Source organism: Vigna umbellata, chromosome 5 (assembly GCF_029865625.1).
Source record: "Vigna umbellata cultivar VRB3 chromosome 5, Vumbellata_1.0, whole genome shotgun sequence".
NCBI lineage: Eukaryota > Viridiplantae > Streptophyta > Magnoliopsida > Fabales > Fabaceae > Vigna > Vigna umbellata.
In genome coordinates this window covers 30835001-30939466 of record NC_142169.1, presented here as the reverse complement: position 1 = coordinate 30939466, position 104466 = coordinate 30835001, and the positions used below count along the sequence as shown (strand labels likewise).

Genomic DNA, 104466 nt, shown 5'->3' with positions numbered 1-104466 from the left:
AGGCTATGGTTTTTTGTTTAAATGTTTTTTTAACACTACGTACACCACTTCATAACTCACATTTTTTTTGGAGTATTTTGATGGTAAAAAGAATCAACTTTTGTATTTGTAAAAAGAAAATACTTATGTTATTTTTAATTAAAGAATTAGTATGTATCATCGAGAATAAATATAAAAGTATATGAGTAATAATGTTTTTAATTATTTAGTGTTGAAAATTTTCAATATTGAAAGATATGTTAGTTTCATTTATGAATGTTATGATAATTTTCATAATGCTAATTAGTTAAAGAGAAATGTTGATACTACATAATATAATAGAGATTGTCTTGATTTTGACTTTTGATATTTTAGAAAAAGTTTAAATAAAATATGTAAGTAGTTTTTAAACTTTTTTAAGAATACGAACTTTTATTTATAATGAATTTATGTAGATTATTTATATTTTGAAACATGTTTGAAGAAAAATATTTTAAGAGTTTTAATTGGTAATTGATTCTTCTTTAGTTTATTATGATTTTTTTTATCAATGAATAATTACATATTAATACATTTTAATATTTTTTTAGGGGAGGACTTCTTGACCTTTTTACCGCTTGAAATTGATTGAAAACTACAAAATTAAAAGAGAATAATTAAAATAGAGGTGATTATTATTATTATCTCTTTATTCTCAAAATCCACCCACTAATAAAAAGACTGGCGTTAAAAAAAATACTTTCTTAAAATAGTTTGGATTGATTTAAGGGGTGTTGCTCCCTCCACCTCCACAGCCTTCTCCCTCCACCTCCCCAATTATCTTTAATTCCAATTATATCCTTAAAGTTAAAATTTTTTATTTTTATTATTTATTATTTTAATATGTTAATATTTAAATATAAACTAATATAAATATACATTATTAAAATACATTAAAAAGATATTCAAAAATAATAAATCAAAATATTAAAATATCTAATAAAATAATAACAGAAACATAAAATTAAAACAAAGCTTAAACGGATGACATCCTTCAACGGATGTCAACATCCGTTTAAGGCGAAACGGATGTCGACATCCGTTTAAGGCGAAACGGATGTCGACATCCGTTTTGCCTTAAACGGATGTTGACATCCGTTGAAGGATGTCATCCGTTTAGGCTTCGTTTTCATTTTACGTTTTAGGGTTAAAGGATTATTGGAAAGATTATTGGAAGGATTATTGGAAGGGTTTAGGGTTTAGGGTTTAAGATTATTGGAAGGATTATGACTACGTACCTGGAGAGGAACCACGACAAGCACATTACACCACAAACGCACTGCACCACGTACTGCACCGAAAGCAAGAGGAAGATTGCTTGATAATTCTTTTCACGATCACTGAGCTTTGCAGAAAAATATTTTACTCATACAAGGAACTACGTAGGTTATCAGTGAAATATGTTATAAATGAGTAAAATTAAAAAACAATAATTCTAAAAATAAAATTTTACTGAGGGACAAAATAGTAAAAGGGAGGTAGAGGGAGAAGGCTGTGGTGGTGGAGGGAGCAACACCCTGATTTAAGATCGTTATCATCTAGTGGGCCACACAAGACCATCAGTTGGACTGAATTGAACTAGAGGCCCATCTTTCATGACCTTCTAATTTAGCTGCAAGAGTAACTTGTTTAACGAAATCTATTTAACTCAACAAAATACGCATTTTAATAAAAATTATTCACAAAATTTAAGTGTAAATTCATCTAAATTTAAATAAATTTTTCTTACAAAATTCCAAATTTTACACGCAAAAATATTACTGCTTTTGCAATTTATTACAACAAACATAACTAACATTAACTTTTTTTTATGTATCTGATATTCATATTTAAGATTATACTCACAGGAAAATGTAAGAGCCTAAGGCTGTTGGATCCTGCAGCCAGGTCCAAAGGGGCAAAGGCACCTTGACTTAGAAGGGGTTCCTTTATTTTTCCAACTTTGAGCCATTTTTCAGTTCTTCTCTCTTTCTCTCTCTAAACTCATTTTTCCTCCTTCCTTCTCTGCCTTCTCTGTATCCTTACACTCATTTGAACCGTTAAAATTCCGATTAGGTGGTGTTCTTTCGCTCACGGAATTGAGGGCTTCCTATCCATCCGATTAGTTTTCGATTTGGACGGATAAGTCAATTTTTCCCCTTTTTTTGAACCTAGGGCATGCAACTTTACTGGTTGCATGCAGCTGGGTAGTATTTCCTTTCGATTTCCTGCATGTTCTAGCTCTAAGAGTTGTTTCCATCACCATTTAGGTGGTTGTAGGACACTGTTTGGGTTTTCTCTATGAAGGCACTGTTAGGGCACTCTAGTTGGCTATACTGCTCAACTCCAAGGTAAGGGGAGCTAATTATTTTTTTATGAATTTATTTTATAAAAATATATGCATATGAATGTTGAACTGGTGTGCTCTTGTGAAACTGTTTTATGATTTTATTGTATTGGGTGTTATAATTGAAACTGTGAAATTGTGCATGTTGTGATGTGATGAATTTAATTTGTTTTGAATGAGTTTGTTGGTTGAAATTGATCTTGTTGGAAGGTCGGGAGTAAGGGTTCTGTAATAGCATGTATATGGGTATTAAATATTAAAATTAGGCATTTTAGATTTAGAGCATAAGAGAACATGGTAGATAATTAAAAAAATTAATTGTTAATTATTAAGAGTCTTTCTTTGTTGGTAGGATAGAGGAACCTTAAAAACCTGAGTTGGCACATCCCTGATCATAGAGCAGCCCTGGCCTGGTCCAGTCAGTTGTGACTAGTCATATGTGCTGGCGTCGAAGGTGAGTTTGATGCGTTCAGACATCTGGGTCCTCTCCGGTGACCAATTTGGATAAAGAAAGATTTCTACTAGGATGAAAATAAAATAAAACAAGTTAATTGTAGATGCATAAAGTTATCATATCTTAATTTCTAGTCAATTATAATTTTAGAAAATCAGTCACTGTGTGTTTGGAATTCAAAGTAAGGATCTATATATAAATATATATATATATATATATATATATATATATATAGTAATATAATGTAAATATATATATTTATAAGATAATGTACGTATTATATATATATATAATAAAGTAAGGATAGTTGTTTATTATATTGAAACGTGAGTGTTAATCAATAATTATATTACTTGTAGGTATGTATAAATTGATGCATTTTATGAGTTGTGTTGGATTAGTTGGAGTTGTTTGATTCTTGATATTGATTAACTTAGGTTCAATTGTGGAGATGTTATTTTTATAATTTGTAAGTGGTGAGTGATGTATATTGTTGAGATTGTGTATATGTTGATTTTGGCAGAAAGTATATGATTACAAAGTGATGAAAGTATGATCCAAGTTGTAAATCAAGTTCCATCAGTTTTAGAATGAAAGTAGGAGCTCAGTCTTGGGGGTCATTTTGAAACTCCAATGGCTAATCATACTCAAGTAGAGGGATTAATCCATGTGGTGAGGAGTAGCAGGAGGTCTTAGTCTTGGGGGACTTCCAGTATGCCTCAAGGCCCGGAACAGACTAACCTCGTGAGTGTGGCAGGGTGGGGAACCCAAGTTTCATAAGTCACCACGAGTGCAGGACCCGCCATAGCTCGACTATCATTCTAAAGTCCGGACGAGTCAAGTCTAGAAGATAACAGTCTAGGATGTATGCCTTAAACTGCTTTGATTTAAGTTAACTCCTGTATGTTATGTGCTTGATGCATGCTTTTATATAATTAGCTTACCCTTGCTTGTTTGTGTGCTTGTTTTATGTGTTTTCTTTTGCAATGATCATCCACTTGGATGTGAGCAGAGGAAGATGAGGTATCTTTGGAGGCAACATTGGAGAGAAATGAAGATGATGCTGCAGCTTAGACTCACTAGGAATTCTTAGTTCTCTTATGTCCTTTTGAAGAACCTTGTTATGTTTTAAGTTTCAAATTCTGGGCATATTTTGGAATACTCTAGTGCTTGAAGTTTTAATTTCTTAGTAAATTCTGGAAAACTGTAATCCTATAATACTTTAAGTACATCTCTTAACTGCTTTCTAGTATTATAAATTGGTGATGTCTTTGCATATATATCTGCTATATATTTGGGATGTGACAGCAAAAATGTTATATTTTTTAAATTACATGTATTAGTCATGTATCGGTTACATGTACAAACTTAAAAAAAATAAAAATTATATATTACTAAAGTATATGGGTGAATTTTATAAAAATTATAATTTCACGTATAACTAAAAATGTACTTAATCCAGTAAATTGTCTCACATTAGAACCCAACTATTTTTCTATATAAATTATTGAAGCAGGCACAACCAAATGAGAGAGGCAATTAATTAATTTTAAGGACGGCTTTAACACACAATCTACCAAATCTATGGCTTCTGTTTGACTCAAAAAAAGATTGTCACTTTCCAAAAGTGGGTTGTTGCAGTTGGAATTACTGATAACAATGTCAAAGATACTTTATATAACCCAATCAAAAATAATTTATGTCCTCATTGAACTAAACTATATTATCTCTGTTGTTGAATTATTCCATGAATAACTGACAAATACAAGGTTTTTAATTCTTCATATAAATTCATGCAATATTTATTAATTCTTTATCTGTCAAAATTTTATCTAATTATTATAAAACTCAAAGTGTTTGTGTAAAGGAGAAAATGTTTGTATAATCGCCCAATAGCAAATCATATAACCGAAAATTTCAAGTTATAAAGGAGAAAAATTAATTTCGAAACTCAGATCCTAAATCTAAATCAGTGGTTATTCAAACATCAATCGAATTAAGTAATAATTTTATTTATGTGCTTAATCATCAATTACTATATCTTAGTGAATAATTATGTAGTTAATTAATTTTTACAAGGTTTTGAACGTTTTATTTTCTATGGGATAGTGGTGAACATTTATTAGTGATCTTCCACTTACTGTCCTCAAATCGTCAAAAGACAATGATTTATTGTCCATTTTGGCTTCAGAAAACCACAGCCATCCATTTAAAATAACATAAAAATATGCACACAAAAGATCATAATAAGAATGATTTGATACCTAGTATGATATCATCATCATAATCAATAGATTATAGAGATCTATGTGTTCAATCGAAAACCATTGTCCATTTTTTTTTCTGTGTGCTGTGCATGGAAAAACATAAGTGAATTTGTATGTATATAAATTTCAAATTGTCTATTTAAATTTGACTTCTATGTACACTCTGTATTTTCTTCTATATTTAAATTACTTTAGAAAAATTCTCTCTACTTTTTATTAGTATGTGTTTAGGAGTATCGTTTTCATTTTTGTTTTTTAAATTAGGTAAAATGAAAGATCCTTTTAATACCATAGACAAAATGTGGACTATATAGAAGTTATCGTAAATAGATGGAGGCAAATTTAGTTCAAGAAGAATGAATGGGAAAGTTCTTTCGTTAAATATACAAAATCAAATGCAGAAGACTTAGTTTTAATCTGTATTTTTCATTTTCATTTAAATAACTAACGAATAGCTGTTTTTAAAAATGAAAAATAGTTAGAAGATTGAAACTAACAATTTTAAATCCCCAAAATTTAATAAGATAACAAAATAAATTTCTCAACCTTAAGTAAAATATAAAAATTTGAAATTTGTACAGCAATAAAGATTTTTAAACTTTATTTATTTTAAAAAATAATATTAACAACTATATATACCTAGTCTTGTCAACAAAATAAATCTGAACAGGGTATGTATCATTTTAGAAAGAAAAAAAACCGTTTTAAATTTTACAATTATATATTACAGACTTTTTAAAATGAAAATATGTCAACCAATAATCTCCAGCACATAAGCAAAAATATATATAAACACCAAAACTGTGACTAAGATAAAAGGGGTCGAGTTGGTAATGGATTAGAAATTTTGTTTGAAAATTTTCTATTTACATAGAAACATAATTAATTTCATAAATAGTTTTTAAATATATTTAATTATAGAAATACTTTTTAATTTTTAATTAATTAATTATTCTAATTGAACAAATTATAACAATTACATTTAAATTTTAAATTATTCTATTATAATCAATAATTAAAATATAATTTATAAGTGTTAATAATTTTAATTATAATACTTTATCATTCTTAAAATAACATAACATAATAGTAAAGTTAATATTTTAAATCAGCAAGCAAGCCAACCTGCTCGGATCCATCTTTGGCAAACTAGTCAGATGGAATAAAGCGGACTAACATGTCAATCAAATTTTTATCATTGTCTAACATTAAATAATATTTTTGAAATTCATTTAAGAATTATTTCTTTAAAATAAAAATGTTTTAACTAATATATCTAGTCGTATAAGGATAGTCTCCAAGAGAAAAACTTTAATTTCAATTTTTATAATTAAGTAAAAAGATAAACAACATATTATTATTCCTTACAAAAAATAAACAAACTTTATGAGAAATAAATAATTACATTGACTACATTAATTAAAATTAAATCGAGACAACATTGATGTAGTTATGGGCAAATAATTGTTATAGATAATTGTTACAGATATATTTTTAATCAATTATTTTTAATGTTATTATGTTAATACATTATAAAAATTAAATAATTTTCTAAATGTATTTTAAAAATACAAATTGAAAATATATAATTGAAATATTAAGTGTGCATAAAATCTAGTATCCTACGTGTTAAAAGATACGAGGTCATACATCTTCTGTTGAAGGCAAAGTTGACAACTATTGCAGAAGAAGATCAGAAGGGTTTTGCCGGGGACCACATTGTGTCGTAGACGCAACGTAAACGGTGTTCGCTGTTACACACAAAAAGTGTAACGTAGGTCACCCTTTTTCCTTTTTCTTTTTCTGATCACGTAAAAGTGGTGTTGGAGAGTCTTTCAAACCCATACCACTGCGTTTGATTTTGTGGTGTGAAGGTGTATGTAGTCTTTGTTTGTAGAAAGATTACATTTTTGTAGCAAGATTTCTTATAAAGATTCGTATCGATCACTTCCTGTTCATGCGTTGTTTGAACATCGTCATTATCATGTTTTGACTTTCGCAGAATAACTAACTGCTTTAAAATATATTTATATTTTAGAGTCCTTAAATCTCTCGTTTAGGCTTGGTTTATGATAATTACGCATTAATGGGGAGAGCATAATCTGATATTTGACTTTTTCACCGGTGTGTTTTCTCAGATTAATTTTCACACGTCAAACTGCGAGAGGAAGTGTTCAGATATATATAGTGAGGAGAGAGATGCCGCAAACAAAAACCAAATTTCGATCATAACTCTTCCTAAACCTTAAACCTAGTCACATTCTTTCTCAAACCCCCTTCACTTTGTGTTGTCGTTTGTTCTTTACTGAAAAACATGAAGTTCTGCAAAAAATACCAGGAATACATGCAAGGCCAGGAGAAGAAGCTTCCAGGCGTAGGATTCAAGAAGCTCAAGAAAATCTTGAAGAGGTGCAGGAAAAACTCTCCATCTCAGAAACCCCTTAATGCACCCCTTGCCGCCAAAACCTGCCCTGACCAATGCCCAGGTTATCGATTTCTTTTTCCTATTTCCTTATGTTTCGAAGTTTCGATTTTTACCTCTTACAGAATGCAATCAACCGGATATAGAGGGGAATGATTGAGGGAGAACAAAAACGGCTCTTTTATCTGTTTTTCTACCCTATTAACCAATTTCCTTATATTTTAACTTTGATTGCATGATGTATTCATTTTCTTGTATCTGTCATGTGGCTAACTTGATATAAGTATTCAGTGTGCGATGGAACCTTCTTCCCTTCCCTTCTGAATGAAATGTCAGATGTAGTGGGGTGTTTTAATCAGCGTGCGCAGAAATTGTTGGAGCTGCATCTCGCTTCTGGCTTCAGAAAGTACTTTTTCTGGATCAAAGGCAGATTGCAAGGAAACCATACTGCTCTGGTTCAAGAAGGCAAAGATCTTGTCACTTATGCACTCATAAATGCCATTGCAATTAGAAAAATACTCAAGAAATATGATAAGGTATGCTTATATTTTCTGTTTCCCCCGAACAAGTAAGTTTTAACAAGGACCAAACGTAGATATGGTTTATTAGGTGCTTTTGGGGTTTTGGAGTTGGAGTAGTTCTGTTCCTATCAGAATTGGGGAGTTAGTAAATAAAGGGGTCTAAAGGTCTGATTATTATGGAAAAAAAATCTCTGATTCTGATTGAATAGAAATTTCAAAATTAAGTAATCTAATTTGAGTTTGTAAATATCCGTTTTGTATGGTAGATTGGTAAAGGTTAGTTTATGTCATCTTGGTGAAAATTTATGAGTGTTTGTTGTGTGTTATTTCTTCTACTACTGTCACTGCAGATTCATTATTCGAAGCAAGGGCAATTATTCAAGTCGCAGGTCCAGAGTATGCACAAGGAGATTCTTCAGAGTCCCTGGCTTTGTGAGCTTATGGCCTTCCACATCAATTTAAGGGAAACTAAGGTCAAGTCAAGGAAGGCACATGCTCTGTTCGATGGATGTTCTCTCACAATTAAGGATGGGAAGCCCTCCCTTACTTGTGAGCTCTTTGATTCTATCAAATTGGATGTTGACTTGACTTGTTCTATATGCTTGGTAAGTTTCTTATTATCAGTCATTGGATGAGTTTGCTTCAAATTTAATGTATCATTTGTTTTGTATTTGAATATTACTGTTGTACGCATGCAAGAAAGGTCTAGTAAAGTTAAATATCATAAATTGGAATTTTAAATTGTAGTCAAATTCTGTTGCTTCCAAAACACTGAATGCTTATCCTTCAACTATTTTATTTGTTTATGGTTTCATCTATCTCATAAATCAGTGATTTTCACTTTCCCTAATACAAAACGCAACATCAGAAAGACATGGAGTAAATTGACAATTCGGTTTAGATTCTCCAAGTGAAACATTATGTTTCCCATTGGATTTGGACAAGCATTTTCCTAGATTATTCTTCACTTATCCACTGACGATGTTCATCCTGGCTCTTGTTACAGGACACAGTGTTTGATCCAGTTTCTCTGACTTGTGGCCACATATTCTGCTATATCTGTGCTTGCTCGGCTGCATCAGTATCTATTGTTGACGGACTTAAGTCTGCAGATTCTAGAAAGAAATGTCCTCTATGCCGCGAGGTAAGCTCCTACAACTTCATTACTGTAACGGGAGTGTAAAACAAGGGAAATTTTTCATTTTAATTGATTCCATAACTTCACTAAAAAGATGTCTATAAATCATGTGAATAACTTACGATGAAATCAGGATCAAGCTCTAAAGCATTATTTGATGTTAACTTTGAACAGCATATTTTATGTGAAACTTGCTAGAGTTCAAGCACTAAAACCAGTTTTACAGTCTAATATTCAGATCTTCCAATAGGCTAAACTAAACTCAAGTTACCGTAGTTCTGAACAACTATATGGCTCTTAGGAATTGGCTACCTAAGTCATTTTATGTCTATTCTTGACTACTTACACTCAGTTCTACTATTGTTTATCGCAGGACTCTGTATATGAAGGTGCTGTTCACTTGGAAGAACTGAATATTCTGTTAGGCAGAAGGTAAATCCTACATATCCCATTATTTGGGGGCATAAAACCAGGGGAAGTAACTGGTAAAGAAAGATGGGTGTTATTAGAACATGTTTTTATATCATCTTGTTTCTGCTAAATCCTTAAACAAACATCACTGATTTGAATCCTTTTGCAGCTGTCAGGAATACTGGGAGCAGAGGCTTGAGACTGAGAGGGTGGAGAGGATTAAGCAAATAAAGGAACACTGGGATTCACAGTGTAGGGCATTCGTAGGTGTCTAAGTTGAACACAGAATTTTCATAACTTCTTTGTAGAGTATAAGGTTTGTTGTTTTAGTCTGAAATTAAAGTATGCATGTTTGATTGTTGTTATGCATGTAACATTGTGAATAAGGTGAAGCCGCCTTTAAACTGTGCATAAATTTGTTGGTGGTGGCAATGTTTTTACTTCTTGCCTGACGTATATATAGTGGTGTTCATTGTATGTATTTATCTGACTTTGAAAATGGATATAGAATATTTATATTTTTACCATGTTGCTCTTGATCGAAAAATATTGTGGATCTCCTTAAAGATATACACCTCTACATTGGAATTTCATCATCTTCTAGATATTAAGAATATTAAATTTTGAATTCATCTCATTAATTTTTTTTCTTTTATATATTTTGTTTCAACGAGACAAATCAAATCTATTGAATTTTACCTTTTTTATTAGGATAGAATATTTCAATTTTCACTAAAATATATTTAAATATAAAAAAATTGTTAATAATTTTTAAAATTCGTATTAATGAATTTTTTTAGTTAATTTTAGTGGAAGTTATGATTTGACTAACTATTTTGGCCGACATGGATTTTATTTGTTGACTATTATTTTTATTTTTTTTACTTTTTAATTGATGTTGGAAGACAACTTTTTCTAGTTGAGGTTGGCACAAAAACAATACTAGTTAATGTGGATTAAAAGTTTATACAATTAAAAAATAATCTTTTCGAGATTAATTGAGAAAATATTACTAATTTAGGGTAATAAAAAAATAATTATTTAAAAAACTCTTATAAATAACAATAAAAAAATCTCAATTGATATCAAATATAAATCAATCATTCTTATAATGTAAAATTAATGGCGTCTTAATCTAAATCTAAAAAATAATATATGTGAGTATATATATATATATATAAACCCATTTACTTTTTTATTTTTCAGTTAAGTTTTCATTAGCTTTCAATACACTATTGATCCAAACACTTTATCTTTGTTATCTTTTACTTTTTATTTTATTTTATTTTTCAGCATCTACTATGTTAGGAAAAAAATATTTATTGAGATATTAATTTCGTGCTTAATAATATTTGCTTCGACAAAAAAATTATAGTTCAATAACTATAATAGTTTTGTTAAGAGAATAAATCATTTTGTTATTAAAATATATTAATATCCAGTTTTGTATTAGTTTAAAGAAAACATAGTTTTACAACTAAAATAATTCATTAATTTTTTTTTAATAGAAAAATGATTAACCAAACTTAAAAACAGTTTAGCAATGACTGGTTTATTTCATCTGTCTTACGTTATATAGTTTGGATTAGTTCAGATTGATCTTTTCTTCTAACCTATAAACTATGAACAACCCTAATTATAGGTGATTTGATGAGATGAAACAAAAAAATGTCAGTAAGAAATGATAAGTGTTTTTGTGTGCTCAGAAGTAAAGGTGATTCATATATGCTTCATTAAAAATATATAACATTATTGGAATATTGAACCCACTCAACACATCAATTTTCTGACATTCATTGTTATGATCATTTCCTATGCATGGATAATCCTACATCGAACAAAATAAGAGGAAGACCATGTTTTATTTGTCACTGATATATGGCTGCTGGAGGCAGCCATGCAAAGGAGAAGCACCAGAGATTCTTAATTTCTTATAGTCCACTGGATCGGTTGGCATATTCTTGAACTAATGCCCCAAACAGAGATTCTCTCTGAAGCAAATTGGAGGGTTTATCAAATTCTTTCGCTCGCCCTAAACAAACACAACAACAACGACAAATTCAGGCTACTGTATGGAAAAGGCACAAGGATCATGCGGTGAGCAATCCAATGCAATGCAAACAGAGTAGTAGAATATATAGATATAGATATAGATATACCTGCGTCTACAACTAAAACTCTGTTACAGTCCATGACTGTGGGTATTCTGTGAGCAATGCTGATGATGGTGCATACTGCAAACTCCTCTCTTATGATCTTCTGAATAACACCATCAGTTTGAGAATCAACAGAAGCTGTTGCCTCATCCATAAACAAAAGTCGGCTTTTCTTAAGTATAACACGCCCTAGACAAAGCAACTGTCTTTGCCCCACACTCCAGTTCTCTCCGTTTTCCACCACTTCATTGTTCAAACACAACTTTCTCATTAGTACAAAAATTAAGAAAACTAAACAACCCAAATCAATCAGGAAAATCTCTCTCTACCTGAAGAGTCAAGTTTTTCCGGCTTAGCGGCAACAACATCTTTTAGCTGACAACGCTCCAAGCTCTACCACAACAGAGTTATTAGACTGATGGATTCAAAATCTTCAGCAGAAAAGTTGACAGATTTCAATCGGTTCGGTACTTACCTTCCATATTTCTTCATCTGTATGTTGTCCAATTGGATCAATGTTGCTTCTGACAGTTCCTTCAAAAAGCACAGGCTCCTGAGGAATGATGCCAAACCGTGATCTAAGATCGTGAAGTCCCAAGATGGATATGTCAATACCGTCAACCACTATTTTCCCTCCCGAAGGTTCCACCAGCCTAAATAATACTTGAATTAAAGTTGACTTTCCACTCCCAGTTCGACCCACAACACCAACTTTTTCACCTCCGGTAATGCTTAAAGTAATGCCTTTGAGCACCAGAGGAGTATTTGGACGATATCTGACCTGTTCACCAGAAGCTCGAGTCATCATGATAGTGTTGCACAATGCAAATTAGTAATGGAAAGCTCAAAATTAGAAACAATGCTCGGGTTAGTAGCTTAAAGCAATAAAAATCAATGAATTATTTTTCAAAAGATGTGCTTTCATATGTAAAACAATCAATTTCTTCATACTCAAGTTACCTGCAAGTCTCTGATATCTACATTGCCTTGACCGGGCCAATTTGAAGGAGGTAGGTGATCCTTGATATTCCATGCTGGTTCCGATGGAATATTTGTAAACTGCTTTATCCTCTCAACAGACACCATCTTGTTTTCGATGAAACAACTCATGTATACAGCCCAGAACAAGACAGTGTTTAAGGACAACCCATAAGAGAGAGATAAACCGACATTTTCTACATCAAGAAGAACAACCCAATCAGTTTATAATAAAATTTTGGTTGACATATATAGTATACGTGGCATGGGCGCAAGCAATGCAAGAGTACGAGGTACTATTATTTAAACTGATGTGTATGCAGAAAATAGACACAATCGTAAGAAGTACGCAATTTAAAGAAGTATCGTTGTGATCAGAGAGTGAAATTAACATAAATAGACAATAGTTTTAGAGTTTCTTTGGTGTCAATTTACCTGGCTTTATGATACTGCTGGGTAAGATGATCATGAACATGGCAGAAATGCAAAAGACAAAGCTTCCAATCAATTCTAAGCGAAATCCCAACCACTCATTACAACTATAGTTGTGGAAATCTATTCTCAAATTACCATTCACCCGTTTCAGATTTTCATCACAGAATATCTTTTGCTTTCTGAATGAACGGATTGTCATGACCCCTGCAATGCTTTCAGAGAAGTGATGAATAACTGGGGCTTTGGTGATTGAATCCATGCGAGTAAATTCCCGAGATGATGCAAGATAGTAACCCTGAAAACACATGAATCGTTTACATAAAGTACACAAGATGAATTCAATTGCAAACACAGGAATCGTTTATTGTCTGTACATTGAACCGAAAACTCTGTAAATAACTTTAAAACGGTGGAAGCTATAGTAAAAATCCACAAATTCATATTACAAGATGGAATGCATTTTCAGTTTTACACATTTGCAACCTAATAAAGGCAAAGCATTAGAGCATTAGGGTAATAAAAATCATACCCGGTACCACATATTTAACCAGACAAGAGGAATTATCAAAATCAGCGTTGGCCAAGAATTTTGACAGGTTATGATGAAGATGCCGAGCATCGATAAGTGCATGATTATAATAGCTCCCATATATAAGGGTAGAAGGACATCAAGATTGGCTTGATCAGTGGATGCCTGCAGAAGTTAAAAAAAGAAAAATAAGTCATCATAAGAGTGTGATTAACATATGAAATGTAAAAGTTTATATTGATGAAGATGTTCCTCACGGCATACTTGGCACTAAGTTCTTACCCTACTTAGAATTCTTCCAGATGGTGTGGTGTCAAAGAAAGACATGGGCGCATGCAAGATGCTATGAAGAATTTGTGTGAAGAATAATTGTGCTGTCCTTAGCCCCATGAGAGTAAAGAAGTAGGATCTTGCCACTAACAAAACACTGGAAACAACAGCAATAATTGCATAGACGTAGATGAACAGAGAAGGGTTAAACAATTTAGCACGTTCTTCTGAGGTTTCATATGCCAACCAATAATCACTTGCCATCAAAGACACTTGCCATAACAAAGACAGGACCAATACAATTGTAATGCCCCACCACCCAAACGCCTCAGTGCAATAGAGTTTATACATACGTAAGCTCACTTTTCCAGTTGCTCTCTCCTCTTCTTGGACGAGTTTAGAGCTTTTCTTGCCACACTTAGGCTTATCAATAGAATTGTTTTCACCATTGGTTCCCCTGTTAATTGAAGCTGTCTCTAGAGCCATCGTTGGTCTGTTCAGATTTTCACCTGGCATGACCATACTGTGCTCCACTAATTGCATGGAGCTCTCATGCGCAACGACGAGAGCTTTAAAATCCATTCCAGACTCTAATAGATCATCATATTTCCCTGATTCAACTATCTTACCGTCCCTCGTCACCTTTACCAAACAGATACAAAGGTATTTGAATTACTCCCCAAATCAATACGAAGAATAGAACAAATGAAGAAGCATAAACGCGTGAGGAAAAGAAACTTACTAATATACGATCCACATTACGTAAGAAATCTACTTGATGTGTTACAAGAATAGTGGTCTTGCCTCTTAGAGCTCCCCTCACGCATTCCTGTATTGAAGCCATTCCACAAACATTAAAAATCAGATTTTGCACCTAAACTAAGGAAGAACATTCAAGTAGAAATGAAAAGTTGTTTGATAAATCGTAGGATATCACCAAAAGCTTAGGGGTTAGAATCTAGACAAAGTTTTGAGTTTAACCCTCTCCAATGTTAGACCAATATCAAACTGGACTGCGTAGAATTTCTTAATGTAACAATTCATTGAATACTAGTTAAATTGTTTAAGCAACAAACTAGCACATGCTTGAGCCTGATACAATTTAGTTATGAGTAAATAAGTAAAATTACACTAAACGTAATCCAGAGTAGGACTCTAATGTTCGGAATAATCACCTTAAATATTTCAGAACCAGTATGAGCATCAACAGCACTGAAAACATCATCAAGAAGATATACATCATAGTCTTGATACACTGCCCTGGCAAGTTGTATACGCTGCTTCTGGCCTCCGCTTAGGTTGATACCACGTTCTCCAATTTCTGTCTGATCCCCATAATCCATCATTTCCAAATCTTTCTCCAAACAGCAAACCCTGATAACTTCAACATACCTCTCTCTGTCCATAGGTAAACCGAAGAGAATGTTTTCTTCAATGGTCCCATTTTGAATCCAACATGTCTGTGCAACATAAGCAACACTCCCAAAAACCCGAACCTTTGTGCAAAAATAAATTATTACATAGTCAGACTCAACTGTAAACATCCTTAAAAAAGTTCTAAATTTTGAACTAGAAATCATACCTTTCCAGAAATCTTGTGCATCTCTCCAAGAATTGATGCAAGAAGGGACGACTTTCCTGACCCTACGGTCCCAACAATTGCTGTAAGCTCACCCTTTTTAATTTTCAAATTGATATTTTTCAAGTCCTGCTGAGTATTATCATCATCCCAACTAAAATTTCCATGTATGATTTCCACGGCTGTCTGTCCACCACATCCGTCCTCTCTCTCAACTGAATCATTTGACAATTCTCCGCTCAACATGAACCTGTCTAACCTCTCCAGTGATATCCTTGCTTGTGAAAGAGATATCATAGACTGTGGGAATGTCCTAATAGGCTCCTGCAATAACCTGAACACAGCTGTTGTAGTGAACACTGTGCCTGCATCAAGTTGAACTCCCAACAAAATAGCCGTTCCAAATGTAAGAGTTGACGCCAAAAACGGTGTGCTCCACAACACAACAGTGGTGCCACAAATTGAGAACAGCAGCTTGGAGAGCCACCCATACTCCGTTTCACGGAAACCCAAAATTCTCTGATTGAAATGTTCCTCCCAGGCCTGATACTTGATCACACGCATGTAGCTAAGCATCTCATTCACAGCTTTCATTTTGGAGTCCCGGCTCACCATCAGATTTTGTTGGAACTTGTTGTTTCTTTGGTTGCCCATCACAGAATAGATAAAAACACAGAGCAGAGCAAGAAACGCGCCTATAACTGAGGCACCTAAACAATTGTAAAGCAGAACCAAGCCAATACCAATTTGGAGTGGCATCATCCACACAGCGTGTAACTGGAGCATCATGTCAGAGAGTTGCTGGGTATCCACAGCCATGTAATTCACAATTGTCCCAACTCCATGTTCCTTCCGAGAAGAGAATGATAGCTTTAACCCCTTTCTATACAAAGAGGAGATAAGAGTGGAGCGTATAAGCATCCCAAGCTTCTGAGCTTGGAAGTTGAAATGATGAGTAGCCATGACTTCAATGAACTTAGCAACGAAAAGAATCAACACGAGATAGTATCCTTCATATTCAGAGCTTCTCTTGCCTGATGTGAAATCCACAAAACTTTGTATCAGAATCGGCCCCACAAACATGACACAGAGCCTAATGATTGCAAGCACGGCATTGAGGGCTAACTCCTTCCAAAAGCACCGAAGCAAAGTCATTCTAACAGGATGCTTTGATGTCTCGTTTGAAATAGGCCATTTAGATTCAAAAATGGATGACATTCTCTCAGCTCTATGCTCCGGAGAAAGCGTTGGAATCTCATCAATCTTCAGCACGGACGTGTACCCTTTACTCAGTAAGGGGTTTATCCAAATCCAAAAAGCCTTGGATAATAGAGAAGCTGAAGCAAAACCAGTAACCTCGGATTTTCTCTCAGTACCATCATGCAACTTAGCTTTTCCATCCACAAGTGGTCGTGTTTCTTCTGTAGCCAAAACAATGCCGGTGGATCCTTTAACCGCCACAAAAAGAAGAAATAACGACAGCGGGAACGAAATGAAAGAGACCACCTCGTCCACCCCGAAGCCGAAGGCTTCATCCACGTCCCCCGAGACCAAACGTATAACCGCAGAAACAGTGAACAAAGAAATGACAAAGAAAGATACAATCCAATAAACTCGAACGGATAGAGGGTGTGCAACGACCTGAAACCTTTTCTCGTGGATGATGAAGAATGCAAGCACAGCATGTGTTATGGCTTGGACTAACCAAAACACCTCGTCAACCTGCTTCCACGGCGCCATGGCGGAACTGCTAAACGTAAGAACAGAAGCAACCGTGTAGAGTATAGTCAAAACAACCACTACAGTTATGGTTAACTTAAACCGCACAGTTATTGAGAAAACGGGTCTGTTCTTTCTGATGAATGGTCTGCTGAGGTCGGTATTGGAGCCACCATTGAAGGTGGACCTTTTCCAGAGCCTGGTGGCAGCAAACACGAAGAGAAACACGAGGAGCACGACATCAACGAAAGACAATATAGCTCTTTGAGTACAAGGTGTGAGGAAAATATATCTCAGCCATTGAAGCATAGTTGAGACAAACGTGTCCTCGGAGGTTTGTTTCACAGGGAATGCACAAAAGAGGGTTGAAGATGCAAGGGACATGCTTGTGTGTGTATACCTGGTGAAACTTCAACTTCAACTTTTCGCTCTCTGAGTCTCTCTGTTACTCCATGCACTTCTCAGAACCAGAGGTATCAATGAATTGTTATAGTAAGGTGTTGCAATGGCAAAACCATGCACACGAAATTGCACTATAAAATGATGGAGTTTTTCTTGGTAAAATAATAGCACATTAAATAACTTATATGGAAAATGAATCAGACCAAGTAATGTTTTCCATTTCTATTAGCATTTTGCATTATGAATTATTAATTGCTACTAACCATTGAGACTTATTACAGCTAAAAAATTAAAAGTATGTGAAATTTGCAGTATTTGTCTTGAAGATATAGAGCAGAACCTTACTTCCCTTCCCTTTTTGTGCATCACGCTTAGGCGAATATAGTAATCAATTAATTAATTCCTAGTTCCTGTACTTCTTCGTTGTGCTGGCTAAGGTAACAGATGCGGGGCTATCTTTTTGTCTTTCCTTTTTCAGTTATATATTTTCCAATTAGTAGTAGCTATGACAGATAAAGGTAACGTATAGTATAAATAAATAAAAACTAAAGTTTTTTAAAGTAACTTTGATTTAGAAAATGAGAAAAGAGATCAAAACTATACAATAAAATAAAAATAATATAATACATTTCAGTATATTTTAAATATTTTTATCTTGTTTAGCCACCAGACAACTTTTTAAAAAAAATTTTCTTAATCTTTTAATTTATCTTCGTGTTTGAATTCAAAGTGTTAAATTTGGTGACAGACTTTTTAATTTGGATTTAATAGAGTTGTGTATACTATGAGTAGAGTCACACAAGTTTAGTTTAGTTGAATCAATTTTAGATTGACTTGAGTCTATCCATCTTATTCTAAGTTTTGTTGAATCACCTCAAATTGAACGAGTCAAGTAAGAATGATAAGTGCGCATATGATTATTTAATTCAAGTAAAGATTTATCTCGTGTTCAACATTATGAAATTTTTATCTCACTTCAATTTGGAATGACTTATAATTAACAATTTTTTTATACAAAAAATAAATATCACAACCAAAAATATTAAAAGGATGCACATTTTTTTTTCAATGTTATAAAATAAGAAATTTTTTTATGATTGTATAAATATCAAATAAGAGTATCAAATAATAATAATTGGATAAAAGTCAAGTAATTTAGAAAAGAGAAAAAATGATCAAAAGTGTCATAAAAATTGATATTATAATTTTGTTTTAATTTATTTAAAATGGTTTATGATTTTGTTATTTATTTATTTTATTTATTTTTAAAAATATCATGATTAATTTCTATAAACGATTTTTTACTTCATATTTTGAACTCGGGAACACAATCTTCATTCTTAAGACAAACAAAGGCTCAAGTGAAGAGTAATGTATGATGTATAATACAATTTGGCAATAGTCCTAAAATTTATTTCACTTTTATTATTGTGTTTTCAACTAACAACGATGCTAGGCCAAAAAAACCAACACAAACGTAGAGGAGCATAAAGAAATTCTTAATTTCTTATAGTTCAGTGGATCGGTTGGCATATTCTTGAACTAATGCCCCAAACAGAGATTCTCTCTGAAGCAAATTGGAAGGCTTGTCATATTCTTTCGCTATCCCTGACACAGAAAAAACAACAAATTCAAGCTACTAGATGGAAAAAGCACAAGGATCATACAGTGAGCAATCCAATGCAATGCAAAGAGAGAATTAGATTATATAGATATAGATATAGGTATACCTGCGTCTACAACTAAAACTCTGTTACAGTCCATGACTGTGGGTATTCTGTGAGCAATGCTGATGATGGTGCATGCTGCAAACTCCTCTCTTATGATCTTCTGAATAACACCATCAGTTTGAGAATCAACAGAAGCTGTTGCCTCATCCATAAACAAAAGTCGGCTTTTCTTAAGTATAACACGCCCTAGACAAAGCAGCTGTCTTTGCCCCCACACTCCAGTTCTCTCCGTTTTCCACCACTTCATTGTTCAAACAGCACTTTCTCATTAGTACAAAGGTCAAGGAAACTAAGCAACCCAAATCAATCAGGAAAATGTCTCTCTACCTGAAGAGTCAAGTTTTTCAGGCTTAGCAGCAACAACATCCTTTAGCTGACAACGCTCCAAGCTCTACCACAACAGAGTTATTAGACTGATGGATTCAAAATCTTCAGCAGAAAAGTTGACAGATTTCAAATGGTTCGGTACTTACCTTCCATATTTCTTCATCTGTATGTTGTCCAATTGGATCGATGTTGCTTCTGACAGTTCCTTCAAAAAGCACAGGCTCCTGAGGAATGATGCCAAACCGTGATCTAAGATCGTGAAGTCCCAAGATGGATATGTCAATACCGTCAACCACTATTTTCCCTCCCGAAGGTTCCACCAGCCTAAATAATACTTGAATTAAAGTTGACTTTCCACTCCCAGTTCGACCCACAACACCAACTTTTTCACCTCCGGTAATGCTTAAAGTAATGCCTTTGAGCACCAGAGGAGTATTTGGACGATATCTGACCTGTTCACCAGAAGCTCAAGTCATAATGATAATGTTGCACAGTGCAAATTAGTAATGGAAAGCTCAAAATTAGAAACAATGCTCATGTTAGTAGCTTAAAGCAATAGAAATCAATGAATTATTTTTCAAAAGATGTGCTTTCGTACGTAAAACAATCAATTTCTTTATACTCAAGTTACCTGCAAGTCTTTGATATCTACATTGCCTTGACCGGGCCAATTTGAAGGAGGTAGGTGATCCTTGATATTCCATGCCGGTTCCGGTGGAATATTTGTAAACTGCTTTATCCTCTCGACAGACACCATCTTGTTTTCGATGAAACAACTCATGAATACAGCCCAGAACAAGACACCGTTTAAGGACAACCCATAAGAAAGAGATAATCCAACATTTTCTACATCAACCAAACCACCCAGTCAGTTTCATTATTTTAATAAAATTGACAACCGCAGAAATACCACTCTTAGAAAAAACGAGAGTTACTCTTGGACAACCGACACAATCATATGAACTGATGATTAATTTAAAGAAGCAATATTGTAGTGACATTGCATAACTAATGTCAATTGAAATTTAGATTAGATTTCCTTCGGAGTCGGTTTACCTGGCTTTATGATACTACTGGGTAAAATGATCATGAACAATGCAGAAATGCAAAAGACAAAGCTTCCAAGCAACTCTAAGCGCACTCCCAACCACACATTGCAGCTATAGTTGTGGAAATCCATACATAAATTAGCATTCACCCGTTTGAGATTTTCTTCACAAAAATTCTTCTGTTGTCTGAATGCACGGATTGTCATGACCCCAGCAATGCTTTCAGAGAAGTGATGAATAACTGGTGCTTTGGTAATTGAATCCAGACGAGTTAATTCACGAGATGTTGCTAGATAGTAACCCTGGAAGACCATAAATGAGATAGAAAACACAATTTGTTAACATAAAGTATACAAGATACATTTAAGTGTGAACAAATTACGCTATGATTACTGATTAATATGGATATTACTTTGTCTATACTATGAAAGCTTTTGAAAATCAGGTAATAAACTTCATACCCGATACCATATATTCAACAAAATAAGAGGGAATATCAAAAACACTGTTGGCCATGAATTTTGACAGGTGACGATGAAGATGCTGAGCACTGTAATATACATGGCAATGACAACTCCCGTGAACAAGGGGAGTAGGACATCAACATTGCTCTGATCAGAGGAAGCCTGTGGAAATTAAGAAAAAAAGTCATCATATGTGTGAGATTAAAATATGAAATGTAAAAGTTTATATCGATAAGCATAAGACTCTTGAATATGTTGAATGTCTAACACAACATACTTGGGCACCAAGGTTCTTACCCTGCTTAGAATTCTCCCAGACGGAGTAGTGTCAAAGAAAGACATAGGCGCATGCAAGATGCTACGAAGAATTTGTGTGAAGAAAATTTGTGCAGTCTTTAGACCCAAGAGTGTAAAGAAGTAAGTTCTCGTCACCACCAAGATAACCGAAACAGCGGTAATAATTGTATAAATGGACATGAAGAGAGAAGGGTTAAACAGTCCACTTTCTATTGAGGTTTCATACGCCAGCCAATAATCACTTGCCATCAAAGATCCTTGCCATAACAAAGAAAGAACAAATACTAAAGTAATTCCCCACCAGCCAAAAGCCTCAGTGCAGTAGAGTTTATAGATATGTAAGCTCACTTTGCCGGTTTCTCTTTCCTCTTCTTTGATGAGTTTAGAACTTTTCTTGCTAGACACGGCCTGTTCAAGAGAATTGTTTTCACCACTGGTTCCCTTGTAAGTAGAATTCACCGTTGAAGAGTTTGTTGGCCTGTTCAAATTTTCAGCGGGCACGACCACACTCTGCTCCACCAGTTCCATGGAGGTCTCATGAGCAACCACCAGAGCTTTAAAATCCAGTCCAGAATCAACTAGATCATTGTACTTTCCTGATTGGATTATCATGCCGTCCCTCATCACCTTTAACAAGCACATAGATAAGTTTTTGAATAACTCTCGAATCAAATTGAAGATTACAACACACACAGCATAACAGCATGAGCAAAAAAAGACTTACTAATATCTGATCCACATTATGTAGGAAATCTACTTGGTGAGTAACAAGAACAGTGGTCTTGCCTTTTAGAGCTCCCCTGACACATTCCTATATAAAAGACAAACGATAAACATTAGAAGTATCTCGAGTTTGTTTATGGAGTCGAATGAATTACGACATCCCATAAACATTTGTGTGATGGCAAGGTTGTCAGTTCAACCCACTCAATGCAAAAATTCTATGAAGGTTAATTGAACTCTTCGTGCAACAAACTAGAGCATAGTGAGTAAGATTATATTTAAACACAATGCGGAGTAGAACGCTTGAACTTTGAGAATAGCCACCTTAAATATTTCGGAACCAGTATGAGCATCAACAGCACTGAAGACATCATCGAGAAGATATACATCACAGTCTTGATAAACAGCCCTGGCAAGTTGTATACGCTGCTTTTGGCCTCCACTCAGGTTGATACCACGCTCTCCAATTTCTGTCTGATCCCCATAATCCATCATTTCCAAGTCTTTCTCCAAACAACAAACCCTGATAGCTTCATTGTACCTCTGCCTGTCCATTGGTAAACCAAAGAGAATGTTTTCTTCAATAGTTCTATTCTGAATCCAAGATGTTTGTGCAACATAAGCAACACTTCCACAAACCCGAACCTTCCAGAAATATATTATTACTGCGATCAGACTTAACTACAAATATTCTTAAATAAAATAAAATAAAAAATTTATGAATTCTGAATCAGAAAAATCATACCTTTCCGGAAATCTTACGCAACTCTCCAAGAATTGATGCGAGAAGAGAGGACTTTCCTGACCCTACAGTCCCAACAATTGCTGAAATCTCTCCCTTTTTTATCTCCAAATTGATATTTTTCAAGTCCTGCTGCGTGTTATCATCATCCCAACTAAAAGTCCCATCTATGATTTCCACTGATGTTTGTCCGCCACATCCTTCTTCTCTCTCAGTTGAATCATCCAACAATTCCCTGCTCAACATGAACTTATCTAGTCTCTCCAATGATATTAATGCTTGTGAGAGAGATATCATAGACTGTGGGAATGTCCTAATGGGCTCCTGCAATATCTTGAACACAGTTGTTGTTGTGAAGACCGTAGCAGCATCAAGTTGAACTCCCAGCAAAAGAGCCGTTCCAAACGTGAGAGTTGATATCAACAAGGGCGTGCTCCACATCACAACAATATTGCCACATATTGAGAACATCAACTTGGAGAGCCATCCATATTCAGTCTCACGGAATCCCATAATTCTCTGGTTGAAATGTTCCTCCCAGGCCTGAAACTTGATCACACGCATGTAATTAAGCGTCTCATTCACAGCTTTCATTCTCGAGTCACGATTCTTCATCACATTATACTGGAAGCGGTTGTTCCTGCGGGTACCAATCACAGCAAACACAAAAACACCAAGAAGACCAAAAAAAGCAGTGATCACTGAGGCACCAAGACAGTTGTAAAGTAGAAACATGCCAATGGCAACCTGAAGTGGCATCATCCACGCAGCATTTAACTGAAGCATCATGTCAGAGAGTTGCTGGGTATCCACAGCCATGTAATTCACAATGGTTCCTATCCCATGATCCTGCCGAGCAGAGAATGATAGTTTTAACCCCTTCTCGTACAAAGCGGGGATAAGAGCGCTCCGTATAAGCGTCCCAAGCTTCTGACATTGGAAGTTGAAATGATGAGTACTCACAACTTCGATGAACTTAGCAACGAGAAGAATCAACACAAGGTAGTACCCTTCATATTCAGAACTTCTCTTCCCTGATGTGAAATCCACAAAACTTTGAATCAGAACCGGCCCCACAAACATGACACAGAGCCTAAAGATTGCAAGCACGGCATTGAAGGCCAACTCCTTCCAAAAGCAACGGAGCAAAGTCATTCTAACCAGGTGCTTCGACTTCTCGTTTGATTTAGGCCATTTTGATTCAAAAATAGATGACATCCTCTCAGCTCTGTGCTGTGGAGAAAGCGTTGGAACATCATTAGTCTTCATTGCGGACTTGTACCCTTTACTCAACAATGGATTTATCCACATAAAAAAAGCCTTAGATAACATAGAAGCAGAAGCGAAGCCAGTAACCTCCGACTTTCCCTCACTCCGATCGTACAACCTAGTTTCCTCCTCAACAAGTTGTCGACTTTCTTCTGTCGACAAGACAATACCGGTGGATCCTTTAACCCCAATAAAAAGAAGAAATAGCGACAGAGGGAGTGAAACGAAAGAGACCACGTCATCCACCTTGAAGTCGTTGCTTTCATTCACGTCCACGATTATGACCAAACGCATAACAGCAGAAACTGTGAACAACGAAGTAATAAAGAAATTCACAACCCAATAAACACGAAGCGCAAGAGGGTGAGTAACAGCTTCAAATATTTTCTCGTGGATGATCACGAATGCAAGCACCGCATGTGTTATGGCGTGGACTGTCCAAAACACGTCGTCAACTTGCTTCCACGGCACCTTGGAGGAACTGCTAAACGCAAGAACGGTAGCAACCGTGTAAAGTATAGTCAAAACAACCTCTGCGGTTAAGGTCAGCTTGAACCGAATAGTTAAGAAAATGGATCTGCTGTTTCTGACGAGTGGTTCATTGAGGTGAGTGCCGATACCGCCATGGGAGGTGAGCCTTTTCCAGAGCTTGGTGATAGTAAACACGAAGAGAAACAAGAGGAACACGACATCGACGAAAGATAATATAGTTCTTTGAGGACACGGTGAGAGGAAGAAAAATCTCAGCCATTGAAGCATAGTTGAGATAAACATGTCACCAGAGGTTTGCTTCACGGGGAATGCACAGGAGAAGGATTTTAGCCATGTTTGAGATGAAAAGAACATGGTTGTTTCTGTCCTTGGGAAGAAAAACTTCACCGTCGACTGTGTCCACGCAGTGTCTTTGTGAAATAGACCTCAGACTAGAACCAAAGCTATGTCATAAAATATTATTTAATTATTAAACACGCATTCCGTTGGAACAATAAAAAAATGAAACCACATTACATCATCAAGAATATTGAGAATGAATAATGTTCCAGTCTTACGAGTCACAATGCCTTAACAGGGATACATAAACATGGATTACCATCAGTCACTGCTCAAAACTTTAAGGTCACTTTAAGGTCTTCTACAAGCATTTTCAACTGAGTACCTTTAGTATCGTTGGGACAGGCTTACTAACTATATAAAACGAATTGATATTACTGTCTATTTAAAACCTTAAAATCATGTATTAACAGTTTTTCACTTAGTGTTTTATCTTTTCATATTTTTAACCAATATACAACTTTGACTCACTTGAATTCACAACGGTGAGAAGAAGATAAATATCTATGAAAACCCTTATGGAGGAAAAAGATTGAAAGTTATGGTCGTGAAGTGGGAATCTACAGATAATATATTGTTTATCACCTTATTTGTAATTAACAAGGAACAGAATTCCAACTCATTGATATGAATAATTTTAACTTTTAGTAATGGATGAACAAATCTAAGTAATTTTTATATTCAATCATTTTTCTATAATCGAAAGTGAAGCTTGAGGACCATTTATGCTGGATGGTGACCAGTGGCTGCAACCTACACGGAGCGCCCTTTTTCAGCACCAACATCACGTGAAAACGAAACTTCAATTCGTATGGAAAAATAATGGAAAGCTACAAAATAAAAATACAGAAGGTGCAGCGGTGAAGGAGATTGTGTCATAAAAAGGTAGCAAAAAGGTAAACATAAACGGAAAGACCCTTGAGGTTGTATCACAAAAATAGATCCCTCAAATAAAATATAGATAATTAATAATTCTCATCTAAGGGGTATTTAATATTCGTGATGAGTGTGGGTGTATACTTTTGTTATTAAAAAAATAAAATACTTTATATTTTATTAAATTTAATTTAATTAAAATTAATTTATATGTTATTTGATTAAATTAAATTAAAATTAAATTTTAATTTATATTATATTATATATATTTTTTCTAATTTTATTTAAATTTTATTTTAAAAATTTATAAACTATATATTTTTTTAATTTTGATGAGTATACAAACAGATAAACCGTATCTGTGTCGCATCTTTTTCTCTAACCACACACATTTCCATTGTTTATCACACATTATAAAAAAAAGTAAAATAATTTTTAAAAGATGATATAAAAAACATATTATCAAATAAATGTTAAAAAAATTATATACATTAAAATATCATTTCTATTCACATAATATATAATAAATAAAATTAGAATATTTGATTAAGAAAAATACCAAAACAAAATAACAAGAGATATTAAAATAATTTTAAATTTTGTTTTTTATTCTATTTATAACTAATTATAATTGTTACATGTATTATGAAATATTAAAGAGTTATTCATGAAGATAGTTTAAAATTAATTTTTTTTTAACAAAATCTCTGGCCCCAATAAATGACATGATCAATTTTATTAAGATTTATAGAATAAAGTTAAGCTTTCATTTTATATAATATTGTAACACTTATAATATTGAAATAAATAATAGTATATTGTGAATGCCCTTACGATTAATTTAATTGTATCTCATTCATAATTATAGAGGCTTCAGATGATGAATTACTTAAATCAAGAAAATAACAAAGTGTGAATCTTGTATATTTTTTCATTTTATTTTAAATCACAATTCTATATAATCTTACTATTTTATTTCTCTTTCATTAAAGTTATTTATTTTACCCTAGTCAACACAATCAAACAAAACATAGTGTGCCCAGTTTCTTCTGCTGTGCTTTTTGGAACTATACTAATGAGCCGTTACGTTTTTTTTTTATTCTTCTCTCATCAAACTTAACAAGATATTCGAGAACAAGAAAGAAAAGTCTGGTAAAACTTAAATTACAAGTTTAGTGAAAATTTAATTTAATTTTAACTTTATTAAAGTAGTTTCATGAAAAAGGAAATTTTGGAACCTGCCAACAACAAAATACAAAATAGTTAACCTAACATTGTATTATAAAGAAATTGTAGTGAAAATATAATTTTCTTTTAAATACAAGTGTGCAATTAACTGCAAATTTTCTCAGTGGGTTGACATGTCAAAACTTCTTTCATTATTATGACAAGAAAAGATTGAAAAATATATATATTTGCTGTATTCATTTGACTTTACTCTAATGAATAATTAAAATTAAGGTATGGCTGACCATATCAATTATTTTACAGACAATCATTTTAATTTAACTTATAGTTTTTTTAATGTATTACAAAGGTTGTATTCAAATAACTAGGATTATTTTAGTTTTTAATATTTCTGTTTAGATTTAGTTTATTATTTTATTTTTAAAATGTAATTCAATTTATAAATATCTTATAATTAGTTAAATTTTGCTTAAAGTATTATCTTCAATACAATAATAATTAAAAATGTAACAGATTTGTGAGTAAAAAAGTATACTAAAAAATAGTTAAATTCTTGTTATCAAAATCTTTTATATTTGAAAAATAAAGGTAAAGCATACAAAGAACTTTTTTAGATCATTTTTTTCTTAACACATATGATAATTAAAAATGTTAAAAGTGAGTTAATTGAACATATGTATTGTTTTATTAAACTAAAATTGAGTCAATTCAATCTCCTTCATTAATAAGAACAAAAACTTGTAATTCCACTCGACCTTTAAATACTGACTTTCATTAAAAATATTTTGTTTCTTTATACAATAAAAATAAATTAACTTAACTCATCTTTTTATAACAGTTTACTATCTCACCAAACTTATGAATACATTATTTAAAATTAAAGTATCAATCTAATCTAATAATTTTGACAAACAAATAAATTAAATATTTAAATAATTGTTAACAAATATTTTTTAACGTCTTAAATCAAAATTTATATAATTAGAAATAGTAAATAATTATAATAAAATACTTATGAAAAATGATAAAAAAAAATAATAAGGAGTTGTTGGTGATGGGTTGTAGATCATTCCAATTTTAATCCAACTTGAAATATAAAATTTCAGCTTCGTGTAAGTCAAACTAAATCATAATTTTTAACTCATTTTAATATCTATGTTATAATTGTGTGAATAAGACAATATTTTATTAATTTTAAATAAATATTTGTTGTGTATTATAATATTATAATTTACTTTTGTTAAAAGTGTATTTACTTTTAATTATAGTTTTATTTATATGTAAATAATAATAACTTCATATATCACGTTTGCATATCCCACAATGAAAAACTATCTCATACTTTAATTAAATTTATTTTAGACATTCTAAAATCACTTTAACCTACATAGTTCACAATTAAACATCACGCATTATTAATTGGGTAATGATACTTTGACAAGATTTCTTTAACAACATTTTAACACAATTTATGTGTCATTATGTGTGATTGGTCCATGTTAGTGTTTATGATTATTATTATTGATTATGGAGTAATTTTGGACTAATTACATAATGACACGTAGATGATGTTAAGATGTTATCAAAAAAATGTTGTCAACCTATCATTATCCTAATTAATTTCATTAACTTTTCCAAATCAAAATAATCATAATACAAATAAATATAGTTATAAATTTTCAATCATTTCAAACAATTATTTAGAAAATGACATTTTAGAAGTGGCAGTAGTTTAAAAATAGCAAGACTTGATTATTTTAATATTAAAAGGTTTTAATATAAACAATTTTGTTATGAACATGTTTTATTATTTTAAAATACACATTCTCTAAATCTATTTTTTTAGAGTTTTCTGACTTCTCTCTTGAAATTTTCATTCTTTGCTCGTTTGATTGTAGAATCTAGATCATAAGATTAATCCCTGCAATAAGCTTTTCAATTTGAATTGATGAGTAAGTTGAGTTTCAACCATTTTCCTTGGTCTTTTCTTGTATATGTTGTCTATGGGTCTCGTTCAGCTTACATGTGTCTTTTGAATCATCAAATTGAATTTTTGTTGACCAATAGTTCTAGTGGTGCACTCTGATCATGTTTTTGTTATTCGTAGAAACAAATAAAACTTCTATGTATTTGAAGTTGTTTAAAGCTTTCTATAACGTGTTAGTCATCTATTAGGCAAGGGAAACTAATTACCTTGTTTTAGTTTTATAGATTATTTAAGAATATTAAATTGCATGTCTAATTAGTCTTAACTTGTGGTTGAATTGCTAAAATATTTGATGTGTTGAGATGGTTGTGTTTTGCTTCAATTTGTTTGTTTGTTATTGAGTTGAGAAATTGAGGAATTTGTCCATTTAAGCAAATTGGTATACACTCTAACATTTAAACCTATTTTTAATCAAGCATTGAGTCAAGAATACCAAATTGATCATCTCAATAGGTCTTTGGTCTCCCAAATCATAGAATTGAATGTCCAGGTTTATGATATGGCGTTAAGCGGTACTAGTGTGGTGTTGATCGCAGGCTTGGATGTGAAGGTCTGGAAACATTTTCATAAATACTGTTGAGCATTACCCTTTCATCGTTGAGTGACCATTTTTGCGAAAGGTTTAGCATTGAATGGTGGTTTTATTCCACCGAGCACCAGTTACCATTGTAGGTATTGGACCATTTTAATGTTTTTCACTAAGCGATAGGTTGGTTGCGTTGAGCGAGAGAAAATGTGAAAGCTTTGGCGCTGAGCACCATAATTGGCATTGAGCGCTCCCTATTGCGAGGAGTTTTGCGTCGAGCGTTAATGTGGTTTTATGTGATCTTGTTTACATTATTTGTTGTTTGAAGCGGTTTATTATGGATGATATGTATGTTTATTATGAATTGGTAATGCTCTGTGGGTTTTTATAATGTGATCATATGCATGCTTATATGAATGATGTTGTTTTTATGGATGAAAAAAATATGATTTGAGATGTTATTGATGTTGTTGAGAGAATTTCAATGAGAAATTATGTAATGTGGTAAAGATAGGGTGTGCATTGACATTGGGGGATTCAGCACGGATGTATCCTTAACTCTAATGACTATTCAGACTCAAATAAAGTATAATAAGTTATGTGGTGAAAGTCGTATAAGTCTTAGTCTATAGGCACTGGTTAAGTTCTAGACGCGAATGGGATTAACCTTGTGAGTAGTAAGGTGATAATCTCTTTGTTCATGACTTAGCAAAACATAAATACTATTGCAAGTACACACATACAGTGAAACTCGTGTCAGAGACATGTATCCGAATAATTGAGTTTAGTATCAATTGTTATTTAAGTGTGTGAGTCTGTGGGATGTTTGACATGTGATATGGATAAATTGGTACATTATAAATGTTTAGATCAAGCATTTTGGTATATTAGCTTACCATTTTTTTGTTTGTTTGTTTGTTTGTTCCCCTTGTTTGTGATGATCACCTTAATGATGTGAACAGATGAAAATGTTCCAATTGATTTGATGTAGAGTGAGGGAGATGTAGAAGTATAAGATAATATGCTTAGTTTTTTGTGTTTATTAGATGTTTTGTAAAAATATATTACGCTTTTGGTTTCAATGTAATGCAATTCTTAGTAATATAAGATCTTTGCATATATTTATAAAAGTGTTATAGTTATATATGAGATAATTGTAATAACCTTATGCAGATATTTTTCTTGAGTTATCCGTCGTTTTAACCACTTATGTGTGATGTCTCTTTTACCAATGACATATTATTAAAATGGAATGTTACAATTACCATGATATAAAATATAAATTAAGAAAAAAATTCAATGTAATTTCATTCTATATGCTTCATTATCATTTTTTAAAATTAAAATAATTATTTATAATTATAAATTACCTACAAATAAAATTTATTTACAATAAAAATTATTTATATGCATGTATACAATAATAATAATAATTTTATCATTCTTTTTTTATGATAAAAGAAACACACACGTGTGTATAGTATATGCGTTTTCATTAATATTGATAATTTTTTTAAGAAAATATACAAAATTAATAATGAATTTTAATCTCATTTTTAATTGTTATAAACCACTAACAAAATTTTAGTAATCAAATTTTTAAAAAAATAGCTATTAAATGAAATGAATAACTCTTCTCTATCTGCTTCCAAATAGTTTTGATTTTTTTCTCACACTTTATATAAAAAAATTCAGTCTTCCTTACCTTCACGCACCCTTTGTTTCAAGATAAAACCAAAAGAGATAACTAAAAAAAATAGTTTTCTAAATTTTTCAGAGAAAAATAAAAAAGGAAAAAATAAACAAAGTGGGGAATCTACCTAAAAATGAATAAATATTGAGATTTGCTTTGTCATTTGGCTTATATTGAATAGGAAAACAAAAGATAAGACAACAAGTGATGAAACCCACTTAAAAGTTAAATTTAATATTTTATTTCTTAGACTCCACCAATGCAGTCCAGTTGGTATGAACCAATAAACCACACTTCTTAGAGTGTTTATTGCACAAATATTTTCCGACTTTGGCTGGATATGGATTTTAATTTTTTATATGATTTTTGATGTATGGTCTTTGTAATTTATGATTTAAAGAGTTCTATTTAAGGATTTTGTTAACCATTGGTATGTATATTACTAAGTTTAATTTTATTTAAATTTTACTTCTTTTATAAAAAATATTAGATACCAAGACAAATTTATATTTAATACAGGGCAAACTTCCCTAACATTTAAATAATAATAAAAAATTAAAACATTTTATATATAACATTCCATGTAATCCTGCCACACAAAGATAAGGATGACGTCTTCACTCCCACAAAGAAGACTCAATACCCCAATAACTCTTTCAATGCACACAAGGCAAAATGAAACACATATTTACAAATAGTATTAGGATTTACAAGGTACAACTAGTAGACTTATCCTCCACTCTCATACTCATCAATCACATACTCCAATACATCCCAACACTTATTCATGCTCCAATTCACAGTCACAAGTTAAAATTGACCATAAACATGCCCATTATTGAGTACCAACATGTTCCATTGCTTTTTAGGCTTGAATCATTCTTCATCAAATTCACCATTTTTCACAAAAATACATTGTGATAATCGATTATCACTTTTGATAATCGATTATCTCAATGAAAATCACCCAGAAACATCGCGCAAGAAGGGATAATCGATTATCATAAGTGATAATCGATTATTCCTGCAACCAGACTCAGTATCAACATGCAATAATCAATTATCATTAGTGATGATCGATTATCTGCGAAAACTAAATACATCCTGAACATAATTAAAGTCTGCAAACATACATGCAACAACCCTAAATCACGAGGGAACTCCCCCAAAACATCATTCATGCATTCAAGCATCACATACCCTTGTAAACATACTCAAACACATACATTACAACACTTGAATCATCCAAATTCAATCGTTATACATATTATAACCCAAACAACACAATTATAACGCATATGATTATTACCACACCCTTACACATACATTTGCATGGAAAACCCCAAGCCTCGTAACTTTATTCTCCTTTAGCATCAAACCCTTCGTTGGGATAACCCAACAACCATACATACATTCATATGAAAAACCCAAGCAAAATATTATATAAACCCTATGCTTATGCATACATAAATCCTTGTCCAACAAGGACAACATACAACCATAGTCATAATCATATAAACATATATCAACAAGGATTACTAATCAAAATAACTAAGAACACATATAACATACAATAATTAAGAAACAAAGGTAAGCTTCCTCATACCTTGTTCAATCATAGGACTTTGTCTACACTTTAAAACACCATCAATCTCTAAGGTTTCTGCAATTCTTTCTTCTCTCCCAAAATTCTCTCTCTCTCTCCCTCTCTCTCTCTCTTTTCGTTCTAGATATGTTAGAATATGCAACCTAATTTTCCCTTTCTATTTTTTTATCTTCTTATTCTATCTTTATCTTTTTAATTAAAATAATATCAACAATCACTAAATCTTTTAATTTTAGATTTATCTTCCTTTCCTTTCATCTCTACACCTCCATAACTTAATTTCTACACATTTAATGAGAGTAAAACTACTCTTTTGCACTTGGGCCCAATATATAATTAAAACCAAAAGTTTACCTTAACTCTATTTCTTTCTAGAATTTGTGCCATACACATCATTTTGGTAACAACACACTACACAAATCATTCAAATAACAATATACCAATCATATGTCCACTTAATCAATAATAACATTAAATAATAAACATAATAATTATAATTTTAGAAAAAAATTAATCATTAAACACTAATTATCAAACAATAATGTCCAAGTTTCATAACCACATTATTTCCTAATTATCACAATTTTCTAGGGTCTTACACATACAATGCATTAATCCACTTAACATGTCAAACAGATCCCCTGATTGTCGCTCAAGTGCCTTAGGACTAGCGCTCAACGCCCTAACTCCTGTTTCTTGGCACCCAATGCCCTTAAAGGGGCGCCTAGGCACTAGAAGAAAACCATACTCTTTTTTTTAGATTACTTTGCACACTTCTCCTCCAACTTTGAAAGATTCCTAAGACCTTTTAAACACCCTAAACCATCTTAAATCTGATACCTAACTCAAAATGACTACTCCAATCCAATTTACTACCTTAAATCATACCAAACTCAATTCTATCCTTTGAAATACTCAAATTTTGCAATCAATAGCTTGAACAAGTCCTAATGGACTTGATAACAGATTTCCAACCATCACAGTTAGCCCAAAACATCTAATTCCAAATTTCACCTGTCAAAACCCCTACATCTAGTCAAAACCAAGTCCAACTTCACCTATGAACCATCAAACATTATTATATCAGTTTCATACCATTCTCACAACTCCAAAACAATTGTAAATCACTCCATCGACAAACTTAAACATTCAGTTTTATACCATATTCATTTCCATTATCTTTTTACCTATTAGAACCTCCAAAATACCTTTTAAATGCCACTTTGACTTCACCATAGTAACTATCATTCCTTCCTTCATCACATACTAGCTAATTCTCATCATAAACAATTTATTAAGGACCACATAAATTGTTCTAAACTACCAATTCTAACTTTAGATCAATTTAGAAATTCACCTTTCAAATCTCTAATTTTTGATAAAAACTCACTTCATACCTTTACTTAGTACTATTCAACAATCTTCACCAGTTTAATCAACATATAATACAACCAAAATACATTTATAACTCATAAAAATCACTTTTAACCTTAGCATAACAATTACACATCAGTTTTCACACATTTTCATATCGTTTCATAACAATTCCAACAACTTAACATACTAGAATTCACAATGCAATTTAATAGTACATTTTAAACACACCATTATCATAAACTCGTGAATTACAATATGTCTACCAAGTAAACTTTAATTAAACTAGCTTCTCTTACTCTGCTCCCTCAGCTCAAAGAGACCAAACATGATCAGGGGATGTTGTTAGAACCATTGATTATTAGAGAATATAAGAGAAAACTCATACCATACATGCAAAACTCCATATGCACGGAAGAATGTTAAACTAGAGAAAATAGTAGAAAACTATCTCCTTTTGAGAAATTGATCGGGTAGACTTGAAGATCTCACTGCGAGGATCACACAGGCGACTTCTGATCTCCAAACAAGTGAACAGGGTGTAAGAACCCTTAGAGAAAAGGCAAATGACTTTAAAAAAGTGGTTTATAAAGAGATGTTGTGTTTTAAAATAATGAAACTTGTTTATAACGAAATATTTTATATTAAAACCATTTAATATTAAAATATCCGAGTCTCACTATTTTTAACCTACTATCACTTATAAAATACTATTTTATAGGTCTTCACGTTATATAGAAATCGAACTTAATAATATGAAGAAGATAATCCTATAATCGGTGTTTATTTTATTTTGGTTATACATTATTTAATATTGTTATATAAATAGTTGCTAAAAAGTTTTATTATATTTTGGTAGGTATATACTATACTATGGGACTTTATGTCCATAACAATGTAATGCTTGCTTTTGGTACTTCGGAGAAACAAATTTTGATTGAACCTCCTATATTTGCCCAATGGATATAATCTGTTTATGGTAAAACTTCTTATAGGTTTGATATACTTTTATCTTTATCGAACAGTCCAACATTCAATGCGGAACAAAGCATATGGTTGTCTGGTTGGTTAAATGCTGTAAATGAGAATAGTAATTATCTATTCTTATCAATAGGACCAGAAGACTTTTTGGTTCATCATGGTATTGCTCTAAGTTTACGTATATATTTGGTCTAAAAGTCAAGTCGGAGATATTTACAAAAATTAAAATTCAATTAAAATACGAAATAGAAGAGGGATTTTTTACAATATAATTTTTCATTAAATAATAATATTTAAACTCAACTTAAAATTATATATTTTATTTAGTAAAACAAAAATTGTTTGAACTTGTATTTATTGGTATGTTACACTCTGATATTATTTTTATTTATGTAAATTTCTCAACAAAGACCATCAAATATAAGAATCAAATCCAATATATTATAAATTAACATTATATCTATTTGATAAAAAATTTACTGTAAGTTATTGGGGTGAAAGTCTGGAACTGGCTAAAGTGATAATAGTATTTTGATGAAGAAAATAAATGAAATAAATTTAATTTAACTCTTTCTTCTAACTAACAAAACAATTCAAGAGAAACATATTCTAAAGATATTTTCTTCCAAATTAATATTTTAGTTACTTGCACTGTAATGGAAATTCTGAAATGACCTACCAAAAAAGATGAAGCTTTGATTTGTCTTCATTTTCTTATAGCTTGACTTTTAGGAAATGTTTATAGTCATATAATTTCACCATAGTCATAAGAGATATATTGAAAAGGAACAAGCTCTCATGCTCATCACTTTACATTCAATTGGTGAATGGAAGAAATGAGAAATGGACTGCTTTCATAACTTTTTACTTTTTACTTTATATTTTTTATTTTTTATTCAGAAATATTTATATTATTATACAAAGGATTTTCTCTTGATATACATTGTTTCTGTAGGGGTGTGGAGAACGAGATACGAACCTAACAAACTTGCTCTGCGCTGTTTCTCTGTGCTGCTTTCACTGTGTTACCTTTTTTCTGTCTCCTTTGAACAAGGTGGGCTGGGTACCTGCAAAAGTACTCCGACGCTCAAGTCAACAAGGGTGTTGTCTGAAAAATGAGAATATCTATCTTCTTAGGGGAAAAACGTACCTTTTTTCTCAGATGTTCTGTGTATTTAAAACAGTAATAGTAAACCGTTACCTGGCAATCCGGTCAGTTACCGAAGCTGACTGCCTAGGAGTTGTAACTGCCAGATTGTGTATTGATACCGAGTCAACTACCTCCGTGATTCATGGTGTTGGTTAGCTAATTATGTGTAACATGTGTAACTGCTTATTTGTAGCTGCCCTCTATGACATTGCGTCCTGTATGTCGGACATACTGTGTGTCGACATGGCTAGGCGACATGTCGTGTGTCGTGTGATTGTTAATTGTCGCGATGTTGGTTGTCGGGGACCAAGCGGTCGACCATGCTCTGTGATCGACTGTCGTCGGGCTATTGGTCGACCTTTGGGGGATTAGGTGTCCCATAGTACAGTGATCGACTGTTGTCGGGCTATTGGTGATCGACTGTTGTCGGGCTGTTGATTGACCTGTGGGGAATTAAGTATCCTACAGTACATGCCCCCCAAGTCCGAGTAAATAGGGGACCGAGTTACGAAGGGCTTTTGAGTATTGTTGGAAGAATCGAGGTGACGTGGAGGAAACGAGGAGACGTGGAAGGAACGAGGAGATGTGGATGACAGCTGTGCGCGGCGTTACGAATTTTAGGGTTTTCCCGCTCCTTTAGAGAAAGGAGGGGACGCTAGCTAGGAGCCGTTAGATTAAAAATAATCCTACGGCATCTGATAATTAAACGGTTTGGCTTCTTCAACACGACTCAAAAGAGGTTTATTCACTTTGGCAGAAGAGCAAATACTGAGAGTGTATACTGCGAACGAGATTGTTTCTTCGTCAATTTCGTTGCCTTCACTACTACGAGAAACAACCAGGTAACCCTAGAATCTCTCTTGTCTTAGTGTACTTACTATTGATAATGGAAAGAAAGGGTCAGGATACTGGTGGCGATATGCCGGGGCCGTCATCTACGGCGGGATATCCTGAGGTTACCACCATACCTCATGGGGAGGAGGCCTTTATATACGGAAATGTGTGCGGTGAGGACCCCGGGGGTCGTGCAATATCTCTGATTAGCGGAGATGAGTACGCGTGGGCGGCGCGTGAGGTGAAAGAGCTTAGAAGTCAATTTAGGAGTAAGGCTATATTAACAAACTGGATTGAGGATAGTTGCCTGTTAAGAACCCTAGAGTATCAAACATGTATAAAGTTGAAAGCTTGTCGAGATGACGAAAGGGTATGCTATGGTAGGGAAAATGCCTCTGATGATTTCTTCTATTGTTATGCTGCCTTGTTTTACGATTTGTATGTGAGGTTGCCGTTTACCCCATTCCAAATGGATGTTCTGCGTACCCTAAATGTTGCACCGAGTCAATTGCATCCTAATAGCTGGGGGTATATGCAGGCTTTTGCCGTAGTATGTCGGGCGTTAGACATTAGGCCCACTGTAGGCTTGTTTTTGTATTTCTTTAGGTGTCGACCGTTGGCCACGAAAGGGTGGGTATCACTAATTTCTGACCCGGGTAACGCACTCCTAGAGCTGTACTTGCAATCCTATAGGGGTTTTAAGGAAAAGTTTTTCAAGGTGTCGATCAACGATGTGGGTCGACAATTCTTTTTCGATGGTGAGGGGAATCCCAGGTTTCCTTTATACTGGACCCAGGATCCTCTAAGATTTACATCGTGGTCGGAAGATAAGATGACGATCGAAGAGTTGGAGGCTTTGAGTGTGTTGACCTCGTTGCCACGCCCCTTCTCTTCTCGTCAGATTATTGAATGTCTCGAGTTCGATGACGCGGGGGCGAGGGTGTTTGGTATGTGTCCTTGCTTTTTACTTTTGAAAATTGTTATGTTGTTGCTGACCATGCTGGATGGGTTTTGGTGTTTTGCAGAGATAATGGGGAGGAAAGGAAGTGGTCGCAGTTGGTTTCAGACCATCGACGATGAGAGGGATGAAGGTAATCGTCCAGGGTCGTCCGCTGGGCAACAATGCCATCCGGTGCCACCATCTGATCCACCTCCCGTCGTGGTGGCAGCGGCTGCGGAGACGACATTAGCTGAGGTGCCTCTCGTACGCAAAAGGAAATCCAAGACAGGCGACATCAACCGCGAGGCAGCAAAGAAAAATAAGGAGGTGGTTGAAGAAAATGAACGCCCCCTGCCGCAGGGCATATGGGATCGTGCCTTCATGCCTGGTCATAGGGTAGACCTCAACCTGGATGTTTCAGAGAAAAAGGTGATTGAAAACATGAGCGAGCAACAGATTGCTGACAGCTTGCTAGAGATGAACACACGAGCACAAGCGTTGGCTTGGCATCTGGCGTATGCTTCGGATAGGGGTCAGATGCGGTCCGAGTTGGAAAAGGTGCGCGCCCAACTGAAAGAACTTGGCGAGGTCCATGCTGGCTGTGAGGCCAGGCAGAAGCGTATGGAAGAATGTTTGAAGGAGGGCGAGGTACGTTTGAAGGAAGCTGATGTGGCCTTCCAACAAGAACGCGAGCAGATGGCGCGGGACCTGGATCAAGCAAAGAATTCCATGCTGATAGTGGCCCGAGAGAGGAACGCGCTGAAGGTAGAAGTCTTTGACCATAAGGAGTTGATTGAGGAGCTGAAAGATGCGGTTATGGATGAACATAAGAAGGGCTTCAGGAAAGCCTTGAGGCAAGTCGGGCACTTGCTTCAAGTATCCACCAAAGGAGTTGAATTTGACGTCCGTAAGGACGTGCATGAAGGCCACCTGAAGCCTTTGAAAGAAATACCAGAGGATGCTGTCCTGGAGGGGGAAGAGGATGAAGAGGTGGCCGTCAACAACGAGCCCGAAGGAGCGATGAAAGTAGACGAGCCCGCCAAGGAGAATGCTGAGGCTGTTGAAGGCGACTCGTCTAAGATTGTAATAGATTAAGATGTAGGGAAGGTCTGTAGATACATACTTGAATATTTGGTTGACGACTATGAATGCTAAACTTTGATAATTTTATGAATGCTCGACTTGTATGTTTGGTGACTTTGCGGTTTGCGTTTTAACTTATCTGATTCTGCAATGTATTTGCTGTAGTGATCGCTAAGTGTGAGTGTCGAGTGTGTTGATAGCATGTCGTGTGACAGTTGAGAACGATGGTTGAGTGAAGAAAATACTGGGTGTTCGAGGGTGAACCTCTACCAGATATTGGATGTTCAAGGATGAACATCGACTAATGGGAGTGTATTCTACGTGTGTGGGATGTTCAAGGGCGAACATCGATTAATGGGAGTGTATTCCACATGTGTTGGATGTTCAAGGGCGAACATCGAGTAATGGGAGTGTATTCCACGTGTGTTGGATGTTCAAGGGCGAACATCGATTAATGGGAGTGTGTTCCACATGTGTTGGATGTTCAAGGGCGAACATCGATTAATGGGAGTGTGTTCCACATGTGTTGGATGTTCAAGGGCGAACATCGATTAATGGGTCTGCTCTTAAATCCTTTGTAGGTGGAAGTGTCCTGTACGACAGCCTTGGGACTCGACATCATAACATTGATAAATGAATTGAGACAATAAGCATGATGGAATGTAAGCTTTATTTGATAACTGAACTTGATAGAGTTGTGAAAAGAAATGAACAATAAACGGATATTAGCTAAAATAATATTTAAGATGAGTGGCGTTCCAGGTATTGGGAACTGGGTGTCCATCAAGCTGTTGGAGGCGATATGCACCGTTCGACATGTCTTCTGTGACCCGAAAGGGTCCTTCCCAGTTAGCTGCAAGCTTGCCATGGGCTCGATTTTTCCGAGCCTCTCCCCGCTTTCGCCATACCAGATCGCCGCTTTTGAAGGCTCTGGGCTTGACTTTTGTGTTGTATCGTCGAGATAGTATGCGTTTCTGGGCCTCTGCGCGGATGGTGGCAACCTCTCGACGTTCAGGAAGTACGTCGAGGTTTGTCCGTAATTGCTCTTCATTAAGTGACATATCAGTGATTTGTCGTCTTAATGAGGGTTCGCCTATCTCGACCGGGAGCATGGCATCGGTGCCGTATGTTAAGTTGAATGGCGTGTCACCTGTAGATCCGTGGGGTGTGCATCTGTATGCCCACAGGACCTCTGGCAGCTCCTCTACCCATAAACTCTTGGCTTCGCCGAGTCGCTTCTTTAATTCTGTCAGGATGGCTTTATTCGCGGCCTCGGCTTGGCCGTTTGTTTGAGGGTGTTCGACTGATGACGTGACATGCTTAATGCCCAAACTGCTGAGAAAATCCTCTAACTTGCGTTCAATAAATTGGCGACCGTTGTCGGTAATGATCTTTTTAGGGAGACCGAACCGACAGATCAGGCGCCAAATGAATTTCTGCACTCGTTGTGCACTGATGATGGATAATGGCTCCGCCTCGATCCATTTTGTGAAGTAGTCGACCGCCACGAGGAGAAATTTGTTTTGTGCTTTGGCGACTGGCAGTGGTCCCACTATGTCGAGACCCCACTGGGCGAATGGCCAAGGAGAGACAATATTGTGCAAGTCTTCGGGAGGTGCACGGATATCGTGGCCATGTGCTTGACAGGAGATGCATTTCTTGACGAATGTCTCACAGTCGTGGTCGAGAGTGGGCCAGTAATATCCAGCACGGAGAACACGGCCTCTCAAGGTTCGCTTGCCAGAGTGAAATCCACATATCCCGGTGTGTAGTTCACGTATCACATAATCTGCCTCTTCCGCGGATATACACTTCAATAGAGGATAGCTAAAACCACGACGGTATAGGTCGTCGCCTATACATACAAAACGCGCGATTCTCTTGGAGTCGGCTGCCGTAATGCTACCTCCTTTGTCCTGCTGCTCCATAAGATCTTTGACTTTCTGTCGCCAGTCGGTTACGGGCGCCGACACATCGGTGGCGAAAGTTTCCACCCCAGGATGGTCGAGGGTCATTCTAATAACAGATGATAGCTGTGCTCGCTCCTTAGAATGAGTTAACTTAGACAATAGATCAGCCCTTGCGTTTTGTTCCCTGGGTACATGGATGATATTAACTGTGACGAAGCCCTGTAGTAAGGTTTGAACCTTGTGGAAGTATCGCAGCAGTTGGTTATCCTTGACTTGATAGGTGCCGTTGACGTGGCTGACTACTAACTTTGAGTCCATCCGACACTCTAAATGATCGACTGAGAATTCTCGGGCTAAAGATAAGCCTGCAACCAAGGCTTCGTATTCGGCTTGGTTGTTGCTGGCAGGGAATTTAAATATGATGGCTTGTTCTACGACCACACCGTCCGGGCCTTCTAGAACGATCCCGGCTCCACCTCCCCTCTTGTCGGAGGAACCATCGACACTGAGTAGCCATGTGGTAGGGGAGTCGGCCGGTGTAGATGTGAGGTCAGCTGCGAAATCTGCCAGATGCTGACCCTTGATGGATCCGCGTGGCTCGTAACGGAGTCCGAATTCGGATAGTTCCACGGACCAGGCAACCATTCTCCCTGCCAAATCTGGTTTGCGGAGGATTTTGGCTATGGGATGATCCGTACGGACTACCACCTGATGGCTCTGGAGGTACGGGCGAAGGCGTCGAGAGGCGTTGAGAAGGGCCAAGGCGAGCTTCTCGATTCGAGAATATCGTTCCTCCGCCCCCTGCAGTGTACGGCTGATGAAGTAGATCAACTTGAAGGAGGGTGCTTCTTGTATCAGGGCAGCACTGACAGCATGCTGGGAAGCTGAGATATATAGCTGTAAGTCGAATCCCTCGTCTGGTCGAGCCATAATTGGAGGACTAGTGAGGATGCGCTTGACAGTGTTGAATGCAGTCTCACAATCCTCGTCCCAATGTTGAGTGGAACCCTTCTTCAAATTCTTCAGGATGGGTTTGATGTGTTCGGCCAGCTTTGGAATAAACCGTGACAGGGCGGTTAGGCGACCCACAAGACGCTGTACCTCTCTTAGGGTCTTCGGAGCCGTCATGTCGAGTACCGCCCTGCATTTGTCGGGGTTGGCTTCAATGCCTCGACGTGTGAGCAAGAATCCTAAGAATTTTCCGGCTGGGACGCCGAAAGTACATTTGGAAGGGTTGAGGCGCATGCTGTATCGTCTGAGTTGCCCGAAGACCTCCTTCAAATCTTGCAGGTGCTGGTCTATAGAATTGCTGCGAATTACCATGTCGTCCACATACACATCCATGCAACGCCCTATCTGATGATGGAAGACCTTATCCATGAGGCGTTGATAAGTGGCTCCGGCATTTTTTAATCCAAACGGCATTACTTCATAGCAGTAATTGGCGCGTTCAGTGATAAAGGCTGTCTTGCTTTGATCGGGGTGGTACATTGGGATCTGGTTGTACCCCGAGTAAGCGTCCAGAAAACTGAAAATGACATGACCAGAAGCTCCATCTACAAGGCGGTCGATGCTGGGCAAGGGGTATGAGTCTTTGGGGCATGCCTTGTTGAGATCAGTGAAATCGACACACATCCGCCACTGACCGTTTGACTTCTTGACCATAACCACGTTCGACAGCCATGTGGTATATGTTAACTCTCTGATGAATCGGGCATTTATCAGCTTGTCGATCTCAACTTGAATGGCTTGACGCTTTTCTTCTCCGAACCTACGCTTCTTCTGGGCGACTGGTCGCGCCTCCCTGAAGATGGACAATTTTTGGGACATAACTCCTGGGTGAATTCCTGGCATGTCGGCGGCTGTCCATGCAAATAAGTCTGCATTGTTTCGCAGTATCTGACTTAGGGCCTGCTCCTCGTTTGAGGTGAGATCCTTGCCGATGCTGGTGGTTTTAGACGTGTCACTCGTCAGGGATAGGAGCTTGACTTCGCCTTGCGGATGAAGGCGCTCGTCCACATTGGTTCGGGGGTCTAGGTCGACTACTGCTGCGTCGACTACTTTTGTTCTCTTTGTTGGAATAAAAGGGGTGACCTTTAACCCCGCCACATAACACTGTCGGGCCGTTCGCTGGTCGGCCCTCACCGTACAAATAGTACCATGATTTGTTGGGAACTTCATGGCGAGGTGGGGAGTAGACACAATTGCTCCAAATGCGTTCAGACAGGGACGCCCTAGCAAGGCGTTGTATGATGCGTTCGCCTCGACCAGCAAGAATCGAACTCGAAGTTCAGGTGCCTCCCGACTGGTTCCGAGTCGAGTTCGTAAATCAAGGTATCCCCTGGTGTCTACTCGCTCTCCTGAGAATCCGACAATCTGCTCATTAAACGGGGCGATGAGATCCTCGGATAGGTCCATTTTCTGAAAAGTGGACCAATATAAAATGTTGACCGAGCTTCCTTGATCAACGAGGACCTTGCTGACATCATACCGAGCTATGTTAGCCGTGATGACCATAGGATCATCATGATCAGGGTCTGGAGCGTGGAAGTCAGCATTCGTGAACGTGATGTCCGGGATCGACCGAGCCTGTCGCTCGACCATATGGACCGATTTCAGCTGTCTCAAATGTCGTTTCCTCGCTGAAGACGACACGCCTCCTCCAGCGAAACCACCAGATATAGTGTCGATGCGGCCCCGGACTGAGCGTTCCCTCTCTATGCGTCGAGGCGGACTGCGTGATCGCCTGCGGTGTCGATCATCTCTAGGGGGAGATCGCCGGGGACTTCGCCTGGGAGGGTCCCTTCGACGAGGAGTTGTTGCTCTTGCGGTAACTCTCTCCTTGATGTAACTCTGGAGATAACCCGCACGGACGAGCCGTTCTAACTCGTCTTTTACCGTATTGCACTCTTCCGTGTCGTGACCCTGGTTCATGTGGAACCGACAAGATTTGCTCCTATCGGCGTTCTTTGGGGTGGTCTTTCGCCGCGCTGTGAGAAGTTCGGTGTGTAAGGCCTCTTCCAGTACCCTCGCCCTGGGGGCGTTGAGGGTCGTGTAGTGATCATATTTAGATATCCACCCCGACTCCTTCCGAGGTGCTCGGTCCGGTCTGTAGTCGTTGGGGGGTCGCTTCGTTTTTTTAGTTTCCTGGTTGGGGATATCTTGGTGGTGCTTCTTTCTGGCATTGGCATTACGGTGGTCTTCAATGCGAATGAATTTGGCCACAGTGGATTGCAATTCTTCCATGGATGATGGGGGATCAGCATATAACTGTTCCGAGAACTCCCCCGGCCTTAAGCAGGATGACAGATTGCTGATGATGAAAGTGGGAGTAATATCCGGCACTCGCCTGGCCGTTTCTATATATCGCTGCATAAAAGCTTTCAAAGTCTCATCCTTCTCCTGCCTGGTATGGACGAGCTCCGTAGCAGTCATTGCCGGCTTTTGATTGGCTGCGTACTGTTTTCGGAATAAGGATTCTATGGTTGCGAAGCAATCTACGGAATTGCGGGGAAGTTTATGGAACCATTCCAAAGCTTCACCCTTAAGGGATAAAGAGAAAGCTCTGCATATAACCGGATCGCTGTCTGTGTAGAATGCCATGGTATCGATAAAATTGCGTAGATGGTCATCAGGATCTTCAGATCCATTATAGCGTTCCAGAGTTGGGGGAGGCTTGTCCGGCATATTCGCTTGCATGATGGCTTCCGTGAATGGAAGCAGGTTGGTGAGGCGCGCAGGAGTAGGCCCCCTCCTTCCTCCACCAACACGTTCGGAGGGTCCCCCATGATGGCTCGCTTCGTTATCCTCCTGCCTGTTTGAAGCAGATAACTCTGGTGTTGGGATCTGCGCCCTCAATGCCGCCATCTCCTCTGCATGCTTGCGCTGAATCTCCTGCATGGTTTGTGCCTGTGCCTCAACTTGCGCTTGCAGTTGCCTGATCAAATCGTGCGTATCTGAATTTTCCATAGCTCCGGTGGTCGTTGTTGGGATAGTAATCTCGGCCCCACGGTGGGCGCCAAAATGTTTCTGTAGGGGTGTGGAGAACGAGATACGAACCTAACAAACTTGCTCTGCGCTGTTTCTCTGTGCTGCTTTCACTGTGTTACCTTTTTTCTGTCTCCTTTGAACAAGGTGGGCTGGGTACCTGCAAAAGTACTCCGACGCTCAAGTCAACAAGGGTGTTGTCTGAAAAATGAGAATATCTATCTTCTTAGGGGAAAAACGTACCTTTTTTCTCAGATGTTCTGTGTATTTAAAATAGTAATAGTAAACCGTTACCTGGCAATCCGGTCAGTTACCGAAGCTGACTGCCTAGGAGTTGTAACTGCCAGATTGTGTATTGATACCGAGTCAACTACCTCCGTGATTCATGGTGTTGGTTAGCTAATTATGTGTAACATGTGTAACTGCTTATTTGTAGCTGCCCTCTATGACATTGCGTCCTGTATGTCGGACATACTGTGTGTCGACATGGCTAGGCGACATGTCGTGTGTCGTGTGATTGTTAATTGTCGCGATGTTGGTTGTCGGGGACCAAGCGGTCGACCATGCTCTGTGATCGACTGTCGTCGGGCTATTGGTCGACCTTTGGGGGATTAGGTGTCCCATAGTACAGTGATCGACTGTTGTCGGGCTATTGGTGATCGACTGTTGTCGGGCTGTTGATTGACCTGTGGGGAATTAAGTATCCTACAGTACATACATTATTCTTTTTCATTATTTTTAAAATAGTCATATTTTAAATTAAAATAATTACTTTATCAATTTTATCTTTTAAATAATCATTTTTTTTAAATTAAAATAATTATTTATAATAAATTGTAAAATCTATTTTTATTTATTTTTATAATTATAGTAATAATAATTTTTTTATCATAGAAAAATAACACTTGTTTTACCTGTATAATTTAAAGACGTTTTTCGCAATTCAAAATATAAATTTTGTATATTGAATTATATATTTAAGAAAAAACATTTAAATTATACTATTTAAAATATAATTTTTAATAAACAGATAAAAAAACAAAAGAGAAAGGACATGAGAGAGAGGTGCAGACGAATAGAAAAAAAGAAGAACAAATAGATATTTTCAAAATCTTAAAAAAGACCAGAAAGAAAGAATCCGAGAAACAAAGAGGTTATTTGGTCCTTAATATGGGCAACAGATTGGGCCGAGAGGGAAATTGGGTTGGGCCAATATGCGATTGCGAGTTCAGGAAGGTACTAGAAGTGTCGTATTTTACGGCATATAAATACCGTTTCTTCAAAAGGAGCAGTTGTAACAGGGTTACTCTGGGGTTTCTCATTCACTCACCAAAGAAGAAACTAGGGTTTTACAAAATAACCTCTCTCTCTTTTTCTTCATTCCAATCCAATACCAAATATGAGGTACAAACCATTAACCCTGCATCTTCCTTTGATATTTATCCCTTTAGAACCTGTTATCACGTTTTGTTTATTTTGACATATCATTAAACTATTTTCTTCATTCTCTTGGACTTTGTTTTCTTCTATAATTGGGGGTTGTTATCGATCAAATTGTTTGCTACTCTTGTTTTGTTTTGTGGAGTTCTTACCGACTTGTGATCCTGGAGAATGGCGAGTTTTTCACACTTTTTAGCTGCAACACAAATACTGTTTTAATTAAAATTTTAGTAAACCTAAACTATAAGGGGGAATTTTCAAAATCTAGAGCCAATTGAAAAAGTTGGTGTATGATACATATTTTATTTCCCAGATTGTATTTGGTGATTCGGGTACGGCGATGGTATTATTAGGTTTTGATTTGTCTTGTTTATTATGAAAAAAATTGCATGTTGGTTCTCATTTTTCTATCATTTAATGTCTTGTTCTTCATTGTGTTCCCGTGAACGATTCGTATGTTGCATATGACTATTAAGTTTTCGTCAAAGTGATTTGTGATTAGTCAATTTTTTGCGAATTCAGTGATAATAATTTTCAGCAGTTCGATTTTTTACCGTCTAGTATTTATTGCCTTCCAATGCCATATCTGGATCCTATCTAATTGTTCTTCATTACTTGTTTATAAATGCACTGAGTGATGCAGTCGTCATCCCGAGGTTAAGTGGGCTCAGAGAGTTGACAAGGTCTATATCACGGTGCAATTGGCTGATTCAAAAAATGCTAAAGTGGATCTTACTCCTGAAGGCGTTTTTACCTTCTCTGGCAGCGCTGGCACTGAAGACTATCAGTATGAGCTAAAACTGGAGCTCTTTGAGAAGGTTAATGTAGAGGTGAGAAGACGGTGCTAATTTTTGCTATGCCGCTATATCATTGGGGCATCTTCAGGAATGTTTATTTGCACCTTTTCATGTGAAATGAACAATAACATCTCTTCGACAAATTTATTGCCCTATATACGATTTAATGGATGTTGTAATGCTCATACTTGTATTTTGTCATCCTCCACTTACAAATCCACGGCTTTGATTCGTTCTCCATTTTCTTCTTTCAGGAGAGCAAAATTAATGTAGGAGTGCGAAGCATATTCTGTGTAGTGCAGAAGGCAGAAAATGGATGGTGGAAAAGGTTACTGCGTGGAGAAGGCAAGACTCCACATTATGTGAAAGTAGACTGGGATAAATGGGTGGATGAGGATGAGGAAGATGGCAGTGGTATTCATGGCTTGTACTAAAATATTTAATATCTTGCAGATCACAGTATACTTTTATGCATAGTCTAATTAATTCTGTTCATTGTGTTATCAGGTGAACCGGACTTGGGAGGAATGGATTTCTCGGTATGCAATGTGTTCATTTGATTATTCTCTTCAAAATATTTTCTTGATTATATTATTTAATATCCTCACTATTTTTATGCAGAAATTTGGAGGAATGGGTGCTGATGGAATGGGAGGGATGGATTTCTCTGTACGTAATACGTTCAGTTGATTTACTTTTTTATTGATGTTATATTATATGTTTTGATTAAATATGAATGGTGCAGAAATTTGGTGGCGATGCAATGGATGATATTGATGAGAGTGATGATGAAGGTACGTGTGTTTGCTAATTTGTGATTGACATTTTTCGTTTCTACGCGATACTTGGCCATACATTATGAAGCACGTGCAATTTATTGTGTTATAATGTAGTTTAAGCAAGTTGTTCTGACTTCTGAGTTTTTTCCATGTTTAATTACAGCGTTGTGTATGACTATGTAAATGGTTTTTATAGGAATTAGGAACACTTGGAAAAACTGAGTGGCAGTTTTTGCAGCTTAATGGCTTTAAAGGGAGCTGTAGGTTATGTTAAATATTATATGATACTTATAACGATTTTTGTTTCCATCTATTTTTGGTGGATATGATGTGCATGATGATAGAGTTGGGTGGAGAGTGCTAATTTCATAGTGCAGCATTCTAGAACTGAAACAGTGAATTGAAGTTGATCGGGAGGTGTCAGTGCTTTGTGATTGAAATGTGCAGTTCTGTGGTAGTTAATTCCTGTGAAGTTATCTTTGTATTGGTTCTTAAGTAGCTTATAAATTACGGAGCTAAGAGATAAAGCTGAATAAGAGATTTATTTTCAATGAGTTAATGCTCATGGACATATTATGTATATATGTTGAATTACAAATATGCGCATATAGATTTTTTGACCCTTGTTTATTCAATGCTTAATTTACATTGTAACTGAAATATATTTGTTTGCCGACTCTACAGAGCAAGAAGTGTCGAAGCCTGTTGAAGCCGATGCTGGCGAGGCATCGACGGAGACAAAAGAGGCTGCTCCAAGCACATGATGTCGTTTCTGTTCATGACGCTACCTTAGAAGATGCTTTATGAAAATTCTGAGTGAAAATTTCTTTCTGTACCATTGATTGGTAGTTGTTTTTAAGTATGAGACATTTATGTCTCACCCGTGGTGGCTAAACATTTAGCAAGTATTATTATTTATCAGAAAAATGCTCCTAGTTGACTTAGGATATTGTATAATTGAGATTTATTTTCATGCATGATATCGGGATTTGCATATTTTTATGTTCATTTTTTTGTTTGTGTGGATGTTGATTCTGGCGTAACTGCTTATTTTCTGTGTTTGAAAATATAATTCTTAATAAAATTTTGCTTTTAAAAGACGATGCGGTTTTAAAATAAAAATAATGTAGCTCAGTACGAACTTAATCTTTTATCAGATTGGACCTTATTTATTGCAGTTGTGACCGAGTAGCTTTTACAGGTTATGTGTAGTTTGCTTAGCGGGTAAATTTTGGCCTGTAAAATATGCGAGCTGTTCAATTTTGTTTTTCGAATTTAAATTGAACTTTAACTTCTGTTGATTTGTTATGAATTTAATTTTAGATTTTGTTGATATAATTTTTGTGGAATAACTGGTAGGATCAGTTCTGTTATTAAAAAAACATTTTGAAAATTATTCTTAAATTTTTTAATTTTATAATACGCATTTCTTTAAAAATTTTAGAATCTTCAACGATTATATGCACTTAAAAATAGGATTTAATAGCTTATTAGTTAGTTGTGTTTTGTGAAAAAAGTTTATTATAATTAATATAGAAATAAAAACTATAAGAGCATGCTTGATTCGTACAATATAGTTTATTTTGGTTCTATTAGTGTTGGTTAAAATTATTTAAAATTTAATCTTATTTTTCCAATTAATCATTTAAAAATTATTTTAACATCTAATTTCTAATAATTACAAAACAAAATAAAGATATTTTTACCGAAAAGTATAAGGTTTTGGTACAGACCTATGCAAAGGTGGTGACGATTGTAACATGAATGACCGTGGAATGGATGTGAATTTACGAACGATAATCTAATATTTAGACAAGTAGAACAATAATCTTCTATACTTAGGTGTGAGGAGGAATTATTACGTAACAAAAGAAAATCTTGATAAAATCATTCAATTATGTTATAATTCATATCGTAAATATTTGAGTTAGTTAATAATTCGATTTGGTTATATTTATAAAATATTTAAACTATATCATATGAGTATTTTGGATGAGTAATAATATAAGGAGACACAAAAACATCCTATATAATATAAAACTATGAATGAATATTTTTAGTAATTTTTGAGTAAATTATTTACCTTGAAAAAAAAAACAAATAAATTAGGTGGACCGTTCAACCCTAAACCCAGGCTTTTATGAAGAAGGCAATATTGTTGATGTACCTCTGCAACTCTATAACAGACACAACTTAAATGGAGAGCAGTGCGGCCATGGATGTTGAGGAGCAACCTTCACCCAATTCCACCAACGTAAAACGATTCGGCCTTAAAAACTCTATTCAAACCAACTTCGGCGATGACTATGTTTTCCAAATTGTCCCAAAGTACGTACCTTCTTTTTCTTCCCCGTTTAAGCTCGTTGAATTCATGCTCAAACTCGATGGAAAGTAGTAAAGTTTCCTTCTTAATTCTCAAACGTGACATGGGTTCCAATTTTTTTGTTAATAAAAGGGATGATTGGAGTGCAATGGCGGTTTCACTGTCAACGAGCGCAGTGAAACTATATTCACCTATGGCGGGTCAATATTTCGGAGAGTGCAAGGGTCACACCGCAACCATCAACCAGATTTTATTTTCGGGTCCTTCACACCACCAAGTTTTGTGTTCGTGCTCTTCTGACGGCACTATTAGAGCTTGGGACACACGCACATTTCAGCAGGTAGATTTGTTTTGTTTCTTTTTTCTTCTTTTATTCTAAGTTTTTCATGTGTACAAGTAATCTGATGCTTGAGTGTGTTGGACTGAACTGGACAATTGTAGGTTTCTTGCATCAATGCGGGTTCTTCGCAGGAGGTTTTCAGCTTCTGTCTTGGAGGAACTAGTGGGAATTTAGTTGCCGCCGGGTGTAAATCGCAGGTTTGCGTTTGATTGTGGATTTTCTATGATACATGATTTAAACTACTGTTGTTTTTTATGTGTCCTAAAGTTTGAGTTTGCTCAGATACTGTTCTGGGATTGGAGAAATATGAAGCAAATTGCATGCCTGGAAGACTCTCATGTAGATGATGTCACTCAGGTTTGTTCTGTTCAAATTGCTTGAATTACATGTGACAACAATTTATATTTTAGTCGGAAACTTGATATACTTGAATTATCTGAAAATTATAATCCTGTGGAAAAAGGACTTTTTGTTTGGTGATATGCCCTGCCTGAAAAATTTTGTTGTGAGAAAGAGAAACGCAGCAATTGATTCAATTATTATAATTCCAATATCTTATAAAAAGGGTGGGGTAATTAAGAACTACAGCCAAGGAACTCCAAATATTTCTATATAGAAAAAACTAGAATTTTTTCTAGATTTGAAGAAATTATTGGTGAATGGTCCTCTGTAGATTTATGAAACAGTGTACTTGATTCCTCATTTTCTGGGTTAGACTTAATTTCTATTTTCATGCAGAAGTCTTCATGGAATTTATATTAGTAAGAAGTAGGCTTCAGATATTTTATATCTTGACGGCTTCTGTTAGGCTTTGTTCATTTGAATGGATTTGGGGGAGAGTGATTGAATGGATTTGAGAGGATTTGAAAATAATTTTTTTTGTTGTTTATTTGAGTGAATTTGGAGTTAGGTGAAGGTGAATTTGGAAGTAAATTTTTTTAATTTGTCACATCAATCAAATCCTACACTAATTTTCATAAACGTTGCTTCCAAATTCATTCTCACTTACCTCCAAATTCACTCAAATAAACAACAAAAAAATTTATCTTCAAATCCGCTCAATCACTCTCTCCGAAATCCATTCAAGTGAACAAAGGGTTAGTTATAACTTGTTTCTTTACCGCATAACCCCATCTTCCTTAACCCTACTTCACCATAATTAATGCGGTTATATTTCTTGTTTAGGGTTCACGGTAACCTGTTATAGAATGAAGCAAGGAAAATATGTTATGCAGAACGTTTTCCTCGCAAGTTGAAGAGAGTACCAATTCGTTTCATTATAAAAAATAAAGCTCTAGCAAGTGCTATGCTAACTTTCATTTTTTTAGTAAATAAGATGAAATTGACTTTTTTAATTATTCAATTCAGTGTGATACATGGGTTTATGTTTGATTTGACTAAAATCTGCAATTTGTGCCAGGTTCATTTTGTCCCCAACGAACAAGGAAAGCTTATTTCTGCTTCAGTAGATGGGTTGATCTGCACATTTGATACCACTGGAGATATCAATGATGACGATCATCTAGAGTCAGTAAGTCTGGATTTCAATTCTGTTTCCCCAGTTGTTAATTCTTGTAAAGCATTTGATTCTTAATTAAGGTATTAAAGACAGCTAAGCACTCTTGAAGTGGACTGTATTTAGGTTTCCTTGGTTTTCTACTATTGGGTATTCTATTTCAAGAGAATACCTATTCCAACTTGTATAGATTGAGCGGACCTTCTATATTTTTTATTTTCTTTTTTTGCAACTTATTTTTCTCTTTTCTGCAAAAAAATTTTATCATCCCACCCTTTAACTGAGTATTTCCTTATCTATGTATCCATAATTCCAGATAAATACATATCCGTTTGTATTTGTCTTATCCATCTATCCAGATATATATTTTGCAATAAGTTTTTGAGTCTTTGTATGTTTGAGCTACAAAAAGTTTTTTATGCAAAATTATATTTTTTTTTTGTACAACAATGTAGGTGATTAATATGGGGACTTCAATTGCAAAGGTGGGGATTTTTGGAGAGAGTTACCAGAAGCTTTGGTGTTTAACACATATTGAAACCCTAGGGTACAGTGAATCTCCATTACTTGTGTTTTTCTTTAAGTCCTATTAGTTATTCAAAGCTTACCCATGCTCTATTTCTGCCTGCTATGGTTGTATTCTGCACTTTCAATTTTGTTACTGTTACTGGAGAAAGGTAAGCTCATACACAGAATGAGCAACTGTCACAATCACAGAGTAGTAGTGTGCGTTCGGATAGAACTTATAGTGTTTATGCTAATAATTACATTCGTATGGTCATAATGTGTTATATGAATTTTTATGTGTATACTAAGTACGAACACTTTCCTCATTTAAAACAGTTAGTTCTAATATTTCTTTCTTCTGTTACCTAGTATCTGGAACTGGAAAGATGGTAGAAATGAAGGAAACTTCTCAGATGCACGTACTTTAGCTTCTGAAAGTTGGAATTTGGACCATGTGAGTTCCTCCCATACTTTTATACGAATATGGTGCATGAAAACAGTCTTCATATAAAAAAAAAATGTGATGTGATGTGTAAGCATCGTGTATGCATATGATAATATATCATTGCTTCACATAGATAGAAACGAAGAAAAGAAAGAAGGGCAGGGCTGGTAACTAGTACATATTTGAAAGTGTTATAATTCTCTTAAAGGATCCTTCACACTTTTCCTTGCCTTTGCATCTGCTACTTTTGAGCTATGTGAAGTCTTTTTAATTGAACTGACATCCCTGCTTTTAGGAAAATTCCTGGAGAAGCAAAAGATTTTGTGTGTATTTACATGTCTTTAAATTTCATGCTGAAGAGAAGGATGCATTAGATTAGCTGAGCAGGCTGAATAAATGATCTTCCAAGTTTAAAGTAAAACTTTTATATTGCTCAGCAAATAAATTGTTGGAGATTCTATGTTGACTAAAGATAAAACGAATGTGCAAACTTCACTCTATAAGATAGTTTTGTAATCTTGAGTTAAGGTTAAAATTCATTTCTTAAAATGGTATCAGAGTCATTCAAAGTTTATTCTAGTAAGATTTAGTATTTCTTAGGTCTATCGTTCCACTACTATTAGGTCATTTTCGGACCACTCATTAATATTATATCTCATACTTGAAATATGTACGTGTGAGCATGAGGGGTGTGTCGAGATTCATACATTAACTAGAAATAAATGAATTCGAAATATACAAGTGAATATAATTCTTATCTTATAAGTTGATTTGGTAAGATTGAATTAGGTTTAAAGTTTACTTTGGAAGACAAATTTTATATTATGTTATATAAGTCTTAGCCCACAAAATATACTTTCCTTGGCAGGTTGATTATTTCATCGATTGCCACTACTACAGAGAATCTGAAAAACTATGGGTGATTGGTGGCACTAATGGTGGTACTATGGGCTACTTTCCTGTAAATTACAAAGGAGTGGCAACAATTGGAGGTGCAGAGGCAATTCTTGAAGGTGGGCACACAGGTGTTATTAGGAGTGTTTTACCAATGTCAAAAATTCATTCTAACAGTCCTAGCCAAGGCATTTTTGGATGGTCTGGTGGAGAAGATGGTCAGCTATGTTGTTGGCTATCTGATGATTCCTCTGAATCAAATCGATCTTGGATTTCAAGCACATTGATTATGAGGCCAGAAAAAGCTCGCAAGAAAAATCGTCATCAACCCTACTAGCAAGAATATTCCCAGCCATTAACTCTCAGTTCGATACTGAAGGAGCAATTTTTGTTTCATTAGCCAACAGTTACTTCTATTTTCACCTCAATTTGGGTTGAAATGCCTTGGATTTTTATAAAAATTATGTATTTGTTGTCAGAAATGTCCTCAACTGCATGTAATATTTGTACGTTGCCCTTTTTGTTTTTCCAAAATGCACAGATCACTTTATCCATTTTGTAATCTTGTATTGGTACGGAGTATTATGTTATATTTTTAAAGTTGTTTTTGTTTACTTAGATTGCTTTGATGATATGGTTAAGTTTACCTAACAAATGACAGCATACAAACCTTCAGAAATTCAAAATATAACAAATTCCAAATACTTAATAAAAAACCTTCATTGCTCAAAACCCATGATCAACACATATCACAATTTCATCAACTTGCAAATTAATTTATTCTCTCAAACTTCACTATACTCCAATTCAACACAAACAAAACTTTAACCAAAATATGATATCAATTTAAATTTCATACATATGCAACATTCTAATCATCATCCGAAAACCTTTTCAACTAAACAAACACTCCAAACCTATTTATATGTTAAAAGATTATTAAAGATAACTTTTCTTACCTAAAAATCTACCGACTCCATCAAACTCCAACAATATGTTTTCACACAAGAATCTTAAACCTCCTAAAAACAACTCTTTTCACCAATAATGTTATAATCTAAATTAGGAGAAATTCATCCTTGACCATTAAAATACACATGAAAGCAGATATCCATATAAATGCAAAGCACTCACATACAAACAATTAAAAGAAAGACAAAAAAACTCTTACTCCAAATAAAAATCTGTTAGGTAGCTATTATTGTCCTCTTTACTAATATCACCACATAACAGCCTGCATTTTGAAAATATTAACTAGGTTCTTTCATTCTCTATACATCTGTGCTTGGTTAAATTCAATGTGTTACGTATTGTTATTATATTTGGTTATCTTTGGAAACTTATTTTTACCTATTTTTGATTTCAGTTGAAAGTTATTCATGAATTACTTCTGAAAGTTCATTTCTTTTGCATAGTTATTCAATAACAATTTCAAGTAGAAATACTTTCAATAATATCCAAATAAATTTCATTTCAACAATATAGCTCTAAAAAACAACATATTCGAATATAAATTTCTAAACGTACATTGCAAATTAAAAATCTCCTTTTCTTCATATAAAATTTTAATTTATAACAAACTGTTGATACACACTATTGTTAACAAACCTGTAATCTGAACAAAGAGAATGTAATCAATTACACAAATGTTTCCCAAAAGTCAAGTTTATTTGGAAATTTTGATACATTCCTGACAGTGACACGCAATCTCTTTAGTAGCGGAATTAGCTGTTTCATTTCTTTTAAAATGCAGAGATACTGAAGAAATGGGCAGCAGTTATGAGAAATTCATCCAAACATAATTCCAGTTGACTCAAATAGATTAGAAAAAAGGGACCATTCGACATAATGCTCCAAATAGTAATAATAGTTATTGGGCAGCAAATATTGGGATGAGGAATAATATCATTTCGTCACTCCATTTACTGGAACATGAGTTCAAGTGAAGGCCCCAAAAAGTTTCATGTAAAATTCTCATAGTAACATCTCTAAATATATCAAATTCTATTCAACACATTGCTCCATCACTACTTTTCATTGGAGGGAAAGAAAGGGGGAAGGGCACGATGGCTGGTGGGAAAGTATTAAAAAGGTGGAGGCCCCTCGAGTAACAGAATAGCACTCTTGACATTTTTGTGATTATAAACACAAGAAAAACGTTGGAAGCTAAAATTCAAGGATGCACAAGGAAACACGAGCAGTGAAGTTGCAACTGGTCCATCTGAAGTAGTTCATTCCACCAGTCAGAATCACCCTCTACCTCTCCCTGTATGCACCAAAAGAAACACATACATTGGCCAATATTTGATTATGATGATTACAAATCAATACCGATAATTTAAGACTACTAAAGTTACTGCTAGGACCAAATTAACATTTATTAATTAGTGGTATCAAACCACTAAAAAATATGAAGGTACCAATTTAACTGCAGATCAATTTTGGAGTTACCAAAACCTTATTTAAACCAATAATAACACTTTTACACATCAGAATTATCATGCTTATTAGGAGTTCATCTAATTTAGGTGAAAAGAAGAAAAAATAGTATGAAACTCTTTAAATCATGGCATGGTGAAGTATAGGAGAGAATCTACAAATGATTGAAGAAAGGGTAATACATGCAAAGAGGACCGTGATTTACCTCTATTTCCACCAGGCTTTCCGCTAGGGCCACCCTTGCCTCGACCTCCTCCAGCTCCCTTGGTACCACCATCATCAAGACCACGCCCAATTCCTTTTGATTGGCGTCCACCAGCACCTTCTTCTCTGCCTCTTCCCCTTCCACGCCCCACACCAGGTGGTTTACGATCTGAAAAAGAAGATATTAATCAGAGCATATCTAGATTTTTCAATAACCAGAAGGCAGTATGAGAGGCAGGTATACACAGCTAAATTAACACTTTCAAATAGACAATATTAATTCATTGATATTGAAAACACACACAGAGACAAACACATATGTATATACATTAATTATGAGAAGCATTGGAATCTTTCAATGTCTCCAAAAAAAAAATCACCTGGTTAACTTACAAGATACTGAACAACCAACTATCATATTCATCATATGTTCGTGGATTCATAGCCCAGAGGTCAAAATACCGAAATTGCAACGGGAGGCGAACTAAAAAAGAGAATTTAAAACAAGAGTTTGGAAAGGTCATGAATTTGATGATTTGCAATAAAACAAATTACTCAAAACGCGACACTTTATTTTTTCTTTTTCTTTTCGCTCTTTTTCTTTCATAATACCTTTTAGGACTTGTTTTAGATTTGAGACCCTGTATACTTGCAATTCATAGATGAAAACATGATGCAATTGAGCAAAATCGCCATGACAACAATATGAAAGATAGTTCAGCATTCCAACAAATATGAGAAACACAACATTGCCAATTTTTCTATTTTTGAATTTTCGGAAATAAATTTTATCTACCCGGACGAAAATGGGAGTTGCCAGATTTCTATTTCAAAGGACCTACTAACGATTGAGGAACCTAAATTCTCATGGCCCGACACTGAAACTCTCAAAGAATATGATTTGAGGGTCCTCATCATGTCCACTTCAATACAATTTTCAAACTCACATCCACAATTTAATTCTACTTAAACTCACAAACCAGCTAGATGCCAAAACAATGCTTACCTGCTCGGGTCTTGGTTTCTTCTTGAACTTTGTCAATAACCTAAAGTAATAACACAAAATAAAGATTAGAAGAATATATGTATGTGCTGCTCATATATCAGTAAACAAAAACTCTTAATTCTATTCCCTGAAATGGGCCCAATGCACAATTCTCCACCACTGCAAGGTTAAAGGGTGATTGGGATGAGTGCAGCTTTAAAAGCAGATTTAGATTGTCTACAGTCAAAGTTCCAAACTCAGTATTCAGCAATTTGGAACCTTCATCAGCGGGTTCATATTTTATTTCGATGAATCAGAGATAAAACGTTTAAAATCTGAACCATCCTATTGTCATCAAACAGTTAACCACAATGACTGAGTGAATGCATGCAGATTTGACTGCAATTATTTCAGTTCCCTTAAGCACGCAAGGATCGGGCTTTTTTCTATGACCATCAGATCACAAGGTAACTAGCAACTCTACAATTGACAAAGCTTCACCTTCTTCTCAACCCATTTTTTAAAAGTTTCTTTTTCACAATTGGACAGTCTGGGAGAGCAGATCTCGGTCTTAAGGTGAGTAGTTGGCTATATTCAAGTTATATTCGGGTCTCAGTACCCAGTGAAACCCATTTAGAATAACAAACCCGAGTTTTTGTTTCATCTACTTGATGAGATCCACTACCCCTAATAATAGGGTGGATAATAATTCTTCCCAAGTCTATAAATATAAACACTAAAGGAGGATAACATACATTGAATGTTTCTAGCTTAAGCATCTCTTTAGCTTTTGCTGGAATAATAATAAAGAAAATCTCCGCTACACACCTCATCAGGAACTCGAAGGTACTTGATTGTATTGCCTCGTATGTAGCATTCAGGCATCCTCCAAAATCTATCTCCATCCTACATTGCCAGTTTCAATCAAAATCTATGAACAAACATTTCAACCAAAGTCAAATTACAAGGGATCGATAAAAACAACATTACTTTAGACGTGCAAATGACTTCTCGGAGATGGATGTTCATCCATGTATCGCAATTAACCAAATGGCCGTTATAAGTCTCTCCATTTTTCAGTTCTACCAACTGTTACACAGTCATAACATCAACATCACCATCATCATCATAATAATCATCATATCATAATAATAAAAATAATAGAAATCAAACGAAACATAATCATCATCATAAGGAACCACTTGGTACAAAAAAAAAACGGAACATAATGAACAAGTGAGTTACCATTGGGTGGCCTTGGGCAGTTTTGAGAAGGGAGAGAGGAAGCTGCAAGGAGTTTACACAAAATGGGGGTAAAAAGGTCAAATCATATACAGTATAATGTAAGGTTAAATAACAGTAACGGTTACCCTAGAGCTTCAGATTATACGACGAGTTGGGGGATGTTGAATCCTAGTGAGGTTTGTTTCCGATTTAAAAAGTTAAAGTTAGCGCTTTCAAAGAACTGGGTTGGAGAAAATGAGGTCCTTACCATGTCGTTGATGAGCAGTGTGGTGGATGATTGAAACTGTGAGTTCGAAGAAAAACGAGGGCGGAAAAGAATAGAAGAGAGAAGGGAAAGAACACACACACACTCTCTCTCTCTACAAAACGTGTTCAATCTTTTTGTCCAAAGGGAGAGTGTATTTGACCAAGGTAACAAAATTAGGAAGATTTATGAAAGTATATTTGAGTAATAATACTAGCAATTTTTTTTTAAAGTTTATTACTTAAGTTTTATAACTAAGTTATTAAATAAATTCATTTTGATTGAAAAAATATTATATGTGTAATACGAATTTATTCAATGCATACTTAATTTACTTATTATTTAAATATATCTTTAAAGTAAAATAAGATGAAAAATAATCCTGTGCGTATCAATATTGAGCATATGATATGATATACCTTTTTCTAAAGATTATTTTTTTCAATTTTTGAATATGTACTAAAATAAATAATTTTTATTTTAAGAAAACACAAGCAAGAGTTTAATTTTAATACATTACAACTATAAATATTTTTATAATCAACCATTTAAAAATTAATATATATATATATATATATATATATATATATATATAACTATTATAAAATTAAAAAAAAAAATCTGTTAATCCTTAATTGGAGAACAAAGAAAAACCTTTATAGAAATTCACAATTTTATTCGTTACTTTGAGAATATTAAGCAAAGTTGGACTCTAGTGTGTAAAAAATAACTTAAGAAACTTAAAATACATTTTAAAATATTTCAAAATATTGAAACTAATAAATATTTATTAGGACTGAACTTTTGTCAAAATCACAGTACTAGTATTTTCTTTGATATATTAAAATGTTTAGTCTTTCTTCAAAAGTAAATATTTAGTTAATGTTTATTTTTAAAATTGCCACATTTACTTGTGTTTCATGTTTCGTAACAAACAGCATGATTGTTAATAAAAATTCTGTTATCATAATATTATCTACTAATCACATGTAATCACATACACTGAGCTCAAACTCATCTCCCATCTATGTTCTGATAAATCATTGTACGATCCAGAAATACATATGAACTTTTATTAACTTTTAAAATAATAAAAGCAACCTAAGAACTCCATTGACGCGTAATGAACACAAATCATACAATAACTTCTATTAAGCAGTTCAGAGTGCCAATTAACAGTCTGTTTAAGCAATTGAATAGATCGTAAGCAATAGTATAAACAGTATTTTTTTTTCTCTATCAATATTTACCATCTTTTTCTGCTGTTTCATTTACGGATAATAAATCAACCTACAATGTTACCATACAACTGAACCAACGAATGTAGGTAACCTCTTTGAAAACTCAATTTCCAAGCATAGTCACTAGGAATAGAAGTTCCTACATTAAAGAATAATTCCCTATTTCCCTTTTGTCCTCCCGTAATTCATACAGTAAGTTGAAAGAATGGAACATAAAGAAAGGTCAGCTGAAGCTGTGACCTTTAATAGAATAGGACCCATATTAATACTTATGATCTGAAAAATCACTGCACTAAGCAACATATAAAACCTAAGGCTTCTTGATAGAAATAGTCCAAAGAAGATCTGAATCAGACTGTACTGTAACTATTTCTCCTTTTACAATATTCGATGTGCTTATTAAACCTCCAAATCTCATTGCCGTCTCATCTGAGATAAACAAAATAAAAAGTTCATCATCAGATGACATTTATAAACAATATCAGAATTGGGTGATTGAAAAAGGAAATGGAAGTTGAAGATTTTTATTATAAGAAATATCGATGCCTCCATCACACTAAAGCATCATATTCACTCTGTTACCATCCTACTCAAGCAGAGACTCAAGAAGTACAGTTTCATTACAGACTAACATATTTACAGTAATCGCCTAACATTATTATTAAAGAACTAAAAGCATTACTTACTGAGGTCCCATTTGAGTCCTGTGGTTGTAGAGCTTCCAGACGGCATCCCAATTGGAATGAGTCCACAATGGGGACCCTCAACAGAAGATTGAATATAGATTTTATGATACCGATTCTTTGGAAGAAGATGAATGAGGCAATCATCAGATAGAAGGATAATCCGTGTGTTGGGAAATCGACACAGAACATTAATATTTCCAATCTCATGGTCGAATCTCCCACCAAGTGCTCCAGCAACTAGAATGCATTGCTGCCATTGCATTAAGATGAAAGGTGAAAGAGTTATTGCCAAGTTGAGTTAATTTCAGCAGTACAACTAAATACACATAGCATGATAACAATTCCTTACTGCCAAAAGGGAATTAGAGCAAATATGGCACAAGACTTGTTCATTTCAATTATTCCAAAATTATCTTAGTCCATGAGTTCAATCCCCAGTGCGGCTGAAATTAGAAAATCAGAAAATAAATAATATAACCAAGTATTTAACTTACCTCTGATCCATCAATCTTTGGGCTGAGGTCACGTATGTATATGACACATTTGTGTAAATCTGTGGTGTCCTGATCATGCGACTCATCAATTATCTTAGTTCCCTGCAGGAAGAAAACTAGCATAAGACCCTTGCCATAATTTATGCAAGATTCAAGATGTAAATATAACAGTAACATAGGAATAAAAATGGTACTTCGGTGTGAACAATAAAGTTTCCTTTTGAATTCATTTTCTCTATTGCTTGCACAAGCGCAAGCTTAGTCGCAAAAAAAAAAAAAATTGGTCCTCGAAGTATCATTTTAACATCCTCCAGTTAGTCCTGCTGTTAATGAAACTATTTTGAAGTCCTTTAAGTGCTGCTAGATTGGACTGTTTAAAACATGTGTAGAACTTGTCCCTTTGTTTCAGGCGTGTATCTATTTGATCTCTCTTAAAAAAAAACATCAATTTTATCCTTTAGAATTAGAAGCAACACATAACGTTAGTGTCCTAAACTTGTAACATTTTGTCTGATGAAAACAAGAAGTTGTTCAATTTCCTATCATCAATTATTTAACAAGAGATGCATATCAGTAAATATCTTGAAACGCAATTGATTCCAGTAATTGTTAAGAATGCAAATTTTAGTTGTCGAAGGTCTCAATTCGGACTATTGAAAACAAAATAACTGTGTACGACAAAGGGAAGACCCCTGAAATATTGTAGAAAGTAAAGTGAACATGTAAGGTTGATTCTTCAGCAAACTAGTCTATTGTTATTATGATAATTTTTTAACTCTACTTTTATGCTAATTTTACTCTCACCATACCAGACATTGTCTGCGTTCTGTGATTGGAATTTGAGATGGTAAATTTGGGACTAAGAATAATTGTAACAATTATTTATTCACGTTTAAAACCGTCTAGCCTTATAATTAAGGGACTTCGAAACAGTTTCGTTACCAGACTGAACAACAGGAAAAATGTCACATAACTTTGGGGACCACTTATTATATTTTTAATACTTTAAGGACTAAGTAGGAGATAAAATAAAAATTCGGGGACCAAATTGATGGCTTAATGCACAAAAAACCATAACCATAACCATAGGTAAAGAGGGAAATACCAGTTTTGCATAGAAGTCAAGTACTTCTTTCCGTATTGAATCCATGTCTCCTTTAATTGCATCAGGCTTGTACCTGAAAGAAACCTAGCAAGTTAGACAAAAGGAAATCTGCAAACATATACTGAAGATGCCAAAACATGCTACCAGAAATTAACAATAGCAAAACACTGACAATAGTACTGAAAACAGAAAATGTGACACGGTTTGCAGTCTAACCAAGTCCTCCAACAATTATACTGCATAGACTAGAAACGGAAATAAAGATCGTTTGGAGAGCTTACACCATTGAAATAAATCCGAGATGCAAAAATGTACAAAGAAGCATGCTATAAGAAAAGTTAGATCAATTAAGCGGAAGATATCGTTGACTACAACTCAGAAGAAGGATGACTTCTCACAAATACCCCATGATAATTCCAGCCAGATACGTATAAGTGAAAATAAAAATAAGGAAATATATCATGGTAGAATATCTTTAATCTCTAATAAGATAACATCAAATGCGATACATGGGAATTCCACGACAAGCAGAAACAAACAAGGCACTGGTAAGCACTATCTGTCACCCAGGACCAGAGATAAGAGTGACATAACATTGTTTGAGCAGATTCATCGTGATCAATCATAATGATGGGAACATGGACTGATTTATTTAGTACAACAACGGCAAAAAAGGATTAACAGAATCCAATTGATGTAGCCTGCACGAACTCACAAAATCCTATTTGGCTATCTCATTTTCTGATCCACCCAGTCTCACTCAAAGCCACTAAGAACTTTAAAAAACCCAGCCCCACCACAAATACGTAAAATAGAAGTAAAGAAAATCACAGCAGCTTGAAACTTTCAAGAAAGACATCGAACTCAGAAATCACAAGCGTCAAGAAATTCCCATCATGTAAAAGAATAAAAAAAAACAACATTTCATAACCAGAACCAGCCTTTTGTGAACTTGTCCTGGACCACTGAATGAGAGAACTCAAAAGTGATAATAGGAAAGTTAGAACTTTTCATTCAGCACCCCAATTGCGAGAAACACCACAACCACAAGCACAAAGTCACACAAACGGAACTAAGCTAAAGAGAGAAACAAACAAAACCTTAGGGAAAAAAAATAATCAAAATTTAAAATTTAAATGAAAAAATAGGAACCTGGAGCGAACATGGGAAGGTTGTTGATGCGGGAAGAAAAGAGGCATTTCATCATACACCCTATTGGCACCTCCATCGGCGCACACTCGCACATGAGCTGCACCCATCAATGCATGAATCAACAATCAACAACCAACACAATAAAGAAAGAAAAAAAAAACAGATGAAAGGGTGCAGGGAGAATACCGTGGTCCCAGAGCAGAGGAGCAAATCTCGGAAGACTCTGATTGAGAATAACGAGAGCGTAGTTCAGAGAAAGAGAACACGCCGCGTTGGGGTTCTCCGGCGAAAGAAGAAAATTCGAACAATGACACATCAAATCCATATTTTTTCACAGGATGCTTCTTTTGGGAGGCGAGATGTCTGTTATGCTCCCAAACTTTTCCTGACGCTATATACCCCACTTTAGTATTCGGTTTTTTGTTTCAATAACGATGGTGATAATATTATATTGATGCACTTGCTTCTTCTCCCTTTATTCAATCATTCGCTGCTTTCTATTCCCATTGAATGTGCTTGGATCTGATAAAATAAAATCCCAACTGTAACCAAACTCTAATAAACCTCGTCTGCCATATACGCGCGATGAAATTACAGTTACAACCCCAGCGATTGGATTCGATTCAATTCAATTTTGGTGTGCAGTGGAACAGACGTGGGAACGCGATTACCATACGCGAAAGTTCCAGTTTTGTGCCACATGCCAATTTTCACCCTTTCATAGTTCCACGTCTTTTCAGTCAATGCTTCCTATACAAATTTATCAGTTCATATTTTGGGTAATTATTCTGTCAATTTATTTACCTTTCTTATACCATTCTTTCAAGAATTCACTTTAATATCTTTCCCAATCAGTTGCAGATATTTTCTTTTAACTTTTCCTTTTATTTTAGACTTAAATACATTTTTGCTCTTTTGTGATTATTCCTATTCTCTTATGTATTACAAAAATAAAACTATACCGATATTAAAAATAAATAAATAACAATAACCAAAAAGTTAATATTTTAAGAGCATACACCAAGCTTGTTCACTTAATTACTTTCTTAATTCGTACTTTAATGTATAATTTTGGTATCGGCATCGACTTATATACTAAAAGAAATTGAAACATCACTGATATTGATAATTAAAAGGAAAATGTTGAAGTTTAGTTTAAGGTTTAGTTTTTAAATTGTAATTTTTAAGATATTATAAATAAATTTATTGCCTGTATTAAGTTTATTGAAATTAAATAAAATTTCCTCTTCTGGACAATTTTGTGTAAAAATTCTAGCAATTCAATTTTTTAAAACGCTATTTTATGGACGCCGTCTTTTTATTTTTGTTGACTCTCCTTTGTTTTAAAAAAAGGGTTATTTTCATCTAAATTATTTTTTATGTGTATCGTGAAAAAAAAAAGTTAAGTAGTTTCTACGAAATTCTAAAAGAAAGGGAAAATAAAGACAAATCCTTTTGTAAATTAATAGTATAGTATTGTTTTAGATTCGAGAATAATAGCTTGAGCAATAAATAAATGGTAGCACACAAGCATTTATTTTGTTTGATTTTGAATATACCATTATTCTTCTTCTCTATCGTGGTTATTTCACTCGAAGAGTTACTATAAATAAAAAATATCTTTCATGGTATATGATTGTTTTTACCGTGTTTAAAACAAAAATTATGGTTAAAACAGAAAAACACACACAAATTATAAATCGTAAGTAAGGATAGCAACATGATACACATGAAAAGTTTGAGTATTTGATTTCAAGTAAAAGTTCATTATCATCTTATATAACGAGTAAAGAATTTTTGTTTCATTCATATTTGTATTGAATAACCCGATACTTTTAATGTTATATTCTTAATTAATTATTTTTTTTGTAAAACTAATAAATATTAGTAAATATTTAATATTAAAATAATGTATTATTGTTTATTCAATATATAATATTTAAAAAAATAGAATTATATAAATTTTAAATCAAAGTACATATATACCAATTGAACAAAGGCAAAACAACTATATACAATATTACACAAAATCTATATAATAAATGAAATATTTTTTTATATAATTGTAGTGAAAAATTATACATAAAAAAGTGAACTAAATATTAAAATATTTATATAAAAATCATTAAAACAGTTATATATGTTAACAATAAATAATAAATAAAAATATTTTTAAAAATATCAAATGTATACTCTAAATTTTATAATTGAATGAAATCACATAAAAAAATTATATAATCAAGAATGTAATAAGATAGAAAAATATTATTCAAATATCAAAATAGTCAAACATTTAAAAGATAATGAAATTTGTTTAACAAGACACAGCTCTCAAATGAAACAAACATTTAGGACTAAAAAGAATAAAAAAAAATAATTAGAGAGTAAATGAAGAGTTTTAAGAAATTGTATGCTTGAGTTTGAAAGTCAAATATTTTTATTCATGTAAAATAATTAACAACAAAAGGATATTAAAAAAACAATACAAATAATAAAATGTAAGACCACAACGTGAGACCACGTTATTTATTATAATTAATAAGAGGATGATAACACAAATTCTAAATTTGACTTTTTATAATAACATTATTTTTTACAATATATACATATCAATAAAAAAGACATAAATTATTAAAAAAAAGGTAAAAATGCAATAGAAATTTTATTTAATTTTAAATATTTTTAATTAAGTTTAAATTTTATTTTTATTAAAACTCAATTCAGTGAATAGGTGTTATTCAGCTGTAAAAAGGAAGATGAATTTTAATTGTTTTCATTTTTATTTAGGTGATATTATGACTCATAACACACAGAAATATTTTAGTTATCCGCCGAAACAAAAAATTATAAAAAAAAGTTATTTACACAATTTTATATTTTTTTATGATTTTATTCGATAATTAAAATTTTTACTGTGTCACACTCATAGACATGTTAAATATTAATTTTATCTATAATCATAGTCTTTAAAACAATAATAAAGTTGTGGTCTTAGGTCTCGACTCGATTTATTTAAGGCCCCTTGACCACCAATTATTCAACAATTATGAAGTACAATTTGCCCCGGGAAAAAAAATAGTCACTTTTTTTTTTCTATAATGCTATTTAATAACGAGAATATTGATTTTTATCATAGTTATTTTTTAATTTGAATAATAATAGACAGGGAAAATATTTTCAATCATTCCATTTTAAAAAATAATTATTGTTCTTCAAAAAGAGAATATACCGCCTTTATCTAAAGGTTATATTTTCTTCCTTCCTTTATTTATTTATTTATTATTGACTTGTCCTGAGGTTGCGCGTTTCTGGATTCACCACTACAATTGCGGATGATCCGAAATTGGTGTGTCCATATCTGTTTCTGGTTTTCAAATTGCATTCATTTTCCATTCTGAATTTATCTTTTTGCATTAACATGTTACAAAAGTGTTTGGGAGCTCAAAGGGCGCGAAAATTCCAGAGAGCTCTCAGGCATTGCAAGGTCACCATCCTCTGCCTGCTCCTCACCATCGTTGTCCTGCGCGGCACCATCGGTGCTGGAAAATTCGGCACGCCGGAGCAGGACTTCATCGACATTCGCAACCGTTTCTACTCCCGCAAGCTCCCTGAGAACGATCGCCACCTTGGTGAGCTTCAATCCACGACGTCCAACGATTCCAATTCCATCACCGACTACAATGCCTTTGACATCAACACCATATTGGTCGACGAACCAGAAGACGTGAACCGCGAGAAATTGAACCCGGAAGAGCCGTATCGTCTCGGCCCCAAAATATCGACCTGGGACCAGCAACGATCTCGCTGGCTTCGCAATAACCCCAATTTATCAAATTTCGTTCGGCCCAACAAGCCTCGTGTTCTTCTGGTAACTGGGTCATCGCCGAAACCCTGCGAGAATCCCGTTGGGGATCATTACTTGTTGAAGTCAATTAAGAACAAAATTGACTATTGTCGTTTGCATGGGATTGAGGTGTTTTACAACATGGCTCTCCTTGACGCTGAGATGGCAGGGTTCTGGACCAAACTTCCTTTGATTCGGAAGCTTCTCTTGTCTCACCCTGAGCTGGAGTTTATATGGTGGATGGATAGTGATGCCATGTTCACGGACATGGCGTTTGAGGTGCCGTGGGAGAGGTATAAAGACCATAACTTGGTGATGCATGGGTGGGATAAAATGGTTTATGATGAAAAGAATTGGATTGGGCTGAACACTGGGAGTTTTCTGCTGAGAAATTGCCAGTGGTCTTTGGATATTCTCGATGCTTGGGCTCCAATGGGGCCTAAAGGGAGGGTTAGGGATGAGGCTGGGAAAGTGCTGACGCGTGAGCTCAAGGATAGACCTGTTTTCGAAGCTGATGATCAATCTGCCATGGTTTATCTGCTGGCTAAGGATAGAGACAAATGGGGTGATAAAGTTTATCTCGAGAACGATTATTACTTGCATGGTTATTGGGGGATTTTGGTTGATAAGTACGAGGAAATGATTGAGAATTACCATCCTGGTCTCGGGGATCATAGGTGGCCATTGGTGACTCATTTTGTGGGGTGCAAGCCTTGTGGGAAGTTTGGGGATTACCCTGTTGAGAGGTGCTTGAAGCAGATGGATAGGGCCTTCAATTTTGGGGATAATCAGATTTTGCAGATTTATGGATTTACGCATAAGTCGTTGGCTAGTAAAGAAGTCAAGAGAATACGGGAGGAGACTAGCAATCCCCTTGAAGACAAGGATGAAGTTGGGTTGCTTCATCCAAACATTTAAAACAGTTGATGTATCATCTTCTAGGTCAGTTTCACTCTTTTTGTACGAGGTTAAATAGTCAGAAAACTCGTCATCAGGGTGCATGTTAGTGCAAAAATCCGATACTCTTTTTGTATGACCGATATTTTCTATGCACCACCCCTACTTAATAGGTAAATTTATCATTATCTTATAAAACTAAAATCAGATATTTGTTACAATATATAAAGTTCAACAACTCAATCAACATTCAAAGCTCGAATATTATTCTTTATTAACCAGTTCGATAAAAGACAAATAACAATAGCCAAAAGTTTATATTTTTAGAAGCATACACCAAGCTCCTTCACTTAAACTCATTTACTCTCTTAATTCGTACTTTAATATGCAGTTTTACTGACGTGATCGACTTATACTAAAAGAAATCGAGACACCACCAATCTTGATAGTTAGAATGTAAATGTCAAATTTTAGTTTTTAAAGTTGTAATTTTTAAGATATTAAAAATAAATTTATTGTCTGCAATAAGTTTATTTAAATTAAATAAGATTTTCTCTTGTGGAAAAATCTACGTAAAAATTCAAGCAAGTCAATATTTTAAAATGCTATTTTATGGATGCGGCTTTTTTTACTTACGTTGACTCTTTATTTAAAAGAAAAGTTATTTTCATCTAATTTATTTTTTTTTTTGCTTAATATCAATTTTGATTCCAATTTTTGTCGACTTGAAATGGTTCTAACTTTTTTTTTTGTCTTCAATGTTGTCCTAAAGAATGTAATTTATGTTCAATTTAGTCCTTTTTACAGACTGCGTTTAAATCGTTAACGATACAGTGTCCAACTGTGCAATAAGTGAATGTCAATGTCATTTAACTGCTGACCTGCCTTGCCACGGGACAGCCCCTTCCCCACCCAATAAATTTGGGTTTCTGAATGAAAGGGGGAAAGACTTCCTTACGCCTCCGCCGTTAGAGGAAAACTGAAGCTTGAGATGGTCCAATTGACCATAGTGGGTCTGTCGAAGTTTCGCAGAAACCAGAACAAACTCCTTTCTTGCGGTGCGTTGAGGGTTGTAGCGGCGCGTCTCCGCAAAGGTTTAATCTCCGACGTAGTCGTGATGCGAGAAGCCCACCGTTCTCAGGCGGTTTCATAGCAATAGGACTCGCGATTGAGGGTTTCAATTTGGGGAGTTTTTGTTGTGTTATTTGGTTTTTGTAAATTGAAATATATGATTTTCGTTTCAAAATTGATTTGGAGAATTCTTGGTTCTTCTCTGTTTTGCGAGTGATTAGGGATTCTGTTCTTCCCTACAGGTATGGGTTTTGGGTTTTGCGAAGTGGGGGATGAGGGTTCAGATTGAGAATGTTAGGGTTTCTGAAAGGGTTCTTCTTTGTTGGGGATGATGGTTCTTTTCTGTTTTTTCATGAATTTGTTTTTTCGTTTTGGGTTATTTGATTCGCGATAATGAGTTTCGTGGTGGTTGTTGTTGGATGCACGAGTGGCGCCAATGAAGGTGCTGGTAGGTGACCATGGGTGGTGTTTTTGGGTGGTTACTGAATGGAGAAGATAATGGACGTGCGAAGATGGTGATGACGTGTCAAGGATGATGTGTCATTTATTGCACAACTGGATAGTGCGCGGTTAACAAAGTCTGCAAAAAGGACTAAATTGAACATAAATTACTTCCTTTAGAACAATATTGAACAGAAAAAAAAATTAAGACCATTTCATTAAGCCTTTATTTTTTAATGTGTGCAGCAGCTAGACTCTTCAGTCTGGTGGAAAAACAAAATTAACGTAGTTTCTACGAAATTCTAAAAAAGGGACGAGGATGAAGACAAATCCTTTGTAAATTAATAGTTGAGTTATATCTGAAAATCTGGTGGTACAACTAGTAGTCTCCTTCTCCACTGTTACAGTTAATATGGTCAGTCTGAAATGATCAAACTAATAAGGACTAGGCAAAATCTGGGATAGCAAATGGACTCACTGCCCAAACACATTTACAAGGTTACTTGTGATTTATGACAAATTCTAGATTTAGAGGTAGGAAAAATAATATTTTTTCTGCATCATTACTGAATATTGCGTTCTGCCTGTATGTTAATTATGATCTAATCTGTATGCGTTATAATCATTTGCTTTTTCTGAGTCATATATTTTTTAGCTTTTACAACATTAATTATGGAAATTGTTTGCGACCTAAGCACCTAACAGACATTAATTATGAAAATTGCTTGCGACGTACGTACCTAACAGGGACTGTAACTCTGACTGAGAATGCGAAATTTTGTCATGTTTCTTCTTTTTAGAAACTGTTTCATATAAGATATCATTCTCGTTCTCTCAGTTGTAGACAAGGCATTTGCTACAAAACCAGGAACTTTTGAAAAACCAAGAACTTGGTAATGAAGGCGTGCAAAGAGGTTAAGTTTCTTGGAAAAGTTCCATTTTATCATTTGATTTGCATTATCATTAGTATTAACTTTGTGCCTTGACAAAAGCAAGGCCAGCAGGTAACCTAAGTGAGAAATCAGGTTCGATTGTTACATGAATAAAATTCTAGGCCAAACTAGATCCAAAAGTTGCTTTGTTACTATTATTTATATGAAATAACACTTTACAGCCATCTTCTTCCCTCAATGCCCTTGAGAAAATATCATATCATCTGTTCATAAGTTCTTATTTTAACGCTTCGTTCCTCATGTTCGAGTAGGTGTGGTTTATGGTACTCTGAACTATGAACAAAGCAATTTTAGTATCTAATGGTTCAAATCGTGCCATCTTACTTATTAGTGAAGTAGCTAATTCGTATACATGTGTAAGAATTGTAGACATATGTTTTTACCTCTGGAATAAGGTTACATGACGGGACAAAAGTACGTGCGTATACGTTCTAAATCCCATCATTTTTTTTTCTTGATTTTGCAAAATATCTTTAAGCTGAAATGTTAGAGATGCTATTGTAGGTTGGTCTTGGATAGAAAGTAAAGAAATTTGTATATGTTGACATCCCTGGCAACTAGAGTTGGAGAAACGTTAAATTTTGAAAAATCAAACGACAAATTTACAAATTTAGCACACACCAATCACATTCGAACAACATACACAAAGAGTCGTCCAACCTGAAAATAAAAAGGAAAATGGAGTGCAACAAAAATACTAGGAAAATGTTATTTACAACACGCATATGTCCAGTAGGCGATTCAGGCGACTGTTTACACAACAATTCTACGTAACACTGTTGGCTTCATCTTCATTGGTAGTAGCAGTGGGGTGTATAAATATGCATGTATGCGTTCAGATAAAAAGGAGCTTAATATTTACAATAGATAGAAAAGCAACCCATGCCAGAGAAGGCTTTATCAAATCAGCAGCAATGGGATTGACGGAGCGAAACACAAGCATGCACCCGTACTGGCTCACGAACAACCCTAAACAGAGCATCAGGCTGAGCCGTGTGGCCCCAGCAGCAAACACAAGGGGATCCCAGAGCACCGCGAAAAGGATTTGAGTGAAGTAAAACAACAGAGCCATGCGGTTTCGGTGGAAACCTCCTTCTGCCCAGACCATCCAGGCGGCCATACCCGTCAAGAAGCTTATGGCGGGGCAGGTGAAGTGCACGGCCCAGGAGGGTGGGAACCAGAAGGGTCTTCTGGTAGAGAGAGAATCATCAGCGGTGATGGAGGAGCCTATGCATGCTGATAAGACGGTGAGCAAGAACGGGAGGGTAACAGCTATGGCGAGTGACTTTAGGCCGCGTTTGGCCATCATCTTTCGTTTCTGGCGTTTGTCTCCGATCATCCCGTTGTCGTTGGCGGCGGTGTCTGGATGCCGTGTGAGTCGATGTCTGAGGTCATTGGAAGCCATGGAAGAAGAGTGAGGAAGAAAGGAAGAGAACAGAGGGTTGGTGTTCGTGAAACTTTCTCGGTGCGTGATAGTTTTTAAGGAAAGGACATGGATTGTGTGGTGGAGTGACACGTGGATAGATGTGATGGAATGGATGCAGATGTTCGGGCGCGTGTGCATGAGAGAGAAAATGTGTGGATCTCTCTGCATATGTGGAAGCACTCCCAAACTACACGTGCCCATCTCAGAAAGGAACTGACTTGAGCAGCTTCTATTTTACACGTGTTCATCTCAATTGATTTTGCCGACATACGTAACAAACATAATTTTTCACCAAATCTAAGCAACTCACTGCCACCTCATCGTAATTTAATGACAGAATAGCCTGTATTTACTTCTGTGCAATCGCTATATCTACACATTTGTCCTCATTATTAAAGTTTTAATGATGTCACGCATGTGTTTTTATTTGATATGTATTTTTTATGAAGTTGTCATGAAAACAATTCAAATTTTCAAAATTTGGGTTACGTAATATAATTTTATGAGTTTTCAACGATGATATCCATTTTTTAAGAATTTTAAAGTCAGGGATTAAATTTTTTATGAATAAAATATTATTTCTTAAAAAAGTAAAGGGAAATTTGTGGACTTGACTTTTTGTTTGGCACTTTTTCCTGCACTTTACATTTTTTTCCTACATCCCAATTTTTTTCCCTATGAGCATTTATCAAAGGAAAGCAATTTGTTGTTGGATATATATTGAAACAATGTTATTTAATTCGATGTTCTCTTTATTCGAGGAAGCTATCATTCCGTGTTCTTCTTATATTTTTAAGAAATAAATTTCAACAAATATTAAAAACAACATATCAAATGATTAAACTTTAAAAAAATAAAAAATTATAACACATTAAATAACTAAACTTAAAAAAAAAAATAGAACACAACAAATAACTAAAATTATAAAAATTAATAACAAAAACGTAACACATCAAATTAAAAAAAAACCTCAACAGGATTTCCAAGAAATCCAATGCTTACTAAATCTGTTTGTTTGTCGGATTTTAATGACAATTTATATAATCTAAATTTCGAAATTAGGTATATGAACGAAAAATGATAAATAATTGCCAAATCTGTCTGATTTTCATCGGAAAACTTGAAAAATAATAGTGTAAATGAAGAAGAACAGTAAATACATATCTTTTTATTTAAAAGAATGAACGAAGACGAAATCTGAAGACAAAATTTGTTGAAGAAGAACACCATTAAAAGAAAAAAAAAGAAGACTGAAAAAGAAAAAGTCCTTAAAGAGTGTCTCATGAAAATGACTTGGAGTTGGAGTGCTGGGAGAAGTAAATATAATAGCGGCAACAATAAACAAGATTGATTACCGAATTAATTTAATAATTTATATATATGATCTTTAGGTTTATAATGGACATCAGAGTTAAATGTCGGGTTGCAGGAAGAGAAAATGTGGGGTGCAAGAAGAAGGCCTTTTTGTTCTTTTAGGAGTTGAAATCTGGTGAGCCCATGAGACGAAGCCCAGAAATAAAAATTAGAGAGAAAGAGAAAGTGAGGGCGTTGATCGTGGAAGAATAATAAAACGGAGATGGGTGGCAGAAGGTTGAAAAACAGAGAAACCATGGGCGTTGAATCGGTGGCGCCGTCGCCACCACCTCCGAGATCGGAAGGAAAAACCGCTTTGCTCCAAAACCCCAAGATACTCTTCTCACTGGCTCTTCTCTTCGCTGACGCTCTCCTCGTCACTCTCATAATCGCGTTTGTACCTTGTAAGTTTCAGTTTCCACACCCTCCCCTTCAAAAGTTCAATTCATCGCAATTGATATACGACGGCGTTTTATGCTTTCAGATACGAAGATAGATTGGGACGCTTACATGTCACAGGTTAGCGGATTTCTCGAAGGGGAGAGAGACTTCCGCAACCTCAAAGGCGACACTGGTCCTCTCGTCTACCCTGCTGGCTTTCTCTACATTTACTCTGCATTTCAGTATCTTACCCAAGGACAAGTTTACCCTGCTCAGGTCACGCATTCAAATTCTTCTATTTCTCATTCTACTTAATTTTCAATAAACCAAGTAATTCATCATGTCTTTCTCTTTTCTCGTTGCAGATTCTGTTTGGTGTATTGTACATCATTAACTTAGCAATCGTTCTCGCCATCTATGTCAAAACTGATGTGGTAAGGATACAAATTTTCTCTGACTAATTGCTGATATCCATTCTCACTGCTTTTGTAAACTCAATTTTCTATCAGGTTCCTTGGTGGGCCCTATGCTTGCTTTCTCTATCCAAGAGAGTTCATTCCATCTTCGTGCTTCGTCTATTTAATGACTGTGTGGCCATGACACTTCTTCATGCTGCATTACTCTTACTTGTGCACCGAAGGTGGAATCTTGGGTTGATTGTGTTTAGGTAAATGCTCTCATGCTATAGTTATGTTTTTTGTTGTTGTAAGGATAAAATGTTTACGGAGCTTCTGGCAATTATCTGTTAGTGGAGCTGTTTCTGTAAAGATGAACGTGCTTCTTTATGCTCCACCTTTACTGGTCCTCATGCTGAAGGTACGTATATACGTGCAATATTTATAGTCAGGGTATGTTGACATCTTTTTCTTTGTCTACTTACATCGTAATGCTCATGTATCCCGCTTTCTTCACGCACATGCAGGCTATGGATTTCAGTGGCGTGTTATTGGCATTAGCTTGGGCAGCAGCTGTTCAGGTCCCTTGCATTTCATTTTCCTTTGTATATTTATAATTTGAAAGACAATAATTGCACGCGTTGTTATTTATAGAATGCATAAATTTGGGTGTCTGATGGTTGGCTATTTTTTGTTTTAAAACAATCTTTCCGTATTAGCAGGTGAGTTTCTCTTCTCGGGCCTCAAGCTTGTTTGATTCTCTAGAGTCTGCAATGTCCAATTTTGGTAAGGCCAGTTAACTCTAGTATGGTTAACTTCTGCCGTAGATATTACTGGGGCTTCCTTTCCTGGTTTCATATCCAGTTGCGTACATATCGAGCGCCTTCAATCTTGGTCGCGTCTTCATCCATTTCTGGTACCTATTTTATAAGTGTGCCCTTTATGTTTGCTTGATATGATAACCATGATTCCGAAAACAAATTTAGCTTTTAGTATAATCTGAAACCCTTTTTTCCTGTGGTCAAAGCGATGATGTGTGGTAGACAGGCAATATTGCAGATAATAGTATCTAAAGTTTTATTTTCTGCAACGATCATCTGCCACATTCTGGCACTAAGGAACATAAACTAATAAGCTGCTGAAGATATGGTATCTTATATTGGGGGTGATTAGATACGCTGCTTACGTTTTTCAGGTTGAACTTGTGACTAGTGCCTAAAATATAATTCGTAAGACATGCCTATGTCTATAACTTTGATATATTCATGTGATAATGCCTGCATTCATCCATGTCCTCATTTATATATTATTGTTCTTTATTTGTAAAGCGATTCACACAAAAAGAAAATGTAAACGTTATACTAAAGCTTTCCTTAATGTTTTGACCTAAGTGAAAAATCTGCTTCTATGTGAGCAACACACTATACTCCCTTGTGAAAGCCTGGTTGGAAGCTAATTTAGAATCGTACTTGTTAAGAAGTGGACTTTAAGCCTAACTCAATTCCACCAAACCGGTTTGAAGGTGAGGTATACACCCACTTATATATATATTCTAAATTGGCTTTATCTCTAATCGATATGGAACTTCCAACAGCTCCCTCACTAACGCCCCCCTCACGTCGAGAGCATGAGAACAACAAATATCGCTAGGATAGGCTCGAACCTGGCTCTGATATCATGTTAAGAAGTGAACTTTAAGTCTAACTCAAGCCTATAAAACCAGCTTGTAAAGTGAGGTGTGCACCCATTTATATATTCTAAATTGGTCTTATCTCTAGTCGATGTGAGACTTCCAACTGTACGAAAAATAGAATTTTGCAGATCTGGGTTTTGGTCAGTAAGGAGTTTTAATTCCGGTTAATGGTATTACATGTACCATTTAACTTAATTGGGACACCACCTATTTCATTTCAATTTAAAGCTCAAAGGGGGTCGGAGTAGTATACTGAAGTTGATGTATTCAGTTTATAGTATCTTTAATTTTGAGAAACTGTATTTTACCCTTTCTTATGTGGTCTCAGTTAGATGTTTCCTGATGTATTATTTCAATTTATGTTATCAGGTCTGTTAACTTCAAATTCATCCCTGAGCCAGTATTTGTGTCCAAGGGATTTGCGGTCTTTTTGTTGGCTGCTCACCTCATATTACTTGCTTCATTTGCGCATTATAGTTGGTGCAAGTATGTATAAAGGTTTATTTTTCTTTTAATTTTTTCAATACAGAAAATGCTAGGAACCCCCTTCTACTATAGGTTAATTGCTGAAAAGCCCTCCTTGGTTTAAAACTCAGTAAGACTTCTTGAACTTCAAACTTACAGATGCTTTATGCACATACATGAGGGGTTCAGTTCATTCTAGCTGCACAATCTTTTAAATTCAGGGAGGTGAGTTTTGAAGGTTTTTTGCTATTAACCTATATAGTAGGGGGTTGTATTTGTAATTTGGAAAAGAAAACTTAATATATCTTGTCAAGTCATAGATTTAATAAGTTCTTTTTCTTCTGTTTGACCAATAAATAATGAGAACCGGCAATCCTTTTTATTTTGTGGTGCCAAATGTTGGACAGTGACCTGTCAACAAAATCATAAATAGGTGTCATAGTCTTGCAGAGATGAGAATGCTGTGTTGATGAGTATACTTACTACTAGAATAGATAAGACGATGCATGAATGAATTAGAGAGAAAGTAGGAGTAACTGTTATTCAGGGGAAAATGGTAGGAATGTATCTAAGATGGTTTGGCCATGTTGGGAGATGATAGACTCAAATGAATAGAGTTGATTAGATAGAGGATAGCTTAAGATTGACTTGGATCTAAAACAATGACCTGGTATTTGACATTACACAATAGCATTGTCTGATTATGAAGTGAGTCTCATCTAGGGGGAAATGACTTGTGTTGTTATTGTTGTCATTAGTGGTGGTGGTGGTGTGAACAGTGTATATTATTGTCTATACTGTGGACATCATAATTGGGATACATAAGAACTGTGATGTATACTTGGATTGAAATATTGATGCAGCTGGATTACATGTTGACTTATTTAGTTTTGCAGACATGAAGGGGGACTTTGCAACTTTCTGCATTCCAGATATGTCTTTATGAGAATGAGGTTTGCGGTTTTCTTCTCTTCCTCTTTTTCTAAGAAGGTTGGCAAGAGCGGTTCATCATCCCTCCAGATCCTTAATAAAGAACGTTAGTCATCAGTCTCTTGTAGGATTTAAGAACATTTCTTCCCCTTTTTGTGATAAGTGATGCTAACTTTTTACTTTTACTCAGATATTGTGACAACTATGTTTGTTGGGAACTTCATTGGCATTGTATGTGCTCGGTCATTGCATTATCAGTTCTATTCTTGGTAAGTCTGCTGGGTTTCTGTTAATTATACAACCACTACCTCTCTGCTTAATTTATTCTTACTCATCAAGATAGTTTAAAGAAAGGAAAGCGAAAAACCCACCTGCATAATTTATTAAGATGATAGAAGATGCATCCATGACCTCTGAGCTCCGTGTTCCTATTGTAGTGAGGACATTCTCATTTAGAAATACTTTTTCACTCATCTTCATCTGGTAGATGATTGTGTTATGTTTTGTTATTTTCTTTTGGTGAATAGACATTAGCTTTCGATTTAAATTTATTGGCCAGGTTTTCCTAATTTCCATCTGTGCGGATATTTCATTTAGTATTGTCCTTGTAGATATGTCATGGGTAAAATCCTCTTATTTACAAATGAACATATCTCTCTCTGAAATTATTTACCTTCTTTGTGTTCAATCATCTCTAACAAATTTTGGTAGACAGGTATTAATGTAAACCACAAAACAGTTGTTCATGTTTGTGGTTTTGCATTCTAAAATAACCCCTGGTGGTAATTCTCGCTATTTGTTATGGTACAGGTACTTCTATAGTTTACCTTACTTGTTGTGGAGAACGCATTACCCAACGTTGTTGCGGTAGGTTTGACCCACTTCCCATGGTTTTATATTGTATTGAATTAATAAATAATCTATTTCTGTACTTGGCATCCACAAACAGTTTGATTTTGTTCGTGGGAGTGGAGCTGTGCTGGAATATCTATCCTTCGAATAGTCTTTCTTCAGCATTACTTCTGTGTCTTCACTTAATTATTCTCTGGAGTTTGTGGTCTGCTCCACCTGAGTACCCTTATGAACAGTATAAGCCATCCTCTGGGAAAAACAAATAGAAGTTCAAAGGTTCCTCTCCGTCTATTTTTGTGGTGGATAAAGGATGAATTGGACAAAATGATTCTCCCTTATCACTGCTTCCCCTTTGATGTAGATGTTTGTGATGATGTATCTTGGAGCAGCCCAAGGACTACTAACTTGAGGATGTAAAACAGAGTATAGGAGCCAGAATTTGCTATTAGATATGCCCATGTTTTTATGAATTTTATTTGTCCAATTCCTTTGCTCACTACCGAACCAAAGTTTTGTACTTGCAAGTGATAGTGTATCTAAAATGGAATTATTGTCCTTTAATAGCTTAAACGAATCAGTATCAAGGAAATCTTTATATATATATTTATATATATATTTGATAACTTGAATTAAGAAATGAATAATTTCCAGTGTTCGGTTGAGAACATTCTTCATCTTTGGTAGTTACATATCTATACTTTTTTATTTTTTAATTTAACAACTGTCTTTTTTAGTGTACATGTTTTATCCATTGTATCTTTATACTCATTAACCAATTTTTTTTCTGTAATCTATAACAATTAATAATAATAATAATAATAATAATAATAATAATAATAATAATAATAATAATAGTAATATCAATTAAATATTGTAACCGAGTTTTTCTTCTACGGTCTTTTAGCAGTCTATTCTTTGTATTTTTCTAAATATATTAACAAACTTTTTAGTTTTGATTATCTAATAAAAGTTGAAAGTGTTTAATTTATAATTAAAATTATTATATTTTAATTGAAATTTATATTTTCTGATTACTTTTTATATACATATGTTATTGTAATTTTACTTTTTATTTCAGTGAAATCTCACGAGTCTTTCTATCACATAATTATAACATAAAACTAATAAAATATTTGTTTATAAGTACTTGTTATTGTTACAAGCTTCTATAATTTTAATATAAATTTTAGTAACATTTTCACTTAATTTTATTATAATACTTATAATAATTATTATGTATTCATATACTTATTTTTATCATCTAGAAAAGCTGGACATATTACACGTTTCTATTAGTAATAGTAATAAACATTAATAAATATAAATTTTAAAGATTTTGTTGTTATATTAATAAAAGGAATTTGTTAAGTGGGGGGTATACTTTGAAAAACAATATTAAGAATATATTTTTCCTTTAGCTTTTCTTTTTAGGATTAAATATGTTTTTAGATTTTCCTCCCTCTTTCAAAATAAGGTACAATTTGGTCCTCATTTTTTTCGAAATTTTGGTTTTTAGTCCTCGAAAACTAACACAGTTAAAAATGTGGTAGTTTTCGAGATTAGTTTTAGAGGACTAAAACCAAAGTTTCGAGGACTAAAACCAAAGTTTCGAAAATAATGAGGACTAAATTATACCTTATTTTGAAAGAAGGACGAAAATCAGAAACGACCAATAGTTTAGGAACTAAAAACATATTTAATCCTTTTCTCAAAATGACCAAATGATCCATTCAAATGTTATTTTAAAGGTAAAGTATTGTAAATAAGCATATTTGTTTATCAGTGAATAAATTCAAATAAAACAAAGGCAGACTCTTTAGGAAAGGAGAAATTAGAAAGAGGATAATATACAAAAAAAAATCTAAGTAGAAATGATTTCAAATATAAATTTTGAAATAAGTGTTATAAAGGTGAAGAGAAAGGGAGTGATTGCACTGTTTAGTGTGTAGTTAAGTAATGAAGAATTGGAGCAGAGTGTAGCTCTGCACTTATTTTTTTGAAAGCAGTTGAAGGAGTTGGAAGTGTAATTTTAATCATAGCATGGTTAGGCTCTCCCTTCCTAATTTCCCTCTGTCATCATTACATTAGTAGCTTGGTTTCTCATACAGGAGTATCAATTTTAATATTTAAGAAACTAGGGTTTTCAATTTCAATAACCGATTCAGTTTGTATGGCTCAATTAGGGATTTTTTTTTTTGTGGTGGTACTGGATGTATTGCAGTCCATTGCATTGCATTTCAATTTTATTTCATTTGTTATTTTAGGATCTTTTTTTATCAGTACTTCCCTTTTCATGACAGGACGGACATGATTCTGAAGACCCAAAGCAAAGCACTGCTGATATGACAGCTTTTGTAAGTTGTTAAGCGTCTTCAAGAGTTAATCGTTGTGTTTTATGTTTCATTTATGTGTTTATGTGAATGCCAATAGTGCTAGTAACTGGTCGTTGCTTATAACATTTGAGAAAACGATTTTAGATTACTAGTTTAATGTTTATAACCATTTCATTCTGCATATTGGGTCTGGACCAAAGTCCACGATGAGAGTGGGAATATGAATTGCTGCTATTGACTGTTAAATTTTGACCTTTATTTCTCCTTTTTCTCTCTTTAGGTGCAAAATCTTCTTCAACAGATGGTGAGTTGTGTACTCTAGGCTCGTTGACCTGCAATGCTGATTTTCAGTATATATTTCACTGCTCCTAACAAGAATTTTGTTTCCAGCAAATAAGGTTCCAGACAATGTCTGACTCCATAATTACAAAGAATATCCTTTTTATTCTTATGATAATATTGAATGGTAAGGTTTAAAGAAATCAATTTCAGAAAATGTAATTCATAATAGTGGTTTTTCCCAAGAAATAAGATGATTCAAAGTAGACAAATGACAATTGATCTTAGGTGGTGTCGGGGTGCTAACTTACATTCTCTATAGACAAGCTTGCAAGGAATGCTTTCTGAACTGTTTGTGTTTTGAATTAGTCTTTATAATTCATAGACAACCCTGTTATATTATAAAATGCTAATCAAATTCAAACTCATAACATACATCATGGTGGTAAATTGTTTCTTCTCACAGCTGCATAATCCTTTTCTTTATGAACTCAAGAATGTATACAATTTGCGATGTGACTTAAGCAACTTATGTACATTTGTGATTGAGTGGTGTCATATATATGCTGGCTAAGTCAGAATGGACAATGATGCCAATTGTATCACCTTACATAATTGTAATTTATAATTATTGCCGACTTGCCCGTTATAAAAATTGCTTAAGTAATGTTTTTCTTAACGTCAAGCACTTGATGAGATGGGAAACCGTATAAATGAGTTGGAAGAAAGCATCAATGATCTAAGAGCAGAGATGGGAGTGGAGAGTAGTCCATCACCTGTGGCCCCTGTTGCCCGTGCTAAGCCAAAGGAAGAAGAGTCGAACAAAGAAGAAGGTTCTGCTTGAGTTACATTTGTGTTCTACTGCATTGTTTTATTTTGTATCTTGTCATAGTTCAGGATTCTGTGACACTGTATCTAGCGAACTTTCTCTTTGGTAGCTAAAATTTCTGTTCAAACTATGTAAAAAGCAAAGCCCCGTCGTTGATTTCTTGTGTCTTTCTAATTGGAATGTGCTAGATAGGGTGCCATGTGTTTGTGGAGGATATTTCCTATACTTTAAATTTCTTGATTACTTTATGTTCCTCCTGAGTCCTGCCCCCATTCTATTTTTGCTGTTGCTGTAATAGTGCTGAGAACTTTTACTCAAATCTAGTCTCATGAAGCATGTTCCAACACTAGCCTAAAGCTTACCATTGTTGATTTCAGATCAAAGTAAAGTAGATATATTTAAGAATTTAAGTGTCATTTATACTTTCATTGTGCATAATAAATTGTTGAATTTTGAAATAGATTGTTTAAAAGGTTACGTGATTTTTAATCAGCTGATAATGTAACTGAACAAAGATTAAATTAGTTTAATCTTAACTATTTCTGGATTCTTGAAAGAAGAGTTGAGCTAGCAGATGTATGGTATCAAAACTCTATTCGCACAAGGTTCAGTTAGTGCGCATTAAAGCAAGTAGAGTCCCAGCTAATTGGAGTAATGCTGAAAATTCTTATTGATTGGCAAAGTTGACACAGGCAAATTTATTTGCTCTGACTACTGTTTACTTACAGTTCCCGATAGTTACCTAGCTGTTTATGTTCATTTGAAATAAAAATAAAGATTTTGAGATCTGCAAATCTGTATTTAAAACGCACCACCGTCTGAATAGGCGACTTTTTTATTGCTTAAAAACCTCAAAGCTTATGTTTAACTATGAATGCAAACATTGTATATAATAAACATGTTTCTAGCACCCTTTGCACCTTCTCCGGTGGAAACTCATGTTTGAGGTGGAGTAAGCAATAAAAAAAACACAAATATATTAACAGTAGCCACACCAGTGAAGATTAATTTACATAAAATTACAGAAATAGAGACTAAAACAGCTTTCAAAGTAAAACATAACAAGCCAGGTGATCATAACTAGAAGGCAGAGGAGTAAGAAAATGAAAATAAGTGCATGTTTGAGTTGCTGTTCATTCAAATTGTTGTGACAGTTATTCCAATACACTTCCAACCCTTTTGCAAACATAGTTGAGTCTGAAGAACATTAACTCAAACATGCAGAAAGTTGTAATTTTTCTAAGAATTACGGCAGCGGGTGATGGAGGGGCAGCCACGGGTGTATGGATTAGCCTCTGCACCTGGCTTGCAGTTGTAGTAGGAAGCACCCCTTCTTGAGCATGGCACAGTGTTACGTTGCAGCGCCTTGTAGCTTATATACTGTGAGGTCGCTAGAATGCGCCGGTGGGACTCTGAGTCCATTCCAAACTCACCCTCTTCCATGCACTCTTCTATGGAGCCTTGGCATGGTGCTGTTGTCTTAGGCACCCACCTTACACGCTGCTCAACTATTGCCCCTACTATGGAGGGAATGATGAACATAGCCACCAAGAACATGGCCAAGAGAAAAGAAGCACTTGACATTGTTTTGAAGTGAAGAAGATGGTGTTCTTATTCTTCTCTAGAGTTCTAAGTCTTCCATTCATTCTATTCCATCCTTTTATAGAAGCTTTACTAGGAGAGTAGGAGCGGGTAAACTTGTATCAGAAGGATTTCAGTTTTATAACAAAGAACTGTTAAATGTCACTTTTTCTTTTTATGACATTAAAAATAATTTAATGTTAGAATATAATGTAACAATGAGTTAAATATGTTTAGCAATAAATTTTAATGAAAAATTAGAATTTTTTTCTATATCAAAAACTTTAGTATATTTTGATTTTCAAACTTTTAAAATAAAAAAGTATATTTAAATTGCATTATAGATTTTTGTTGTGTCTTAAAGGACTAATTTATTTAATTATTTTTAAAATTTGAAAATTAAAATATATTAAAGTTTATGACATGTAAGAATTCTAATTTTACGTCTAATTTTACGTCTAAGGATACTAAGAATATATTTAACTCTCTAATAATAATGGTAATAATCTAGAATCTACAAATAAGGAACTCAGTTTATAGTATTCTAGTGATTTGGAAGTTCAAATGTGTTTCAATTGCTAAGAAGAAAAAGTTGGGTAGACGATGAATAAACCATTCAAAACCTACCAAGAAAACGATATTAAGAATGAAGGGGCATCAATGCTACTAGGTTTAGATTCAAAGCATTAACTAATTAACTTTGAAATGTCTAAAGTTGGGCCTAAGATGTATGGTTTACGCATATGGCTAATTGAATATTTTGTGGAGTCTGAGGCCTTCAAAATTGATGTTGGGTTTGAAATAATGTTGCTCACGATAGGCCACTATAAGTCATTTTACCTGCCAAATTCCGTTCGCTAATTCACATTAAAAAACAGCTTCTGATGAAAGCAAGCAATCGTGCTTATCCTAACAGACAAAATATATAGTTTAATTAGCTCCATTGTTTCACAATTGCCATTTAATGTTATAGCCATTAATTATTTTTTCCAGAATATTTGCTTTTAAAATTTTTCTGGAAAATTTCAAAACTATTTATAAAATAAATTAATACATATATGCACACCAACACAAGTTGCTTCAAGTAATAAAAATTTGATCCTCCTTAAATAAAATCTTGGGTTTCAATTTTACGAGCAAAAGATGTAAATTTTGGAAGTTTACCCCGTTTAAATAAGTCTTGTAAAATAATTTTATATTACGCATGATAATTTTGTTAACTTTTACAATAATTGATTATTTTATAAGCATACCAACAATGATTTTTTATCACATTAATTGTTACATATTTTATCCTCACTAATCTACATACCTATTCACCCTAAAATGGAGTGTTGAATTGAAACTTTTTCTTAGTTGATTAGTTGAAAAGTATTGACATCTAAAGATTCGACCAAGGCAGAATATATTAGGATAACAACATATGTCAACTCTTGTCGCAATGTCATGTCACTCACCAGCACCCACATCTTTCAAAAACTTAACCCTACTCTATCCACTTTTATGCATTCCATTACTCTTACATCAAATATCAAATAGGTTTGAGAGATTGTATGGTTATGTAATGCTCCTAGTCCTTAATGCAAACTATTGGTTTATTTTAAAACTATTACTTAATACATGTAAAGATAGTGTTATTTTCAAACAGCATGATTATAAACCAGGTTAACTAGCTGTAGTTAAATTCAGATGCATTCACTTATCAATCTGTATTCTGTGTAGTCTAAAATTACACAACTTCACTCGAGTACAACACTACCCTTTTACGAATAAACTACAAGAATGAATTGTCGGCAAAATATTCTATCAATATTAATATTCCTTCGTAACATTTACTTTGCAATTGTCTGTAGTGATCGTGGAGGAATGGATAATATTTAGTTCAACGGTGAAGAAAACTTTTGCTGTGGAACATTACCAACGACGGTGATACCAGGATTATGGTGACACATGAGACGGGAAAAAGAATAATACAAATTTGCACCCTCTAAATTCTCATCTTTCCAGCTTGCTTAAAAATGCTTCCATTGGTGGTAGCTCCTTTACAATTTGCTGCCAATCAGGCATACCCTGTAAATGCATTAGCACTCATTAGAATGTTACTGGTAAATGCATTAGCACTCATTAGTGAGCCAAGTCTAACCGTGATCAGTTTTTCATGACAGCCAGCAAACTAATAAAGGACAATTCCACAATAATGTGGAGAAAAGCATTGCATGTTTACTGTGTGAAATGGAACTTACTTTCCCTGATCTTCGAACTCTTCCATCTAACCTTAGTATTATGTACACATCTTCACCGAGTGAAACTCCTTCAGATTTCTGCTGATCTCTTATCCACCTAGTTAAGTTAGAATATAACTATTAGAAAAACTTCTCTTTCTCTCTCTCCACCGATCTATATCATGCACTTCTTAGTTGACATCAATCCATCCACCCTTTGAAATCTATGTTGAGGCTAATTTCCTCCCCTCATTTAATGAAAATATATATTACAATGATAGCTGATAGACAACAAATCAGAGCATAATTACCTTTCCCATTCTGCAGGAGACACAACCTCAGCCTTGAACCTAATTTCAGATTTCAACTTCGATTTTGCAGTTATGGATTGTGCTCGCTTCTCAAAATCTTCCTAGCAAAGTTTTTTGGATTAGTATCATCTCACCAAAGAAATAAAACTTTGGATGAATAGCAAGATATATTAAATACAAGGTTATATCAAGTCTTACCCCAATAGATGGAAGAGATTCAGCAGCTTTTGGCTGCAGACCAAATCCTTTTTTCTCAATTTTTGTTTCCCGACCTTCTCCCCATATAACAGGAACAACCAGAACACCACGTCTAAGGAGCTCCGTGCGAAATCTCTCGGCTCTTTGCATGGCCTGAGACACTGTTTCCTTTTTTCCTGCTAATATAACCTAAAACCAAAACTTTAGTTAGAGCATGGAGGATTCATCCTGAAGAGGAGAAGAACAAAAATAAAGAGAAAAAAATATATCGGTTACAAAAGAAAGAGCAAACAGTCATAACTTGATAATCAAATTAGTCTGTCACTAGTCCTAGTGGGCATAATTACATAGAGGAGATAAACGGGATAAGTGGTGTCAAGTTATCAGTGCCTCTCATTTATGTATGAATTTCAAGATTAAAGTACCACTTCAGAAGCCGAGTATTATAATTAAGAAAGGAGATAATGTCAATGAATGGTAAAAGCCTTTGATATTATCGTAACTTGTATAAAAAATGAACTCCAAACAAGATAAACAACAGAAGAAGAAAAACTGACAACGTTGTCTCTCCAATAAATTCCAAATAATCATCATAATTATTTATTACTCAGATAAAAATAAGCATTTAAATACTAGAGCAAAAGGAAAAAGTCCCATACGTGGTAGAGACTAGAGAGAGAGAAAAAAAACATAGATACTAACTGGTCTAACTGTATCCCGTAGCTGCACAAGTTCAACTACTCGATTAGTTGAAAGCCGCAAAGGCAACCTTGATAGTGTCTCATCTCGAGATATTTGTGCAAGTTGTTCCTCCTCTTTTTTATTGTCCCAAAAGAACAATGCCACAAGAACAACAATACCTGCACATTGCTGATTCCAGTGCTTAGTCATTTAATGAAGCAATGTCAAAGGTATCATCACAACCCGCAATTATGTTGAAAGAAAACAGAATCAGAGAGAGAAAGAGAAAGTGACGCACTAAATTTAGTAAATATAAATTGATCCAGAATTGTTTTTTAGCAAGTTAAATATATCACTATTCACCTCCAATATTAATGGCAGCATTCCCAGAAGTTGCCAAGAGATCAGGAGCACCATCACCACCACTAATTGCACGAATTAGCCTGGGCACAGTAAAAAACAATGATATTCCTGCAGCTGCTGTCAGTGCTATATAAAAGAATCTCCTAACCCCACGAAATGGTGCTTGAACTTCACTAATAAGTTTTAGATCTCGCCGAAAACTGTAGCCAATATCCTCCCCGCCAAGCCTAGCCTGATTGCATGGCAGAACAGTAATACGAATCATTCTTAAAAACTTCAAATATTTAACATTCAATTAGACAGGATTACAATGAGGAACAAAAGTTCTTTTCAAATGATTTTCACTCATGACTATCATATTATCGCTCTCAATGATATCCTTTCTTATTTCAAGCTGTTTGTAGCAATGGAGGCAAGGGCAGGAAACATAAGAGAGACTTCATTTTATCAATGTTTTTACAGAATAAAATAATCTTCAGAGAGACCACCACTGGAGACATACTAAGCCATTCATGAGCCTTCATTAAACACCTTAAACTTTTAGGAAACTCGGTCATTAACAGTTATAATAAAGCATAAGATATCAGACTAGAAACCTCTTCTTGTAGTTCCTTGAATTCAGGCAAAGCTCTGAAGGAGGCCAAATCAGGATCATTGAGTATGGTACCAAATTTCAGGTTGTATTCCTTCAAAGCAGTGCGGAGACAATCAGCTGCTTTCTTTCCTTCTCCCCTTCAAGAAAATAATAACCAAACAACATCTAGATTATAATGTAAAGATAAAAATAGAAGTATTAGCTAATCAATACCCTTTTTAAATTGCTTGGTTTTTCTCATGTGGTTTATTACATCAAGAAAATACAAGAAATAGAAGAAATGCAACAATTTTAGAGATGCCCATTTGCTTAGTCGTCTCGTTGCTAAAATCCTAGGAACTCCCGAGGATTAGGAATTAAAACTCAGCAAAGGCAGTGATGGCAAGTAGATACCGTGCCTTAACATTTCACAACATACAAGTTCCAAGACTCAAGTAGTGGATTCAATATGATTGAATAAGAACCACTACTGCCTTATAGAATCACTAACAAGTTCTATTAAACCGTTGAAATAACCAATTAACAACTGAAAATTGTGTGATCCATTCTAAAAAAAATACTATACCTGTATGCATGGCAGCAAGCTTTGTTGTAGTAGGCAGCTTGGGCCTCCACTGGATTAGGGTTCAAGGAAAGTGCAGTTTCAAACTGGGTTAAAGCATCTTTAACCTGTAAAAAATCAATTAAGAAAAAGTATAGAGCTTTTAAGGTCCCACTTAAAACTACACGGTTCTGATATTGAAGAATAAGGAGAGTGAAAGAAAAAATTGAAGACAATAACAATACCCGTCCTTTGGAGAAGAGCTCGAGACCCAAATTGACGCAGGATTCAGCTGTTTGAGTATCAACTTCTGGTGTCTGTGATGAAGAGCATGAAATCAGAGAAAATTGAATTTTTTTGCGTGAATGTAGAAGAATCGTAGTGTGAGAGGGAATGCATGGCCTTGCTATATTCCTCCAATTTGATTCTGCGAAGCACAGGAATTGCTGCACTGCAACCACAGCCATTGACGAGTTTCATATCTAGTTTTCTTAAGTGTTGCTGCTATTAACGTGTTATCCAAACATGCCATAATCTGAACCTTCAGTTTTGTCCAATTCTAGAAACGGACGGTGAGGATCTTAAGGTAAGGAGCTTCCTTATTTTGATCTGAACGACGTCGTTCCATTTCACGGCATCTCTTTCCGCTAAATTTGAACATCAAACTCTCTAAACTGCTCAAATTTTCTATGTTTAAGTTAATTTAATGATAGGTAAGGTATAAATTAATTTTAGTTTGCAAATAATTTATTTCATATTTATTCTCAAGATTATTCTATCTAAAATGCTGTTTGTATTAATCATCGTTTCGTAGGATTGAAAAAAGAATTATTTTCAATTCCTAAATTATTCCTGTCAAAAGTTCATCAATGGAAGCTAAATGATTAAGTTAGTCTTTTAACTGTGACTGAGTTTCAAAGCTTGGGAAGAGAGAAGTTATTGGAATAGAAGATTTGATAAAAGCAAGGTTTAATTAACTTTTAAATATATCGCAAATTTACATAATTTTAACTGTCTTTACTGAATATTTTTATTTAATTAAGACTCAAAATATTTATTTTATCCAAGTACAAGACATCATTTTGTTAATCGAAGATATTAAGCTTATTTTTTACTTTTTGATCTTTAATTCTCTAATAAATTTTTATTTATTTTTAATTTATCGATCATTTTGCTTCTAAATAAAGAAGGAATTATTTTATCGAAAAACTTAAAAATGTTAAAAATAATGGAAGAATGTCAACCGATAAATTAGAAACGAAACTAACTGTCATATCATGGTAAGATAAAATTTTCAATAAAACAATTTTTAAAATTAAATTAAACCTAAAATTATATATATATATATATATATATATATATATATATATATATATATATATAGTTTTAAAATATAAAAATAACTATTTCTAAAAAATAATTGAACTATTTGATTATTATATATTAAAATTATCTAAAAATTTGTATTGACCCTCATCGTAAATTGTTTTATAAAAATATGATGTAGTATACAAAAATATGCTTGTACCAAGTAATTTTGAAGTTGATTACTATACTGTATTATATAAGTACAACAAAACCAGACTTGTGTCTTTTTAGACACATTCATAAAGCATCTATAACAAAAATAGTAGATGAACTGTGATATGCAAATAGCGTTTAAGGTACAATTGTCATTGCTTGATTACATACAGATACAAATTCTTCTCTTGTGGATAATTACAGATGTAGTATTTCATGTAATCCATGATTACTAATGGTCCCAAATTCAGATAGCACGTCGCTATCTTAAAGACAGTTGCCAATGTTCAAATGAGAAATTAGATTTACTAAATCCACAGACTTATGACAGTTTGTCCACTTTTTTTGTGCAGTTGGAAGCTTAGTTCTTAAGAAATAATGGTAAGAAACGACAGATTGTGAAAGACTGGAACAGCATTTTTTTTAAAGTCAAATGGATTGAAACAAGGTTTTTCACCTTAAACTGACATTAATAGTTTGATTTTATGTTTTGACATTAAGAATGTGATTTTTTGACTGGTAAACAAGTTTTCAAACACATTTTACAGAGATCAGTCTATTACAATGAAGAAGATAAGTTGAATGACATGTTGAAAATTAGATCTCTATGTTCTACCCAAGTTTGAGAAGGTGCGTAGGTCAATCAGGGAAAGATAAGAAATTAACCAGACAAGGCAAAATTATTAAGCCATAAACTATGGTGTAAGGTCAACTGGAAATCTTCCATCCTTTTTATTTTCTTTTGCAGCTGTATATATCTAACGGCTTTGCAGATTAATCCAAACTGGTTAACTCTATCACAATGAAAAAGAGAATTTGAATGACATGTTAGATTTCTATGTTCTATCCAAGCTTGTCAAGGTGGGTGGGTAAATTAGGGAATGATAAGAAGTTAACCAGTCAAAATTATTAAGCTATAAATTATGGCATAAGGAAGGTACGCTTAGAAATCCTGCATCCTTTTTATTTTCTTTTGCAGCTGCATATATCTAATAATGGCTTTCCAGAATAATTCATAGTGGTTAACTCTGCCACTCCAAGTGGTTAACCATGTTATAGGTGAATGGTAGTTAATAAAGTGTTACAGGTAATAGTAGTAGAAATTAACTTTGTTCAGTAATTGATTAATAAAAATGAATCTTATATACGATCATTAAAAGAATCGCCTAAATTATGAAAAACAGAAACAAAAAACAACTACTGCCTAAAAACAGTGCCAGCAGCATCATACAACAGAGGAAGACCAAGAATATCCGGAGAGAAGTAAAAAATTTTGCTCCGTGAATCATTAGAAGTACCATATGTGATAGGACGAGCACGAGTAACCCATAGATGGTCCTTACCAGATGGTAACAAGAGTTATGAATATGGCAGCCATTACTGACCGACTTAATGGCTGTGTGGGAATCCTTCTCAATAATAAGCTTAGAGAATTGTACTAAAGAAACTAAAACATGCTCAATACCCACATCAAAAGTTTTTCTTCTGAAAAATTGTACAATGTGAGCACAGTCGGGGATATAAGCCAGAGGGACAGACACGGGAGGAAACGGAAGATATTGAAAAGGCAAATATATAGTTTTGCTTGAACCAATCCCACTTTTCTATTTTCAAGACCGATCCTTGTGTTACAAAATACAATACATTGGTCAACCTTAAACCACACTTTGAGTATTCTCAAAGAAATTTCAACTAAGAGGAAATACCTTATTCAAAGTCAAAAAAGATCAATTACTTTGCTCAATATAACGCTTAGCTCCCTCCAAAGTATTCTTCAACAACATTGTGACCGTCATTGGACCTACACCACCAGGAACAGGAGTAATCCAACCTGCAGTTTTAGAAGCTTCCTCAAAATCTACATCTCCAACAAGCCTGTAACCAGACTTCCTCGTTGGGTCATCAACAGCATTTGTTCCAACATCTATGACTGCCGCTCCAGGTTTGATCCAACTTCCTTTGATCTAATAACATTAGCGAACTTTCCATTAGGCAGAAGATTGGTGACAACAACTAATAGATGGGATTTCAAAAAAAAAAATCAAAAGATTGGCAATAATAACTTGAAGAAGCACAAAATTAACAAAAGCTTTTGTGGTACTTTTGATGCAAACATAGTTTATACCAATGATACAATGTCATGATAGAAAGATCAACTTAAGTTTCAAAAATTCCATTAAACAGCACCGGTTATCAGTTGTATTTGAAAGTCAATGCACATCTAACAGATCCGGATGAGTACTAAGGACAAGGGGCTGCACAAGAGAAACTTAAAATAAGCTACTTAATTTATTTGATAGCTATTGTTATCCATAGCATTTTAGAATAAGAAATCCACGTTCCAAGGGTTAAAATTTGAAACTCCACATTCCACAACTATTGCATAAGGACATAGAATAGAGATGTAAATAAAGGAAAATATATTTTGATAATTACCATCTTTGGCTGTCCAGCTGCTGCAATAACAATATCCGCTTCACGTATGATATTTTCTGGTTGACTTGTGTGTGAATGTACAATAGTAACTGTAGCATCTGCTTTCAAAAGCAGCAATGAAGCTGGTAATCCAACTATGTTGCTTCTGCCAACCACAACTGCCTTTTTTCCCTTTATTGTTACACCACTTCGTTGTAATAGTTCAAGGCATGCCTGTACAAACAAAAATATAAATCAGATTTTGAGAGTGTTTGAAAGATAACTTTTCAGTAAACAATTGTGATAAGTAAGATTTAAATCAACACAAAAAAATAGAGCAACCCTCCCACAGGTTTAGTGTAGTGAGGTTCACAGAGTTTGCTAACAATGTAAGAAGCCTTGAAAAATGGGAATAAGAAGAATAGATCCAATACTGTTGTTCTAAAGATTGACGACAGAGTTAAAATATTTTCACACATACATCACTCTTGGCCCAAGTTTATCACTTCTCTAGAACAACAAAGGATAAAATCGTCATATCAAACAACAGTAACTAAAGCTACTTCGCATGCAAAAATTATGATCTAGAAAACAAAGATGAAAAAAAAAATACCAAAACCAACAAATTTCAGTAAATAGAAGGTATATCTAAATGAAAAAAATAGAGGAAGACATTAGTGACTAGCAAGTTAGTTAGTTGTTTTTAAGTAAAAAGTTATTTTGCTATAGTAGTAGCATTTTCCCCTCTCCTAACCTAAGCAGCCAAGCTCCAAAATCGTCTTTCTTAATGATTTGTAAGAAGAAAACTACATTAAAAAGAAAGAAAAAAGGCATGCGAAATTCATTCAATTGTTGAGTGTAATCCAAAATGTTTCAGATTGAAGAGCATTTTGCCTTGGGAGTGCATGGAAGGAACAGGGGGTCTCTGCCTTTCATTGCAAGCTTGCCAATGTTCAACGGATGAAAGCCATCCACATCCTTCTCAAGGCTAATTTCAGACAGAACTTTCTCTTCATTTATGTGCTTAGGCAACGGAAGCTGAACCAAAATTCCTGCATATATAAGCAAACCTACACTCATAGCAAAAAACAAAAAAAGGCCCAAAACAGAACGTACAATCGACATATAAAATAACAGATGCACGAACTGAAAAATGTATGGATTTACACTAACCATGAACATCAGTGTTATCATTCAACTCATGAACTTGCTTTATTAGCTCAGCTTGAGATATTTGCTCTGGAAGGTCCACATCGAAGGATTTGATTCCCAATTCAGCGCACGCCTTTCTCTTCATTCCCACATAGCTTTGTGAATCCTTCCTGCTCCCTACTATCACCACTGCTAATCCTGGAACCTGCAACATTTCACACACAAATACACATTCGCGAATATTTACATGTAGGAAAAAATCACAATTCTTGTTTGTAATATCCAGTTTCGGTGAAACGAAAATAAGGGCTTACCTTGCCGTATTTTTGAGCGAGGAGGCGCACCTCGTCGGCGATTTCAGATCGGATGGTTTGCGCAACGACCTTGCCGTCGATTAAGGTGGCCATTTGATCGGTGAAGGATGAGAGAAATGTGTATGCTATTACTCTTATCACTAGGGATTGTCTGAACGTGAATCATCTGGACGACTAGTCGTTTCATGCAATGTTATTACAAAGCACATACACGTGTAAAATTTATTAATAAATACCTAAATTTATAATTATTTGCTAATGAACATAATTTTATACTGCAACTTTCTTCTTTTAGTTTACACTTAAATGTATTGTAAAAGATTAAGCTTAATTGTATTCTTAGAGTTATTGATTTGAGACTCCACATACTTTCCTAAAATCTTACATGAGTCTTTCCAATTTATATAACAATATAACTCTACATATCCTTAGATGGCTGTAAAAAAAAAACAAATGTGTTATTAATAAATTTTAAGGAATGCATATAAAGTTATAAAAATAATAATAAGTATGTAAATAAGAAATACCAGTTTGTAGATAAAGTAAATACTCACTTAAGTTATATTTTTTTCATCTAGAAAATTTAATACTACCATTATACGAAGTTATGAAATATTAAAAGTCATTATGAAATATTAGATATCATATATAATTATGAAATATTAGAATTTATTAAATATGTCATATAATAATTTCTATATTTATTGAAAAAGAAATTCATTTTATTATAAAAAATAACATTCTAGAATAAAAATCAAGATTTATGTTTAAATGATAGTTAAATTTCAAAGATTATTGCTTTGTTGAGGTAATTTAATCGGCATTTCAGTAATATAGAATTTATGAAAAAATCATTCGAATTAAACCTTGAAATTTTTCTTTTTCAAACACGGATTTAAACAAGTATGCACTTAATCGAATGTGTACTACACTCATAACTGATAATTTTGATAATTGATTTCTAACTTTGTTTACCACATAAGTCACTTATTTAAAGGAGTTTAACATATTTTAAAAAAAAAAGCAGTAAATTTAATACATTTTGTAAGAAAAAAAAATATGAATATTATTTTGTAAGAAATTAAAAGAGAATCAGTGATTATTAGAGTCAGCAAAACCATATTTCATTCATTTAATTATGTATAATCGATTATTTTATACATAATATTTTAACTTAAAAAAACATTAAATGTAAGTTTTTAAAATATAGAAGCGAGGAGGATTTATATTATATATAGTTATACACTTTTCTGACAGCACCAAAAAAATCTGAAAGAATAAGAAAAACATTTATAAAAGATAAGATCGAATAGCCGATCTAATCTTAACACTCAAATTGTTCCAAAATATTCTTCAGATGAATTCAGGAATATATTGATAGCTGTCATCATCCACAATTCCAATTCCAATATGGCAGAAAGCAGCTGCAAGTGTTTCAGGCACTGCATAAACTGAACCATAAACACACAAACATAAAAGAGATATCTGATTATAACACACAAATTTTACAGCTCTGATATAGCCCCGCGCATACATACATATAAATATACAGATTTTTTCTTTTGGGTGTACACAGATGCAGCACCCATACATATATTTATATTTATATATATATATATATATATATATATATGTATGTACGTATGTATATATATATATGCAGTGTTTTTGTCCTTAAGTTGCTGCCATATATACATATACATCTGTTGTGTATATCATGCCAAGAAAACTTGTAAGATTTTTATGCCTATATATTGACTTATGTAACAAGATGAATGAATTTTGGCAGAGTGATTTGTTATTAAGTTTTGTGGAAAGTCTATGTGTGACTCCAAGAGGCCAAGAACATTAGGGTTCTTATGGGGTCTTCTGGTTGAAGGCTGAACCTCTGATTGCGCTTGAGAAGCCTACTCCGATGGTTGGAGGCATCGGTGGAGATTGCCTTAGAAAGCTGGTGGAGCTTCTCTCCGACGGCGGATCTTCCAGAGTCCTTGGCCAGACAGGTTTCACCAGAAACGTGAGGTTTCATGGTGGATAATTAACTAAGGTAACCCTTTGTAGTAGAACTTAGAGGGCGGAGCAATGGAGAGTTATATAGAGGAAATGGTAGCTAGCATGGGCTACTTTTCTTCGTGTGGGTCGCAAGATTCCTTATGTTGGGTGACAGATGGGCTATAGATAAGATAATTGTGTCACATCTTATATTTAATTACAATATTTTCTTAACCATTTTTTTCTTATAAAATTAAGTAATTTGAATTAAAATTTTATTAAAAAAATCTAGTACATGCTTACATTTTTTATTTTTTCTATAATAGTGATGTGTTCAAATAATTTAATCAACGTTTACAAAATTATTTTTTTTAATCTTTAAATTAAATTATGTATATATGGATTTTATGAAATTAATGTAAAAAACTCTTCTCAAGAAATAGATGTTATATTATATTATTTACGGATAAAATGTTTTAATATTTTTATAAAGTAATATATATATATATATATATAATTTAGGGATAGAATATAATTTTTAAAAATAATTTGAAGACAAAAAATATATCTGACCTTTTAATTGAATTTTAAAATTTTCATAAACGTAAATATTTTTAATTATTTTTTTATTTTAACATATATTTCTAAAATTTTATATTTTTAATAAAATCGTAAATATTGATTAAACATCTATTTAAATCTCTTCTATTTCAATTCAATACACTAAAAAATAGATTATTTAACTTAGAGACTTGTTCTCTTAACGTTTTCAATTAAATAATTTAGAGTTATTTTTCTTTTTTCAATTTTAAATGCACTTTCTATATATGTTGTGATTAGTAAACAAAATTTGAACTACCTTAAACTATTTTCATTTTATCTTTATGGTATATTTAATCGTTGTAATTGCTTACTCTTTTGTCCTTTTCATGATAGAGACCATTCCAGCTTTTTCTGGGTGGCCTTTATTCCTTCGTTTAATTGGCGACATTTTTTTTCGTGACTTTTGAAAAAGGAAGAAGGGTTACTGTATAATATTCTTATGCAGTTATTCTCATTATTTTGTCTTTTTATACTTTTTTTTTTCAATTTTATACATGCCTATATATACATTCCATACTTCATTTAAACAATCATATACATCTATATCATATAATTTGTGATTTTATTCTCACAAATTATTTTAACATGTATAAAAACAAACTGAAAAGGTCAATTTATTATGTTTTAGGGTGAATGTGATAGAGACCTTTTACATTACCGATCGTCCTTAACGCTCGTCATTACTGTTCGGACGATCGGTTTGATTGTAATCCTTTTCTTTACCGATCGTTCTTACCGATCGTCATCACTAATCGGTAAGGACTCTTGGACGATCGGCTGTACTGTTCGTCAGGTTCTGTTGACTTTTCGCTACGGTTCCTGTTGTCTTCTCACTGACGATCGACTCTACTCTCGGACGATCGGTCGTTCCGTTCGATAGGTTCAGTTGTCAGCGTTAAGGACGATCGGTAATGTAAAAGGTCTCTATCAGAATGAGTAGAGAATGACAGACATAAAAATTAGTGAAAGAAAAACATAAAAAAAGTGAAAGAAAGTTTCACATACAAGAAAAATAATAATATGATTGGAGTATTGAAGTGGAAAAAAGAGCCATCTTATGATCTAATAAGAATTAAAGTATAGCGCATGAATAATATGTTGAGAAAAACAACAAAATTACAGGAAAAATGGTGACTGGTGGTGAATAAGATGAATGAGCATGAAGATGTGTCACTTTCTATGTATGGAATAAGTGAAAACAAAAGAGCATGAATTATTTAGATGAGTTGTAGAAAAATGTCGAGAAACCACTTATGAATGTGGCCCCATACAACAACTATTTTAAAGACTTCCACACTTTATCCCAAGGAAAACAGGAAAGACAAGTTGAAAAAAAAAGTACATGTATATATGAAATGTATAAATTGATGGTTGGTTCAAAAAGTAATGGATACATGTTGATTTTGTGTAGTTGTTGATGGTTTTATATAGTAAAAACACTGGTTAACCGTACTAATATGATTTTTGAGATAATTATTATAAATTAGAAAAAAATATCCTTATATTAAGCTAAAATACAAATGTTTAATACTATGAATCCATATATTATTTACTATACTTCTGATCATCATAAATTTTTAATAATTTCTTATTTTTGTATTTGTAATTTGGTGAAATAGCACTACAACTCATCTAGTCAACATTTTAATTTACGGTTTCTACTAGAAACTACTTTTTAATAATTTTAAAATTGTAATTTCCTCCTCAATTTGGCATGTAGCAGTGGAGGCCTCGTCGGGAGAATTGAAGGGGTTGGACACGGGAGGGGAAGAAGGAGATAATTGTGTCATTTCGTCAATGCTTTGGAGGTGTAGGAAGGAAAAAGGGATGTGCAAGAAGAAAGAACCCTAGGTAAAAAGGGTCCACGGGCTTTAAACTGATGGATAGGCTAGGTCCATAAAAGCTAGAATTGGTAAATAAACTGATTATATGAAAATAAGCATCCACTTATAGAGTAAAATATTTTTACATTTTCATTCAATTACAAATCGCATATATGATAAGCATGCTAAATTTAATTGTAATTACGTCAATTATAATTTATAATCGGTTGATAATATAAAATTTGTTTTACTAAAAGTACATAGCTATTTTTTTATAAAGTCTCATCTGAAAGAAAGAACAGACTCATAACTAGTTGATGAGTGAAGAAGTTCATTCAGATGAGAAAGTACTATTTAAAAATCTTTTTGCCATCTCATCTAACAAAATAATGAAAACTATCACGATAACAAGGTTATTGGCTTCAATAAAAATTACCTTAAAAATGTATATTAATTATGTTTTTATTTGGTTAAAAGTTCCAAAACTTTTACATTAACAATATATAATTATTAAAAGTCTAATGGTTGTATCTTATGTGCATTAAAAATCATGGTTGATATAAATTTTAAAATGGTTATGGTAAAAGTTAAACAAATTTATACACGATAATTTATAATTAAATTATACTATATAATTATTTTTTCATATATCTTGTATTCACCATCAAATTCTCTTCAAATATAACAGTTTCAGTTAAAGTGTTTTCAATGTCTGACAAAAAGAGTGTTGATAGCAGAAAAAACTATCGAACAAGAGAAACAAAAATACAACTTATTCAACCTAAACGGTCTTCATCACGTCATTCATTCATTCCAGCAAATAAGAACTTCACATTCCAAAGCATTCATTAGACCAATAACAACAATAGATTTCACTGACCAACCATTCTCTTAAGTCTTTAAGATGTCTTCATACATTTTGTCACATAGCAGAACAAATTAAACATGTCCACTATGACAATTATTGGGACAGTTTTTTTTTTTTTTATCTTGTCGTTTTGCTTCTTATTTTTTGTTGCAATGTCATTGTAATAAAGACACCAGAAAACTGTCTCACCTGGTTCAATGAATGGAAAGAAAAATTATGTTTTCTTTTTATCTTAACACTGACAACTTTACATGACTTTTATATTGGGTAATAATAAATAACTTAACATTCATTAATCAGCCATATAAACTTAAGAGATTAATTATTTGTTGACCAAATATTGTTTGTAACTTGTGTTAAAAACCTGATTAATCACCTCCGAGAATCTTATTTAAGAAATCTGGGTTCACATATTAAGCTGGTTATATGTTTATGAGAAATTGGAATCATCATGTAAAAGTAAAGTGAAGTTTTTAGGGAATTGTGTTGCAGTAAGAGAAGGGAGAAAGAGAGTAGATAATCAGGGAAGTATTTGGATATAAATCCATGAGCTGAGGAAAGAAGAGAGTAAATGAAAAGAGCAACCAAAGCTTTATTAGTGATTCTATATGGCATAAAGTATCTTGTGCTCATTGTTTAGTAGCTCAGAATCTGACATAACTGATACCGAAAAAGACCTTGACCTGCTTCCCATTGAGGATTTCCGAATGCTCCTTAAATTTGAGGCCTCAATGCGATGCCTAATAACCCAGTAACACATGGTGCCCAAAGTTGTGGCCATTATAGTTGTCCCTATGATAGTGACTCCAATTGCAAGCCACTTCTCATCCTTCCCCACCACTACAAATGACAGTGCTAAGAAGGCCACAGAAATTAGCACACAAGCCAACCACATCAGCTTGTTAATGATGGCCATCATCTGCTTCTTTGCCTTGTTTTCTATGATCACAACCGAGGTCTGCACCACCACCACAGCCAGAGAAATGAAGAGGGCAATGGAATCAAAGACAAAGAAAATGAGAAATGCAGCTTGTGGGGCTATGTTTGCTTCACCAATCGTCATTCCCGAACCTGGAGGAATGTCTTTTGGATCATCAGCAAATTGGCCAGGGACTGTGAAAATAGCTGCAAAGGCAACTGTGGCAATGAGGACTGCAACCACAGTGGTGGAGTTTATTGCATTGTTGAGTCCTTCAGCGTGCAATTTGTTGATACGTTTGGCTATGCCTTGAACACTTCTTCTGGTTTGGCGGGTGTGTTCCAACTGGTCGTGGACTTCATGTTTTATGTCACTCACAGTTTGTTTCAACTCACGGGCTGTGGCTGTTGCTGGCTGAGTCTTTAAGGCTTTGGCACTTCGAACACCGTGTTCCAATAGAATGTCTTTAACTTCAGAGTTCCCAGTTTTTTCAGCAGTGTCTAGTGCAGTTTCGCCAGACTTGTTAACTGCTAAGGAATCTGTTCCTGTCTGTCCAAGAAGCAACTTAACAATCTGCACATACAGAAATCAACAGTTCAGACACTATCATTAATCCAATAAAAACTATTAAAATTAACTTTCTTCTGGATCAAGACTGATTCTTATTGGGTACAAACAAAGTCCCACATCGGATAAAATATGAAATACACATGAGTTTTTATATACACATAAGATACATCCCTTAGTAAGAGACTTTTTGGAGTGGTACCAAAAGCAAATTTATGAGGGCTTAACTCAAAGCGGACAATATCTTACTAACTCAAAAAACTAAGCATGAAAATAAGATCATGAAGGCCAAGCATGCTAAAACCAGATATAATTTCACACCTTTAGAAAGTAGAAGCCAAGGGCCAAAATCATAACATCAATCATAAAGTAAATTTCAACCAAATGATAGCCAAATCTTTTGCTTCATCTTTCATCTGTCCCAGGAACAAGTGCATAATAGGTATCAAAAGTATGAGTCAAGATGACTTTTGCAGAATGATTACCCAATTATTCTGGATTATCACTTCCATCGTGTTCAAATTGTAGTAAACATTATGAACTCGTTTTGAATTAAAAGAACGAAAGGATGAAACAACTTCTGTGATCAGGAAAATATCATTCAAGTTGACTGCTAACATGAATTCCTAACAGAGCACTATCAACCCAAATGCTATTCTTGTTCTCACTGCGGGATACCACATGGGAAAAAAGAACACATTTATCCACATGCATGATCTAAATCACAATCCATTTCTTATAATCATAACCTTGCATATGAAGTTTTTATGTAAATATTAGCTTCATTGTGAAAGGCATGTTTTCTAATTTACCTGAGCTCTGCCCTTCCTGGTTGCTATATGCAATGGCGTGTTACCCTTGTTATCAACCATGTTTACTGTTGAGGGATCAGCTTTTATCAACTCCTCCACCACCTCAAGATTCTGTCCCTTCACTGCCATGTGAAGTGCTGTCTGTCCCTTCTTATCAGTCCGCGTTGCAACTGCAGGCTCCTTCTCCAGAAGTGCTTTCACAACCTCTACATGTCCATTTCTTGCTGCAGAGTGCAAAGCCGTTTTTCCATTACTTCTACCAATAGTTGCCAGACTACTACCTGCTTCCAATAGAAATTTTACAATCTCAATGTGCCCTTGTAATGCAGCAGTGTGCAGGGCTGTGGTGTTGGATGGATCCACTGTCATTGACAACTCAGAATGAGCCTCCATTAGGATCTTCACAATATCTGCAACAGGGAAAATTGTTAACCATGTACGAAAATAATAAAGAAAAACTGAGAAAAGACGAAAGTGACCAACATCCACAGGTAGAAGAGAGATTCAAATTCTTCTTAGATAACAGATACAAAGAGTCTCAATCAATGATTCAATGAAACAACCCGTTATTTTACCCCAGAGGCCTAAACTGCAATCCAATAAACTGATTCAGATTTTGGATTCATCAAAAATGTCCTAGTTATTGTTAGCATTGGTACATCTAAGAATTAGTATTGGTTGGCTTAAATAGTCCTAGATTGTAGAACAAAAGGATATCCAAAATTTACATCTATCGAGTAGTGATTACAAGGTGGGTTACAATCCAGGATGAGCCGTTGACAAAATATTCAAGGAATCTCAAAAGAAACACAATTGAGATTCCCTCCGAATATCACACACCACAAAAGAGCAAGCATATAAAGTCATATTGAAGGCATACCTAAATCGCCTTGTTTGGCAGCAATGTGGAGTGCATCAAAACCATTTCTTGCCTTAATTCCAGCACCAGCAAGATCATAATATTGAATCATCTCCCTAACCATATCAACATAACCATATTCAGCAGCAACATAAAGCACCGTTTCTCCAGCATGGTTCTGCTTTGTCAACAAAGCACGAAGTTCACCCCCTTCAGTGCCACTAACCGTGTCTTTCAGAACGCTCAGATTCCCTGCTCTTGCTGCAGAATGCAAAGGGGTATCATCCCTTTTACCTGTCAATTGTTTTGTCATTTTTTTCCTTGGCGTGCTTGCTGATACAGCTTGCGGCTGCACAGTTGGTGACTCCATTGGATTTGGATTCACACACCACCCTAATCAATCTCTCAGTTTTGACTCCAACTACTATATATCAGAATTGAGAACCTTCTTTTCTTCCTTCCAGCAAAAACCCAGATCAACACTTGCATCTTTCATCCCAAACAATTCTCTCTCCTTGAAGCAACTCAAAGGAGAGGATCATCCAAATACTCAAAAACAAAACTCAAAACATCAGAAACTTTCTATCCTCCTGCAAGCCTCCAGAATCACTGCACTGATCACCCAGAAAAAAAAAACTGAGTTAAAACTTAAAAAGTTAAAAAAAAACAAACAAAATACCCACAGCATCAAGCTATGCCTTTTCTTATTGCATTTTCTTCATGCTTGAGAGAAAGTTGGTGAGTGCAGTTTCATAAGAAGCAATACAAAAGGTGCAAATTTGATGAAAGAAAAAGTATACAAAAAATAATAATCAAGGGTGAGTGTGAAGGAAGCTTCTCAGTCTCACCTGGTTGTGTTGGGCTTCATAGAAAGCATTGAGATTTGTGGGTAGCTTTGGTTGGACACGCTGTAATGTAAAGAAACCAACTTTGGAGACAGAGTAAAAAAGAAGATGGAGAAAGTGATGGGGTTGAAGGAGATGAATATTTAGAAGGCGTAGGCAATAGATGGCAATGATTAAGACATAAGAGACGAAAGTCGTATGTAAGCAACAACTTTACACGAATATAAATCAGAGGTAGAGATAGCTTAAACTTAACATAGTAGTGACGATGGAAGAAGGAGAAAGCGTTGCGAATGATATGAATGAAATGATGGGAATAAAAAAATGGGAAATGATACTTGAATAACCATTTTTGACAACATTTAGACACGCGCACACGTGTTAAAATTTGAGTGGTCCATTTTCATTTAATTTTTCCAACTGAACAGATTTTGACACGTGTGCGTGTGTCTAAATGTTGTCAAAAATGGTTGTTCAAGTATCATTTTCCTTAAAAAAAAAATATGCACGAGACCAAAATCGAAAGAGTCCAATGAACGAAAACGGAATTAACAGAACCACGCGCATTTGAATTCCCACTTCCGCGAGTGCACCGAGCTTTTTCTTCACGCGCTATAGTTTTTCCCAGTTGACTTTTCCATCGCTAATTTGTGTCCTCAATAAAATTATCCACTTTCTTCTTCTTATAAGCTACCACAATCTATTTATTTTTTATTTTTTTCACTTTGGCTGAAGAAAATTATTTTTTTTATCAATTCAACTAAAGGAGTTAAGATTAATTCACAAATAAGTTAAAAATATAAATAACAAATATAAATAAGTTTTTTTAATTTAATTTTAATTTTTAAGAAATTGTTCCTACCAATTTTTTAAAAGTTTGTCTAAAATATTCGGCATAATAAAAAATTGCTTTCTTTATTCGAATGTTACTGCATGAATACAAAGAATATGTGTTAATTACATAAAATAGAAACAAATTGCGTATAATATTCTTAATTCTTAAGAAAACATAGTGTAATTTGTTCCATAATTGATTAACTGGAGTCTAAACCACAAATCATTATTAAAGTTTTTAATTTTGGCAAATTAATTAGTGCTACTTTACCCTTTTTTT

The 104466-nt window shown here is 34.4% G+C and overlaps 15 protein-coding genes and 1 pseudogene across 18 annotated transcripts; 6 read left to right on the top strand and 10 right to left on the bottom strand.

Annotated features, from left to right (window-relative positions):
* The first annotated feature begins 7059 nt into the window (after positions 1 to 7059).
* On the top strand, positions 7060 to 10084 carry LOC124843532 (E3 ubiquitin-protein ligase NLA). Its single transcript, XM_047320293.2, has 6 exons — positions 7060 to 7551; positions 7779 to 8023; positions 8359 to 8613; positions 9015 to 9152; positions 9520 to 9578; positions 9727 to 10084. The coding sequence occupies exons 1-6, from the start codon at positions 7380 to 7382 to the stop codon at positions 9830 to 9832; spliced, it is 975 nt and encodes a 324-aa protein (XP_047176249.1). The 5' UTR covers positions 7060 to 7379; the 3' UTR covers positions 9833 to 10084.
* Positions 10085 to 11248: 1164 nt separating this feature from the next.
* On the bottom strand, positions 11249 to 17782 carry LOC148198100 (ABC transporter C family member 4-like). Of its 2 annotated transcripts, XM_088116442.1 has the most exons (11): positions 15508 to 17782; positions 15101 to 15421; positions 14668 to 14754; positions 13938 to 14567; positions 13656 to 13820; positions 13127 to 13421; positions 12674 to 12888; positions 12189 to 12494; positions 12043 to 12106; positions 11717 to 11956; positions 11249 to 11589 (listed from the first exon to the last, which is right to left on the bottom strand). In XM_088116442.1, exons 1-11 carry the CDS (start codon positions 17605 to 17607, stop codon positions 11489 to 11491), a joined length of 4524 nt encoding a protein of 1507 aa, XP_087972568.1. In that variant the 5' UTR covers positions 17608 to 17782; the 3' UTR covers positions 11249 to 11488. The 2 variants fall into 2 exon arrangements, with proteins under 2 accessions (XP_087972568.1, XP_087972569.1); XM_088116443.1 differs by having other exon boundaries at positions 11249 to 11956.
* A 1136-nt stretch (positions 17783 to 18918) lies between these two features.
* Positions 18919 to 25327, bottom strand: LOC124843530 (ABC transporter C family member 14-like). Its single transcript, XM_047320290.2, is given in 12 exon segments — positions 18919 to 19233; positions 19356 to 19566; positions 19568 to 19596; positions 19683 to 19746; positions 19829 to 20134; positions 20314 to 20528; positions 20739 to 21033; positions 21193 to 21357; positions 21493 to 22119; positions 22217 to 22303; positions 22540 to 22860; positions 22961 to 25327. Coding segments are annotated over 12 exon segments (4533 nt in total). The 5' UTR covers positions 25073 to 25327; the 3' UTR covers positions 18919 to 19132.
* Positions 25328 to 46447: 21120 nt separating this feature from the next.
* Positions 46448 to 49216, top strand: LOC124836250 (uncharacterized protein OsI_027940). Its single transcript, XM_047311375.2, has 7 exons — positions 46448 to 46596; positions 47276 to 47462; positions 47684 to 47843; positions 47937 to 47968; positions 48051 to 48098; positions 48175 to 48223; positions 48893 to 49216. Exons 1-7 carry the CDS (start codon positions 46592 to 46594, stop codon positions 48970 to 48972), a joined length of 561 nt encoding a protein of 186 aa, XP_047167331.1. The 5' UTR covers positions 46448 to 46591; the 3' UTR covers positions 48973 to 49216.
* A 1118-nt stretch (positions 49217 to 50334) lies between these two features.
* Positions 50335 to 54847, top strand: LOC148198099 (WD repeat-containing protein GTS1-like). The gene is made up of 8 exons (XM_088115053.1): positions 50335 to 50536; positions 50664 to 50871; positions 50973 to 51068; positions 51154 to 51228; positions 52292 to 52402; positions 52843 to 52934; positions 53264 to 53348; positions 54208 to 54847. The coding sequence occupies exons 1-8, from the start codon at positions 50406 to 50408 to the stop codon at positions 54568 to 54570; spliced, it is 1161 nt and encodes a 386-aa protein (XP_087971179.1). The 5' UTR covers positions 50335 to 50405; the 3' UTR covers positions 54571 to 54847.
* Positions 54848 to 56118: 1271 nt separating this feature from the next.
* Positions 56119 to 59516, bottom strand: LOC148198098 (putative U6 snRNA-associated Sm-like protein LSm4). The gene is made up of 7 exons (XM_088115101.1): positions 59354 to 59516; positions 59107 to 59148; positions 58852 to 58950; positions 58690 to 58767; positions 57883 to 57922; positions 56878 to 57045; positions 56119 to 56499 (listed from the first exon to the last, which is right to left on the bottom strand). Exons 1-7 carry the CDS (start codon positions 59354 to 59356, stop codon positions 56483 to 56485), a joined length of 447 nt encoding a protein of 148 aa, XP_087971227.1. The 5' UTR covers positions 59357 to 59516; the 3' UTR covers positions 56119 to 56482.
* A 1144-nt stretch (positions 59517 to 60660) lies between these two features.
* Positions 60661 to 64772, bottom strand: LOC148198097 (thiamine pyrophosphokinase 2-like). The gene is made up of 6 exons (XM_088115189.1): positions 64215 to 64772; positions 64029 to 64125; positions 62877 to 62949; positions 61772 to 61873; positions 61278 to 61527; positions 60661 to 61020 (listed from the first exon to the last, which is right to left on the bottom strand). The coding sequence occupies exons 1-6, from the start codon at positions 64351 to 64353 to the stop codon at positions 60902 to 60904; spliced, it is 780 nt and encodes a 259-aa protein (XP_087971315.1). The 5' UTR covers positions 64354 to 64772; the 3' UTR covers positions 60661 to 60901.
* Positions 64773 to 67334: 2562 nt separating this feature from the next.
* LOC124836245 (xyloglucan 6-xylosyltransferase 2 pseudogene) lies at positions 67335 to 68957 on the top strand (annotated as a pseudogene).
* Positions 68958 to 71752: 2795 nt separating this feature from the next.
* LOC124836248 (translocator protein homolog) lies at positions 71753 to 72698 on the bottom strand. The gene has a single exon (XM_047311372.2). It carries the CDS (start codon positions 72637 to 72639, stop codon positions 72070 to 72072), a length of 570 nt encoding a protein of 189 aa, XP_047167328.2. The 5' UTR covers positions 72640 to 72698; the 3' UTR covers positions 71753 to 72069.
* Positions 72699 to 74199: 1501 nt separating this feature from the next.
* Positions 74200 to 79403, top strand: LOC148198096 (dol-P-Man:Man(5)GlcNAc(2)-PP-Dol alpha-1,3-mannosyltransferase-like). The gene is made up of 12 exons (XM_088092100.1): positions 74200 to 74417; positions 74498 to 74670; positions 74760 to 74828; positions 74904 to 75061; positions 75144 to 75210; positions 75317 to 75370; positions 75617 to 75705; positions 76852 to 76968; positions 77844 to 77983; positions 78068 to 78146; positions 78688 to 78744; positions 78827 to 79403. The coding sequence occupies exons 1-12, from the start codon at positions 74237 to 74239 to the stop codon at positions 78993 to 78995; spliced, it is 1353 nt and encodes a 450-aa protein (XP_087948226.1). The 5' UTR covers positions 74200 to 74236; the 3' UTR covers positions 78996 to 79403.
* A 1209-nt stretch (positions 79404 to 80612) lies between these two features.
* LOC124840214 (heat shock factor-binding protein-like) lies at positions 80613 to 82422 on the top strand. Of its 2 annotated transcripts, none has more exons than XM_088115385.1 (5): positions 80613 to 80772; positions 81030 to 81083; positions 81343 to 81366; positions 81453 to 81528; positions 82028 to 82422. In XM_088115385.1, exons 1-5 carry the CDS (start codon positions 80770 to 80772, stop codon positions 82183 to 82185), a joined length of 315 nt encoding a protein of 104 aa, XP_087971511.1. In that variant the 5' UTR covers positions 80613 to 80769; the 3' UTR covers positions 82186 to 82422. The 2 variants fall into 2 exon arrangements, with proteins under 2 accessions (XP_087971511.1, XP_047172179.2); XM_047316223.2 differs by having other exon boundaries at positions 80614 to 80772; positions 81453 to 81495; positions 82031 to 82422.
* Positions 82423 to 83130: 708 nt separating this feature from the next.
* On the bottom strand, positions 83131 to 83884 carry LOC124840212 (rapid alkalinization factor-like). The gene has a single exon (XM_047316222.2). It carries the CDS (start codon positions 83752 to 83754, stop codon positions 83410 to 83412), a length of 345 nt encoding a protein of 114 aa, XP_047172178.1. The 5' UTR covers positions 83755 to 83884; the 3' UTR covers positions 83131 to 83409.
* A 1541-nt stretch (positions 83885 to 85425) lies between these two features.
* On the bottom strand, positions 85426 to 89149 carry LOC148198095 (protein LOW PSII ACCUMULATION 1, chloroplastic-like). Of its 2 annotated transcripts, XM_088114898.1 has the most exons (9): positions 88908 to 89145; positions 88687 to 88790; positions 88123 to 88258; positions 87527 to 87758; positions 87185 to 87342; positions 86483 to 86671; positions 86285 to 86385; positions 85995 to 86091; positions 85426 to 85821 (listed from the first exon to the last, which is right to left on the bottom strand). In XM_088114898.1, the coding sequence occupies exons 1-9, from the start codon at positions 89127 to 89129 to the stop codon at positions 85747 to 85749; spliced, it is 1314 nt and encodes a 437-aa protein (XP_087971024.1). In that variant the 5' UTR covers positions 89130 to 89145; the 3' UTR covers positions 85426 to 85746. The 2 variants fall into 2 exon arrangements, 1 of the variants encoding a protein (XP_087971024.1); XR_015786503.1 differs by lacking the exon at positions 85426 to 85821 and having other exon boundaries at positions 86285 to 86381; positions 88908 to 89149.
* A 2591-nt stretch (positions 89150 to 91740) lies between these two features.
* On the bottom strand, positions 91741 to 94224 carry LOC124840210 (bifunctional protein FolD 2-like). The gene is made up of 5 exons (XM_088116630.1): positions 94065 to 94224; positions 93772 to 93955; positions 93493 to 93650; positions 92620 to 92832; positions 91741 to 92147 (listed from the first exon to the last, which is right to left on the bottom strand). The coding sequence occupies exons 1-5, from the start codon at positions 94155 to 94157 to the stop codon at positions 91911 to 91913; spliced, it is 885 nt and encodes a 294-aa protein (XP_087972756.1). The 5' UTR covers positions 94158 to 94224; the 3' UTR covers positions 91741 to 91910.
* Positions 94225 to 95256: 1032 nt separating this feature from the next.
* On the bottom strand, positions 95257 to 96138 carry LOC148198094 (uncharacterized). Its single transcript, XM_088115478.1, has one exon. It carries the CDS (start codon positions 96091 to 96093, stop codon positions 95884 to 95886), a length of 210 nt encoding a protein of 69 aa, XP_087971604.1. The 5' UTR covers positions 96094 to 96138; the 3' UTR covers positions 95257 to 95883.
* A 3780-nt stretch (positions 96139 to 99918) lies between these two features.
* Positions 99919 to 103544, bottom strand: LOC124843725 (ankyrin repeat-containing protein At5g02620-like). Its single transcript, XM_088092079.1, has 4 exons — positions 103356 to 103544; positions 102529 to 103121; positions 101649 to 102058; positions 99919 to 100842 (listed from the first exon to the last, which is right to left on the bottom strand). The coding sequence occupies exons 2-4, from the start codon at positions 102875 to 102877 to the stop codon at positions 99955 to 99957; spliced, it is 1647 nt and encodes a 548-aa protein (XP_087948205.1). The 5' UTR covers positions 102878 to 103121; positions 103356 to 103544; the 3' UTR covers positions 99919 to 99954.
* Positions 103545 to 104466: the final 922 nt, after the last annotated feature.

Excerpts from the sequence above, each read along its gene's own strand:
- LOC124843532 (XM_047320293.2), top strand. The coding sequence starts at position 7,380 with ATGAAGTTCTGCAAAAAATACCAGGAATACATGCAAGGCCAGGAGAAG. Across the intron at positions 7,552-7,778 it reads CTGCCCTGACCAATGCCCAG|TGTGCGATGGAACCTTCTTC; the intron begins GTTATCGATTTC and ends ATAAGTATTCAG. Across the intron at positions 9,153-9,519 it reads AATGTCCTCTATGCCGCGAG|GACTCTGTATATGAAGGTGC; the intron begins GTAAGCTCCTAC and ends TGTTTATCGCAG.
- LOC148198100 (XM_088116443.1), bottom strand. The coding sequence starts at position 17,607 with ATGTCCCTTGCATCTTCAACCCTCTTTTGTGCATTCCCTGTGAAACAA. Across the intron at positions 12,889-13,126 it reads CAGCAGTATCATAAAGCCAG|AAAATGTCGGTTTATCTCTC; the intron begins GTAAATTGACAC and ends TTCTTGATGTAG. Across the intron at positions 11,957-12,042 it reads GGAAAAACTTGACTCTTCAG|TGGTGGAAAACGGAGAGAAC; the intron begins GTAGAGAGAGAT and ends TGAACAATGAAG.
- LOC124836250 (XM_047311375.2), top strand. Across the intron at positions 47,969-48,050 it reads TGGGAGGAATGGATTTCTCG|AAATTTGGAGGAATGGGTGC; the intron begins GTATGCAATGTG and ends ATTTTTATGCAG. Across the intron at positions 48,099-48,174 it reads TGGGAGGGATGGATTTCTCT|AAATTTGGTGGCGATGCAAT; the intron begins GTACGTAATACG and ends TGAATGGTGCAG.
- LOC148198099 (XM_088115053.1), top strand. The coding sequence starts at position 50,406 with ATGGAGAGCAGTGCGGCCATGGATGTTGAGGAGCAACCTTCACCCAAT. Across the intron at positions 51,069-51,153 it reads CCGCCGGGTGTAAATCGCAG|ATACTGTTCTGGGATTGGAG; the intron begins GTTTGCGTTTGA and ends GAGTTTGCTCAG. Across the intron at positions 52,935-53,263 it reads ACACATATTGAAACCCTAGG|TATCTGGAACTGGAAAGATG; the intron begins GTACAGTGAATC and ends TCTGTTACCTAG.
- LOC148198098 (XM_088115101.1), bottom strand. Across the intron at positions 58,951-59,106 it reads CTGCCCAAGGCCACCCAATG|TTGGTAGAACTGAAAAATGG; the intron begins GTAACTCACTTG and ends ACTGTGTAACAG. Across the intron at positions 57,923-58,689 it reads ACCTTCGAGTTCCTGATGAG|GTTATTGACAAAGTTCAAGA; the intron begins GTGTGTAGCGGA and ends TTATTACTTTAG.
- LOC148198097 (XM_088115189.1), bottom strand. The coding sequence starts at position 64,353 with ATGGATTTGATGTGTCATTGTTCGAATTTTCTTCTTTCGCCGGAGAAC. Across the intron at positions 64,126-64,214 it reads TCCTCTGCTCTGGGACCACG|CTCATGTGCGAGTGTGCGCC; the intron begins GTATTCTCCCTG and ends TGATGGGTGCAG. Across the intron at positions 61,021-61,277 it reads AGGACTCAAATGGGACCTCA|ATGAGACGGCAATGAGATTT; the intron begins GTAAGTAATGCT and ends TGTTTATCTCAG.
- LOC124836248 (XM_047311372.2), bottom strand. The coding sequence starts at position 72,639 with ATGGCTTCCAATGACCTCAGACATCGACTCACACGGCATCCAGACACC.
- LOC148198096 (XM_088092100.1), top strand. The coding sequence starts at position 74,237 with ATGGGTGGCAGAAGGTTGAAAAACAGAGAAACCATGGGCGTTGAATCG. Across the intron at positions 74,671-74,759 it reads GACAAGTTTACCCTGCTCAG|ATTCTGTTTGGTGTATTGTA; the intron begins GTCACGCATTCA and ends TTCTCGTTGCAG. Across the intron at positions 77,984-78,067 it reads CCAGATCCTTAATAAAGAAC|ATATTGTGACAACTATGTTT; the intron begins GTTAGTCATCAG and ends ACTTTTACTCAG.
- LOC124840214 (XM_088115385.1), top strand. Across the intron at positions 81,367-81,452 it reads AAAATCTTCTTCAACAGATG|CAAATAAGGTTCCAGACAAT; the intron begins GTGAGTTGTGTA and ends TTTTGTTTCCAG. Across the intron at positions 81,529-82,027 it reads TCTTATGATAATATTGAATG|CACTTGATGAGATGGGAAAC; the intron begins GTAAGGTTTAAA and ends CTTAACGTCAAG.
- LOC124840212 (XM_047316222.2), bottom strand. The coding sequence starts at position 83,754 with ATGTCAAGTGCTTCTTTTCTCTTGGCCATGTTCTTGGTGGCTATGTTC.
- LOC148198095 (XM_088114898.1), bottom strand. The coding sequence starts at position 89,129 with ATGGCTGTGGTTGCAGTGCAGCAATTCCTGTGCTTCGCAGAATCAAAT. Across the intron at positions 88,259-88,686 it reads GCTTGCTGCCATGCATACAG|GGGAGAAGGAAAGAAAGCAG; the intron begins GTATAGTATTTT and ends ATTTTCTTGAAG. Across the intron at positions 86,672-87,184 it reads TACGGGATACAGTTAGACCA|GTTATATTAGCAGGAAAAAA; the intron begins GTTAGTATCTAT and ends TTTTGGTTTTAG.
- LOC124840210 (XM_088116630.1), bottom strand. The coding sequence starts at position 94,157 with ATGGCCACCTTAATCGACGGCAAGGTCGTTGCGCAAACCATCCGATCT. Across the intron at positions 92,833-93,492 it reads TCCTTCCATGCACTCCCAAG|GCATGCCTTGAACTATTACA; the intron begins GCAAAATGCTCT and ends TTGTTTGTACAG. Across the intron at positions 92,148-92,619 it reads CAGCTGGACAGCCAAAGATG|ATCAAAGGAAGTTGGATCAA; the intron begins GTAATTATCAAA and ends TAATGTTATTAG.
- LOC148198094 (XM_088115478.1), bottom strand. The coding sequence starts at position 96,093 with ATGAAACCTCACGTTTCTGGTGAAACCTGTCTGGCCAAGGACTCTGGA.
- LOC124843725 (XM_088092079.1), bottom strand. The coding sequence starts at position 102,877 with ATGGAGTCACCAACTGTGCAGCCGCAAGCTGTATCAGCAAGCACGCCA. Across the intron at positions 102,059-102,528 it reads TGCCAAACAAGGCGATTTAG|ATATTGTGAAGATCCTAATG; the intron begins GTATGCCTTCAA and ends TCCCTGTTGCAG. Across the intron at positions 100,843-101,648 it reads CCAGGAAGGGCAGAGCTCAG|ATTGTTAAGTTGCTTCTTGG; the intron begins GTAAATTAGAAA and ends CTGTATGTGCAG.